General features: G+C 37.0%; 1 protein-coding gene across 4 annotated transcripts; it reads right to left on the reverse strand.

Annotated features, from left to right (window-relative positions):
• Nucleotides 1-2606: 2606 nt before the first annotated feature.
• KCTD8 (potassium channel tetramerization domain containing 8) lies at nucleotides 2607-97775 on the reverse strand. 4 transcript variants are annotated; one of them, XR_011738766.1, is made up of 3 exons: nucleotides 96449-97762; nucleotides 44613-44677; nucleotides 3839-3927 (listed from the first exon to the last, which is right to left on the reverse strand). XR_011738766.1 is itself a non-coding variant. In XM_065836971.2 (2 exons), exons 1-2 carry the CDS (start codon nucleotides 97290-97292, stop codon nucleotides 3467-3469), a joined length of 1305 nt encoding a protein of 434 aa, XP_065693043.1. In that variant the 5' UTR covers nucleotides 97293-97756; the 3' UTR covers nucleotides 2607-3466. The 4 variants fall into 4 exon arrangements, 3 of the variants coding, with proteins under 3 accessions (XP_065693043.1, XP_071663533.1, XP_071663534.1); XM_065836971.2 differs by lacking the exon at nucleotides 44613-44677 and having other exon boundaries at nucleotides 2607-3927; nucleotides 96449-97756; XM_071807432.1 differs by lacking the exons at nucleotides 3839-3927; nucleotides 44613-44677 and adding an exon at nucleotides 19879-21355 and having other exon boundaries at nucleotides 96449-97775.
• Between the last annotated feature and the right edge of the window lie 34775 nt (nucleotides 97776-132550).

A 132550-nucleotide genomic window follows, 5' to 3' on the forward strand; every position in this document is an offset into this window, starting at 1 on the left:
ATGCCCCATCCCTGGAAGTGTTCAAGACCAGGCTGGACACGGCTCTGAATAACCTGATCTAGTTGAAGACGTTACTGCTCATTGCAGAGGGGGTTGGACTAGATGACCTTTAGGGCTTCCTTCCAACCTAAACTATTCTATGATTCTATCCTAAATATAATAGTAAAACACAACCCTATAAAACTTGAAATTAAGATAAAAATCATAATTGAAATATTGAAAGAAAAATACAAACTTTACTATTTACATTCCTTTTTTAAATTTAAGACTGACAAATGTCAATATCTCAATCTTTCTTTCATTTCCAGAAGAGCATTCTGTTTTAAAATAATAAAATTCTTATGGAGTGGAATTTTAATTAACTGCCCACCTCCACAGAAGTCCAATAAAAGGCACAGGTTCTCATGGTAGACTGTGCCTTTGTGTAACAAAGTGATTAGATGGAAAGAAGAGAAAAATGAGACTGAAATGAAAAAAAGAAAAAAGCAGCTATCACAGGAAAGTAAGAAAAACGGAAGATGAAGGGTAACAATTAAATCCCCCAGCCTTTACCCTTTTCTGCCTCTACTACAGTTTTCTTTTAACACGAGGGAATTTCTTACCAACCTTATCCATTCAACCATCCACTAGCTCTTCTCTTCCACCAAGCCTCTCATTTTGCTTTCTACCTAATCACAGGCTGCAATCTGAAAACTAGATTAATAACCATATAGATAGGGTTGGAGCTACCACTGTGTGAACTGGATGAAAAATGCAATGGGAATTAGAGAACATGACTGAAGCATTCATAGGAGCCATGGTTTTCTCCCACTTTCTCTCTGACTATAACACATTACAGTTTTTCACTCTGAAAGCAGAACAGCGTACACCGTACAATTCCAAACCCAAAACACTTAAGAAGCCAGTGTGGTTGCTAAGTAACAGCAATGTAGTTTATCTGTCACATCACTCACATGCCTCGTGAACACATGGAAAGAGGTTAAGGTTATAATAAATTTTATGCTGCCCATGTATTAAGATAATATTAATTTCTGCTCAAGAATAAGTTAAAAATGATGTAAGAAATTTCAAGTAGTATGTTAAAAGAAAAAAATTAGGAAGCTCATAAAAACATCTATATGCAGACAAATTAAAATGGATGGAGAGGTCAAACACCTAAGTGCACCATAAACAGGTACTGCCTGTAGTACTAACTTGGAAGGCAAATCAATATCCAAACTCATCGGCAAGGTTTTATGAGAAGGTTCAAGAGGCTGTCTGAACTTAAAAGGTATCATCCCAGATGGAAACCTAGCCTAAACAAAGGTAACAGAAAACGGCAGAAGGTGTGAGAAGTGCAATGAAGACAGATTCAAAAGGCTAGGTGAAGACTCAGTGTGAGATTTTCAAGAGCTCTCAAAAATAGTTTAAATTTGGACAAAACAAAACAGAATTTTATCCACTGTAACCATGACTTACTAATGCTAGTTAAATAGTTAAATGGTTAAATAGTTGGAAGTTTCATCTGGTAAAGACTAGGAAGCCAAAGATTAAAACAGAGAGAGAAATCAAATGCTAAATATGCCTAAGAAGCAAGGAACTTTCAAAAGAAGGAATGAGTCTTTTGGACCTCAGAGAAAGAAGCAAGCAGGAAACATGAGGGTAGATATGAGAAGGCAAATGATTTCACACTAAACTGCACCACTTGTCCCAGATAGATTCTTTCAAATTATAAAATTGTTTGCAAAAGATGAAATGTTGAAGCCAAATGATTAACTGAATAAGAGAGTAGCTAGCTTTAGATAGGTCAAAAAAAAAAAAAAAGAAAAAAAAAGTGAATGAAGTTGCTGAGCTACTATCACAAGTATGCAGTCTTTTCTTACACTGGTCTGTTCAAGGACTAAAAAGTAATATAGACATCAGGAATAACCCTGGAAATTACCACACAAGAAGTCCTGTTTAGCTAAACAGTTAAAATTACCATCGGATAAAAAACATCTCTTCTGACACAATTGTACAGTTCGTGCTGTATAATATATACAGTGATGGACCCTTCTAAATGTGTGTGTGTGCACACAGTAATAATTGCAAGTCTGTAAGAACTCAGTAGCTCTCTTGCAAACTAGAGGTCCTTACCTGTTCTAACTATGGCTGGCTGAATCACAGTCATTTTCTTGGTGGTGTTGTAATGAGAAAGGTACTGATTTTCCTGTATGTGGTCTGAGAAAAGAGGTTTGTCATATACAGTTGACTATTCATAGAAAACTTTTCATTTGTAAACATAGCACACTCTGTTGTGATATTTTAAATCTTCCATTTCTAAGCTGATTTTTGTGAACTTGTCAAACTGGAACTGCTTTCAGCTCTGTTAGTAAGACCACTTGGGTTTTTAAGTTTTTTTAGTTCATTCACTGCTGCTTCTTATTGTAACTCTCTTCCTCTTGGAAAGTCTGTATGGTGGTTCCAATTAAATGGTACTACCATAAATATTTTTCACACACCCTTGAAACGTGGTTTTTTGTTTTGTTTTGTTTTTTTTTTTAGAAGAGTAGTCATGAAAACATTAAACAAAAAGTAAAAATTTGCTTGATTCTATTTTTAGAAAAGAGAGGAGATAACAGCCAAGAGAATCTACCAGATGGTTCTTTTAATAAATACATTAAAGTCTCTTTTATTTTTCTCCAATTTTAGTGACTAACATAACAGAAACTTTCAGACCATCAAACCAGTTTTCACAATCTGTCATAAGTTTGCATTTCACAGAAATAATCCTGACAAGCACTAATAGATGAACATTGTTGGTGCAATAATAAAACAGTATAAGGCATATTTACACCATCCTTACATACAGAACACTGTACACACAAAAAAAATCACAGATCGAGAACATAGTAAATTCAATCCCTTAGACATTTTACATTTATAGGCTTGGCATCAAACAAATAATTCTCCAAGCAACAGACAACCTCTTGTTCTTGTGTGATTTGTTTGTAATATTGTGCTCATGCAAAATAGGTATTTGCTTTATTGCATTAACATTGAAAGAACCTTGGGAATTAGTTCTGAAACCAGTTCCATTGAATTTTAAACCCTGTTTCTCTTCCTTCATAGAAAGTCTGAGTCATTTTTATTGGTGACATAAAACAAGGCATTAACTGATGATTGAGACTTTTATTTGGTTGGTTCCAAAACAATGATGAAGCTCAACAGACTACAGTTCAAAAACCATCTTTCTTGACCATGCACATTTTTCTTTTCTATTAAGAGGTGGTTTAGATGAGACGCCTTTTGTATTTTTAAAGTTTCTATCTTTTTATATATATTTTTAAAGAAACCATGTACTATCCAACATCCACTGTTCACTGAAATAAATAAGCAGCAGAAATAGCTCTGGTGGCAGAGTTGGCCAGAAGGAGGACATGAGTAAGTTAGTGGTAACTTAATAAACATCAAATGCCCCAGAGATATGTCATTAAAGAGTTAATTACTATAACCCATATTTCTGTAAGAGTTCAGACTGCCAGGGACGTTTGCGCTCTGGAAAGTAATCTGGAATGTGGATTTTTTTAAAATCTTGGATACATTTTCTCATTTCTTCCTCAACACTTAGCTTCTCACATACCTTCTTTTTGGAAAGATTTGTTTCTCTGGACTTGCTAATGAGAGTTTGAAAGAGTTCACTGTTCCTGCGTTTGTCTGGTGGTGGCATCCACTGCACTGGGGCTTTCTTAGATGGACGATCCAAAGTCAGAGTATTTGGCTGGTGCGCTGTAGATGGCTGAGTGCTGCTGGCATTTTCTTGGGGGGTACTCGCTTCTGAGTGGCTGTCACAGCTCGAGGTGGACAACTCGTTACAGGAAGTCCCACTCTCACTGCCCTTGTCCAAGACTTTGTCATGCTTCCTTTCTTCATGGTCTTGCTTGGGGGAAACAGTTCGCTGGGGAGGCCCTAATACAAGGCAGGAAAGAAAAAGCATTAAGCAAGCACTGGTTTACACAGAAAACTGATCAGCTACTATTTAGAAAAAAGTGACTCAGTCTCAGATGGGGTGAATTGATGGTGTTTCCTTTCAGTCAAAAGAACTATACCAGACTGGTACACAGTTTGAAGAACTGGTCCTACATGTGTGTTCAACTGTCAAAATTCTCACTCCTAAAAATGTTTACAGCAAGGATAACTTTACTACCTGTCTAAGAATCCAGATAATGAAATGTGCATAATGCTCACTGTATTGGATTTACATGGCAGGGTCTTGGCAGCAGGGGAGGCTACAGAACTGGCTTCTGGGAGAGGCCACCAGAAGATTCTTGTATGTCCAACAGAACCAATGCCAAACAGCTCCAAGATGGTCCTGCTGCTGGCCAAGGCTGAACCCATCAGTGATGGTGGCATTGCTTCTGGGATAATGCAGTTAAGAATGGGGAAAAGTTGCTGTGTAACAGCAGCCAGGAGAGAGGAGTGAGAATATGTAAAAGAAAGAGCTCCACGGACACCAAGGTCAGTGAAGAAGGAGAGGCAGGATGTGGTCCAGGCACTGGAGCAGAGATTCCCCTGCAGCCTGAGGTGCAGACCATGGTGAGGTTGGCTGTCCCCTGGCAGCCCATAGAGGTCCACAGTGAAGCAGAGATCCACCTGCAGCCCAGGGAGGACCCCAAACTGGAGTAGGTAGATGTGACCAAAGGAGGTTGCGACCCCACGGGAAGCCTGTGCTGGAGCAGGCTCCTGGTAGGAACTGTGGCCCCGTGGAGAGAGGAGTCCCCATGGAAGCAGGTTTGCTGGCACGACTCATGACCCTGTGTGGGACCCACATTGCAGCAGTCTGTTCCTGAAAGTCTGCACCCTGTGCAAGGGACCCACACTGGAGCAGTTTGTGAAGAACTGCAGCCCATGGGAAGGACTCACGTTGGAGAAGTTCATGGAGGAATGTCTCCCATGGGAGTGACCCCACACTGGGGCAGGGAAAGAGTGTGAGGAGTCCTTCCCCTGAGGAGGAAGGAGTAGCAGATGCAACATGTAATGAACTCATCCCCCTGTGCTGCTGGTGGGGAGGAGGTAGAGAAAATCAGGAGTGAAGTTGAGCCCCGGAAGAAGGGAGGAGTTGGGGGAAGGTGTTTTTAAGATTTGTTTTTATTTTTCATTATCCTACTCTGATTTGATTGGTAATAAATTAAACTAACCTCTCCAAGTCAATTCTGGTTTGCCCATGGTGGTAACTGCTGAATGATTTTCCTGTCCTTGTATCGACCCACGAACCTTTAGTTGTGTTTTCCGTCACCTCTCCAGTCAGGGTCAACCCACCACACTCACAGATTATCTGCACCAGAAATCCCTGCATGCAAGTTTAAATGAGCTCATTTGCCATTACAACCCAAGAAGTTCATTACGATAAATTAGATTTTGTAGCATTAGGAAAATGCTGCCATAAAATTTGCAAACTCTTTACTTCAGTAGAAATATTCCAAGGGCTTCAGGTTTTTTTGAAAGCTCTTAATTCACCTTCCCAGAACAGTCTACTGATACCATGCTCTGCAGATGTCAACTCTGCAGAAGCCCCAGACAGGAAAAGGAGTATTAATCTGGGGATAACAAAGAGATTGCTCACTACTGACAGAGTCCAGGGTTTTTTTATTTTATCCCATAGTGATTTCACTACACTTCCTGCTGTCAGTTATTATCCTACACTTGCCTCAGCACAAGCTCAGGATTCAGTTATACATCTCTGACTGCATAAAGTGGCAGGGAGAAGAAGGTTATGAAGTTACCAATAGAGAGGTTCGCTGCAATAGCAGGGGGAGAGCTGTAATGGCCCATCAGCAGACACTGCTCACCACTTCACACAACTGAAAATCGGATCTAGGCTGTTATTCTCTCCAGATATCATTTTTGCTTTGAAGTTTTAAGCAGAATGTGAATGTGAAAATTAAGTGGTAGCTGCTAACTCTGCACAAGCATTTTAATTTCTGAAGCCTTATTTCAAAACTTCAGCTGAGAAGTGAAATGGTGCTATGATGGCATCATATAAACGTCACAATGTTAATTTAGGACACTATCTAAAGCTGACAGAAATATCTACAGAGTTCAAGAAGCATTGGATCAGACCAAAGAGAAAAATTTTAAAGATGTTTAAACACAAAAATGGAAATGAAGAGTGGAACTTCACTTGCAGTTGTGTATCTGCTACAAATCCTGAAAGAACCCAAAGAGTTTAGGTAACTAAATATCTTACAAAACTAGATTACCCTTACAGCTTACCCAAACACCACCAGCATCAAGTAACTGCCTTTGCAAATGCCAAAACTCAGGGTATGACATCTCAGCCTTGAGTTACTGGGACAGATTTGCAAATATATTTTTGAGCCACTTAGTATTCTGTTTTTCAAAATTACAAATTAGAAATAGAATTACAATTATAAAGAATGCAGAAGCAATATGAACACTCGTAGTGTCTTTTTGACAGTGCAGTTCTATGATTCAAAAGAATCTAAGAAGATTTCAATATTTTATATGAGACACAGGGGAAAACAAAACAAAGGAAAACACAAAAGCCAATAAATAGTAATAAAACAACAGCAGCACTCAATAGTCTGTTTCTCTTGTTTTAGCCAGCATCCAAGGATGCTGTGTCACATTCCTGTAGTCTGCCTAGAGAAGCCCATGAATAATCAAGATCTGAAGAGACAACAGTCCATCAGGACTTGTACTTACATTATTCTTAGTGAAAACCACAAGCAATTTTCTACTTCATTATATTGAACTCAAATATTTAGTGCATGTGTGTAGCAACTTCCCTCCACTTTCTTTTCCAGAAATATGTTCACGTCCTTAAATACATTTACGTAACTTCCTTTGCTTGTTGTATCTGACATTTCATGCCTCAAAACCATTGTATGATTATGCTGAATCCAGAGAGTCATCTGGCATTAAGGAATGACTCTGGTTTTTCAGTATGTGATTATAAAACCAGGTTGTTAATCAGTCTTGTTACTCTGATTTTCAATAATATGATTAACATCAACATCTAATCTAGTTTACAGACTTCGCTTCAAATGTAAAAACACTATCTATGACTAAGAAACTGAAGTTTTCTGTTATCAACACCCTGTAGTATTTAACTCTGTTCTGTCCATTTTTCTTGCTCTAACCTCATAAATCAAGACAGTATTTCTAGTTGGTCTCTTTATACTTACTTCTTTATTGGTATGCCTTTTTTTCCAAGGGCTCAAACTTGCAATATGCTAAGTATCTATTTAAAAAAACCCACTGAAATACAACTTCAGTAATATAAAAAATCCATTTCCTGCTACAAGACTATTCAGGAGTCTGACAATAAGCAGGTATTTAAATGATTTTTTTGATCAGAGCCCTGAGGTTCAGTACCTTACAGCACTGAACTCTGTATGCTTCACTGGATCGCCTAAATTCACAATGACTTTAATCCAAACACAGGTTTCTCCCACACCTCTCCTTTTAAAAATTAACAAATCCTCCCTCGCAAAGAATTTTTTATATGCTCCTGCACTTCTCGCTCAATAGTGTGTTATTAACAGAAGTGACAGTTCTGCTAGAGAGGAGGCTTTTCTAGCAATATTTTCCGCCTCCTGAAACATGAAAGAATTTGTAAGAAAGAATCCTCAAAAAATATTTGATTTTCAACATCAAGAATTATAAGATAAATTTAGCTACATCTGTAATTCAGAAAACATATCCTTATTACCCTATATGCTGGCACATTCATCTGTGGCTGGGATTGTGTGATGGAATTCTGCGTTCAGTGTACTTCCTCAGCCCTTCCAGAATAACACCAAATACCTTCAGGAAGTTTACTCTACCTGAAACTACTTATTCCCAGGAGCGCAGAACAGTTCTTAAAAACTCAGAGAAAGTGTATTTGCTCCACTGTGCATATAACACTACAAAACTTCACTGACTTACTACCTGTCCCTCCTGTTCCTGTCCTTTCTAGGATCTCCCATCTGTTGCTTGTTCTCCAGCTTCTCCATGCAGTTCCAGTAGACACTGAATTTCCCAATGTTTCTTTTTCCTTTATTGCTTTTAAATGACTTCCATTTTTCAAGAAAGTCAGAAAGTAATCTCTCCATATAACTGGACTTTCCACTTCTACCACAGCAGCTACCAGACTCCCAAGTCCAGCAGACCTGAGAGAGTATCTCAACCACATTTATCTAATCCGGAAGCCATATTACATTTACTTTGACTACATTTAGTGGTCTCTGCACATATTAGCAAATATCACCTGCCAGAGCTGACTGAAAAAATAATCAGTTTCAAGCAATTACTACAAAGTATTCATGGAAAACTAACTAAAAACTTATAAACCTAATTCTCTTCAGGGAAAATTTACTTCTACCAGTTACAACAACCGAAACAGGAACCAGAAGAAGGCTGCGCTGACTTCCATGTCAAACAATAACTAAGCATAAGAGCTCCAGTCAGGAACAGAACACAACAAATACTACAACAAACCATCCACTGACCAGTAACTATTGGTTGAAAATTGTAGCCATGAATTTCTGGAAGTCAAATAAACCTTAGATAAGACTAGATTGTTTATGGATGTCCATAAAATGCAAACTGAATTTGAAGATTTCTTTAGCTCTATCTCCAGCAACAGACAAAAATACCACACTGGAAACATTAAAAGCATAAAATAATGATATTCTGCTTATCTATATTGCAGTTCTTGTATACACTTATTTTCTTAAATATTAGTACAACAGGCTTAAAATGAAGGAAGTCGTATTCAAATCCAATTAACCTGCCTGCTCTATTCTCCTCTCTCCACAGGTCAGATGTCCAGTTTATTGTATGTACAGTGGCAGATGCACAAATTAACTTCTTCCTCACTCAGCTACTTTATTCCTACAGTGTCTCAAAGATAATTTGTTTTTACAAATCAGTTTATTTTTACTGTGGAATGTAAATGAACCTGTGAACATATGCTTAGATTGCTGAGATTAGCTATTTTAATAACAATTATATGAAGGATGGAAAATCTTAGCTTTGGAGTAAAACAGTTATAGCTGGATGTAAGACACATAGATAAGAGTTTAAGCTGGTATAAAATTAGTCATTAAGAAACAAAATAAATCCAACATTTTAAATGTGTTCAATATGCAGTACCCAAATCAGGAAGAATGGAATCTGTTGAAGAGTCGCTACTTTTAATGTTGGTCCAGAAAATACACATGAAAAAGTTAAATGATTTGTGTTTTATCAGTCCCCTTACGACACTAAAAAATTAAACCTGTTTATTGAATTAAATAAAAAAGCTAAACAATTAAAAAAGACCAACTAAACAAACCCAAAATCTTTACTTTTTCTATGATGCAATTTTAGTGAAAAAAAAAGGTTCTTGGAGTATTTTATCTTCATAATTTTCTGTTACTTCAAATGTAATTTTTTTTTAATCTATTACATATATTAGATAATAATCAAATAACCCAATTAAATGTTCCTTTGAACAGATATAGCTATAAACAGAACTAACTCTTCATATCCTAAAATTTTTAGCAAAAACTTTATATTTATTGAGAATGCATGCTAAATACATTGCAGAAGAATTGTTAATAAAAATATAATGTGAAGTGTTTCGTGTTTTTAACTAATTTAATCGAATATGAAAACAGGACCTCAAGGTTTTAAATTGATTGATTGTATTGGAAGGCTCAGAAACACAACAAAGCAAGAAAAGTTATTTTTTTTATATCTGTAAAACAAATGATATGTAATCCAATAATACTATTTGCAGTTTGATTCATAATTTTTGCATGCTTAAAAATATTTGCAGTATGTGATCCGCACATGATTTTGCATGAAATGAAATTTTTTTCACATTGTTTTGAATAGAGAAAAATCCTTATTTTTATAGGCTACACAAGACCTTCAGTCTGGTACAGAGCTATATTAAACCCCTGAGTGAACTCTTCTTCTAGTTACTATCTCAAAATTACATTATATTCAAAGTGAATATAAGATTGCGTTTTAAGATTTAATCTTAAGAATCTAAGTAAAAATAGCTATAATTAATATACAATAATAGAAAAAATACTCATTAAATCTCACATCATGATGGATCTATTTTTTTTATTATCTTTCATCAACTTTCAAATTATTAAACTAAACGGAATCCTTAGAGAGAAGTCACCTGTGAAATCTGATGACAGGTTATGGCTACTGTGGGAACATTTTCATTACCAGACTTTTGAGTACTTAATATCACACTTCAATGGGAAGTGATTATCTTTTATGTCTAATTTAACTTTGATTTTATTTTCAAAAAGATTATTTTTAAGAGCTATAAAAGGATAGCTCTAAACCTCTGACATTTTCTGTGGTATGTTAATGATATCTCCAGTTTTAGAAGCAAAATCCTGTTTGTAGGGTACAGCTCAACACAGGCATTCACTCCCTGAGAGCAGCAAGGGATTCATTCAGCTTGCCTCTTACGACTAGATCTGTAGGTTACAAAAAGCCTTATGGGATGTAAACTTACAAAGGACTTCCTGACCATTGCACCCTGTCTTCTTTGATGCACTGCAGAATCAAGCTAAATCCACTGGTTGGATTTAGCAGTAAGAATTTATGTAGGTTTTTTTTAACTCCATATAGTTTGCCAAGGAAAATGGTGTCCTTATTTTAGGTATTGCAATTTACATCTAACTTAGTCCTGTTGGGAAAGGAGGGAGAGGGCAGACCATGCCTCACCTAATTTCTATTTTAAGGCTAATAGGAAGGCCTATACGGGAATTAAGTGGTTAGCTGCCCCTCTGCCTATGGATGAAATTTATTCATTCTGAACATCCCAAGCAAACAATACTACTACTATTTTAAGAAATATCTGAGTGCTTTTGACAAGCTCTGAGCTTGACAGGTTGCATTTACAGGAAGAATTGAAGAGTACAGCATAGAAATTTCAGTGGAACAAAACTTTGTGTGGGAGACTTTATGCTGTGTGGTTTCAAATCACTTCAAGTTAAATAAATAAATAAACAAACAAACAAACAAACAAATAAATAAACAAATATTCCTTTTCCAGTTTGGGTCTTATCTGGTACAAAATTTCAAACCACTTTTTGGGTAAAAGGCCCTTAAGCTTAGTGTGTAATAGTGAAGCATTTTTCAGAAAGGAGGACTGAAACTCAGCATTTCCTACATTCTTCGTCCTTTCAGATGAGTAATAAATTGCTATGGATAGCCAAATATTCACACTTCCATCTTCTTTGACCCAACACAGGCTTGGCTTTAGTCAATGCAAGGTAGAATAACTTCAATAAAGTGAAGAGAACATTACCTTCACCTTCAGTTACCTCAGGGTAACATATTCATTTGGAAGAAGTGAATTAACTTCCCTCAGGCACAAAAGAGGATTAGTATCTGGGAGGTTTTGATTTACTGGGCAAAAGGCCAGCACTGTTGACACATTAAATTCAGTAATTTGAGCAGAACCTGAATTTTATGTGATCTAAGAAAGCCAAGGAAGTCAGCTTGCAGATGAGACTGCCACAGAGAGGTCTTGCAAACCTCATCAGGGCTTCCCTAACATGAAGAACAGCACTTGGGTTACTCACATGTTACCAAAACATTATTGCAAATACACCTTTTGCTCTGACAAAGCTTCTAAGTCTTACCTACAGACCATATAAACATGCTTGGCTCTACTAACAAGCTGATTCTGAGCTGTGATTCTGGGTCTAAAACTGCACTCATTTCAAAAAAAGGTTTTAGACTTAAATGTTGACCCCATTCAAGTCAAAGACAACACACTCTGTGACCTCCAGTTACAAAACTTAATTCAAAAATAAAGCCTGTTCTTTCTAGCGAGAATGCAAAAAAAAGTCTTAAAAGGAAAGCGATTTAATGGTAACAGCAGAAATGGTAGAACAATGCTGTCTCTTATTATGGGAAAAAAAAAAAAAGGAAGTTAGAATGATTTCTATAACTTTTCAGGACTTTACTCAGAAAGCATATTTTTACTGACATCCCTGGAAAATTCATCTTTAGGTGAAATCAAACAAAATTATGGCAGATAATACTTTAGCCCCTAAATATTTGAGCAAGAACATGTGAAAATACTATGTTCTAAATAAAACTTCGCCATCAACTTAATTATCATCTTTGCTAGAATATAGAACCAATAATAATAGAGTGTTCAATGAGTCATTGTAGAGAAGCTAAAGAAATGATGAGAAATTTAAAAAAAATCATGGTGATTATGAGATGAAGGCAAAATATACTCCTTGATTATTCTGAAACATTTTGCTACATTAGGAAATGCAATTTTTCCCATAATATTTCTTGTCCTCCACTGCCAAGACCATGAGGCATCTTACATGTTTCGATTCCAACACAAAATTTCAAAGTGGGAACTGTACACTGAAGTCTTCTTGGAGTTTAGGAGTATTAAGACTGTTTAGTAGTAGAAGACTTTTAGGAGTGTTTATTTGGTATTTCATGGATATTTCATTAAGAAGAATGTGTCTGTGATTGCACTCTTGATGAAGCCGTTTATTTAGATCTCCTTACCTGCCATGGAAAGATAAAAAGACACTGTGGAGAGATGGCAGCTGTATTGGGCATAGCTCCCACAGGGGAAATTACCCTTTAATAGTGTTAAGCTCGATGGTGTGTGAATGGTTATATGGTACTTGAAGTGAATGAACCAATTCATCTTTCAGATTAGGACCACATGCCTGAAAGTGATATGCTTTGTTTCAAAAACAAAACAAAAAAAAAAAAAAAAACAAACAAAAAACAACCAACCAACCAACCGACAGAACAACATGAAAATATTTTTCTGTCACATTTACTACCACCTGATGTTGAACTAACTTCCAGAAAGCGTACAGTAGAATGAGTTAAATAAATCAATGAAGAAAATGTATTTGTTTATTCCAGTCAGGCTCTATTTTAAATATTAAGATTATTCACAATATAAAAAGACTCATTAATATATAGAAAAGGAACTATTTTTTTTTTATTTGGAGTGAGAGAAGATATGCAATAAGAAGATATGCGAAGATATGCCCCACTTGAATTCCTTAGGCACTTCACCTTAACCTTCTTTTGAACAAATAACAAAACCATACTACTTTCATTTGTTACTTTTCCAACTGGATTTTGTGGTAGGCAACAGTACTTAAATACGGGACATCCAGTGAAATTCTGACACAGACAATTTGTTGCATTTCAGTAAAACCAATGAAGAATCCACAGCTTTTTATTAAATATATTAGTCTGAAAAATTTGTCATCATTCTGAGAAGTGTCTTTTCTTGGCAGATAAGCTAAAGATAACAGGAAAGATTCGTATTTTTCCATGTCCAACTACAGACAGAGTCAAATATTGAAGAGGATATTTTTATTTTGTGGAATCAAAGATGGCTACTGCATTGATGCTCTGCTGGAGATACAAGAATTAAATGAAATTTTTAGAATAGATAAGATACAAGCTGAATCAACATCAAAAGGCTGAAAGTCAGAAAACCACCAATATCCATCCACTGTATACAATGCATGGCAGATTTTATCAATTTCAAGCCTACAGTTCTGAGTCAATACTTTACAGCCAAAGATGTCTACCGTCCCGATTATTCTTGAAGAGACAACTGTTTAGCAAACAGATTGCAAGACCTTTTGCAAAATCCCAGAAGCAAATTTTAACAAGTTTCCACAAGGTTCACAGCAAAAGGAATATTGTAAAATTATCTGATAAGTTCCTAACAGACAACACAAACTTCCAGAGTCAACCAGATGCTTCGCATTTTGTATGTAAGTTATTCAGAGTAAGAAGACTCAATGAAGCCGTAAAGAATTTTCTTCCTGAAGGAAGCCTCAGATAAGTCATCAAATTTTTCCGTTATGGTCACATGCTATATTAACCTCCACTAACAGGGGAGTAATAACAAAAAAAGACAAACATTATACCAGTAACAGTAAGACTGAGTGTGACCTTGAGGTTTGAAGGGTTTTGGTTTTTTTAGAAACAAATGCATTTTACATGTAGAATGACAAATTTGTTGTTTCTCCACCCATAGAAATATTTTACTTTTGCCCCGAATCAGAAAATGTCAGTACTTAAAATAATGTTGATGCTTGAAGAAAATCTCAGAAATGGATGCAGTGGTATACCTGACAAATGAGAACAACTCGCATAAAAAGCACCTCTTCCACAACTTTACTTCCTACAGTAAGCAGTTCAAACTGTTTGCATATCTCAGCAACATCTGGTATATGAGCTTGCCATTCGTTTCCAAACTGTCAAGTAGGTTTGTGCTCAGCTCTGTGTGCTACTGTTATTTGACTGTTTTCACTGGTTATTTTTTAGTGGCTATCAGTTAAGAGCTAAAATTTTTTATTCTGTCTATGAAAAATGCTTATTAGTTACTTATTAGATGTGATGTTTTCCCTTAATGAACTAGTTAATTGATATTAAAATCCACCAAGTTATCTTTAAAGTATTAATTTGGCATCTGAAAGTTAATAAGAGTTATCTAGAGTGATATTCTCAGTTTACCACAAAAAGGAATCAGGAGAATAGTATCAGAAGTAGGACATTTTAACATGTTGCTCTCATAAACTCCCTTAAGACTTTAGTGTTTCTTTCCCCTAAGTGGTGCTGACAGAAAGTTTACTTCATTAATGCTGATCACTGGAAGGGTGACCCAGACTCCAGTCTTCAAGCTCCAACTGTAGTCCTTCTGGTTATAAGGACAAGTCCATTCTTATTCTTTCAACACCAGGATACTGGGCACTACAAGAGAATCTCAGGATCAAGGATGCAAATGTATCTTAAGTTGTTATTTCTTCAACATTTTCTTGAAATTACCTCTAACGCATGATTAAGTTACAAGCAGAATTAAGAAAAAAAAGAAAAGCCGACAACGCACTTACGAAAGCTTTATAAGTGCAGAAGTGACAAAAAAGAAACACACTCACTCCATCTTCACACTGCAGAAACACATCCCTGATGCGTTTACCCTCCCAGACTCCTAGGTCAAACTGTAAATACCTGCTTATCCTGTGCCCTGTGGGTTTAGAGGCTCAGTTCTATATCCTATTTGGTGTCCTCTGACTGTTGTCAGAGGAAACAGCTGTTGGGCTGGGGAAGAACGCTGACTTTTAAATCCCTATTTATCCCTGATACAGCTTCCTGATCCTTGGGGCTCCTTCTACAGTTGCCAGATATTATCATTCCCCTTTCTTGTTCCCTTCCAGTTACTTTTAAGGACCTATTTATTTGAAAGTCAATCAGGAATTTCTGTCTATTTTCAACCACCTTGCTGGCAGCTGCCTTCTGTTTCGTAAATATTAATATTGGTTGGGCATCTGCTCAGCTGTGAAATAGTCTTTTAGCCACCGGGTCTGTGTTTGGCAAAGCCCTAATCAGAGTTTTAGGCAATGTGAAGCTGAGTCTCTTTCCACTCAGATAAGCAACATTATTCTTTGAATCACTCACATTTTGTTTGTCCTATATGAGTTTCAAGTTCTCAGCTGTCAGATGCGGCTCCCTGTGTGGCCACATAAATGCTTGTGCCAGAACAAAAGGCACCAAAGGGACAGGAAAGAATATTTAAGAAGGGACTGCACTTCCTAGTGATGGTTTATGGGAATCTGAAACCTATGTAAAGCAATTACTTGTCTTCTTGTGACGCACGCATACATTAACTATATTGACTTAATAATGTCCTCATGAAAATATAGTTTACTTTCAATAAAAGTATACAGGAAACATAAAAAAAAAAAAAGCCATATCAAATAAAGTCTATCAGTCAGAAGCTTATTTCAGTAGGACTTCAGCGATTCGCTCACTTCCAAAATCAGTGCTTCTCTCTTACACACTCCAACATGAGTTTAAAGCAGAGGAAGAATGATTAACAAAGCAATTTCAGTAATCTTTGTTTTGATATTTTCTTTTAAGAAAAGTTCATTCACAATTGATGGGTAAGAACTCTCTTCTTTGGGGATTGATGGTGTCCTTAGTCTTGGTTACATTGTTTTATCAGTATGAGCAACAGAAAAAAAATGAGTAACAACAGGGGACAGAATTATCTTTCAACTTTGTGGCTTACTTCCCCATTTGATTTCAGACACTAAACCAATTTTTTTCATTCATAATTTCTATTTCTGTTTGTATAGCGTCATCTCACATGGTTTTGTCAATTATGTTGTCTAATGCTTTAAATAAAATGTGTAATTTTCATTTCTTCCTTCCAGCTCTTTCAATTTTACAGGTTTCTTTCCTACTGGCATGTAAAATAAATTAATGTTAATGTGAATTTACAGAATGCTATCAGAAAGTCAAAAAATCATGCACTGGCTTTGGCAATAAAAAAAGTCTCACATCAAAGAAACATTTCAGACACCAGCAATCTTGCAGGTTTACATGGTACTTCCAATCACACTTTAGGTTGTAAGCAAGTACAAAACAATGGGAAATGCACATGAGAATCAAGTCTGCATTTTTGATTACTAAGAATGGGCAGTGAATTAAATGAACTGGATAAGAGCCCACAGTGAATTATCTTACACGTTCAAGAACTAAGAGGGTAGCAATTCAGAATACACTTCAGATTATATTTGTATAGTTTTATGCCTTTCCTTACCGGTCCCCAGGTCAACTGAAATGTCTCAGTCTGCAAGAGTTCTGTGAAAAGACCAGGAATGTTTATGGAAAGCTTTCCCCAAGTAAAAGTGATGGTCATCTACGAGGTATTTCTCACCCTATGTACACAGCATGAAGTACGTTTCAGACTAACAGTTCAACTGCAGCAGTGCCATTCATGTATTTTATAATTAAGGTCTGGTACATGAAAAATAAAGTAAAACAATATGAAATTGGATCATTGCATCATAAAATATGTAAACACATGCTGACAATAACTCACTATCTTTAGATCCAAATTCCCAGATGAGTCTTACAGAACATTCACAGCATTCACAGCATTCACCCCAACTAAATAACTACAGAATATATATGCAGAAACACAATCATCTTTATATGGTATATATTTAAGTTATATAGAAGTTATTGAATATATAAAAGATAATGAATTCTCTCTGTACACATCTTGTCCTCTGGAAAAAAAAAAAAAAAAAATATATATATAGTTTGCAAATCATTTACATCTAAAAATATTATATATCCATACTCACAGAAACAAAATATTGACAATATGATGTAAATCCAAAAACAGATTAAAAGACTGAAGGCTGAATTCATTAAATGAATTCTTCTTGGGAAACAGTGAAATGACACATTAAAACTACAGTGAAGCAAAGACAATATGAAGTTCTTTAAAGAAATCCTGAGTATTTGCAGAAGAAGAAATTGTGATTTTGACAACACAGATCTGACAGCATTAAAGGGACAGGACTGAACTGGTCACACTTAAAAATTCAAATAATACAGGGATTCTTAGCAGTAATATTTGAAATATTGCAAAATTTCCTCATACACTTCTTAGATAATACTTGAAGATAAAAGCAATGTTATGTATCCTGAACTAACCTAAATGTTTTGTCATGATTTAATCCTATAAAAGTAACAAAAAGGAAAGTCTAAAAATTATTTACTGCTATTACTGAAGTGTTTATTGTTATTAATACTAATTCTATTTTCCTTGCAGATTTGATGTTCTAGTAATGGGCTACACTGTGCATAATGTGATTGGGCTGCATCATCGTTAATTAATAGATGACCTTTGCCCTGAACAGGTTAAAATCTAAGCACAAGACAAGATATAGCAGATGGGAAGAGACAGACAGGTGGGAAAGTACCAAAAAATGCAGTATTGGTCAGCATGATAGGCTGGTTTTCTCAGACCTCCTGTTGTCTCATCTTTTGTCAGAATTTATATGAGCAGCACAGAAACAGAGAGTTTTAAGGAGGATTTTGAAGTAAAATAATATAACAGTTTTGCAGATGCTAGTGATATTGTCTCCCTCAAGTCAGAAGCAGCATTAGAGTTGACATGAACGTGAACAATGACGTCACCATGGTATGCTTGGGGCTGAGTTACCACTGCAACAGCAAATGGTAGGGTCTGTGTGAGGAAAGGCAACCAACGGCCTTAAGTGTGAAGGACAAGCAACTCAAATCTGACACAAAACTGAGAGATTTAATGTAGAGAGTGAGAAACAAAGACAAAAGCAATAAACTGCAAAAATGATTTTTTTAAAACAACACAAAGCAGATGCTCTGGCAGCAGATACAGTAGTATTTTCTACAGCTAGATACTTAAAGTTGGGATGGGAGAGGTGGAAAACAAAGTCTTACTTAGAAATCTAATGTAATTCTTCATATTTCTAAGCAAGCCCATGTAAAGCTAAAAATCCATGTTGTTTTTAATATAAACAGAAGCATGCATAAGTAATTTCTGTTGAAAATATCATTTGCCAGAAGATTATCCTCTGTCCTTGGTTAAGCAGTTACTTAGGTCTATGAAGCAGACAGGTCCTGGTTGACTTTTTCATGCTCTCCTCAAGACTTTCTACAACACTTTCTTGCCTCATCTTAGATCTTACTAACAAATTCCTCCCATCTCTTGCAGCAGAACTCAAGGGATAAGCAGCACCAGGACTGTTTTGAAGTTTAGGCTTGTAAATTCACCCCGCAGAAACTATATAATTTGGTTACATGTTTAACATGATGTGTAATTTCTTAGTGGTGAAATCTTCCCTGTAATATTTATTTATTCCTTAAATCCCTCATTCCTTACAGAAATGCCTTCTGTGCAGTGACTGCTAGTTGCATCCAATAGTTGCATTTACATGCCAGACTACCATTCCAGATCAAGTAAAAAAGGCTCTAATTCCTCTCCCAGGTGAAACCAGCGTTAGAAAGGGTATAAAGAATTCATCCTCTTCTTATTCCAAATGTTTCAGATATCTATCAGGAAATACATCACTGAGACATTTAGTCACTTGCTACGGTTTGCAGTGAATAAATTATGCCCAGCTCAGACTGAAATGTGTTTGTTTAAACTATTTTTTTTTCTTGAAATATTGACTATATTTGCAAAGTTTTTTAATAATAACAATGTTAAATAATAAAACATGGACTGATTTTCTACTATCCTACAAACTGAATGACAACTGAGTACAGAAGTCTATCTAAAGAAGGTGACAGTGTTCTTGAGTGAAAAATTCATTTCTTACGTTATTCTTAGATTTTTTAAAATAAAAGATACCGAGCCTTGAGATATTCACAAAACATTTCTTAGAAGTATCAGAAGATAGTTATTATTAGTCAGTGTCTAATTCAGCTCTAATGGAGACAAAGAAAACAACAAAAAAAGTCCTACAAGAAAAAGCAAGAGAATTGTAGAGGAGAAAGACACATTTATTTACACATTTCACCACCGTCCTATATTCCAGTAAATTCCCTGAAGAATGTTTCAATTCAGAGCTAAGTGGCTTTTGTAGGTTTGCATAGTAACAAAAAGAATAAGAACAGGAAGAAAAAATACATTAAAATTTATCTTGGGAGGGTAGACAGAAAGCACTATTGAAAATTTTTTACATAAAATTTAATTTGTCAAAAAAACCCATTCATTTTGTCATAGTAACCTACCTTATAGTAAAAACATCATAGAGAAAGTAGTAACCTCACTGTGATTATCACTTATAGTTCTACCTCAGTTTGACCAAAGGTACAGTCAACAATGGTTTTACTAGAGTTTTGTTAAAGATAACTAATTTACTTTGTCTTATTTTATTTTCTTACCTTTGGCTCAACAGAGGATTGACCAGCAGGTGGAAAAATTACTTTGGAATACTATCACAGAAAAAAAAGTCACTGAGTTAGAGAAGTAACATTCAATGTTTTTAGTAAGTGATCATTTATAATAAATATAATATTATTTAATAGTAGTCAGCATTTTCATTGCATTCATGTAAGAGCTATCATATCTTAATTGTACAAAAAACTAAACCAGACAAAATGTGAAAATTAAGAAAAAGATAAAAGGCAGGGATACAAAAACACATCTTTCTTCTAATAGCCATAAGGCTGGAGAATATTTACTCTTTCGGAATACAAGACTCATTTGTTGCCTTACAAAGGTCAACATGAGTCAATAATAAGCATTGCAGTTCTGCATTTGGAAGTTTCCAACAGCAGCTCAAACTGAAACCTGCTTCTGATGACAGCTGAGATGGTGCTTCTTTTTTGTGACCAACCTGAGCTGGCAAAGAAGACCAGTCTATATACATAAGGACTGTCAGGGGCCAATGATGTAACTTCAGTGACTCAGATTTCCAAGTGCAATCTGTACAGTTATTAATCAGGGAAAGGGCAATGTGTGCCCTTTCTTCTCACTTTTTGTTTTCCCCAGAAAGGAACCCAGGTTCAAAATACTCGTCTGTTGTTACATTCATTGGTCTCAGGCTTCTTATAGTGAAATATTTTGCTTCCTACATACTCGTTTCTCTTACTATTACTATTTTGATTCCCTTAGATGGTAGTGTAATTTATGCAAGCTTTACCAATGGTAGTATGTCTTTCCTATTCAGCTGTATATTGAGCTTTCAGGTACAACAAAGTAGTTACCCTGAACAAATTTGTTTTGTGTCTGATAATGTAAATTTCTTCTGATTTTCAACGTCAATATGAAAATCAGGGTGCTTCTGTCTCAGTGCCTGAGTTTCTCCGTCTGTGAAATGTGAGTCGTCCCTTCTCGAAAATGCTTCGACATCTACTGGTGAAAGTATTCTATGACAACTGGATAATAATAATACACTACAATAAATCCCACTGATTTCTTAAAAAAAAATAATCCAGATTTATTTTGGGGTTACAAAATAAAGTACAGCTGGGCAAGAGAAAGTAAAATCAAGACTGTAAACCAGATAACAGATTTATTTAATGAGACTCTAGAAGAAGTCTCTCTTGTACATTCTTACTAGTGTTGCTGGTCTGCTGATGCATGGTATGCCACAGTAGTACTGTGGTTTGACAAATTTAGGAAAGAAAAGGAAGTCAGAGGCCTTAGTGGAAAAGATGAATGAAGATCCAGTGATTGCAACATTGGTTCTTCTGGCCACTTCTGGGTGACTTTGTCCGATTTTCATTCTGCAGTCAAAAGTTGACAAAATTATTGCTTCTTACTTCTTTTTTATTACTCTCAGACACTATAAGCAAATGTGGAAAAGGGGAAGAAAATTGTGCTGATATGGAATTCAACATTCCTCACACCAGATAAGATGTTTAAGATTCAGCTTTTGTGTTATCCACAGTGTGCATGAATGGCAGAGTTTTAGAGCTGCCTGTATCCCAGGAGAAGTTGCAGATGAGAGATGAACACTGGTGGGGAATGTTATTGACAGAACAAAAACTTTTAGATTTCCTCTGAAAGAGCCTGTCAATTTAAAACAAAACAGAACAAAATAAGGATATATGCAGAGTGAACTCCCTTTCCTGCATTGTCCTTCCTTTTACCCACAACCACAACTTAGGAACTTAACAAACTGGGAACGGTGACTGCAATACAGTGGTATTTCATTATCCTAGCTGAGTATGTTCTAATTATGCTAACATGATACAAGAGGCACAATCTTGGCTATGTCTTCTATTTCTTTAGCTAAAGTCTTTAAACCAGATTCTTTAAAACAGCCATGAGATGCTTTCCACCATTACTTGTATAAAAAAAAAAAAAAAAAAAAAGCATTCTTCACACTTCTTTGACTTTTCAACCTTCTGTCAATGATATTGTTTGTTTATAATTTATCCCCCTCAGCAGATCCTCATAATAAGAAAACAGAAAACATAGATATTTGTAATATCTAATCATAGTGGAGGTATTACATTTTAAAAAATACATAAGCATCTAGAATGGAATTCCTTCTCATCTTACTCAGTGTGGTTTTTGAATTTTGTCTCTTGCTCTAAGACACCAGTTATCCCATTTCAGCAAGTAGGATGATTGTTGTATATTTGTACAATAATGTAAAGAAAGTGGGGAAATTCACATAAGTAAAACAGAGAATTCAAAGTTATTAAATTAACTTCCAATGCTTTGGAAAATCATCTGTTTTTCTTCTTAAAATTACTTTTTCTAGGAAAAAATAACTTAAATCCATGTGCTTAAAATATTGTACTTTTTGATAAAACCTGTGTTTTTCACAATCAGTGCTATAAATACGTCCTGTCTGTGACACAACTGAACCAATAGTTCCGCAGATCACTTTTATGATATTTTTACTGAAGCTACTTAATGTCTTTACATGAAAGAATATATGGCAGAAAGGGACAAAGAATAAGAATAATTTTGACACGTATGGTAAAGTAATTAGAATAAGAGTATCTCCTGGTTATGCAGTGTCTATGGATAATGCAGATATATTACTAAAAATATAGATATATTATAGAAATACATTTCTACTAATGGCAAGACATTATATAACATATCCATATAACACAAAAAATGACACTTTTTTTCCTCAGCAGGTGGAGGCAAGCAATTATTTTACAATCATCTTCTCCTTTGCTTCCTACTGCTATTGTTGTTCTCAATAATGAGAATTTCAATTCTGGCACATTCATATGGATACATTTCTGATAGCATGGCTCAGATTATGAGCAGAGTTACACTGCTGTGAATCCACTTCGCGTTTGCAGTGCTGACAGAGGTGCTTTGGTCTTTCACCATGTTCACACCAGAAGAGGAATTAGGCTCAGTGAGTGCGTCTCCTTTATTCTCATGCATTAACCTGAATATGTGCAAGGGAACCACACTCCTATATTCAGCAATATTGCAGTTGTACCTGCAGGCTCTCAGCTTCTCTTATTTTTAGCATGTTCTAAAACCTCTTGATTTCCAAAAAATCATGAATATTTTAATTGATGTCATCATCAAACACCACTGTTAGGATTATGTTTTGCATTGGAACCATTGTGTTGCTCTTGCGGTTAGTTTTTTTATAGCTTGTGTATTCAGATATATTTTTCAAAACATAGCTGCTAGGAAAGGATTCATCACTTTCGGATGATGAATTATTTTCTGCCTTGTGGAACAATCTCAGTAGGCGGTCTGGGCACATGCACATGGAAAGCTAAAAGACTGGAAAATGGGAAACTCTGTCAGAGATTGCAAACGTTTCCAGAGCAAAATGACATCTGAGTCAGGTTTGCTATGACATTGTGGACTTAGGTGTCTAAGTTCCAGCATATATATCTGAATCTTGGTTTTTTGATGGAGCTTTCAGTTTTCTACTAACTGGAACACAGTGTAGAGATATTTGCTACTCTCCTGCCATGTAAGCAATGAACAATTTCAAGGATTTCCTGTCATCCCGTTCCTTTGCTAAAGACTTAACTGAGCACATTGAGCATTTTAGTTTAACAAAAATACAAGCAAAAGCTTATGGCTGGGAAGTGAATGAGTGAAGAATGTTTGGAAATGGTAGTATATACAGTAGCTGAGCAGAAACAAAGCTAAGAAAAGTAACATGGGATGAAATCCACCATAAAAGCCTGCTCTTAACCAGGACATAAGTATCCACAAGAATGCTCCATGCTCCTTTCCCATCCTGCCCATCACTGCAGGCTCTTAACATTGTCTGTTGTTTGTTCAATCCTGCTTTGAAGCATCCACATAAAGAAAAAGTGCCTGCCTCCCACAGAGAGGTTCACTGCAGTGCTGACCACATGGGCAACAGGGCCAGCTCTGCTCAGCAAGATCGACAGGTGGCTGGATGCCCTGACGCTCACCCAGTCCCACTGTTGAGACAGGAACACCCAAGGCAAGAGCCCTCTCAGGGCCAAGCTGGGAGGTAATGCTTTCTGAGGAGGAGCATTGGTGCTGACCTTCCAGACGTGTTGCAGACCTGCTTCCCGCTCACTTCTGCTCAGGGACACAAGCTAGATAACCACTTCAGTTAAATCTATTGCTTTTACTTGAGCTTTTTTTTGAGAAATAAATGAAACTTCTTGTCTTACTTGCATCAAGGGACACCCTGAGAACAGGCTCGATTTATGGAAAGGCAAATATTGCCTGATGTGCACAATTTCAGACATAAGAAACAGTGATAGGTACTGAATGGCAGGCCACAGCATTAAACTAACCCCCCCTGCGAGCAGCATGTCTTTTCAGGATTAACAATTTATGAAGTTAGTGCACATCTAAGTATGCAGCTGTCCTTTTCTATTTTTAATAACCAAAAAGAAAATGTCACCAAGTAAAGGGGAAAAGGCTGCTTCTCAGTTGGGACCATACATAAAACTGTGGCAGCATTATTCTCTGTAATATAAAATGGTACCAACCAGTTTTGTCTTGGAGCTTAAAAATACAAGATAGATCTAAAAATTTAAGCTCTTTTTTTTTTTTTCTTTTTTTTCCCCTTCATGTTATTATTAAGGTGGTCTTCAAACTAACTCATTTTATCTGGGATCATAAAATGAATTTGACCTCATGTGTGGCTTGGTATAAACAAGCATTAAACAAAGCTATTTGAGATATTCCAGTATTTCACTGGATTTTCTTATTGTTTTACACGAGAATTACTATAAACAATCCCTTAAGCATTTAAGTATGAAGAATCCTTAAGTGTTTTGTAAAATTATACACATGGAGAACAAACTTTCGGTGTTTAAATGCAGCAGTCCTCTGACTGGGCTTTGTGTAAATATACAGGTTTTTTTCTGCTTGCTATCGGTTTCTTGGCTGTTGGTGATGGGCATGGTATAAATACTTTTATAGGAATAGAATCTGCAGCTGCATGAAAAGATTAATTCTGACCAATAAGTATTTTGCTAAGACATCAGTACTTCTCACTCATTTGAGGAGTATTGTGAAACTTGTGCAGCAATGGTCAGCAAAAAGCCAGACAAGAAGAGGAATGATACAGGAATACAGTGATGGCTACAGACTTGAGTAAACAGGAAGTGAAGAGGCACTGAAAATTGAATTGTTGAGCTAGAGAAAAGTGATGAGTGTTTTTTGTTAAGAATTGTTCTTGAGATGCATTTCATTTAATACTTGTAGTAATGACCTCTGCACAAAAGCATGATGTTAAAATGTGGTGACGCAAAGCTGGAAGATATTACCATTAAGAGGGAAGATCGGGATATCATACTGGAGAAACAATTGATGCTGAAGACCTAAATTATAGAAACATGATGAAAAATAATGGTACAAATGGTACGTCTTATACATTATTAGCAAGAATTTCTTCTTTCAGCATCTGAGCAGAAACATAAGGTGAGGAAAGAATTGGTTATGCTAATTGATCACACGTCCTCTGAACAAAGTAACACAGTCATTAAAGAAAAAGTTGTATGTGATTCCAGAACATGACAGGTAAGGCATACCCAGAAGGAAATACTGTGGTGCTCTACAAGGTAAAGGTAAGACCTGACCCAGAATAGTGTTTAATTATGACTTCCCACACTTATGAAAGAAAATTTCAAACTAAAGAAAGTGCTTCTAGTTTTTTTCTTCTTTTTTTTTTCTTTTTTTTTTTTTTTTTTAATTTTAAAGCCCAAAAGGAGAAAAAAGCAATGCAAACAGAAATGACAGGGTTGGTACAAAGATAAGTGGATTTATGAATTCAGGAGTTTTTTAACAAACAACACAACAAGGTTTTGTAGTTTAATGGGTTTTATAAACAGGATTATGTGTGGTTGCTTGTGATAGTACAAATTCAGTAAACTGGGAATTGTCTTCCAGCCACATCTATGATAAGACCCTCAAATCAGCTACAGCTCTGGGATAGATCTGGCTAGATAATTTCCTTATAGGTACTTCTCAAAAGCTTTTGATAAATGAGAGGAGGAAAAAAAAATACATAAATCCAGGTTTTCCTTGAATTGCTTGTGCTGTGGACTACCAAATTTTTTTTTCTGGGAATTGCAGTTCTTGCAGTTTTGCAGACCTTTTCCACCCTCAGTTCAGCCAGTGAGGGCACCAAGCAGAAATAATCTTTCCTCCCTTCTCCCAGCCTACATAAAAGAGTGCAGTGTACCAGCTTAAGAACAAATATTAATAAATGCAAGATGCATTTTGTCACACATCACAATGAAGCTAGTCAGTTGTACACAAAATAATTTTTATAAATCCTGCGTTCTGCTCAGAAAAACTAGCAAACAAACAAACCCATACCCAACAGGTCTTGCTGAGAATTTGCTCTGCAGTTGGCAGCAGCACATGTATTACATGAATGGTGCTATGAACTGGGTGATATCAGCCAAGCTCTCAGTTCAATGTGTGAGACCAAGGTGGTGTGCCATCCCCAACATGAAGGGGCTATTTTGAAGCCAGATGACAATAATAATCTAAAGCCAGAATGGAAAAAGTATTTCACAGTTCAAACTTCATACTGATAGGAGGCAGGATGAGATGGAATTAGAAGAGCTTCTGGATTCAACCAACTTTTATGATCTATTTACAACTATATATGCTGGTCTTGACCTTTTGGAAACTGTCTTAATAGTTTTATTTCAGTGTTATGATAGTGGGTTCACCTTTTAGTGAAACCCTTTCATCATAATTGGTGAGTATGTATCCTACAAGCTGTCTATTTCATAAGACTTCATCACTTCCATGGCTGTCAGTCTCAGCACTCACGATGTTATTCTTCTTCCTCCCACACTCTTAATTTCTTTAGCACATGGCAGGCAGTGGAGCATGATGTTTATGCTGTCTCTGCTGCTGTTGCTACTTCATCTCATGCATCTGTGATACAAGTTGGGAAATCATCATGAGAATAATAATAATGAGGCAGGTTATTATATAAGAACTATTCAGTAATGGTATTTTTATTGTACATTTAATTTCCCATCATCATCACTACAGTCTGCATAGAGCCGGCTATAGGTCTAGAACAAACCCAAATGATTGTATTCCAGTGTCATTACTGCTACAAGTTTTGAAGTAAATTTATAAACACATGTGCAAATCTTTCTTACAATTCAGTAAGATAACTCTCTTGGGGTTATGGTAATTACCTGTACATTTCTCTAGTTTATCTGCATTAGGTTTGAGTTACTCTGTTTCAAAAAAAATAGTATACTGTGTCCGCTTCTGGGGCAAAACGTAAGATATTTCACTGCTTTGAAGGTCTCAGCAGCAACTGAGCGGAACACAATATTCACTGCCACTGAACCCTAAATATTTGCTCATGGGAGAGGAACCTTAAAGGTTTCTTTCATATTCATCCTGAATACCCTAAGTTTATCCACCAGTGTTATGGCTCCAGAAGGGAAACTTAGACTACCCAATCTCTCTGAAAATCAAAGCAATTTTTTCTCTTCTTTGTAGTGTACTTGAGGGCAGATACCAGCATACATCAACACAAGGGGTATTCAACAGGGGGAGAATTCAAGGGACATACAAAAGTAACAGGGACAGACATCCTCTGGTAGATCTTGCTGAAGCGGAACAGAAGATCTAAAGCTTAAACTCTCTCTTGTTCTCTGTGCACCTCTGGAAGAGGTTATTGCTCCCTGAAATAGTAAAGAAAATAATCTGCTGGCACCTCAGCTGCCTCAGATCACAGCTCAATAACCAAATATATTAATAAAAAACAAATTCAGCATTGGTTTAAAGTGATAATCACTGATATCATTCTTGTTTGGTTCCATCATTGTACATCAGAGGTGTTCCTTGTATCACTGAGATACCGTGTATTTCTAATGTCAAAAACAGTACAGTCTGTTAACTTATTTTTTACAGACTGTTTTGCTCAATAATCCTATAGTCTATAGATAATATCCCTGGTGAGAAAGTCTTCTGATAAATAGCAAATACTTTACCCATAACAGTATATATTTAATATAATGGCTTCATATTGTAACACTTACTGAAAATCAAGAGAAAATGTAGATAGCATCACAGTGTGTGCAACAAACCCCATATAATGCAAAATATTGTATATTATTGAAACATATTTTGAATATTATGTATTCTTACTTGTATTGGGACACCAAATATTGGAGAGTGCCTATGTGAAATAATTCAGTTTTACAGATATCAGTGCTCTTATAACTGTTTCTTACAGAAATCCATTTGGCCTTAATTGTTGTAATTTTTATGTAGCACTGTCCCACTTTTACTACTCTGTACAAATATTTCAGAGTTCATTTTCTTCACCATATAATATAAACTAATGAAATACAATGAAATATTTGGATTGTAGCATAAGGCTGAATTGTATAAAGAATTGTATAAAGAAAAAATTCACAGATAAATTTAAGAAAACTCGGCTACTGGTCAAGGATTAGCCAGAGTGTATAACTGCTAGCAGTCTTCTTTGAACAGTTATACCCAATGCCAATGAGTTTTTTTCCAGACAATGTTTGGACATGCCTTTGGAAAGAGTCTGTTCCCACTAGGCTGGTTGCACATGGAAACAGTGGGTTTGGGTGAAGAGACTTTTGGTGTATAAATAGGGACTTCTGGTCTCAGGCACAGTTATTTCATTTTTGTTGGTGATATGACGAGCACAGTCCAGATATCCAAGACTGACTTAGCACTCAGTTTTTGTTTTCTTCCATTACCTTTGTCAAGGAGTCTAAGAAATACTTCACGAGGGATCAAAACCATACAATCTAAATGGTGGTGTACACACACATCTTTCCATATCTGCTTTGATGTTGCTTTTCTCTGATGACTAGCTGCAGAGACCATTAACAGACCTTAAATAACACAACAGCAGCTCTGATACAACCACTGCTTTGGGTTAAGCTTCCTCTAACAGCTCCCCATGCCTTTAATGTTGGATCTTCCCACATAATCACTCTTCTGAAGTCTTAAGATACCTACTGGTACAAGGCACTCAGGATGAGAAGTGAGGGGACAGAGCTACACCCAAACGAAACAAGTATGCATTACAGTTTAGCAAGACATTACAGTTGAAATCATTATAAGTTTCTTGTTGCAAAATGGTTTGGAAGAAAGAAAGTAATTCTAACTTGAAAGGAGATTTGGATACAGGAGCTTAATTTAACAAACCGCGAGACATATTTTGGAAAGAGAGAGAATACAGGTGGAGAAAAAGAGAAGGATATTTAAGATGATTATGCCTTCCAGCTACATACATCTTCACAGCCTGTATACTTATCTTCTGACATGTAAAGCTTCTATTTTCCAAATAAAAGCTTCAACACCTTAATTGAAAACAAATATGTTGAAAAACAGAGGAAGAAGCATTTCCTAATTCTATAAGGTAAAGTGATAAAAAGCCAGCTAACAGCATAATAAGATAAGGAATGCAGTCTAATTGGTGATGAAATGTCAATATTCCAATAGATGTATACCAGTAGTCCATTAGATTTAATTAGGTTCTCTCAGCAAGCAATAAATCATGTAAAAGATTAATTGAAAAGGAAATCAGCTGACTGCTGTGAAACACTCATGGTTTGGTTTACCAAAGCTAATCTTTGAGTAAATTAAGAACTAGCACAGACATGTTAAACAGAGGATTTGAAAAAAAAAGACCAATGTCTAATATTAGTACAGGATTAAGAGATTACACATGAAAATCTAAAGCCACTGTTGATCTGCTCAGGTTTTAATTATGATCTCAATTATTGATATAATAAAAAAGTATTAAGAAAGATTCAAATGTAGGGAAGCACTAGACTGGAAATCTGAGCTGCTTACGCACAGCCTCATTCTGGAAACTGTTAATAATTAGTGTGCAGCACGTGGCTGCTGGAGCTTCACCCTGTGTTCAGCAGAGCTTCATGTAGCTGCCTTTGTACACCCCATCAACTGGATTAAAATTTATAGCTCACAGGGCATGAATGGAAAATGAAATGCAAATGAATCAGCGGCCTCATTTGCAGAATGAGGGCAGAAGAGTAGCAAGTGCAACATGTACTGGCTAAACACACAAAACCAAGTAGACAGAGGGGATATGACTACGAGAAAATAAAAGCAGTGTTTCTTGGATTACTGCAACATCGAAGAGTAAACAGTCCATAGAGTTTAATACAGCCATCTGAACTAAAATTACACTTTTAGGTTGAGAGAAATGATGGGATTTCATACTTCCATGGTTCTTCTCAGCTCTTCATTAGAAAGATATCTGAAAAGAAGCACATGATATTTTAAAAAGCTTTGAAAGGTCTCAAGGAAGCAAAAGAAAGGGATGTTTTCTGTTACTGATTGGTGGAGGCCAAGGAGTGATAGGAATAAGTAAATACAAAAAAACCCATGCTTTCTGACCAAATCTGAAAATAAGAACTGATTTTTTTTTCGTTTGCAAACTAATCACAATAGTAACTATTTCCATTTTATTTTAAGTGAATCTGATGAAATGGGCTATGAGAAAACTGACACTGAGTGCCATTTCCCACAAGATAGACCTGCTCCAGTCACGTGCAAAGCACAACAGTCTTCATTTTTTCAAAAGTGATGCTATTACAGTTTGCATTAAGCACTGAGCAAAGCATTCAATCTGCACATTACAAATAGATGGGACTGGTGAGAGGGGGAAGTTGAAGATAAGTTTCTGGGTTTTTTTGTTTTCAGGAAAAAATCTATATCCTTTTAAACTTCTGGTCCTAATCTGCCCTCTGTGAAATTACAGGGGGGAGAGAAAGTGAGAGACAATGTTCTACAAGTGTTTGTGGATTTCACTCTTTGTGTTTGCCTCTTTTTTTAACTGTATATTAATATTCTATGAAACTAGCTCAGTGGTAAAAATACTAACTGGGACAGTGACTAGCAGTGAATAATGCAGAAAAGCAGCAGCAAATAAGCTTTTCACTTGTAATCTTTTAAACTCCCGATTTGTGTGTCTCTGTGTGAGATTGCCTTAATACATAAAAAATATTTAAAATCGAAGGTTAATAACCCATCTCTATTAACTTTCTTTAGCTACTGTAAAAATAAGTTGAATATTTGCCTTTTTAACAGTTGTGTTTGAGGTCTTCATAAAATCAATTAAGGAAGAGAAATTTTGTACTCTGTTTTTGAATTCATTAACTGATCTTCATCTGTTTCCTGCAAACATACGTCTCTTCCTGTTGAACACTAGTATGGTTTCCTCTGTGAAACTCTGACCTCTCAAGCCCTATTTACCGAGAAAAAAGTGGTCCTGGAGAGTTTGATATAGATGTGGATTGGGTATCCCATACCTTGAGCAGGTCTGAAGTCTTCATTCTATGCTTTACAAAGTATATGATCTGACTGCTGACTTCAGACTACACTTCACCCATTGATTAAAACCACCACAGTCTTGCTTTCAAGGTGACCTTGTTGATAAGGCGATTCTGGATTCAGGCAGTTTCAATGCACAAAGCCATCAGCTGTCATCGAGTCCTCCCACCTCATCTTCTCCAGGTCTCTTTCTGAGGCAAACAGGTCCAAACCGCAGCTGTCAGATGACAATCAGCAGAAGCCAATGCAATCTTTTTTGCACATCCCAGGGATGGCCAAGTGTGGACACGAGGGAGAAGGATCCAGAAGCTTCTTGAACGGCAGGATGTGTGACCTCATTGGAATACATTCTGTTCACAGGAGGAAGATCCATTCCTGTGGATGCTGGTTTTCCAGATGTGCTTCATTCCTTCATATAGTGAGTGCCATACCTCAAACTCAGAAGTTAAAACCACATGGATCACGGAGTCTACAACACTACTTTAAGAACAAAAGTAGTGTTTAACGTAATGTGCTCTAGCCAGGAGTAGGGGCCTATTTTCATAGCTTAAGTATAAAACCCGTTCACCATTATAACCACTGGCTTCCATTTGAGACTCTCCAAGTTTCTGACAGCTAACACATTACATCAAGAATTATCTCTGACATATTTTCAGTGCTACACCTGAGCATCAGGGCATGCATCAAGTGTATCACTTCTGGCACTGGACAAGCTTCATCAGCACTTGCCTGCAGATGTGCTCCACTGCACTATGTAGACCTGTCCCATAGGAGAGAAAGAATCCAAGCTCCACTATGCTTTAGGCAGCTCATTCTTCTTCATTTTGTTTTTATTAATTTGGAGATGTCCTTTATAGTTTCAATTTATAGAAATGGAACTATGTCCATGCAAGCTCTGCATGGTTACTATGTTTTATATGTATTACTATTATGTCAGCAATCAGTGTATCCACACAGAGTGGGAAAATTTGCTCAATGATTACTTCAGTATTGTGCAGTTTTTGGAAGCTTGTCACCTGGCACTTTCTGATAAATCAGGTTTGCTAAACCTCTATTTTTCAATAAGGCTCCTGGTGAAGTTGGTGGTTCTTCCTGTTGGATAAATATATGGGAAAGATTTAAATCTCCACGTAAGTTTATTTATTGGATTTTTTTTATTATTATTACCTTTAAGAATGTAATTTAGATGTTAGAACATATCATTCTGGAAGTATTGAAGCACTTATCTATTCAAATTATTCAGTGAAACAACTCTGGGAAAATTCTTTAGTTAGGATCTGCAAGCCACACATGTAGCCACTTCCTTAGACTCACTTAGAATACATATAAAGATAGGATATTTTTGATATTACCCGGAGGATGTAATTAGTTTTATTATCTAATTCCAATTCAGTAGAGAATAATTTGCTGATTTGACCTTGCTGTGATAGAGTGCTTTATATTTGTTCAGTTTAAAATGAAGTACAGTAGTCTAGGTTTGGTGATGTGTTTCCATTAGTGTTTTATTAAATCCTACTAATACTGTCACATATTGTGAAATAAATACTTTGGTTTATAACTTTTGAGACACAAAAGGACATCAAATTCTCATCTAAATTGGTCTTTGTTTCTCCCAAAAAACCTTGCACTGAACTTTTCTTGAAGAAGTTACAGAACAACAATGATACTTGCAAACCATCCTGTACATTAATTAAAGAATTTAATCATTACAAATTATTTGCCTAGTGGCAATCAACTACTTAAGGAAGAATTTGGCATTTAAATTCTATTTCAAGCTGTTTACATAGAAGAAAAAAATTAAAACAAACAGCATCATTAGATCTGATCAATACATGACAGAGTGACCCAGCTGAGGAAGCACTTTGGTGGTGGTTACTGAAAATTGTTCATACATTTCTGTTGATGCATATCTGGGCTCTTTAATAACAATAGAAACTACCCCAAAAGAAAGTTTATTTGGTGTTTTCTGAAACTGAGTTTCTATTCAGACAATGAACAGGATATACCACCCAAATCACCTCTAGTGGCACCTCTGAAGCATTTGCTGGTAATGGAAGAAAAGCTATTTAGCCCATAAAAACTAAAATCTGAATGTAAAGTGTGTCTGTATGATCCAGAGCTCTTTAGGTAACCCTTAGGGGTTACCTGGATAATCTTCAGCAAGACTAAAGTAAATTTACAGGACTGCTGAGGTTGGAAGAGACCTCTGGGAATCATCTAGTCCAAACTCCAGCTCAAAGTAAGGTCAACTACAGCAGGCTGCCCACAGCTGTGTCTAGTCAGGTTTTGAATATCTCCAAGATGGAGACTTCACAACCTCTCTGAGCAATCTGTACCACTGTTCAAACAAGGTTTTTTTCATATGTTTAAATGGAATTCCCTGTGTTCCCTCTTGTGCTTATTGCCCTTATCCCATCACTGCGTATTACTTGGAAGGGTCTGGCTCCATCCTCTTTACTCTCTCACACCAGGTATCTCAGACATTGATAAGATCCTCTCTGAGCATTTTCTTTTCCAGGCTAAACAGTCCCAGGTCCCTCTGCCTCTTCCTATGTGACAGATGCTCTAAGTCTTTAATCATCTTTGCAGCTGGACTCTCTCCAGCAAGTCCATGCTTCTCTTGTATGGGGGAGCCCATCACAGGAGACAGCACTCCAGATGTGGTTCACCAGGGATGAACAGCTGAGCAATGTTCAGTATGTATCCTGGGCAATAATGCATGAAAGAAGGTTGCTACTTGTGCATACTATTGAATCTCTTTATGTTAGATGTGACGATAGGTGGATCGTGGGAGACCATGAAACTATGCTTAACATGGAAGTATGAAGATGCAGTCATTAATAGATTTGACTACTAGTTTTATGCAGTTTGATTTAATTAATTTCAAACTAAATGGTTGAAAAGCATATGATATTGCTTTTACTTGTGTTACCAGAATTCTGTATCACACTGGCAGGAAACTTTAGATCTTCCGAAAGAAGAAGTAAAGGCACAGGGGGGCACTACTTTTCTTACACAGAATGGGAATCATCTAAAAGTATCATGCAAATGACTTCTCATAATTGATAAATAACTTCCAATTACATGTTCTCTATCAAGAATTTTGCATGAGATGTTTATGGAGAGAACCATGTGGAAAACCAGAAGGAACTCAAGGAAGAGCTATCAAAGCCACCCAGGCACCGTGTGGAATACGCAATCCCAGTTAACGCTTCCCTATCACCTGCTAGTTTGAAATGTGACTTACTGAAATTCCTAAAAAATAGCCTTTTTGTTGTGAAAGAAGGGTACACACTCCCCCTGCGTCTAGCCTGATCTTTTGAATCTGGTAACTTCACAACTTAATCTGACTCTTTCGAACCTGAAACTTTACAACTTAATAAATTGTCACAGTTACTGTGTCTGCTTGAAAGCTTTCTATTCTTCATCACCTATGCTTTCCTTAACCTTTCTTTCAGATAAAGAAGTAAAATGTTTTGATATTTCTAAAAACTAATACTTATAAGAGAGGAAAAGTTCTGTCAAATTGTCATTTGTGTCAAAATATTAAGCCATATCTAACATCCATACCTGATAAATACAGAGATGAGGAACAGTGTGTGCATGTGGACAGCCTTCACACCCGGTATTATTTCTTTCAAAAGATTATGTATTTCTCTAACCCTACGTGTGTTCATGAGAAACATGAGCTTCAGAAAAGAGTTCAAAGTACCCCTGGCTTAGGTACCTTTTTTTGCTGCCTATGGCACCCATGTGTCACTGTACCACTGCTTACATGGCATCACTACTGTAATGTAAATAGCGTTTTATTTACTAATAGAGGAACACAGGCAATAATAATCTATTTAGAAAATGGAAAATAAATGATTCTGAATTCAGTGCCTCAGTATTTTGAATGTTACACGTAACAGTTCATTTCTTTTATTCATCGACTGTTCATCCAAATAATATGAATGTGTTCTAATAAAATTTAATTTAACACCTACAAATATTCAGAAAGATAATGTTTTTCCTTTGAGGCATTCATTTTGTTCTACCTAACAAGTATCAGCATCCAGACAAATTCCACTATAAAAAAAATTATATTATCCATGTGTTGTGCAAAGTTTGTAATGTGACTGACTATTGTTTCTTTTTAGATGAGGCATCAATTTCCCAGTAGTGATGCTTCTATAAGAAGCTGAAGAAATCTGAAGGTTAGTACTCTCTGAAGTTCCGAAGATTTTAAAGCTTAAAGAAATCTTTAATAAGAAATTGCAAGGTAGAGGAAGCCTGAAGGAGTTACGTTTTTTTTTTAGGTTGGATGACATGAAGTAGGTTGCAGACCATGACTTCAAAGTTATATGTACAAAATAAAGAGTAGCATTTTGAAATCTTTGAGGTTTGCTTTTTATACTTTTTATACTTTCATTTTTTTAAACATTTTGAGCCACATAACCATATATGAATAAAAAAAGGTTGATAGCTATACCCTTTGATGATAAATCATCATAGTTTGGAGATATTTTCATTTAATCTGTTCATCAAGTACAGACTTTATAAAAGTCTCAGTTTCTTATGTCTTTTAAATAAATGAGAAAACATTAAGAATAAACATGTAATCAAGTACACAAACTCAATATATTTTCCTAGATCTAATAGACTGAATTCTATAGAGAAGATTACAAGTAAAAAGAGAAACAAGGTTAATGAGAAAATAGTTTTATAGAATCATAGAATCATTTAGGTTGGAAAAGACCTTTAAGATTATCAAGTCCAACCATAAAACTAGCACTGTCAACTTCAACACTAAACCATGTCCCCATGTGACACATCTACACATCTTTTAAACACCTCCAGGGATGGTGACTCAACCATTTCTCTGGGCAGCCTGTTCCAATTCCTGACAACCCTTTCTATAAATAATTTTTTCCTAATGTCCAATCTAAACCTCCCCTGGCACAACTTCCTCTTATCCTGTTGCTTATTACTTGGGAGATGAGACTGACATCCACCCTACTACAACCTCCTTTCAGGTAGTTGTAGGCAGTGATGCTGTATCCCCTCAGCCTCCCTTTCTCAAGACTAAACAGCTCCAGTTCCCTCAGATGCTCCTCATAGGACATGCTCTGTAGACCCTTCACCAGCATCGTAGCTCTTCTTTGGACATGCAAAATATTTCTAAATATTTAGAAAAATTTAGAAATCCCTTTCTTGAAGGAAGAAGGTTATTTAGAAAAAAATGTTCCAGTGTACAGAACTTACCCCAGTGACTATAGACTGAAGGAGTCAAAGGACTAGGGTATAAACACTCTGATATTTAGGACTTCAATCCAAATTTTTTCAACAACTAGTGCAGAATAAACACCACAAAATGAGCACTGCTTTGGTGAAATGGGTGTTTATTCCCTTCTCACTAAGTATCCATAGACAGGCTGACTGACCTATTATTAACTCAATTGTGTGGAAAAATGTGAGCTGGAATTTCTCTGTTGTGGATAAACTTCTTTGATTATTCAAAAAGCTAAAGACTTTGCTATATCAAAACTGTACAGGTTATGTTCTACCTAAACATCCCAGCGTTTGAAAAGTGAAAATGTAATAAACAAAGATTGCTTATAAATATTTACAGAAAATTAATTATAATTGTTTATTGAACCAGATGCCACCCTTCCCAATTGTGATGGGTAGGGCCATAACACACGTGTACTCCTTAGGTCTCTGCTGCAGTCTGTCTGCTTAAAAGACTGCTGAACTGAGGAAAAAATAAGCTTCCATCTCCCCAGTGGAGGCCGAGAAAAATTGATACTTTAAGATGATGTGTTAAAATTGTTTGCTTGTATTGTTGTTTGTTTTGTTTTTTTCAAACAAATTATTAATGCCAATAACTAAGTCTCCCCTAAGGGGCTGATAAACTGTCTGCTAATAGGAACTTGTAGAAAGAATCCTATTTTAATGAACTTTACAGTGAATACTATGAAAAAATCTAGTGTCTAGTGATAATAACCTGGTATCCTCCTCAGGAATTTTACAGTTACTGTGATTATATTGTGGATGCTGAAAATAGCAAAATGATTTAATTGGACTGAAAGGCAAGAATGCTAAGTCCTTTATTATAACACCTGCATTCTATGGCATGAGAAGCACTAGCATATCCTAAAGACATATTTTGGTAAAAAATATTTCCCTTTTATACAAAACAGAGCAATTAAAAATCATGTTCAAGTGATCTCACTTATACACACTCATCTACTTTCTGCCTGCCACTAGATTGTGCCAGTAATCATCAGCAGCAATCATATTTTCCTGTTTCCGTTTCAATGCAGAAGGATGTTCAGCCTGTATGATGAGATTGTTTGAAATAAACCCCTTTTCTCACCTGACAACCATGTCATCCAAAGAGAGGCGAAGCTTTTTTGCCTTCTCAAGAAAAAAATACATTCTTTGGCCTTGAAAGTACATGGACACAAAAGGCTTTATTAACGACGAGTCAGAGAATACCAGCCACCTGCTAGGCTACAGCAGTGATAGGGAACTGAAGCATAATAATCTCAAGCTTTCCGCAGTCACTAAAATGCTTAATCCTAGATCCCCTGTTTCTCCCTACTATCCCACCACTTGCCACAGTTGTCTCACCTGAAGCAGGTAAGCTAAGATGTCAGGAGACAAGAACACAAATGGAAAAAAAAAAAAAAAAAAAAAAAAAAAAAGGTTGAAATGGATTATTTGAGTACTGAGTCTCTTCCCAAATAGTAGCTACAAATGGTACTTTGCCTTCTTCAAAATCAGACTGTAAACACAGATCCTCAGAGAGAGTTTGAATTTGCTGCACATACCTTCAAATCCTCAGTTCTCTGTTTTGTGAATCCCATGAACTCCAGGCATGGAACATTCTCTTCAGAATACAAGAAAACATACTTCCTTAACTATATTTGTAACTCTACATCCATCAGATCAAAAATATGGCTTTCTAACTAATGTAACCTAATAGCAAATGTGTGACCCAGATTGAGCTAACTGGGCTGACTCAAGCAACTCTGTGTAGCATGAGATGCAAAAACATTTTAAAGGAACAATAGACACAAGGAAAGAATTTGCTGGACAGAAGGAGCAAAAAAAAACCAAACCAAAACAACAGCATAAAACAGGCCTCAAAGCGGAACTTGGATGGGATTGCGCTCATAACTCTTAAATGGACAATTCTGGAGATTATTGCCTGTAAAGAAGGCAAAAATCTATTGGCATCTTATTATTCAAGTGTTGGCTAAACCTGAATGACACTTAGCAAGCAGACCTCCAGAAAAGTTAAAGCAGTATAAATCACTAGATATAGAAATATAGTATTGGATACTGATTTCCAGTGCACTATACGATTTTGCCCATTTTCTCATGTAAAGTGCCCCTGTAAAAGATTGACAACCAGTAACAGTAAGACTGGGAGATTTCCTACTGAAACACAGCACACACAGACACTGCACTTGTCATCTGTGTTTTGAGCCAAAACCAGATGGGAAATGGTGGCGTGAAAGGAACAAATGTCCAAGATAATGAGCTTTGCTGAGAGAGTGTGTATTTCTGCTAAACCAGACTCAGCACATGTTGCAATGCCAAATGCTGAGCAATGTTTGGATCGGAGCTTACTCAGTACTTAGCCAGGTTTCATCTGCATCAGCCTGAAATCTACCACCTCGCGTCTAAGCAGGAAAATTACCCAGGAACAGAGATCACCTGTTACAGGGATGCGCAGACTAGGGGCTTTTTAATGACTTCTGAAAATCAGCAACTCTACCTGTGCAATTTTCAATATGAAAACACAAACTGGTAAAGATTCTTCTGTCAAAGCAGTTATGGAAGTATTTCTCCATAGAAGAAAAAGTCTAACTAAACAGAAGCAGAAGCTACAGAAGGAGTCCAAGGTACTAACCCTAAAGACTCCATATGTTTTATGTCACTCAAGACTTACTATATTTTGTTTTATTTTATAAGAAGATTTATGAGGACCCTTGAAGAAACAATATAATTTTCTGATAAATTCTATCTTTATCTACTGGAACCAGAAGACAAATTAATTTTAGAATCCTAATTACAAAAGGAGAGATACAAGTCTAGACATAGAATCAAAACCAAAAAGTAATAGGGGCATATGGCCTGGAATAAAGAATTCTTTCAGAGTGCAAAATCTCTTAATCCTTCACACAGAAAAAAAAAAAAAAATCAGTTTCTATAAGTATTTGGCCTAAAGAGTTATATTTTTAATGTGAGAACTACTTCTGGTGTTCTTCTTTACACCATGTTCAGTGCAGGCTGTAATGTATTTTCAAGCATTTACACGCTAAATTGGGAGAACATTTTACTTAAAACATTTCTGCAGGATGAGGACTAACAGTACTTCATCGTATTTAAAAAAAAAAAAAAAAGCCAAGTCTGACAGGCTTCGTTAGAATTGCATTTCATTTGGGTAAGATTTTCCATATAGTTTCTTTTCATGTTCTTCCTTTTGGAGATGTAGCCTTAAAATCACAAAATATTTCATGAAGATAAGGCAAGATACAACCTTGAAAATTCAGGATTTTCCCTGAGAAATCTACACATTAGCTGACAGAGGCAAAAGATAAAACATGGCAGCATTTTTCTTCGTCCAGCTATAAGCTTGAGAGAGATAACTGATCATCAACATAATGGAATACAACAGTGCAATATTTTTTTAAGAAAGCTATATGCTGCTTAAAAATCCTGGCCTAAAGATTTTCAAGGTTTTCAGTCCCTATAATTTGGCTCTGGATTTCAATAAACTTCCCAAAAAAGTTTAAATTAATTCAAGTTCTGACCAGGGTCTGAAGTTAATGACAGCAAAATACTAATAAATGAACTCTAACTTTCAAGTCCTGTTATACTAGCATTTAACAACTGCTTCCTCAGCTAGGAATAGATGTCCATTTCAGATGACCAGAGGGTTTAAGTGCCTAAAAAACTGAATTGATCCTACAGCCTTAGTTATATGTCTTTGCAGGACTGAATCTAGCAGGTTTAGAAAAGACTTGAGTTGAGTCCTATCACCATCGAATGGTAGGAGTAGGTGGACATGAATATCTGGCAGAGATGTTCAGTTTTTTTGATCTTATTTCCTTAAATACATATATATTTGAAATATACAATTCCTTCTAATTGCTATGATTACCTCAGCTTTTTAGCAGATAGGTTTCAGTATTGAGCTCAGAAGCTGACTTCTTCGACCTTATTTTGCAGGGAACAATCCAGATGGTCTAACCTTGCTGTCGGCAGCATTAGAGATGAGGCTGATCTTAATTCCAGTTAAAACTTTGCCTGCTCTTTGATCACAATAAACAAGGTTGAATTTATTTTACCTGAAGGTGTACCTACCCTGTAAAACTCAAATGAGTAAGCACTACAAAGAAGCAATAGAAGGATTCATAATTTAAATGACAGCATGTTTTATACAAAGGACTGTCAAGGAATATGACAAGGCTGTGAAGTAAACTGAATAGAATTTTAGGAATCTAATGCAGTCAGTGGAGGTAAATAAGAAGGATTAAAATCCCAGCTGAGAGAAAGGGCAACGGAAATGAAAGCAGTTAGAGATAGATGCAAAATCACTCTAGTGATTGCTTAGCACATTTCTAGTATTTTACAAATTAAAAATAATTGCCAATTAGGATAAATGGTTAACAGTATAATAAAAAAAAAAAAAAAAGAGTATTGAAAGGCAGAAACTAGAAGAAGCAAAAGACTTAGAAAACATGATGAGGCAGCCTGCAAACTATTTTAATTGTAAGTTGAGGTTCTTGTACTGGGTGAAGTTCTCCTAGTGATGAAAACACAGAGTGGGTGGGTTTGTGCAAGTGTCAGCAAAAAATGAAAACATTGTGCAAGTGAAAATGGAGTAACATGAATTCCGACTTCTTCAGGATTTTTTATGTAATACTATGGAACATTGTCTCAGGTATTTTATTTCATCTGCTAATGGTAAATAAATCAAGCTGCTTTTCCTCTCTCCAATGCATGCACATAGCAGTCTTATAAACATCAAAACAGCAAAAGAAATATCAAAATGCTGCAAAACTCTTTGTCTAAATATAAAGCTTTATGCTCTAATTACCAGCAAACTGACAAGAGATAAAAGTAAAGTAGGTGAAATGAGAAGAGCCGCTGAAATGAATGCAGAAGTGCAGACATCCCAGGCATGGTTTCTATCTGTATCCATGTCCCTGAGATGTTCTCATTTGCCTGGCAGTATCTCATTAAGATGAATGGGCCACTTCACAACTCCTTGGAGAGTTTCTGAAAGGGCAGGGAGACATGAAAGAGAGAAATTATAGCACTTAGCTTCTGCACCATTTAATGGTTATTTACTGGCATGGGAATCAGGTGCCTTACATTTTAAAAAATAACAGAGGGAACCACTTAAGTTCTTTGAGATTTTTCACTTTTCTTGTCCAAAGTTTCAAAAAGCACTAATGAGGGGGTTTTTTGGTTTTTTGTTTTTTTGCTGTTGTTTGTTTGTTTGTTTTCTAATTAATCAGTTTCCTGTTTAAAATTGTAGGTGGCAACAAAAGGACCAGTATATAAAGTTTCTATTAGTATTAGTAACTCTCAGATATAGCCTCACGACCAGTAAGTGCTAACCTAAATACATTCAGTATGTATAAGTTTCTCTGAAAGTCCGTTAAAGCAGCCTGCTTCCTATTTAGGACAGACATACCTAATGTACCTTCTCCAGCTGATCTGAAACTTTTAGTCTGTCTTCAGAGTTCTTACTAACTGAAATGCAAGCAATACTTAAAGCAGCAGGATAAACCTGCTATTAGACTAGCTGAATGGAAATTGCACCCTGCTTATTAAAAAAGAAATTATGGTAGGTAGAAAGAAACAGTGGTAGTTGAAATTCTTGTACAGCTCAAATCAGGTCAGTGTAATTTGCCAGGGATATGTATGGGCTTAGAAAATTCCAAGTCAATCTCCTGAGCACAGATGGTACACTCCATCCACTGCATGGTGGGATCTAACCATGCTCCTTCACAGTATCACAGTATGTTTGGGATTGGAAGGGACCTCAAAAGATCATCTAGTCCAATCCCCCTGCCGGAGCAGGAACGCCTAGGAGAGGTCGCACAGGAACATGTCCAGGCGGGCTTTGAATGTCTCCAGGGAAGGAGACTCCACAACCTCCCTGGGCAGCCTGTTTCAGTGCTCTGGATCGACTCACTCTTTTCTTTCTTCCTTTCTCTCCGCAATTTACTTCTCTCCTTTTTTCTATATCCCTATTACTTTGTCTCTCCTACCGTGATATATTACTCTCTTTCTCTCTCTGTTATACCTTAGTTTTCCGTCCCTCTCTACCACTCTCTTTCTCTCTTTTCCTTTTGAACATATAAGAGTAACATTATCTTAAGCTCTGCTGTTGGATTCTTTTTAAGTCTTGGTTGCCAATACATCGCTTGTAGTAGAACTTTTGCTGTTAATGTATTGATAAGTTCTGTGATATCATAAAATACTTTTGCCAAGCCACTATTCGCTGTAACTGGTATTCCAACACATACTTTTAGTAAAACTCATAATTGAATTGGACCCCTGGAGTAATTGTCTGTCATTCACTTCACATAACCGCGCAGAATTAACCCAGAGGTAACTCACACCTGGTCTCATCTGTTGAGTCATGGCACGTGTTGCGTTCAGAGTTAACTCATCCCTCATCCCATTTGTTGGGATGGGACACATATGTATTGGCATTAATTCTGTAATAAACACAAGTGACCATAACAAAGTAGACTAACCAAAGGACACTTTACTAAAAGAGTTATTTTAATAACTCACAGATAAGGAAGCAAAGTTGGGATTATCTCTTTTAAAAATTCTAGTGAAAAGAACAGCTCATGTGGAGCCATTTAATTTTTCTTTTCCTATGTTGATGTCAGCTTTGCAGTTATACTTGACATAACAGCTTTGATTAAACATTTTATATAATTGTAAGCTTCCTGAGGGGGCTCAGAATGGAACTATCAGGTGCTTGGGTTACATTCCAGATGGCAAGAGATTTGCTCAGCTTCACACTCCTCTTCCCGCTGATGATACTAAACCACAGTGGAGTTCATTTACAAGTAATTCCAGGAACCATGAGGTTGAGTTTTGAGGATTAAAAAAAATCAGCAACTCTGCTTTTAAAACAAAACAGATGATTTGCAATTGTTTTTTAAACAATTCCCAGGACTTCCATTAAGTAATTTTTAAAGCTGTGTCTGAAAGCATTACACTCTAAAAGCACTGCTGTTGCATTAATGTTACAAATGAACTGAAGTGGCCTTCTACAGTTAATCCTTTCCCACTCCCAATTTTACATGTAGCTTAATGGATACTAGAGTCAACAATATCTAGAAGCAGATAGGTATGGTAAGGAATGTGGAGAAGGCGGCCCATAATCAGATTCATTTGGGCTGTAATCATACCTGGCCAATATCTAGATAAATTCTCTTTACCACAGAAAGTTAGCTTCTGCAAGAGAAGGGAAGCTAGCAGAGATCTAAGCTCACCTGCAGAAATAGCAATGTCAAGGCACACCTTAAGGACATTTGGGAACAAACCTGGGGACACTGGCTCTATATTCCAGAGAGCTTCAGATGTGGAGGGTTCAGAAGACAGTCACAATAATCATTCTCAGAAATCCCCAAGAAGCCTGTTCTGCTGTTTGCCACTTCCGCTCTTCTTGTGGGTTGTTGACTGCTCGTGCTTGTTTCTGAATTGCGAGTAGAACATTTTAATGTGTGCTTACACATACATAGTGATAGAGCTGGACTGGCTTCTGGAGTTTTTCTGCCCTGTGAAACTAGGCATCTAGAATGGGACTCAAGCACACCAGAGGTGATCGTGGAGGACTGACTACTGTTTCTGCATTTCGTCAAAGGACAGATAATAATAATATGATTGTCCTGCAAGAGCTCTTTGAAAGAATGGCTATAGATGCCCAGACAGAGGAGTTTGAAAATATATTTTTTTTCCTGACCTGGAAACAAAATTGTAATGCAGAATGAGAACCGAACTAATGACAAAAACTACAAGGAGGTTACTGGCTAGAAATAAAGGCTCATCAGAGTTACTGCTCTGTGCAGGTTCACTCAGAGTTACTGCAATAAGTAACAGTAGAAGTGGTGGTAGTACTACAGTGAAATTAATGCCTGATAACTAGGATGGAGAACAACAAACACAAAAGGAATTTGTTCACCCCAAATCTTTTTGTTCACTTTGTATTATCCACTTTTTTACTGATAACAAGAGAAGGTGGAAGAGTAAATACTTATATAAAATTCAGACTGATTTGATTCTCATGTCAAAAGCTATAGAGGGAACAACACGCTTTGGAATGGACTTCACTGTTATGCCAGTGGACTGCAGTTTTCAACTGAAGATTCGTCAAAATACTGTCTGGCAGAATTCATTATCCTCTGTAAAACAATCAAGGAATTTAACTGTGGGCAGTAAATTGAAAAATTAACATCAGTAATCTAATGTCAGACTGTCTTACCAATGTAAGAGAAGATCGAGCAACTCTTGGATGTCAGGTTATTTCAGGACAAACCCCAATTCAATCTGTATAAGCAGAAAGAGAACCATTGCACTGGAGCATCTTAACATAATAACAGTATGAACAACGGATTAATAGATTAATTCTGTGAAAGACTTCTGCGTTCTTATCAATATAGTTTGTAGATACTACCTTTGACTGACCAGAGAAGAAGAAGTTAAAGCAGTATTTCACAATATGAGATTCTTTGAATCAAAGAATTAATGTTAAACACAGAGTAAAGGTCAGATGAATCTGATCTTGGAAGATCAGGATGATAAACAGCGACTCTTTACAGCTTCCAAAATCTTAAAAAGAAAGGTCAATAAAGGATTCAGTCAATTTGCTGATGAGTAACACTTTAATTAAAATAAATTTTATGTTCTGTCAGATGATTAAAATGTCGTGCCTGAACTAAATTACAGACCTAGCATCATAAATAAGAATAAAAAGAACACTCTTTCATCTCAAATATACATAATATTATAGGACATATATTAGAATTTTTAAATAGTAATGTATAAGTTTAAAGAGTTTTTCATAAAAATAATGCTTAGAAAATAACATGTAAAAATAAGAAAAGTCACATGAAGTTAAGTTAAAAAATGAATACATGTCCAAAAGGATATAACTTCAATTAAATTTGAAGTTTGAACTCTGTTTTAAAATTAACATGACAGATATTTAAATGTATTTGTATACAATAATGACTTCTTTGTGTACTTAGAGCTAAACCTTAGTCCTAATTCACCATTTTGGTTTTCCTAAAATACAGAAATACGGGTGCTGAATTTGAAGAAACTCTTCAGGACATAAGCATCAATTATAAGCTGCTTTTCTGACTGTCTTATTAATTAAAAAACAAACAAACAAACAAACAAACAAAACATTAAAGTAATAACTTAGTCTTATGGGACAGCAAGCAACCCAACAGACAGCGTTAAAAAAATGAGTATTTTATGCCACTTCAGAGATTTGAACATGTACAAGATCCAGAATCCATCCAAGGACCAACTACTTGAATTTAATTAATACTCTTCTGTAGTTCTTACAGAAATCTTTGTTCAAGAGAAGAGTCAAAAATGGACAGAGCTCCTTTAGACTAGAAGAAAATCTGCAGGAACACACTCAGGTTGGATGGTGGATTTTTCCAAGTGATGGTTTTGCTTGCAATTCAGCTGATTTCAATGTATGAGTTTTCTTTTATCTACTTTTATCTACTTAGAAAATGCTTTACAAGAGAAGTAATTTCAAAAGAATCTCTGAAATTATTCTCTTTCCATAAATAAAACTGCCAATAAGTATCTCATCCCTTCTAGAAAACGCTATGTAAGTATGTAACATCCAAAAGTTCAGAAAGTTGGATTGCAATGTGATTATTGCTGAGACTTCATTTGAGGTCCATTAACTTCTATTCTGTCAATAATATACTAGAAAAAGTTGCTATGATTACTCTGTTTATGTGAAACTTTATTCTCTATTCTGATTAGAAGTATATAAGCAGAGACAATAATCAAATAATTTTCAGCTATAGTAATTCTTCCTATAAAGTTATTTTGGAACCTATGCATTATGTCTTTATTCATGTTTTGCCCAAACAAAGACTTGTCAGAAATACCTAGAGATTTCATATTCTCAGCTCACCTCAGAGCAATCTTTGTATTTTTATGAATTTGCATTTAATCAGCCCTTCTGAAATGCTGTATTGGAACACAGTAGAAGTTTGCCTGTTGTTCTTGAATGGATAAGCCAATAGGTATTTGGAGAGATTTGGGAACATATAAAATGCCAAGATGTTAGAGAGACAGGATAAAATTATTTGTAGCTGTAATGATGCTACCACACTGATGTCTACTCAAGAAACAGCTTTGTTGTGCTACCCTCTTAACAGTACTTATTTAAATAATAAATATCTGAAACTCAATTAATTTTTGAAAACTCAGACACCCATTGGGTACGTTCTGCATTTTCAATCTGGCAAGCCTCTGTCCAGTTTTATGACCTCTCAAGCAGAAAAGATGACTATTACATACAGTGAGACAAAATGTAAAGTTCCACAAAGAAAGTGTTAATCACGTGAATAATTTCATAGATAGATACGAAAGATTCCTCCCATTTTAAGGACTGGGATCAATCTGAGGCTAAGGCTGCCTGCCTGACTTGCTAGTTGTTATAAATAATCAGAAAATTTGTGGGGAAAGATGTATTGATAATGAAAACATTTTATTTTTTATAGTTTTTTTTTTTTTTAATGCAGAATTGTCTGTTGCTTTTAGATGTTTCAGGAGACATACATGAACATTTCAAATAAAAACGTGGCAGCTTATTAGAAATTTATATTACATATATCTTTCAAAAAGCAATTAAGGGTCGGGTGGTACTTGGCTTCTGTGAAGGGCATAGAGCTGCAGAAAGGAATAAATCCTCTGAATCTTCTCTTATGCACCCACCTGGAAAGAACAGCAGCTCTGATACTGAATGAAATAGCTGTTCTTTCTGCTTTTTTTACCCTGAGACAAGTTTCTAGACTGCTTGGACAATCCTTGGGAAGGCAGAAGGAAGCAAATTTTCTGGTCTCTTTTAACAGATGTTGCTTGAGGTGCACATTATCTGCATGCTGTGCCTTTGGGAGGTCATTGAAAGGACATGGATTTTTCTGAAGAATTCAAAAGAAGAAAGAGAAGTAAACTGCCATGCTGGGTTTGCTGAAATATTGTTTCTTTTACCATGCAAGTGTAAATACACCTGACATTCCCCCTTTCAGATGTTCCTCTGTAAAAGAATCTGGAGAAAAGTAAATCTCCAGCTACACTAAAAAAGAGGAAGCAAATCGAGACGAAAAGTGGCCATTTTTTGTCCCATAACTAAGTGAAAGGACAACTCAACACTTGCAAATAAGCAACAAATATTAGCATAGTCATTACCCTCAAGGCAAATGAGACAGCTCAGATTGATAATGAAAACCCCAATAGCCACCAGTAAATACAGGTTCACCACTTTTAGGACAGAGGTTCTGGGACTGCCTACTCGTAAGGCCTATCAAAAATCTACTGAAGCTGGCAGTAGGGCAGCTTTTTTCCTCAAATAAGACTACAATGAAAACCCATAAATGCTAAAACCTTCTAAGAAAGCAAAAATTTTCATTAATATTTTTCTGAATGGACTGTTGCATCTATACCATCCTCCTATGTCAAAAAAATTTTTGTGATTAGAAACTGAAAAATTAAGAGAAAGACTTTAAAGACAATAACAAAACATAGTAATGTATGAAACACAGCAAGCAAGGGGAGACCAAGTCACTTTTGGATGCTGTTTTAGTGCAATGTTTTTATTAATTAAGCTCACAATCACAGAGCATCTGTCAGCTATGGCACTGAGGAAGAATGAATGCAAGATTGTACTACAGAAAAAAAATAGTTCATAATGAGTACCAAATTATCTCCTGTAGACCCTCAGAAGAACAGCAGAGTGTATTATATGAGAAACAAAGTAAACGTGTTCATACAGCCGATGTTGGAAATGAACACAGCCACATCTGGCTGAGTCAAGGGAAAAAAGGTACCTTGTGCTTGTATTCTCATGAGCAGTATGGATTGGCACTTTTGGGTGGCTGAAACCGCAGAGCTAGAAGTTCATTAGAGAATAAATGCATTAAAAATGTAGGTAAGCCCTTTCTGAGACAATAAAGCATCTGCAGGTGTACATTTTCCAAATGTCTTCATTTTTTCATGATTCAGACAGTTTAGCTAAGTATATTTTTACTGGAAAAAAAAATCATGAATAGCCTACCTGGACTGTTTTTATTCCTTATTTTTGGCGTATTTTTGGAATTACTTTTCAGTAACGAAAATGAGAAGAAAACAGAATGAAACTACGTAACTCTTTTTCAAGAAATACCTACTAAAATGCACACATTCTGAGATTAAGGTTTAAGACATCCATTTTTCCCTGTACAAGTTTTGTATAGTGAATAATAGATACAAGTAATGTGATCTTAACTAGTAATCAATAAAGCTTTAAGTCCCAAGAATTTGCACATGCCACTGGAAAGTGTGTGTGCAATCGCAGATGATGAATATTTTGATGCATAAATCACCAGAGGTATAGCTTTAACTTTTATTCATGGAGGTGTTTTAAACTTTACTTATATCTCTAACCATATAACTATCCCCTTGGTATCCCAGAGCTCTCTGTATAGCACCCTTTAACCATTTCTCATTTGTTATGAATTACAGGCAAGGTTAACGTTGCCTTTTCATATTCTGTGCATTTCTTTTGCCAGAATAGCCAGATAGCAATTCCCTTCAGCTGACACCATAGCCATATTTTTTGGTGGTATGTGTATTCATAGTACCTTGCCAGACAGGTTTCCACTGTCAGTTATATTGCAGATTGATGCTGTACCACTAAAATATACAGCACCACTGCTGACTGAAGAAGACAAGAAACTGAAAAGTTCCAATGCGTTCTTAAAAAGGAGTTGCAGTAAAGAAGTTCTAAATCTCAGTAACTGCTATGTGGTTGCTGATACAACCACGAAAATTCTTACTTCCACAGACTAACCCTGCAGCAATATAGTTGTGAATTGGGACTGCAGAATTCACTCATCTTTTCCTTTCCGCTCGTTAAAACCAGTTATTTTATGTTCATATTTCTACTCTGTATCTTTATCCTGTAATACAATTATACACTGGAGATCAAAACATGGGGAAAAATGTTTCCTTAACAACCTCAAATCAATTATTAAAACTGAAGTTGTTTGTATTGTCTTGGCCTCAAATACTTACAAAGCTTATGAATTTCCCCTAATTGTGCCCGAGGAATTTTAAAATGTGATGCTAATGTGCACTTTGTTTATTAACGTGGTTTCTCTAATGACACTGGAATTAAATATTTTGTGTGCATTTTATCTCTAAAAGTCAGGTTTATTTTTTGTTTCCCAGGAAAAAACAATACTAGTTTTGCATTCCAATTAAAAGCCATCACTGTAGTGGACAGTTTCCAATTGCATACTTGCCTCTTTGCCTAGGTGTTTACATGTCCTTTGGCATATGTCTCTTTTCTTCTAGCATTTGTCCAGCCAGCAGTGTAAGTCAAAGCAGGTTATCAAGTGCTGTGACTGAAGCTGTGAAGCCAAGGAAGTAAAAGGAGGTTCTCATATGTCTTTAAATTTCTTCGTATTATATCACTTCCTTTCTATATTTCCTCTTTCCCATCTTACAAAGTCATTATAAACTCAACAATCATCCTGGGCCCACAGATGCTAGTAAGCAGATACTAGCAAATCACAATGTCTCAGGAGAGGCTGTGCCCAGAAACATGATCAGTGTGTTTGCCCAACAGGCCAACACTACTCGGTACAAAATGCATCTTACCCGCATCTGCCAAGGGATAAAGCCATAAAAAAATGCCTCCCATGAGCTCTTATGTAATATTCACTGAGATGCAGAAGAAAATAGAAGAAGCCTGACTTAAATATTACTCCTGGAAGCAGCCTGTAAGTATATACAATAGTCTTCTCCCGCTGAAACAAGCTTTTTCTCCAGATCTTTTTTTTCCTTATGGATGAAACGTCTTGCAGTCCTAGCATGATTAATTTTTTGCAATAACATAATATATATGATTAAAAGTTTAACAACGTTTTGATACAAAGGAACATTTGCATAATTACAACAGAAAGACATGAAGATAATATTAAATATAAAATTTTGTCACTCACTCTATACATTAAATCTAGTTAATCTTTCACAGAGCGTCTGCAAAGGTTTCCTTGAACTCTCCCAGTATTTGCTTTGGTGTGAACTGGGTTCACCCCTCTAAATTATGATAGCTGCCAGCAACTTTAAATTATTCACAGTTAATGAGGTATAGGAAAGCCTTCAGCACTCTTGAGGTTAGAAGCACAAATGGGGTGTCAGACTGGTATTCTGTCACCTGTGAAGGCATCATGCCTTTATGACCACTGAAACAGCATTAAATTGATAATATGCCACCACAGCGCTGAATAGTAATGGCTCTGAAACCCACAAACCAGGTTATACTGTTCTGGGGATCTTGGAAACAGAGAAATGGATATATTAATACTTCTTGCTACAGAGTTAGCAATCTACTACACTAACAAACTAACTGATAATTAAATGCAATGTTTTAGGAAATCTTATGACCAGTTTATGGCCTCAGTTATTCTAGTATCAGTCTACTGTAACTACCCTGTAATTAATCAATCAGTAGCTTTTTCTATAAGGTTCTAGGGTAGGTATGAAATACATCTTTTTTTAGTGTGCTATATAAAAAAGAAAAAAAAATTATCATTCCTATTAATTTCTAATACAACTGTATACTTCCATAGCAAAACTCGTTTAAACAGAGTAGAATCATTCATATATTTTGACTGACATATCCGCTTCAATCAGTTCAGTTTTCTGAATTCCAGGTTGCTAACAAGACTTCTAAACATCCGTGACAGGAAAAAAAAGTGCTCATTTATAGACATGACAGCTCAGGTAACAAATACTTTATCTACCACATCATCTACTAGAGACAGCGATCAACCATAGCTGTGGGCTGCAGACCTAGTTACTCTAATTCATGTACAAACTTTGTATTGTAACACAAGACTATGAAGATACTACGATAATTATCTGCTCCCTGTGTGTTGTCTTCACTGAACTGTCTCTCAGTCATCTGCTGTTACCCAGCACTTGAGCTCTCCTCTAGGACTTTTCCCACCTTTCCCCTTCTTCCCTTCCCAACCATGGTGACTTTCTACAATTGCTCTGTTCCAATGAAATGGTGAAATTGCATACTAAAGGAAAAGTCTTCTGAATGCAAGACACTACACGTTCACTGGGACTAGAGAAAGAAAAATGAACTCACAATCTGAAGAAACAGAAAATTATTGTAGGTCATAGCAACAAGAAAGTGCATAATCAACTCTTCTCCTTGACTAATTTTCATTGTCTGCACATGCATGGAGAAACAGCTGCTAAAATACATATATATGAAAGTACAAGCAGACAGAATTGTTTTCAGTCTGTTGTAAATGAATATAAATATTTGCAATGCATTCTAAAAAATAAGGAAAAAAAAACTACAAAGTGCATGTTATTTTATGGTTAATTCTTTTTTACAACCCTTGAGATTTAATTCTGTACCACAGTCATCTCCCTATCAGATTGGGAACCTCTTAGGGAGGATCCTTATTTTCCCACTTAGGATAACTGGACTATCTGAAATGGCCACGGACTTTGCTGTTTTCAGTTAGGGTTGTTACAAGTTCTTTGCAGTACTTCTATAGATCATGAAATTACAAGTATGCATTAGAAAAAGTGTGTAAGAAAGAACATACGTTTTCCCGTACATGTATCATTCCATTGAAACAGATTTTTATTCAATTTGTAAGATGTAGAGCAAAGTTTAGTAACAAATGGCAGGTGTCTTCCAAAGATAGAAAACTATACATTAAGAAGAAATTGGAAAAAATGTATGTGATAGTACCAGCCACCAATGCCTATCAAATTGTGCCCCACTGTGCCACTGCAGAATTCCTCAACACAAGCCAAACATTTTGTTGGTAGTTACAAAAGACAAGTCTCATATATCTTTTCATCTTACTATACTTACTGTTATTATTAACATCATTGTATGATAATGCAGCCATTTCCTTTTGCTATAATTCCTCTAAGGAAGTAAATCATACTTCTTTATGATACATTTAAGCAGATACATTCATTCATTATGCTGATATTTCATTCTAAAACAAATCCCAAAGGCCTGCTATGCATGGACAGTAGATGGAACAGATGAATGCATGAGGAGGGCCAACTTTACTCTTTTTCTTGGCTGGAAAACTTCCCAAAGCAATATATGTCTTGTTTACATATGTACTCATCACTCATTTCTGATGTACTCTGAGTAGTTCTCAAGTTAGAAACAAACCTATGCAGAAATGGAATTGAATATATTCCTTTTTCAGGAAAGACTTATTCTTATAAAAGGTTCAAAAGAAGCTTTAGGACGACTCATTCAGCACTGCTGAATGCTGCTGGTGTATGTGAACTTCTTTGACTTTGTGGAAAGTCAGTGACTATGGAGATATTCAAGACTTTGACGCTAAAACTGACCTTTGATAGTTAGAAGAAGGGAAAAAAACAATCTATTACATGCATGAATAACCTTATCTTAATTGCCAGCAAATGAAACCAAGCCTTTTTTTAATGCCTCAGACTTCCACATATTCACCATAAAAAGTTATATTTGTTGTACATCCAGGCAACTGAGACTCAAGAGAGCCAATTAAGATGACTAGAGCCAAATGGACACATTTTGACACAGACAAGGGCAGATTGTGAAAGAGTAAATGCTTTGATCTGAACCCCAGCCCAAGTACGAGGGCACATTAATGAAACCTCATTACAAAGCACTGAATCTGGCATTTAACAGTTGCCGAGAAAAAGAGACTGGGTTCCATCCAACTTGGTAAAAATGTGAGGAAAAGAATTGTGCCAGTTCAAGATTTTTTCACCTCTATCTTTAGAATGAAGTGAGCTCATATTCTGACATTAATGGAATAATCAAAGAAATTTTACTAAAATTGAAAAAGCCCTTCTGTAACTTCAGAAGCTGATAACTTCAGAAGCTGCTGGTTTTACTGCAAATTTCACTCATATGGGAGTTCACAATGACTTGTTTTTCTCCGTGCTCTTTTATAATGCAATGGCCTTTATCTTAAGTAGGGTTTCTGGAATGGCTTATTTTCAGTTTTAGGTTTCCTTTTCAACAACTTTTCTAATACCATTTTTCTTTCTTAGTATATGTATCCAGTCCTGTTTCCGTGTGTATACAAGTCTTCTTGAAACCTCAGTTTCAGAAGCCATAGGAATATGGTTGCTTTTCAAGCAAATCTCAGTTCAGTAATAATTACAGAATTTCACAGCTGGTTTTGCTGTTTCAGCTTAGGCCAGACTGCTTGAAGTTTCTGATATTTGCCTTCTGGACAAATAACAAACCACAATTAGTGTCCCCCATGCCCTCATTGAGTGAAATCCAGCAGTTAAAAGAGAAGGAAGAGAAATAAAAGAAAACAAGATGCCTGCAGCTGCATTTTGCCTGCACCTGAACAAACACAATGAAGCAACTCAGCACAATGGGCAGCAGGTAGCTGATACCACTCAGAGCTCAACACGTTGCCAAAAAAAAGGGGATGAGACTGAAAGCCACAAAACTGCCGCACCCAGAAAGGTTAATTACCTAATAGTTTTTTGGAAACAATGAAAACAGAGTTGTGAGTTATTATGAACCTTTTTACAATTTAATGCAGTTTGTAAATCCTGCAGAAAGAGACATGTGACTGAATACACAATATAACATGAAACATACAGCTTTTTATTAGTTCTAGTAGTCTGAAAGTGTCTTTATCCCTAAAAGTGTATTTACTTCCTGAAAATTATTGTTCGTCCACAGCAGTGTAACCATTTTGGATTATGAAAACATTATGGAATATTTCAGTTCTCCATACACCGTCCATATGTGTTTTATTTATCTTGGTATATTTTAACAGATAAACTTACTCAATAGGTGAACTTTTAGGTTCTGTCTCATCTATGAGATATTAAGAGAACATAAGTTCACAAAACTGAACCATATTTGGCAATCAGGTGCTTAATGACTAGCCTCTGTAGACAAAGGATTTTTAAACAAATGATGCTAATTCATGGAAGCATAGAATCATAGAATATCTCAAGTTGGAAGAGACCCATAAGGATCATCAAGTCCAAATCCCTGTTTCTCACAGGATTATCTAAAACTAAACCATATAACTAAGTGTGTTATCCAGATGCTCCTTCAACTCTGACTGGATTGGTGCCATGACCACTTCCCTGGGGAGCCTGTTCCAGTGACTGACCATCCTCTCAGTGAAAAATTTGAATTTGCATTCCAGGTATCCAAATTCAAAAGGTAAGTCTACAGTCACAACATTGACTTCAAAGTCTTGATAGGAAGAAAGGAATAGGATTTTACTTCTTTTTTTCATCCCACTGAAGTGCGCTTGACAATCTTTGTACTAAAGCCAGTGGTCATTTTAAAATATAATAGATAAGGATGAAATTCTGAGTAATCAGATTAACCCAGGAGCTTGGTTTTGATTTTTGGAGGAACAGGACCAAAATGAGAGTGAGGGGAGTGTGTCTTGGTAAATCAATTGTGGGACATGTCACAAAATCTGAGGTGGGCAAAATGTTACATTTTTTAATTAATAAAAAGATGTATGTACTAATTGTATGTAGCTCTTAATGACATTGGTTTATAAATAGATGTCAAATCACTTAGTTAAAATAATCAGAATCCATACAGCTACTCTACAGATGGAAAAATTGGGACAAAAAGGACTAAAATAACTTCACAAGAGAGCCATCCAGAAGCACCCTTATATTGACTTTATATCTCAAAAATCCCACAGAAGTATTCCTTACCCAATACTGTCCCAAAAGAGGCATCTCTGCACTTATGGATTTTACTCATAAACTGTTCAAGATAAATAAAAGGCAGCTTGTTATTATGTGTAGTATCTTGCCATTTGCTGTACATTTTTTCTAAACATCTTGTTTCAATATTTAGCATAACCACTTGATAAGAATAATTTTCTCCAAGCTTCAGACCTGTTCTACGTATAAATACCTATTCATATTGTTTTTCTGATTTTGTATCACTTTCAGGACTTAAATCTGAGTGAAAACACAACCAAATTCTAATACCTTTGTGTGCCTTCAACACTCAAAAAATTAAGTAAGGGCAAAGTATAAAAAGAGAATGGAAAAGTACAAAGGATTATTTAAAGGTAATAATTAGATTAATTATTTATTTGTCACCAGGACAGAGTAAAACTATAAATCATCAGAATATCCAGACATAGAACATTTGTTGCTAGTTTAGCAACGCGATACAATATGATTTCATTGTCTTTGCCCTAAGTGATGGAAAAAATCAAGGGATGGCATAACACTGAAGTTTATTCAAGTAGAGTTGAACAGATAAAACACTTTGTTGGTATTTAGTGTAAATATTTGGTAATCTGCATCTAAATATTATGACATAATCCTGAGAAGTGTGAGTTTAAATTTACTCAAATGCTTAAAGTTACTGTGCATAAAACTTCGGAGTCATGTCTGAGTTATGCATTTAGTCCTTCTGATATAAAACAATGTGTCATTATATGAAGTAATGTATCACTGTCATTAGTTTTGGAATGGGAATTTTGTCTTGGAAGCTCACTTGGACCACATGGGCTGACAAGACAACATTTCCAAAGTCACATAAGAACACGTCACACAGGAAAAACTGGACATTAGAATAATCAGAATTTTCAGAATTGCAGCTCAAGGTTTACAAATCTGAGATTTGGAAATATAAAATAATTTGGCTGATTGCTTACAGGTTACAACTCTTGCCTAGTTATGACCTGTCACATATGACAAGAGGTTATGTTCTGTAAGTGAAAAAACATTTGAATGGAAGTATGGCCCTAAAAAAACCACAAAGCATAAAAATCAGCTTATACTTGTAAAGACTCATCCATACTTTAGAAAGACAGTATTCACAGACAGCTTCCATCCATTATGAAGCATGTTTCTTATTTGCTACTGCTGACTCATAGCAATTAGGCTAGGAAACATAGATAGAAAGGCTCTGGCAGACAATTCACCCTTGCAAATAAGCTTGTTTAAAATGGTGAATTTGGCTCTCAGAGTAAGAAATGAGGTGTCATGAAATCCCACAAAAGGAAAGTTTTCATATGCTTTAATTTGCAAATTACAGAAAATGGAAGAAGGTGTATAGAATATTTATGCTGACAACACCGTGCTTGAAACAAGGTATATAAAGCATTGTATTTCTTTCCATCCTCAACACTTCTTTAACAATGGAATACTCTCTGTCACCTACAGCAAAGAAAAGGTTTGGGTTAAAGAGTGCATTGTTCTGCCAGTAATAAAGCAGCATATGCAAACAAGCAAGCAAGCAAACAAAGCGTACAAATGCAATGCTGCAAAGCGCCACAGGATTCAAGTCATAAGTGGGGCTTTTGTACATGATCTCATGAGAGAAATACTCAGAAACATCAAGTTTTCAATAGCTAGACAAATACCCACAGACCTAGCTGTGGTGCGTTACAGAAATGCAGAAGTCCCAAAGGAACCGCCTGCAACAGTGAGCTGGGAAAACAACATCCCTACCATCTTCATCACACTTGTAAACATGACCCTGATAAGAAGAGAAGGAAAAGCCACTTCAGCTTTTTCAGCTATCTACCTGAAAGGAAATTTTTAACATCTTTACCTGTGTCTGCAAAGAAATCAACTGCAATTTTATGTTTTAGATACATCCATATTTTTTTCCAAGGCCAATTTATCTCAGAAAAACTCTTTAAACAGGGAGTTCTAGCTGAAAAAAAAAAAATTGCTACCCTGTATTAAAGCCCAAATTTTTAATATTTTCTAAGGGTATTCAGTTTTTAATCTGGTAAAGAATTTATACAGCTTTCAGAAATTAGTTCTTTCAAAAACTGCAACAGCAGATGTTACTTCATGTTTGTTTGTACTGCTCTGCATTTAATACTTGTCAGTTGAATCAAGTTGTAAAGGTATTCATTTTTCCTGGACAAATGTTTTCTAAACTGTGAGAGGGAAAACCATGCAAAACGTGTTTCATACAACTAATTCTTTACAAGTCACTTTGTCCATTACTACTTCTATTTCAAAAGCTGTTTTTTTCAAAATACATTTAGTTTTTAAGTAAGTGCACTTCAACAAAGGAACTGACGTTTCAGATCACCATTAATACGGGGTATTTGGTGTTGTAAGAGCACACATGTTCAAGAACACTCGGGTTAGTTTATGTTAGAAATTATTCTTGCAGGAGGTGTTACTGTAATCATCATCAAGGTATAAAGTGCAAACTGTTGGTTTGGGCAAGCCTTCTAGCACAGGTGGGCTGCCCTTGAAGTCAAGAGATTTTCAACTATCTGAAGCAAGAAACAATTATTTCCCACTTCGCTCCTGACCATTTAGAGCAAAACAAAAAAATGAAATAAATCTCTCATTGGTAGTCAAAAAAGAAATTCTCAGTGCTAGTGGAAACACTGCACAGGAACAAACAATATGTGCCTAGTTTTCTAAGTAAAATTAGGTGTTCGAAAAAAAAATATACATGCCTTTTAAATATATATGTAAGGCTAGAGAGCTTACAAATATTTTTACAATCAAATTCAGAAGGGGGTATAATTTTCTTCTTATGCAGACTATGTTAATATCCTTCACCATCTTATTGACATTTAAAACTTTCAAGCACATAGCAATATTATTTCAAATCAGGAGAGTATTTATCATTCTCAAGGTCAGATACTTATCTACAACAAACTAGACTTTAATCAGTGCCACTTCTCTGTGCAAACAAACGTCTCAGACTGTGGATTCTGTTTCATACTATGAAGAAAACATGAAGGTGGGAAATTTCATCTCTTCTGAATTCTACAAAAGCACTTGTGTTTCTCTGTTACTGGTCTCTATCATTTGATTATATTTTTTTTCTTCTACAATGTTGTCATTGATCCCATAACAAACCTGTTCTAAGTTTATAAACATCTACACTTAATACTATTTTTCTCTGTCACAAACATTATAATGCTTACTCATGTTTAGGTGAAAAGATATATTCTGTTCTTAATAAACATTCTGCAATGAAAAATTTCAATATCATCTGTCATGGACCTCAGAACTCCAGACAGGATATCACGGAGACACCTGAAGTCTTGAGATGCTAATGTCTACCAAAAAAATCATTATTTACTCTCATTTCTACTAGAAGGGTGGTATACAGAGTTACAACTAAGGGACAAAAATAGCCTACCAGTCCACACATGGCAAGCATTTGTAACTTCAACGACTCTTTAAAAAAAGAGCTATTGACTAAAAATTATGAACTTAAAACTAATCCAGTTCTCAACATCTAAAAATTTGCTACTGGGAAACTGTTCTATATGAAATATTCGTGAAGGAGGGGGAAAAAAAAATCCTGCATATAAATTATTAATTATTTTCTCAGCTCTTTTCAGGACACCAGGTGATGTGCTTTGGTGTCTCAAAGTTTTCTCTGCTTTAAACATAAAACATTATCATATTTTAAAATTTAATGAAAAAGTCATAAAGACATTACAAAGAATCTGTGAACAATAGTTACATCAAAAGTATTTTAGGAAGGTAAAGTTTAATGTTGGCTTTAAAATAAGTAGTTTATCATTTCCCAAAAAAATCCTTTATCTTTTGTTGATGAGACATTTTCTCTTGGGCAAGATGCATTAAATTCTATGGAAAATGCATAGTTTGCAAAATTATTTCTCAAAATGTACCCAGACATCTATTTCCAGGTGTCATGCTTTGGTGTGTGCCAGCAAAATCTTTTTCTATCTTTATATATAATGTAGAGGAAGTATCACTAGAGGACCACCAGTACTCATGCACTTATCTGGGCATTTGCTATTAGACATTGAACTTGCCCGTTCTTCATGCCTCTTTCTAACTAAATACCATTGCCATGCACATGTCTCTCTGATTAAGTACCCTCTCCATCCCCAAAAAAGGGGATTGTACTTCCTTTTCCTACATGACACTTTCTGCCATCAGATCTCTCTTGTAATACTTCTAATCTCTATTTCTTCTAAATAGCTAAACAGCTCATTTTATATTACAACACTCTGTTTAGTTTCATATCACCTCTTGAAAATATTTAAGACTTATTAATGTTTGTTTTCAGTTTTGTTGAGATGAAGTTTTACGCCTGAGAGCATTAACTTACTCCCAGTTGAATTGGAACTAACACTAAAGAAGGGAATTTCATTATCTCAAAGTACACATGCAACTTCAATCCTTCCAGTATCCTCTGGAGGTATCTCTCTCCATCGACTATAAAAAAATTAGCATAAGTGCTTTAAACCTTACCTAGGGTGGATAATTAAATGTAGTCTACAGTGTGAAGATTCACCATGAGCACATTCAAGCCAAAAGCATGTCTGACCTTTGCTCCAATACAGTTGTAGGTATTTATAATAAAGATATTCAGGTTCTAATGGCCTGAAAAGGAACCTAAAAGGAACAATATCATAGCATCAAAGCAATCAATTATAACTAGCAAGCCTTTATTTCAGATAATTTAAATTATATCTATGTACCTAAAAAAACCCAAAATACTGGCATGGGGTTAAAAAATTGCTTTTTGATAAATATTTTAGATATTAATAATATATTATGACTGTCATTTAAATTTTGTATATTGTGCTATCCATTATTTTTTCTTAATTATGTTGCAGCACAAGCAAGTAATTAATTTACATCATACTTTTCTACTTGAAAGACTCCAAAAACCTAAAGGCATTCTGTGAAAGCTTTGAACTTTCAATTACCTTTGTACTTTCCATTTGCCTCCCTATTCTGCTAGTTCACACTTAAATATTGAAAGGTATAGCAAAAAGGTCACAAGTAAAAAAGACAGCTCTAGCAGCACTAAAAATACACTGTTGGAGTAAACAGACTGAAAAGTAGATCTTCAAAAACATAGTTTGTGAAGGCAACAGAGACCATTGTTGAAACAATTTAGTAAATTGTTCTTTAGTGACTCTGTTGTCACTAAAGCTTACATCTCAAAAGCTACTAAATGAAATGCTCTTGGCATTCCAGTTTTCTAAACCATATGAGTCAAATTAATTTTCAAGTGGACTTAAATTACCAAGCCTTGATGTTTTGCAAGTCTCTCCAAGAATCCCATACTTTTCATATGAGAACTTTTCCTTTTATTCATTATCACAGAACCACAGAATTATGGACCTCTTGGAAACACCACCCATTACCTATTCCTAACTAGGACTTTAATTTTGTATATAAACAACTAAGATCACCCATGTTTCTTAAATTTTACAGTATTCTAAAAGGAAAAAGCTACCAAGTCTATTTCAGAGCATTTCCAAACAGCCATGACCACATAATATGGAATGTGAAATAATCAGCTTTCTGTTGCAACAATGCAACAAAGCACATCTAGCATCTTCCAGAAATGTTTTTTTACGAACAAGGTGTAGTTTTCAAACACCAGTAGCAAGACTTGACATCTACATACTTTACTATGGATCGCTGTTGGTGATATGCTGACACAGTGTATTACCTTATCTGTATTTTGTGTTTTGTTTGATTTAATAATGTTACTTTTAATGTAGAGTATGTGCCCAGCTCTAGTAATGATTTACTACTCTTGTTAGCTAACCATTAAAAAAAAAGCAGAGTCAGTAATATTAACAGCACTAATGTGTATTTTTCATGAATTTATAAAAAAACCCCAAACAGTCAAGTTTCAAAGAATTACAAAAGGCAATTAGTAAGCAGCAAATATATCTATCACAAACAATTTGCTCTTTTCAGTGCCAGTCAAGACACAACATATGGACACAACCAGACAGGCTGCTAGCTAGCAATTGGGTAAGTCAACAATAAAGAGGACAATGTTTTAACAACCCAAGTCAGTGTTTGCCATGTCAGGCTGTTGATGGGTTCCTGAAGAGATGCAAGGACTATAGAAGGAAAGGTGAAGAGAAATCTCGGTATTGATAAATGCAATAGCAATACTGGTAATGTTGGACTTGCTCATTTCCCCTCTGAAAAAGAGAGCAGGCTCCTACACAGACAGTGAAATGAAAGCAGGAGGTAGAAAATGTGATGTATGAATTAAAGGCCACTTCAAATTATTTGAGGGATGAATATCCAGATGACATGCCAGTGCTGTATATACAGAATACTGTTTCTGGCCTATGAGGAAATAATGTCACACACAGTTCCTCCCTGTGAAGATGCAGCTGCTGTGGTTTTGTTCATATTGCTAACCACAAAAAGTCATGGTTATTTGCTGCTGGCTTCTTCTGCAAGATGTGTCCAATTCCACAAACACAACGCTGGGGCTCTGACAGGAAGGGTAGAGTCCTGTGGAGGAATGAAAACAACCAGGAGGAGTGTAGTGCTGCTCCTCAGAGATGGAAGCTGTGCTCCTGGGGACAAGCAGGCAGCACTCACAGCACAAAAGGTTGCCACAGTCACTAGCATAGTGTGCTTGCCTGGATCAGCACAGCTGGGATGCATTGAGAAACTCAATATAAGACCTTCCGCATCATGGGATTTTGTTTCAGAATAATTTTGAAACAACAAAGATTATTCCCAGACTAAAACGTGCTGTTCTTTCAACCACCCAAGTTCTCCATTATAGGCACTTATTGTGCCTGCTGTGCTGAAGAACAAGATATTAGATGACATCATAGCCAGTTACATTCCTGTCTACATCATCTGTCGTTGACTGGATATTACTGTTCCATAAATTCAGCAAACTGATGAGGGTACTGCTACCCCCACCACTCAGCTCTGATGAACCTCTGAATGCTACAACATTGGCCGTTCCTGCAACTGCATGTTGAGAAATCTCTGCTTCATCTAAGCAGTACTTCATCGCTGTCCTCGTGATGCACCACTGCAACATCCTGCCACGTCATGCCACTTTACCTGTAGCAAGCCTGGATATTCACTTCTCTCCTTGGCCAACCAAGTTCTAGAAATGATCACCACACATTCACCACCAGAACATGTTTTCTCTGAATGTTAAGGGGAAAAACTGTGAAAAATTATTCAGAAGGAAAAAATCACATCGATATTCTTGAAGAAGATTGTTGAGCAATCTTGGCCATGTTGCAGCACATCCAAAAAGTTTTAAAGCATATCCAGAAGAAAGTGATACATGAGTGTATCACTAGACAGATTATTCTGTGTGGCATGCAAGATGCCATCCAAGAAGCTGTTGTCTCAGATCTGCTTTGATGCCCCTGTGGTTTTCAAAAAAGAACCACCAGCCTGCAGCAGACTCTTAAAATGAGTCAAGATCACAAACACCTACTGTAGCAGTTTCTTCCCTGTCAGGTGTGACTAATGAGTTACCAGGTCCTGTCATATCTAGCAACAGACCTGCATTTCTAATGATTTGAGGACTTTGCCAAAAACTTCGCTCATTTAAGATATCACCATCAAACAATCTGGCTGAATAAATTATGCAGAGTTAAAACTGCCTTATAAAGAACTTCTGAGGGAAACAGGCCAAGAAGGCTTGTCAGATCCCTCATCCACAGTAGCTCATGTCCACAGCTGGGCAAGGACAATCTCTGAGCAGCAGTGCTACAAGGCAGACTCCATCTGTATCACTGTTAAATGTATGGGGGGGGTTTATTCCACCAATGAGCAGACCTGATTCACAGCCTCACTTTCCTTATTCTACTTATTCTACTCAAAAGACATGTTGCTGCTGTGCTTGGGGTATATGGGGAATTGCATTCTACCCAGAAATGTGCCCAGTTGAAGGAGGTAGAAGCATTGCATATATGTGCTATATGTCCATGTTGTAGAGATGGGTATTTCATATAAAGAGGAGGAATACTTATGTACAAGAGAGACTATAATTTTGGTTGATAGAATGAAAGTTTACACAGCATGTAGGAAGATAATAAAAATGCAGATGGAAGCAGTAAAACGTAAAACTGGATTTAAAGAGTGTCCTAGAAACCGAGATTGACTAGGCAGTAGATGCAGGAAACAGGAAGTCATACATATCTAGTATGTCCAGTTTTGCTTTCTGTGGGCAATTGTGCAACTGCTGACCATGTCAGTGGTGGTGTAGGGTTGTCTATGTATGGAATTAACCTGTGCAGATGTTTGAGCTTCATCACATGTGGTTTAATCATCAAGTTGCTCTAATAAAGCAGCTCTGTAAATCTGCAGTGGAGCCACTCCCGTCAGGATGGCCAAGGTCCTAACTAAGATATGAGAGACTAGAGATGGAGAGATTTCATTCACACTACTGCAGGAAACCTGTTAGTATGTACACCACAGGTTTCAAAGAATCTGGGAGCACAGGCCAAAAATTTAGAAAGCAGAGGCTGTGACACTTTCTGGTTTAGAGGAACCAAAGACTGTCCAGACCATTTATACTCTTCTTCTGTGCTTATGGGGTTAAGCATGGGAATACTTGCAGTGAGTGAGGAGACAACGCCATCTCTTCCAATTCCCATCCACTTTTTCTTTCAGTAAGTGGCCTCTGCCCAACTTGCACTGATGAAAGGTACACACATTTCAGCCCCATCCCAGGAGGGATGAGTAGAATATAATGCATGCATACCAGCTGTTGGCAGGCAGGAGATCATTTCAGGAATAAGTGTGTTTTGTGCACACTTTACAGGCTCGTAGGTGCTTGTGCATTTTCGTGAGACTAAAGGAAGTGGTATTACTTGAGGTGGATGCCTGGGTCTCTCAAGTACATCTTGTGTATCGTGAAACCAGCCCGTCTAGTATGAAGCAGCTGCATAATGAACAAACTTAAATCTTCTTAAAATCAACACAGAGGAACTCTTACAACACATAGTCAACAAGGAGTTGGAAATACTCATGATGGATGGGTACCGCTGACGACAGTGATAGTAGATTGACCTTAATGGGAGGGAAGGGCATAAGAAGGCTTAAAATGTAGTAAAACAATATTTTTTACTAACAGTTCATGGGAAGGCTGAGATTTGAAGAGCAGTCACTAATTCTGACAGGCAGTAAGTAGGGATGGAAAAGGCAGATTAAACAAATGGGCATAGATGAAAGTCAGCTGGTTACGGTTGGGAAGGACAATGATTCAAAGACTGAGAATTCCTCAGCAAGACACAATCTTTGTGAATACACAGCTCAAATGAACTTATTATTTGTACAAAAGTTGCTTGAAATAAATGTGCAAAAATAGGTCACAATGGCAACAGCCCGAATTAGCACGGGAAAGGCAAACAGACCACGTTCTGCTGAGACTCAAGGAGTCAGAAGTTTAAAATCTGAGCAGATGTATGAGTATGAATTATGAGAGAAGTGTTCTCATAACAGAAATGAGTATACATATCCTCCCTTCATTCTTCTTTTATGTATAATCATTTACTAAGATTACACTGAAAGTGTCTGAGAAATTGAACACAAAACATTCATTTTAAGAGCAAAAACTTTACTGACTATACTGGTAGTTGTGTGCTGGTAATGAGGAACCCTGAAAACTACACTTTAAATATGAAACACCTCCTTATCTTTATTGCCATATGTTCCAAAACCAAATGCTACCTATGGTCTTCCTAGCAACATCAAAGCTTTTGAAATTTTTGTGGAAGTTTTACATTTTCCATTTCGCTCAAAGACACAAAGGCTCTTCAAAGTCTTTGGGAATATATCACAAGCACAGTTACATCTTATAATAAGAAAATGCCCTGGCCTTGTAACAAAAAGAGCAGCTTACACGTTATAGCCAAGTCCAGAGGGACATATGCAGGTGGGTTGAATTACAGATGGGTTGCATTACCGGTAGACTGATAGGCAAAAATGCTGATACCAGCTTATTTTCAGTTAAACAGGAGCCTGATATTACATATTAGATGAAAAAGTTGGAAATCTTTCAAAGAAAAAGTTGCTTGGTATTTCAAAAGTAACTATCGTTTTAGCATATTATGTGGAACTAAAGGCCAGAGGAAAAGATTACTATTCAAAATGCTCTTTTTTCTTACTCAGATACTCCCTGGCAGAAATGGTGAAAATGTAGATTTTAACCTTTAAACATCTACTTCACATGATTTCCCTGAGTATAATATTACACTGTCATATTTCTTTGTGAGGCAGTTGATGATGTTGATGAAACAAATGGCATCTTATGATTACAGACGTAATGCCACTGATTGACCAAGAATTCAATTACAGGCTTCACAGAGAGAATCTGAAAGATTTCTAAGTTTTAACCAGGTTGGTAAAGTCATCCTGGGCAGAGTGTTTTTCCATCATGTAGTAGTATTCCCCAGTGACTGTGTCTAATATAGTCCATAAATATAAAGCCAACTCACAAGACACAGATTGACTTCATGGTTGAGAATCAATAGGCCTGACAATGCCAATGATGCCTTCTGTTAGAATAAAATAAAGTTCACAGCTAAAAATGACATATGTGAATATATGTGTATAACTGTCACTCTAAAACACGTCATGTTATGGCAAAGAAGTTAAAACAACCCATGTGAATTTTAAACTTCTGAATGTAGATGTGAACATACCATAAAGTGGGAATTCATTTATATTTATTGTGAAAAGGATCTGAAATAAAACCATGTGAAACTGAAATCTCATGCTACTTCCTCTTTATTATACAGTGCATCTACTCCACACAAAGTTCTGAAGTGGGTGGTCTTATCAGTTCTGTACAGAAGAATTACATTGCAGGACTGGCTTAAATTCAATTTGCACCAAAAGCTCAAGCTGAGCAAAATGTCTAAGTTAGTAGTAGGAATGTCTTTTTGCCAGTAGAAGAGATAATGAATCCTATTACTAAAAGGCAGCAGTAAGCGTAATTTTGAAGTCACATATAAGTTATAGCTTTTAAATTAACATTTTTAATTTTATTCCTACTTTTAATATAATTTCCTAGCTAATTGGTACATTAAAAATATAAAGAGAAAACAGCAGGCAACAATCAACTCTGGATTATATGCTTTCAGACTCTGAAGGGGTTGGATAACCTGGATAACCCAAAACCACACATACTATGAGATACACGTGAAATTTGGCCATATGAACACACAGCAAGGGTGCAGTGAGAAAAGGGCAGCGCTGCTGCTGATTGTGGAGCAGGGAGATCCCTCAGCTGGTGCCCGGCAAGCAATCAATACCGTGCTGCGGGCTCAGCCTGGGCACGCCAGCACTCATGCTGGACTGGAACCAGCTCGTGCAGAGCCAGCTCCTGTGTGTCCGCATCAGCAGCACACTTAGCCCCAAGATTCAATAATTCGTCCCTCGGATAATCAAGAGTTGACTGTATCTGGATGATCTGAGTCCATCTATTAAATGTCATCAGTAACGTGGCTACAACATGCAAAGGGAAGTTTTCCGTTGCCATATGCTGTCTCTTGAACTGGGTTCAAATATTCAGATCTTCAGAGCATTAGTTGCTTATTCAATTTAAAGACTAAGTTAACATTTCACGTAACGAACTTTCACCCAGTATTATGGACGCTGCTTCAGTCTGTCATTTTGCTACTATTAGTTATTAATTTTTTACATAAACTCAACATGGAGTAGTTTGCACTGAATTGACAAAAAGTATTTTCTTTCTATTCTGATTTTCTTCCTTTCTAATTCAAATACTTAAATTTATTCATTTAATTCCTCACCATAGTTTTAATTCTGCAATGCAGTACGATCTCTAGTTGCTCATATGTTTGTGTAGCCCTTATATATGCCTTGCAGATTCATATTTTCTTTGATTGCATTACACTATATTTAAAAGAAATGGTAATCCCATATGTTCTAGCACTAAATGTGACCATTAAATCATATACTTAAAGTACACTAAAATCTCTAGGTCAGAGGAACTACAAAAGTTTAAAATATTATTACAAATACTTACCAAGGTACATAAGACTAATTGTTGTTATAACTCTTCCTAATATTATACTGCCATTGTCTCTGATGGAGAACAAACTATGTTGGCAAAACATTTGTTTATCTTCAGTTAAAGGATCTAGAAACATTTTTACTACAAACTTTGAGAGCAGCTGTCAAACATACCATATGACTGAAGGGTGCTGCTGAATTTACTGCCTAGTTGAATGAATATTGCTTTAATGTTACTTTGTATTTACTTCTGAAAATTGTAGAATTCTGGCAGAATACAATCAAGAATGCTCTTTTGACTCTTGCACATGCTAAATTTGTAACTTTTCCTTAAAATTACTAATGTGTAAAAATTTATAGAATTAGTACTATTCCTTAGCACCCACTATATATCTATATCTATATCTATATCTATATCTATATCTATATCTATATCTATATCTATATCTATATCTATATCTATATCTATATCTATACCTATATCTATATCTATATCTACTTTGCTTTTAAAACGTTCAAGTGCTTAAGAATTCTATGCAGCAAATTTTCTTGAATCCCTACGTTGAAGTTCAGTAACAATAAAATTGAAAAACAAGGCAGTAAGCTACTTTGTAAAAATTTACAAACATATTTTAAAAACATGATAATTTAGGGCCAAAAGTACAATGTAAAGTCATTTTAACCCTAATGTATGTAGCTGTATGGTACAATAGTTAGTAACACAGTTAAAAATGTAATTAGACCAATAGATTTGTACAAAGAAATATGCTGTTATTATCTCTGTGGGAGATAACCCTGGCCTTTAACTTGAAATAACTCAGCAAGTTACCTTCCTGATAAACAATACAATATTAATATCTCAGTTGGGAGCAGTTCTCTGAACACTCACAGCAGGTGTCAAATTTGTTGCTCAATTTTTGTTGAAAATATAACGTTCCTTTCTAATGGGTATCTTTTGCTTCAAATAAGAGGAACAAGTGGAGTTCAAGATACAATTAAAGTAATTATTATATTAAGCTAAAGTACAAACAATCCACAGAGCAGCAAATATTAAATTGCAAAAAGCATAAATGTTGCAAATTATTCAAGCCACATGTAATGGTATGATGCAGGATTCTTAGTTATCAGTAATATACAAATAAGCATATAAAAATTGAGGGGGGGGGGAAAAACCCCAAAAATAATGCTTGTGTATGAGCTCAGTTTATGCTGAGATTATAAGTCAAATTTCATGCTATATTATGGTCTTATAGATAATCCACCTTTTAAAAACAAAGTCCTCTATAAAAATATATATCACTGACAATCTTAAGCACTTTTTAATCCAAGAAATAATGCTGTTTTGAATAGGAAAGGGTGTCTGACACAGCTATTTCTTCCACTTTGGAACATCACTTATCCTGACATGACCACTCTACACCTTTAGTACACAACAAGATGAGAACTTTCTTTGTGACAATGCACATTATTTGATAACAGACTGAAAATCAAATGTAATGCAGAAGCATAGTAGACTTCTCTGCTCAATTTCTAGATTATTCCCAATTATATAAACAAGGAATTCTCTTGTAAAAACAATAAAGCATATTTATAATGAGATTTCCATGTCTAACATAATTTTCAATTAGCAAGTTGCTATAAATGTCATTTTAGCATTCATAATGACTCCTCTTCCCCTTCTGTTAACACCTGAGATCAAGATCAGGTGTTTAGTGTACTGAAAAAAATGGAAAATGACATTTCCAGAGAAAAAACAAAACTGCACTCAGACCTTGAAAACTGCTGATTTTCTCCTGATGTTTATGATGATCATGTTGTAAGAAACTCTGTTTTACAGTATTTAGATTTTTTAAAGTGCCTTTTACATTGTTTCTAAAGTGTCTTTGGCACTTTCAAAGACAGAGATTTCATAGCTATGGAGTGCTCAGCAGTTTATGCATCAGAACAGTCTAAAAGAAACTTATGAAATCCCACAGTCAGCGGCTCTTATCTACAGTTGCTTTTAATTCTACATAAAGTGAGATTAATCAGAGTGTCAGCTGTTCTGCCTGTCAGTATTATTTGCTGATGGTATAAATACACCAGAGAAAGTAGAGCCTGTGTATTGTAACATATTGATGTTTTACTGCACAACAAAAAAACCCACAGTCAGTGATTTTGTGTTGCCTTTTATAGAAACCTTCTTCCCAAAATTCCTTTTGTAATCTTAGCATGGATTGAGATCAGCTAGATATATTTAAAACACTTCCAAAAGTTATTATTAAAGGCCTCTATTCCCCAATTTATTCCCTATATTTTTCAAAAATGTCTGGTTTATATTCCTATAAAAATAATGCCAAGAAACCAATGAAGACTGACTGTCAAAGCATCTGCACAGTATGACAAACAAGACTGGATGTAAAACAATATGTAACTAAGCACTAGAACTAGGAAGAAATACTTTCTAGAAAGGATTTAAAAAACAAACAAACAAACGAACAGCTGTGCATTCATTCTGGCCATTCTACCCCGGATCTTCAGGTTGTGAGGGCTGCAGTGTGGTTGCAACGTGGTTGCAAAAAGACACAACAGCTTCTAGATTAAAAAAAAAAAAAAAATCCTTCCAGTCAATAGAGGGTTCAGAGTTCAGACAAGTCAATAAACTAAAATCAGAATATCAGAAAAGAAGAACTGAAGTAGAGTGAAATGTAATAGGGAGACATTATACTATCAAGTAAAGTGATTGCTAGGCTAATGACAAGAAATTTCTCAGTTGGAGACAACAAAGGAAAAGATATTACTATCTTACTCTGGTAAACCAATGTCTGCATGATATGGCCTTGTGACAATAACAAATGTTATCCTAAAATGTGTAAATGTCACAGTAATGATAAAATCTCATCAAATGTACTTTATACAATTCTATCTTTCTTCAAAAATTGTACAGTTAAACAGGATCAGATGCAGAAAATAAAGCTACTAGAAATATCAGAGGAATGGCAACATTATCAAATAATAGTACATTACAAAATCATATCTTGTTCATCCTAGCAAGCTCCCACACAGAAAAATATTATTGTCCTTTATAACAGAACAAGATCTATTTACACTAAAGCAGTATCAACACATAACAAAAGAATAATTGACTATAACTAGAGTTTAAGCTGGACATTTTAAAGTGGTTTCAAACCAACAAAAGCAGTGATAGAGTGACAGGTTTTAAACTGATGCAGATGTATTAACAGAATTATGTACATTTACTTATTAAGGCAAAGGACTAGTTCTGACCACGTGGAATGTCACCCTCAGGCTTACGTCCTACTTTCCTAAAAGCCAATCAGTATGTCTGAAAGTTGCACAGAGAGAGCAATAAAACAGAAAGCTTAAGGTGCCTCTAGGTTACTAGAGGAAATACGTTATTTTATCTTAACATACAGAATGTATTCCTAAATGAAGATTGAGAGAACAAATATTCAACTTCATCCAATTTTTTTGTGATATTTGATTACTAATTATATATATTTTTTCAATGAAATGTTTGGATAATATTTGGGTTACCTTACCTATCCTACGAAAGGAAATGCAGGATTATATACTAAAAGTTAAGGTTCGCTGCTAACCTGTGGGAAGGAAAACTAATCCTGCAACAAGAGGAAATAAAGGCACTGTCGCTCTACTCCCACACAGCTGCACTAGAAAGAACTGAGAATCTCTAATCTCTGCAGACTATACCATAATAAGTGTGATCAACAGTATCTTTTGTATCCCATGTATGATTATTGTACCCTGTCAATTTACAAACACTTTAAAGTACATAAAAAATGCATCAGACTGCAACTGATTCCTCCTCAGACCTCAGCTGGATCCAACCCTTCACACTGCTTCACAGCAGAACTACTTAAGCAATTGCAAATGTGCAGGTTTTGGGCCCACCGCTGTCTTTCCAGGAATTACTTGTGATGGATGCAGTGCTCCTGTTTGAACTAACTGAATTTTGGTCCAGGCAGATGCTCAGCAAGTAGTCCCAATCTAAATTAATCCTTTTGTGTGAGGCACCAACAGCCCGTGCCCAAGTGATTCGGCTGCAGACTGGGCTGATGAGCGGCCAAAACTACATTAACACAGTAGAAAATCTGACTACAAGTCAACCACAAATAACTGCAGCCACCAGGGCCAGTTGAACTCTCCCTCCATAGCAGGTAGCTGCGTGGTAGTGATCTCCCCTTGAGCAAGGACCCCTCTCAAGGTTATTCTGCAAGGCTGAGGGATCCTTTACCTGACACCAGACATCCTTGGGTTGCCAAGTGACATTTTTTGCATGCATGTAATGTTTAAGATACTTATAGTAAGCTTAAGAATAATCTTTGTATCCCATACTAACTTTAAGGGTACTAAATAGTATTGTCCACCAATCCAACTCTACTTAGTGAATATTTTACATACATAAATTTACTGATTAAAACACAATAAACTAACTACTAGGTCAGATATCTCTGAGTGATCTCTGACTTTTCTCCTGCAGTGCAGGCCCACAAGTATTACAGAACAACAATAAAGTATATCCTTATGTCCCAAACAGGCAACATGTATAGGCAATGTTGAAACGTAAAGATATGTAACACCAATAATTAAGGAAAATAAATAGGATTTAAACTTTATATACTATGCTACATTTTTCATAAGGAGCCTGTAACAAAACAAAGCTAAAGGCTGCAGCTTTCTGCACTAGGCTCTGAAATACAGCAGATGAATAGAAGTTTTATGACAATGAGAAGTTGAATTGTCTGTACAGACTGACACTGAACACTAGTGCCTTCATCTGCATATCACACAGATTGCTGTTTATATTGCCATGATGAGTCAGAACCCAGTAAAATGTGAAAAAAACTCATTATGCCAAACTGTATTCATACCAGACAACAGAACCATGTAATAAAATCAAATTTTTCGAAATATTCTATAGGTGTTACTATGGAAACCTAATAAGCAGTTCCTTTTTCTCTCTTCAGACAGTCCATTTTCATTTTCCAGAAAACTATATTTTGAAGTCCTTCAGGAAGATCCAAAATCTTTTGTAAGCTGGAAGGATGAGTGAAGTAACATTTTGGATTTCCTTTTGCTAAAACCATCATACTTGGAAATAAGTTCGACCCTCCAGCCAGGGAAAGGAGAATTACAAACTCAGAGTACAAGTTCAGCAACTTCTGCCTAAAGATTTTTGGTTAAATACTTCAAATAAAAATTAACATCTCCTCTGGCCCAAATTAAAAAAAATGTAAACAGAAAGGAGCAAAAATATACGATACCTGGTTTGCAAATGGAAGGAAAACTGAAGTCATCTGGAAAGAACATGCAGAAATCGGGATTTTGTCACTTCATTGTGTCAAACAAAAATCTGTAGCTGTTTTGAGAGATTTTCAGTTGGTCTCTCTGATATAGTAAACAAATAGTGATTAGCACTAAAAAGTACAGATTGGGGCTAACAGAGTGGAAAGTTTTAGGGCAGATGTTTAATTTTGTGAGATTTAATTCAACTGATACTTTAAATATCAAACAGCAAACCAAGTACACTAAGATCTGAAATGATAAAATATTAAGCACATCCATCAACTCCAACAGGAACATACATGTAAATACATTGTTTTCCAGGGTTTGTAATACCAGTCGATCAACTAAGTCATCCTTAGTCACTTAGAAAAAAGCTTTCCCTCATCTTGCCTTGCTCTTGTTTTCAGCCTCTTATGTCTGCTCTGAATTTTTATCTCTAAAAACTACCTCAGCTCCCTTCCTGCAAACACCAGGCTCACTTTGCCCATACCAGCCCCAGGAGAAGCAGTGCTGCCGCAAGTTGCCCATCATTATTTGGATGTCAGAAATGGAGGAGAAGTGGTGAGGTGTGAGCTGCGCAGCCAATGACACCACTCAGCATCCCAAACTAGAGACCATCAGTAATGAGCGTCCAAAGTAGGAAAAAGAATAACTGAGTTCCACAGAACCAGCAATATTGTATATTTAAATTCAAATGCCAGTTCTGGTTTTGCCTCCTGTCTACGTACAGTGCTGTGATCATTCCAGATTTTGTTGTTGACTTCTTAAAAAATGATGTGATTAAATATGATGTTCACTTCCTACTCAAAGAATTCCTCTTTAATACTTCATGATTCTCTTGACATCTTCATAGAGAACAGTATTTTCCATAAACACTCACTTTAATATTAAATTTCACAAAGTTAAAATGACAGTGAAGCAATGCTAAAATTACACACCTAAAAATGGAAAATCAAATCTACAGAATACAGGATGGGGATTAAAAATAGTTGATGGACATTAATTTTTAGGATAGCTTTTTTCTGATTTTTTTAATAAAATAATTTTCAAGTTGGGTAAAATCAGACATTTTCCCCTTAATTTCTTAGAAACTTCTTTAAAGAGAAGAAAAACTGTTATATAATTGTGTAGTAATATTAGCACAGAAATTATTGCATTTCAGTTTTATAAGCTATTGCTTCTAACACTGGGAAGGACATAAATATGCCCCACTACCTTAGCTGCTGCTATTATATAGTACATTTACATAAATTGTGGTGGATCTCTGAAACGATGCAGAAAGATTAAAAACTGCAACAACAAAATGGACAAAAATATAGACCCTAAAATTTTTCTAGCTGTTATTTCATCTTTTTTGTGTGTGTGTGTGTGTGTGTGTGTGTGTGTCTGTGTGTATGTGTATGTCTGTCTTAAGAAATAAAAATACATAAAGTTTTACTACTTGTGTGCTGTAAGAGCAGCCACAATTTTAGCATGTGTACCAACCTTTGAGCAGCATGTCCTATAAGTGCTCAGGTCTCCACACAGGAAGGTGATATAACTGCTCTCCATCTGAAGGAAACAGTCATCTGCTAAATAAAGGACACGTAAAAGTGGCTTTCCAAATGATGGGGGTAGCCACAGCAAGTGTGGGACCTCAAAAGGCCAAACACACTCCATGCTGGACCTGCTGCTGGCATCTGCCTATACAGTGGGAAATCATTCACTGGAGAGCTGGGTTGGTGGGAATTTAGACATCTCGAGCAGTCTTGCTGCCCATCAGCTCCCTTCTTCAATGTTATAGAAAAAGGGGTTGCATCCCATGAGAAATTGTCCTCGTGCTCACAGTGAGGGACCTGCACGTGTCACTGACTAATTGTACTGACTCAGTGTTCAGTTCAGATGATAGTGTGAAAAATGCTCATTTGGCTGTTGTTGTAGATCCCTCCTGTAGAACATGTAAGCCAGCCAGCCAGGATGACAACACTGATGAGTTGTTCTTTAAGGGAAGCATCTAAATCATCTGCCCTTTTCCTTACGGGGGACTTCAACTTGCAAGATGTTAACTGGGAATATCATACAGCTGGTACAAACAGGTCAAGAAGATTCCTAGACCATCTGGGAGGTAACTTCTTGGTACAGGTACTAAGGGAATTGACCAGGAAAGGTGCCTTCCTAGATTTGCTGCTCACTAACACAGAGGGTTTCAAGGGTGAAGTGGCGATTAGTGGCTGCCTGAGCCACAGTGACCATGAGGCAATCAGGTTTAAAATCTGTGCTAACAAGAGGAAAACTCACAGCGAGACCTCAACTCTGGATATGAAGAGAGCATAATTCTGGTTGTTCAGAGAACTAATTGGTAAGGTCCCCTGGGAAGAAGTTTTTGAAAGTGATGGGGTCCATCACTTTTGGTCACTTTTTAAGTACCACCTACTAAAAGCACAGGACCAGGTAATTCTAAAATATTGAAAGCCAAGCAGGCAAGGCAAAAAGCCATCTTGGTTAAGTAGGGATCTTCTTCTTGAGTTACAGTGTAAAAAGAAAGTATATGGTCAGCGGAAGCAAGGTCAGGCATCACAGGAGGACTACCGATATGCTGCTCACCACTATAGGGAAGAAATTTGTGTGGCCAAAGCTCAATTAGAATTGCAGCTGGCCAGTACTGCGAGCAACAATAAAAAGGACTTTTTAGAATACATTAATGGCAAAAAGCAAGCCAGAATTAATACTGGCCTTTTACTTGATGAGCACAGTCACCACATAAACAGGGACATAAACAAAGCCAAGATGTTTAATAATTTCTTCAGCTTGGGTCTCAGAACAGAAGATGGGCTCGGGGGCCTCCAAAACCCTGAGCTAGAGAACTATGGCTACGAGAATGACAAACTCCCAATCAAACCAGAACTTGTAGAGGATTTGCTAATCTGGCTAGGTCCTTACAAGTCAGTGGGGCCTGATGGGAATCATAAAAGGGTGCTTTAAAGAGCTGGCTGATGTCATAGTGAGACCTCTCCCTGATTTTTCAGCACTTCTGGGATTCTGGAGAGGTCCCAGTTGACTGGAAGCTGACAAATGTTCCAATTTTCAAGAATGGCAACAAGGATGACCCTGGCAGCTATAGGCCTGCCAATCTCACTTCTGTGCCCAGCAAAATTATGCAGATTATTCTGGCAGTTATTGAAAAACATTTGAATGACAATGCAGTCATTGGTCCCAGCCAGCATGAGTTCATGAGGGGAAAGTCCTGCTGGATCAACTTTCTTTTTTTTCTTTCAATTTCTTTCTACAACAAGGTTACCCACCTAATTGACCAAGGAAAGCCTGTTGATGTGATCTTTTTGGATTTCAGTAAAGCCTTTGATACTGTCTCTCACAGTATCCTGGACAAGATGTCCAGCATACAGCTGAGTAAACACACAATGCAGTGGGTGAGCAGTTGGCTGACAGGCCAAACTCAAAGGGTTCTAGTAAATGGGGTTATGTCAGGCTGGCAAACAGTCGCTAGCGGGGTTCCACAGGGATCTGTCTTAGAGCCAGCACTTTCAATGTCTTTGTAATGACTTAGACACAGGACTTGAGGGAACATAAAGTAAGTTTGCCAATGAAAAAAATTGGTAGAAGTTGTTGACATTCTCAAGGGTAGAGAGGCCCTGCAGAGGGATCTGGACAAATTGGAGAACTGGGCAATAACCAACCACATGAAGTCCAATATGGGCAAGTGCCGGATTTTGCATCTGGGACACGGCAACCCTGGCTGTACATAGAGACTGGCGGATGAGATGCTGGAAAGAAGCCCTGCAGAAAGGAATCTGGGAGTTCTGGTCAATGGCAAGTTGAACATGAGTCAACAGTGTGCCCTGGCAGCCAAGAGGGCAATTGTATCCTGGGGTGCATCAAGCACAGCATTGCCAGCCGGGCAAGGGAGTTGGTTGTCCCACTGTGCTCTGTACTGCTGCAGCCTCACCTGGACCACTGTGTTCAGTTCTGGGAGACACAGAATAAAAAGGTTATAAAGCTACTGGAGAGTGTCCAGAAGAGGGCTACAAAGTTGGTGAAGGGTTTGGAAGGGAAACTGTATGAGAAGTGTTAAAGTCACTTGGTTTGTTCAGCCTGGGGAAGAGGAGACCTCATTGCGGTGTACAGCTTCCTCACAAGGGGAGGAGGGGCAGACGCCAAACTCTTTTCTTTAGCGACCGATGATAGAACCCAAGGGAATGGCATGCAGATGTGCCAGGGGAGGTTCAGGTTGGACATTAGGAAAAGGTTCTTCACCCAGAGGGTGGTGGAGCACTGGAACGAGCTCCCCAAAGAGACAGTCACAGCCCCAAGCCTGGCAGTATTCAAGAAGCAATTGGACAACACCCTCAGACACATGGTGTAAATTTGGGGATTGTCATATGCAGGGACAGGAGTTGATGATCCTTGTGGGTCCCTTCCAACTCAGGACATTCTATGATTCTGTGTTCACAGAAGCTCTACAGACTACAGCAGAAGTTTCTCACTTCTCCACTTGAATCTGAACCAACTTCATTTTTCAGCTGGACTGAGGGTTTGAATCTACAGCAGCAACCAAAAGTAGTATATGGAAGTGAAGGATTTTGAGTAGGTTGCAGAATTCTACTTATGAATGCACTAAAGTAAGAAAGGCTTAAAAAACGAAATAATGTATTAGAGTCCCTATTTTAAAACACACAAATTGAAAGAAAAATAAAAAATAATTTTAAAAGGAAGAAGCACAGCACTTTATAAATAAAAGACTAATATCTTCTTTCTATTATGCCACCCAAAGAACTTTCACTGATTCGGAGCAGAATGTGGCCACAGGAAGTAATAGTTAAGGAATGGAAACAAGGGAACCAGCTGTTTTCCATATGTCTGGCAGGATGGAGATGAGAAAACAAAGACAATTAAGAAACAACCAAACCTGCTGTCTTTTAAAGGTTTTAACTTTGCTAGAAATGAAATAAAATTAGATAGCATAGACTACATGTGAAAAAAAAAATCCATGAATACACAGTATTCAATTGCTGGTAGGGCAATGTCTTCCATTTATAAGGCACTATATAAAGAAACAGATTTTTAAATTTAAAAACAACAACAACAAAACTTAAAAGGTAATTAAAGAAATGGGAAAAAAAAAAAAAAGTAAGGACAAAACATTGGTGAATATTAATAGTAACAGAAAAAAAAAAAATGAGTACAAATATCGAAACCGAGAAAAGAAAGGTAAAAAAAAAATTGTATCACAGTGGAAAGGATAATGAATTAATTTATAAGCCTCTCAAGAGAAAGGTGATGGCAAAAGGAGAAAAAAAAAACATATAGGTCCAAGTAAGGAAGAAAGAGCCAGAAATTGGGAGAACAACGAAAGTGCTTAATGAGTACTTTGCAAGAGTATCTATGACAAGAAAAGTCAATTAAAACTGAATTTAAGATGGGATGCTTTTTTCCAAGTCCAATGAGTCAGAAGGTTTTCTTCCCGATGACAGTTGGAGTAATTCAAGTGCAATCAACAAAACCTGACTAATAAATGATTGGATGGTACAAAAGCTGCAATGTTGAATGCTAACATTAATTTAGCAAGAGTAGCAACTCTGGTGCTCCTGTTGTGGAGATGACATTTCAGAAGCAGAAGGAGGCAAGTAAAATAGTGGGAAGGAGAAGCAGTAGTACAAACCCATAAGCAAGACTTTGTCTGAAGATAACACCTTGAATATTTTTTCCCTGAATGTCAGAGTATCCAATCTGGACAGACTTGACATTTTATTTGGTTTTGTTTTTCAAAAACACGGCCACCGTATACCCAAGAAAAACAGTCTGGAAGAGTATATTGTTTTTCTGAGGAAATAAAAGTTCGAATTATTGGTGTTAACATTTAATAAACAAGGGTAGTTCTTATGCTAACAAAGCCTGATTTTTGAAGGAAACCTACTGCTTACAATTAAATCATAGATATGAGTAAAGACAAATCATTTGGGTGGTTTGAAGCACCCTATCATTCATTTGTTCTTCAGACATAATCAGAATTGCCATGTGAGCAAGATAAAAATCTCTGTTAGAGCGAGTTGCTCTTGGCTTGCATGAACAAAAAGAAGAGCTTTCCTGTTGCTTCCCAAAGAGCTGGGCATGGTGGTTAGAAAAAGTGAAAACGGCAACAGAATTACTGATGACATAATCAGTTTTTAATGAGACTCTCCAATTATTTTTAAAATATAGATGTCATGTTCCCTCGGTACTTACATTAAAAGTTTACAAATTACCTTTCATTTTTTTAACTGGAATTTGATCTGCATACTACGCAGATTGATTAGAGGAGTCTCTGAAATGCTATTATGTTAATGATAAAGAAATTCTAGCACTAGGGTACCCAAAGGGACCCTATATCTCTGAATACCGTGCATCATCCAAGCTGTGTAACTGTGTGCTCAGACTGAAACTCTGGAAGGAATTCATTCACTCTCCATATAACTTCCTTTTCTCAGACTTTCCAAAGATTTGTACAAAGGGAAAATCCCAGTTTATCATCGAACCACAACATGAAAGAGAAACAAACCAAGACATAACATAAAAACAACCCCTCCAAATCCAACAACAAACCTCCTCAAGTTCAAATTTCTGCATAATATTGTTCATATAAATACTCATTTTTTCTCAAGACACCTCATACCTTTTTCCTCAAACAACTCTGTGTCACACTTCCCATTGATGTGAAGAAGCTTAATTGGAAAACACGCCTCTGTTTTATGCAAACCTTTGAGGCAATATATATTCAAATCCAGAAAGAAAAAAATCGTTGTTGCAAAATGAATAGGTATTTCCCTTGACAACCTAACCTGGTGATTAGAAAATTCATCTGGGAGGTGGGAAGTCATTTGTTCTCTGTGATTTAAAGAACTGGTAACTTCTACCTCCCACTTAACTGTCCCAAGCATAATGCTCACTCTCTAGCACAAATTTCCTGACAAATTCCAACTTAGTACTATTTGCTCCTTCCCCTAACTAATAAGGAATCATCTGAGTGGTACTATCAAATATAATTTGCATTGAATTTTCATAGCAAGACATCTGCATCTGGCAGAATTATGTGATAAATTATAGCCAGGACTATCACTTTCTGTGATATGCAAAAAATGACAGCAAATAACAGCAGCATATTTTGCAAAAAGATTTCACTTCTGTGAATGTTGTGGTATAAGACAGGCAAACATTTCGTTGGCCTGCTTTCCTTCCAGCAGTATTAATGAAATTTCAGCTACTATGGCAGATCCAATGAAAACGAGTGAGAAAAAAATTTGCTTTCCTGTATTTAAATTTGGTTTTATCTAGCCCATTCAATAGGGATGCAGCAAAAAATAAAATAAAACTGAATAACTAAGGCAGAAGCTGCATGCAGTGAGGTCCCAGGAGACGCCATGGTTAGTTAAATTTTTTTTAAGAAAGTGTATTCATGGCTGTGTTCTTCCCAGCCTCAGGCAAGAGTTTTCTGGATTTAATTTTTTTTTTTTTTAACTCCAGTAACTAAGATAAAGGTGTTGCATCAAATATAAATCTTGTTAAGTATAAATTGGACTGAAACTTAAAGCAATTATCTTAGTTTTGAGCAAACTCTACCATAAGGACACTCTTCAGGAATTTTACATAGAGGAAGTTTGGCAGCTCTTGACTTCCCGACATCATTGTTGGTTTTTTTTTTTCTTTTCCAGGCTCTCTTATACCTTCTTTCTTTCAGTTGTTCCTCATACAGTCAGTTGTTCCTGTGTCAGTCTTCTATAATTTTTTCCTGCTGCTACTTTCTTTTTAGGTATTTAATTTCTCCTGATAACGTTATGTGGTGATTTCATTTATTTTAACTACAGAGTCTGTTGACATTTGCTGTTTTTCAAACTCCTGTCTCCTCATTTCACAACATTAGATAGAGGTTTTCTTTCAAGTTTGTATACACAAGATCAAAAATACAAACACTAGAGGTTCAAAAAAAAAAAAAAAAACAACAAATGACAGAAGATTTTTTTTTGTATGCTTTAATAACCCTGTGTTTTTAAGGAACTCCTCCATAAAGTTTGACTGTTGTATCTTAACTTCAAGTTGAAGTTCAACACCAAGCTTTTAGTTTTCACTTGTTATTGCCACATTTACACTTCCAGAGCCCATTTGTTTCTAATTGTGATCTCCCCTCAGTTCTCACCATTGTTTCACAGACTTGTTGGCTAGTTAAAATACTTCAAGTTAGTCAACTTCCAGTCTTCCACCTAACATGCAATCCAGAAGTGTATTCCTGCTCACAGGTGTGTGCATGTGCCCTGGCTGTCTTCTAGCTCTCACACAGCAATATCTAGCTGCACCCCACCATCTCTCAGCTTCCCATCCCCAGCTCTCCAGTACCCAGTTTTCCTGGAAAGAGAAGGAAGCTATGTTTTTCTCTCACTGACTTCTCAGTATAGACAACATATGGCTCAAAACTGTGAGGCAATCTGCTCATAGTCTGGATGCACCCTCAACTCTAACTCAATACAGAGTTCCATGTGAAGTTTCTATGAAAGCAATTCTTTAGGGACAGCACAGAGAGATAGCCCCAGTTCATCTCACCTACGGTCAATGCAAACCTGGTTCAATCAGCTTGAATAGATTTTCATTACTACAAAGGAAGAGGGGAAGTAATTGGCTTTTTTTTTTTTTTGCCCATCGCTAAGCAGCTAATCCTAGTCTATCTGCCATTCTTTGAGCTATGTATATAAAAGAAAACATGAAACAGAAGTATTTCTTCCCACCTGGACAAATTAAATCAATTCCCCTATCATGCACTAGTGCTAAGGCACTGCCATCTAGTGTGGAAAATCAATATAACAAAGAAAGAGGAGGGGGAAAAAAAAAGTAACATGGCAGATGAAATTGTGTCGGCTTTCATCAAACGTTTTGAGCACCTACACATCGTATTCATAACATTAGTCATTCTACTTTATCAAAACACACTTAAATCCTCCCTTTTACAGGAAACTCCCTGACTTGATAGTCTGCAGTGGCTTCCATTAGATTGTACTGTGTCATGCCAGACAAGCTCAGCAGAGCCCTTAGTCCCAGTAGCCTCATCTGAAGCAAGTCTGTGAAACTAAACATAAAATTGTACAGTGTTTAATGGCAGGAGTCTTTTGGTAGAAAAGAGCTTTTTCTTAATTATCACATATTTTTTTGCAAATTTACAATTTCAAGACTTTATTCTCTAATTCACATTATATGAAAAGCAATGCAATGTAATAGTCTGCAGGACCGGAAAATCAGGGACTTTTGAGTTTTGCCTCTACATCTGTACTAGCCGAAGATTTTCTCGTCTTCCAACAACATTGCTGTCTATACAGCCCCAAGTTTCCATTGTTTTGTAGCCTGTGCCATCACTTACAATTGTTCAACAACATGCAAAGGATCTGACCTGTTTCGCTTGGACCAACTTTGCACAGATGAAGTACACTTGACATGAGCAAATGGAGCACAGATATGATAATTTTACAAAACTTGCAGAGCTGTCATGAAGATAAATGAATATTTCACTTTATATTATTTATTATTTCTACAACTTGTTGTTATCTCTATACTACTACTGTGCTAATCAAGGCTTTTAAGTACTCAGGTAACACTGTAGCCTACTTCTTTCCAGAACTGTAGCAAGATAGTGTTAGATACTATTTGGCTGAAGCAGATAATCTGTATCTTCCTCATCACAACAAAACCCTGATTGGAATACAAGCTATACTAATGACTCTGAAAGACTACAGAGCAAGTTTCTTTATCCTGATAAAACATGGTCATTCTCATCTCCAATAATGCTGGAGAAACACTGCTTAATCTGGAGAACAAAACAATAAAGAGAAAGTAGCTCTCTGTGGTAGTCTACATTTGTAGGGTGGAAAGAGTGCACTAAAAAGATGGTGTACCATATCTCATGTGGACATAAAGGGACAGACTTGTTAACACCATCAAGACATCTGAACCTTCTCTAAGAGAATGCAGGTGAGCTCACCAATCTGCCCAATCCCTCTATCACCATGAATGTCAGTGGAAATACGCTGTTTCTTAACAACACATGCCTTGCCCAGGAGGATAACTTTAGAGAAGGAAACACATTATCAGGTATAACTGACATAATTTCGTGGATGTCAAAAGTGTTTTGACAACACACAACTGACATAAGACCTGTCGTAAGTTCTTCCTGTTATGCTTCCTCCCTATGACATGTATATTTATCTATTAGGTGTTAACCAATGCAAGCAATACTTCTGGTTTAGTTTGTTGTCATAAGAGGATTTTTAACAGAGCCTCCAGACACATCACTTCTGCAATCTTGTCAGTAATGTGGGAGAAGCAAGAGGAACATCCAATATTTTTTGTATAATCCTAGTTATTAGTGCCCCATGTTCTATTCTTATATTAGTATTTGAAGAAGAAAAAATCCCAAGTTGTTTAAATATCCTAATAATTAATTATCTTGCTGTTACATTCTGCATTCACCCAGCATTGAATTACTATAAAGTAACAGCGTTGTTCATGTTTGCTTTATGCTTTTTTTTTTTTTTACATTTTACAGGCTACCAAAAAAATCCCTGTTCAGCATTTTTGCAGTTGCTACATAAATTGATTCAAGCTATGCTGGGGCTAAAACAGAGCCTGACAAGCTCAAGGCAAAAAAAAAAAAGAAAAAAGTCACATGAAAGAAACTCAGTACTGATGAAAAAAAAAAATCAAAATGTGTAGAGAAAAAAAAAAAAAAAGGAAAAAAGAAAAGGAAAAAGAAAAAGAAATCCAAGGTAGTCTGGCACCTTTGTGAGAGATAGCACCTACAGAATGTATCTAAAGAATTACAATGGTTAGAGGTTCAAATAATAGCGGTTTGTTAATTTTTTTGAGATTTCTTTCTTCAGGTAAACTGTGATCAACAACAGCAGTGCTATCCAAAATTAATTTTGATCACTTTTTCAGTTAATTTTTTTATCTATGGCCTGTTTTATGTTCTATGGTTTTGAATTTTGGCCAGAAAGTCCTGTAAGAAACTTCCTCCTGAAGCATTTGTTTCAATTCTGACTACAAGTAGGACATACAACAGTAAGTAAAAAGATAACATAAAGTTAAGGATTTGAAGCTTGTGATTTTCAGAATAATCAGAATTTATAGCTCTTTAGCATCTATTTCATTTACTTGCAGCAGTTTACTCCGCCTTTCCTGAGAAGTGATATCAAATAGCCAATGCCAAGCTAAATCACATCAGAGAAGAGAATCACAGCATATTTTAGGAGGTCTCTAGTCCAACCTCCTGCTCAAATGGATGGTCAGCTATGAGGTCAGACCTGATTATAAGGCCTTGATCCAGATGAGTCTTGAAAAGCTCCAAAGGTGCACAATGTGCGCAGCATCACTGCACAGCCTGTTCCAATGCCTGACTGCCTCAGTGGTGGAAATGTTTTTCCTTTTATCAAGGAACTCATAAACCTATTAAGCTTGAAAGCTGAGAACATCATATGACTACCACATGTAACATTTAATAGTCTTAATTTATTGATCCACAGTCTAATACCATACGCCTTCTTACATAGAAATCATGGCATTTCACCCTGAACTAGCTGTAATTATCCAGTAACTTGCAATACTCTTGCTATGATTCCTTAATAATATAGTAAATAGCCTTAATCACTGTTGTTTTCACTGTTATAAATTGATTTAATTGGGCAAACAAATGACTGAGAGCTAACTGCTGCTAGAAATCAAGGCGGACTTTGGTAAAATGTCAATTTCTGTATTGCTAGAACTCTAATATACCCACAGGATAAGGAAGATGCTAAACAAGTGCAGTTTATTGCCAGTCACAGAGATGACAAGAAGAACTAAATTTTCCAAACCAGCAGTCTAAATTTAAATTCGTTTATCCCTGCTGCTTGCCTGGTACCCAAAGTGCAGATGGAAATTCTCACTGAACTTGTCTGGATTTTCTGAAAATACATTCAAGATTGCAAGCATTGATTTGGAGGTCAATTTTAGGCTTATATAATTCTCAAATGTGATTTGTTACATGGTTCACTAAAAAGCATAACTACTTTTTCTAGTAGTCTCACTGTTGTTGATAGAGCACAACCCTGATTCCTAAAACATGTATTTAAATAGTTAAAAAAACAACAACAACAAAATAGTGCATCTTCTCAAACTTCAGAATATTTTTACCATTTTCAGAGTAGCTAAGTGACCCCCCCAAGTTCCTTTTTATATTTTATGCATCATAGACATGACAGTATGGAAAGGCTTGAATATAGTCAGATCATTAATATTAATTATAAATAAGACATTTTTGCATAGCCTAAAAAGCAAATCATTTTTTTCCAGTGTATTTCTTTCCAGGTTACCAATTGCTCATAACAGGTGCATTTTCCCCTCCATATTTTGCAGCCAAATGTGAAGAATATTCAGATTTACTGTATTAAATGGAAGATTACTATTAAGTTTGCATCGCTTCAGCAGCATGGTCACAGAAACACAAATAGTGTGCCATGGGACTGAATAAATATTAGTTAGATGCAGCTCTTGCCTTACTCGTGTCTTTGACCAGAAACCACTTGCTTTTCCTGGATAAAAATAACTCAAGGCGTTACTTCTCATGTATTTTATTTTACAAGAATTCATTAAATTTGGAAAAACACTGCACTGTGAATTATTGCCCTAGTATTTTGAGGCCCTGACACAGATCTTTGATTATGACACCTGGTCAAGAGGGTCCTTGGAGGACGCAGCTCTTGGCTTATTTGCTGGTACTCACAGAAAGCAGACATGGCCACCACAGTGCCAGGCCCCAAGGGGACACCAGCAGCTGTATTGGCCCTGGCCCACCTCTTGGGCACCTCCAACCCTGCCCAGGACCCCATTTCAGCCCATTCAGCCAGGGCCAGCCATCCCCGAACATGTGGACTCACAGAGGCTGTGCAGCTTTTATTCATCACATCCACAGCAACAGGATTTAGGAAGAAAGCACTGCCAGAAGTCAGTCACCAGGGATCTGATTAGACAGGCAGCATTTAACCTAATCTCCTCTACCACAAGCACATTCTTCTTCCTGTAATTAAATGTGATCACAGATGTAATTATTTAGGGGCATAATTCCACCAATTCAGACACTGAACTGCTTCAGCTGCAGGTGGAAAAGGTAAATAGTGAAAAGACAGGAATGAAAATGTGATTATTGTTATGACTGGAGACTAGATTACGAGGCAGCTAGAAGTCATAGGAAGATATAAACTTAGCATGTTATGAGATAAAACTTTAAAAATTTCAATAGTCCTCAAAATATCACATAGTGAATAACAAACATTTCTGAGAAGTTTGTCTCTGCTATCCTAAATAATTACAGGATTATTTTGAAGCCAAAAGATGTTGCTATCTGTTACTCCAGATGTTTTTTGGGTAGCAAAAACACATAGATTTTGTCTATTTCTGTCTATGACATTCAGAAACACTACATTCATTTTTCACATCCCCAGAGACAAACCAACAGTGTGAAGAAATGTCATGGGAAAAATAAAATTATCAGAAATTTATATTTGCAAGCTATCACAACATTGAAAAAGGTAAATAATCACAGGTTTCTGAGGGATTGCTTAAAGAGAAAATTAAAGTCTATGGGTGCTGGTAAATTCCAAGCAGGATAGTGAATTACAGTCGTCTTAGTTATATTCCACATGTAATCTTGGTTTACACTTTTTAATATGATAAAGCTTATCTACACATACAGATGCTGACAGTTCCTGCTCTGAAGAAGAATTGGTGCTTTGAATGGGTGAGTCACTCTGAAAAGCAGGTGTGGGATTTGAAGCCAAACTTTTGGAAGAGAGGGCAGATACAACCATACTTGAACAATGGTCCCGCTCTGTCTTGCATCATAAATAGCTTAATTATTTTGATTATTTTTTTTCCCCCGAAAGTCCACATAGCTTCAGCAATATTGATCACACTTATGTAAGGTTATGTATTGGTATTTTTAGGAGGACGGAATGAGTGATATTTATATTCCCAGATGCTGGAAAGTGACAAAAACAGGTGGAAATGCAAGAGTAGCCATGCCTCTGCTTTGTTTCAGATCAGCTCAAAAGCCACAGTACGCATTAACAACATAAATAGTAACAGCTGTCTGAAGAGAACAATACTGAGAAGTGACTGGATATAAATGAGTGACTATAAAAGAAAGGGAAAGAAAATGTGTTTATTAAGAAAAACTAGCAAAAACGGTTGTTTAGATTTTGTCTTTCTCCACTATATTATCTACACATTACTCTGATTAAATTGTTGGCACTCTATCTTATTGATTTATTTTATCTGCCTTCTAACTATTTTGTAGTTTATTTTTATATTATTTTGTATTCATGAGTTTCAATGAGAATGGAAGAACCACCAATTAAGAAGCAGAAGCATTAGACAGTACTTCTCCATACACAAAATAGATATTTGTCATTACTCTCAAATTTTTCCAGATATGGTGGTTTTAATGGGGATTTGACTAACAGACAGGAAAAAAAAAAAATCTGGTTTAATTAACTGCTAGTACAAGGTTATGAAAGTAACTGTTTTGCACACAATTTATTTATATAATCATGTATATATGCAATTTGTGGCTTTTTTTCTTCCTACTATTTAAAAACTATAAAGAGCTCCACAGATACCTCAGAAATGTATATAATATTCACTGATAAAAAGCCTTTGGAAAGATGGTACACTTTTAAAAACTTCTGTGGAATACTCTGACACAGTTGTAATCCTTATAGGAACCTCTAAACATCTACTTTAAATAAAATATAAAGGAGTTTCACAAGTAACGTAAGTTGCAGGAGACTGTTTACAACAAAATGTGTCAGGAGTCCCTGAGCAGTGACTCAACTCTCTTTGGGAATATTTGTTAATGTTACTAAAGGGAAAAACCTCAGTAAGGATGAAACTAAAAAGAAAAAAACACATCCTGAAGTTATTGCTGTTTGTTTATATAAAAAAATAAAATATACTGACTGATTTCATTTCTGCATCATCTCTTTCTGCTAAGGCAAAGAGAACATCTCTGTATTTTTTAAGTGTAATACAACTGCACGTATGCTAAGGAAAGACCTGGAATATTTAATTTCATTAATAAAAGTCAATGATGGTGTTGATTTCTCTCTTCAGTTTCTCAGCCCACCCCTTCTCCCCCCAAAGACGTGTACAGCATATCTACTTCAATTCATTATTTTTGCCATGTGTACTTGCACTTGTGACTGAGTTGTCCCTGGATTGAGTTACAGTATTTTTTTAAAAGGTGTTGTAGTAATCCCTTCTAAAGAAGTACTATTTTTTTTTTTTTTTCTTATTCCATAAGCTCCTCTGGTTTTCTTTATTCACTAAGGGATGTAATTGGAGCAGAAAACAGGTCAGGCACAGGGTGCAGGGCTCGAGCAGTGCAGAGTAAACCCGACACACAGCCTGGAGGCAGTGGCAGCGGCCCCTCGCTCTGCTCCCCCTTTGCTCAGAGCCCCTGCCACAGGGTTCAGGTACACGGGGAGCAATGAGAAAGGGAACAACTAAATTTTGACTCAGCCGCTCTCAGCTGCAAAATGTTGATGAAGGAATCATTGCCCCATCTGTAACTGGGAGCAGTTGTAGTGCTGCTTGCAACCAGGCAGCCCCCATGGGGCAAAGAATGGGTAAAGATGCTGCTCCTTAGCTCTAGATTCTTTCTTGAGCAACTCCGAGGAAGACAGTATCAAGATAGAAGTCATTCCACAAAGAAGAAATATTTGCATAAATGTTTTTAAAGCATTGTATTGATCTTTTTGCTAGAAATGTGGAACTCTCATTAACAGCACTGGGATTTTTACATATGTGTGGTGAAGTCCTGAAAATATTTAGAGATGTGAGGATTCAAATGGAGTTCTTCAATTTATATGTCTTCTAAAGCTAAGTTGTCAAAATGTTACAAACATGGTAAGTTTTGTTACCATCATCTTATACAATGTAACCAAAACAGAATGCAATTAGTTTCCACAAGTGTCATAAAAATTACAAAACATCACTGCTTACCTCCTGCCCGGATTATGTGTATTAATACTGTTAATAGAAACAATTAGGACACCAAATAGGAAGTCACATCGTTTAGAAGTTCACTTTTATGTGAAAGACTAGCCCACGACTATTTGCTGCTTCATTCCCAGTGAAGGTCTGTCTTGCAGCTGGGAATAGGACTTGAGTGTTCCATACACTGTTAGTTCCTATTTATATGATTAATTCCATGTAGGTCAATTTAAAAAAAAATCACTGAGTAGCCCTGAATTTATATGAGGCTAAAGCTAAATGTGCAATGGACATTACTGGTTTAAAAATAAAAAATACAAATCATACAAAACATTTTAAGAAAAGTACTTAAACTCTACTGAGAATGATAATTTCATTTTAGACATAGCACTTTTTTCTCCTAACATTTAGTCAATATATGAATTTTAAGTACAGTATAAATTACCTCTTCTGAAAAAGACCATGCAGTTTTACCAAGCTGGAGTGAACAACCTCCCTAGGAAATCCATCATGAAGCATTTGATTTGCTAAAGCAAAATGAAATTTGCCTAGTAATTTTTTTAAGGGTTTTCCACCGGACTTCCAGGGGCTCAGTTTATAAAAGAGCCATGATTTGAGAGTGCCATTAGTACTCCACCTGCTTTAAGAAATACAGGCCTTGTGAGCAGAAATGTAATAAAATCATCCTAGGATATAAAAATAACATCTGCTTGCCAGGTTAGAATGTTAGCTGATATAGTGACTTCAACAATTTTTCAACTGTTATGCCTATTCAACCAACTACCAACCTAATAATCAGTCTGTGGAGTGAAAAAGCCCTGCAGACATGACCTTGGTCAACCTAACTCTGTAACAGACTTCTTACACAACTCTGGCAGAAGAGCAATCCGAAACTAGAGAAAGAAAATCAGAGGGAAAGTCCAGAACATGGTGGTTCTATTCACTTCTCCTGAAGTGTCACCCAGGATATGCCCAGTTGCTGGGACAACATTGGGCAATGCTGAGCTGGGTACAAGCTATGTGGTGCACCACAGTGATTTCAAGCAGCCCAGGACCAGAGAGGTGTGAGATGGATGCATGCCACCTTACAGACTTTCCTTCTTTGCCCAACTAGGTATTTGCCTCACCAAAGATGTCACCCTTAAACTAATAACACACCAAAATATGACCAATTACTTCTGATCCGGAAGAGGGCTATGAAGTTGGTGAAGGGTTTGGAGAGCAAGTCGTATGAGGAACGGCTGAAGTCACTTGGTTTGTTCAACCTGGTGAAGAGGAGACTAAGAGCAGACCTCATCACAGTCTACAGCCTCCTCACAAGGGGAGGAGGAAGGGCAGGCACTAATCTCTTCTCGCTGGTGATCAATGACAGATTCCAAGGGAATGGCAGGAAGAAGTGCTAGGGCAGGTTTAGGAAAAGGTTCTTCACTCAGAGGGTGGTGGAGCACTGGAACAGGTTCCCCAGGGAGGTGTCACAGCCACAAGCCTGACACTATTCAAGACTGGACAACAGTCTCAGACTCATGGTGTGAACTGTGGGCTTGTCACATGCAGGGATAGGAGTTTGACTTAATGATCCCTGTGAGTCCCTTCCAACTCAGGACATTCTATGATTAATTCTATGATTCTGTGATCACTTTGTTCGGGTCATGCTGGTGTTGTGGTCAACCAAGAAGAGTTTCTGCCACTTCATAGCATATTACTTCTGACATGTGTGAGAGCTGCCTGAGCAGTGCTTCATTTCTGGAGATCTACATTCAAAGGTGGAACTGTAGCAGAAAGAGGATAATGTGAGAATCAATGAACTCCCTCTCAGTGCAATGCTTAGTCTATTTTTGCTGCCCACTCCAATTCTCCTCATAGTATAACAAATTTGGTATTTGCTGCAAAGGAGAAAAGCATTAGTGAAACACTAGCCATATCATAATGAGAAAGCAAATACATTGCAAAATGTATTTTATTAGCAATAAAGTTTTAATTTTAAATAGTGCCTGGAATTATATTTTATGAAGAACTTTTTGCACATAAATTCTGTGCTTTAACAGTACATAACTGGAAGTTCATGTTGACAATAAAGAAAAATAAAATATGATTTGCTCATCCTACTGTGGAAAAGTAAATATTTCCCTGCAACTACTGTCATAAATCCATGGAAATGTATGAAGTGATCTGACACCAAGGAGCAGTTTTTCTGCAAGATATTAAAAATCCAGCAAAGTCAGCTTCTCCAACACTGTTACTTTATTCCCAAGTAATCCACAAGAACTACAAGTCTGGGATAATGTCAAAACTAGTATGTTTCCATTTCTCAACATCAGAACTAACAGATGTCTGTATCAAGGTGTTTATTGCTTATCTAGTATTGATCTTGGATCCAGACTAGTTCATTTTCTCAGTTAATCTCTAATTTTACTTGTAAAATAATGTACAACAGTTCCAGTCCCCAGCTCCAAATATTAAAGTGGCTCTACAGTACTTAAAAATATAATTTTATTGTAATAAGAGCAGAAACTGGATATAAAGATTAAAATCTGAGCACAAATCATTGTACTGACTCTTGCATATTTCTATTGAATGTCAGGAAAAAAAATCAAAAGGTTCCTGGCACAGCTGTTTACTGCAGCAGTGTCTTTACACCAGCTGTAGAAGAACGCAAGTTATTTTCATTGTTTATTTATTAAAAAGCCTAATTTGTTCAATCTTCTTTTTACTTTCACATTTTGAAATCTTTATCAAATAGAGTCCTTTTGTTGAAATAATGGCTAAAATCAGAAAACCAGTTTCATCACACATTATGTCAAGTGGTGGCATAAGAAAGATATTCTTATATTAGTAATTTATGACTGTGCAGTTTGATTAATCCCTTTATGTTCAGGGACATATATTTTGGAAAAAACGACAAGATAAAGAGTAGTCTATTTTTTTTTTTAACTGGTTTAGAGTTGAATTGGAATCACAAGGCAGAATATCCTGAAGTTTTATGCCAGTTGTCCAAAGTCACAGGACTGCCTACAGCATCTCTCTTTAGGGGTCTTTCCTCAATAGTCCTGCAAGAAACAACATTCCTAGATCTTGATACTATCAGAAATCTGAAGCTTTTCTACATTCTACTTATGATATTGATTTAATCCTTCATGTCAGGCTGTACCACCAAAAATCTGTACCCTAATCTTTGAGGCTCTGGTTCAAACTCAAAGTAAATTGTCTAGCTTTATATTAATGTGGCACAGAGAAGCAATACTGTTGTTTTGCTTTTATCTTAGTCTCCTTTCCTCATCCTGGCATTTTTCAGATTAAAAAAAAAAGCACAGACACGCTTCATGTAGCAAAAAAATCCACCAAGTAAGCAGTGATGGCATTCACAGAGTAACTAACACCTCAAAGTATTTTACATACATGTTTGTTCCTCATGTTTCAGGTGTAACCTTCTGTTTTATTCTCCTTTTTATTGCAAAGACACAAACAATGTCAGGTTTTGTTGTTGTTGTTATTGATGGGGTTTATTTAAGGGCTTGGTGGTGTGATATTGTTTAGGTTCAGATTTTCAGTTTGGTTTTGGTGGTGTTTTGTTTGATTGTTTTTCAAAATACCATATTATTTCCTTGAAGTTCATTGCTTCCAACTGCTTATTCCCCACTGATTACAAAATTATTATCACTTGTTTATGACAATTTCCACAGCAACCAATATAATCTCAGAGTGCTGTGACTTCAGGTGGAAAATAAGCACCATAAATTCATGAAAATGCCACCTACTACAAACAAAAACAAGAGACAAGGAAACAGAAATTGTCACATGTGAAACAGGAGTGCTGAAATAGAATACACGTCAAAGTTTTTTTCATTAAATATTGCTGCATTCTTCTTACAATAAACATGTCAGTTCAACACAGAAAGCTTCCAGCTGAGCACCATGCTTTCAACACCCGTAAGTCAGATTGCATAGCAGATGTTAAATATAAAATCCATTAAGACCAATTAGATTCTACAGAAGAAAAAAAAAATAGTAATAGCATGCACAGGCAATCCTGCATTACACAACAGTACTGAGAGATACAGTGAACCACAAGAAAAAGTCAAAAGCTGTAAATTGCACCCTTTCCTCACAAAGAGACCAGTTAACAGAAGGTCTGTTGCATTGCCTGCAGTCACACAAAGCAAGGTCTCCTGGTTTCTGGTCTCCTGTCTCCAATTAAAAGCAACTTTTCTGAAAACTGTCACCTATTGCACACTAACAGGTGTTAGTCAGTGATGCTCTATGGTGGCTTGAAACCAAGCAGCAAAAGAGTTTGAGTCTCTTTTCAAACTGTATATTCATTTCATGCTATATTATCTGACCCAAGTCATCCTTACATGTACTAAGGTGGGAGCTTCAACAGCACAGAGCCAAGCTATTGGAAAAAAAAGTTTGTGATACACTCTGGTAGAGACTCTTCAGTGCCATATAAAAAGTTACTCCTTTTATTGATGATTAAGAGACAGGATTTGCAATGGACACATGGAACAGATCTGTGAGCGCTGTTCAGAACTAAGCTACCAATGTAAGGTGTAAATTAAATTCTGGCTGTGTAGTAATTGTGTAGACAAATGAAGCTGTCATTGCACACATGATAGCTTGCACACCACTACGGGCAAATAACCTAATGTTTTTAAAAGGAATTACACACACAAAGAAGGAAAGTGTCTTTCTGTACTTGTCAGAACATGTTGTCGAAGGCTGAAGCATTATTTCCTGGTAAGCAGTTTCAAGCAACTTCTGGGTCTTCAATCAGAATTAATCTGCATCAGCTAATCTGTCCCTAGATATTAAGCAATTCAGAAATTAATTAAATATATGTGTAGTATCCAAGGTGAATTTCATCTGCCTAAATGTTTAAGAATATGAAGTAATTTCTTTTTTTTTTTTTTTTTTTTTTTAAGTGATAGATGGTCATTTCAACTCAAAATACCTACCAAAGTTTGAGAGGTAGTAGAAACATAATTGAAATCTGTTCCACAAACCATAGATTAAACCCTTAGCCTTCAAACATTCCTCAATAGCTCTCAGTGAGAAAGTCATTAAGCTATTCCTGAGCTAAGGAAATGGGTAGAATGTATAAATCCTTATATATTTTTCCAATCATTTTGCTATCTATCATTACTAGAAAACAGACTTGTCCACAAGTCCTCAGAAGAAATGGTGAAAGAGAAGTTTATGTGGCTGCTATGGAATTACAGATCAACAACTAATAGAGTTGCTGATTGCAGATGTTCATGTTGTGAACAAATGCAAATGCAGCTAGAGTGGAATGTAAAACTAGGTTTCCTCTCCACTTGCACTTAATTAAGTCTCAGGTGCTGGCCGAAAATCCCAAAGTTCTTTTTGTGTGTAAGGTACAGTCCAGGGTTGGACATACTTCATGAGAGCTCTTAAAATCAGCAACCTCCCAATCAAAACTGCCTCCTTTCTGGGGTTCATGGGGACAGGCAGCAAAGAATAAACTGAAAAGTGATTGTTCTTCTCTCAGTGTATTAGGCTCTGTTCCTGAGTGAGGAAGGAACACGGTCCTGGCTAATGCTGTTGGAGACTCCACCCTGACCACTTTTCTCACCCCTTGTGCAAAGCACTAAGACTCCCAAGGTTTGCTCTCCCTTCGATGGATTATTGTGCAGCACTCCAGCAAAGTAACAGCAAGCATCCAATCCATCCAGGGCATTTAATAATAATGAAGTATTGTTTCATCAATGGTCTCCATCAATTAGACATTTATTCAGTTTAAAACAAACAAACAAGCAGACACACACACACACACACACACAAAACACATTCAAAAATCTAAAGCATTACTTCAGGCATTGTGTTTTGCTTGTTTCTCTTCCCATTTCACTGATTTTTTAAGTTTTGTCTCCATGTTGCTATATTTCAGAAAAACCTATCTAATCATACTCAAATGTATAAAATCGTTAAACAAAAAGTTGCTAAATGCATAACAAGTAACCAAAATTAAAATATGCTCCCCATCTTTCCAGCCTACTTTTATCTCAGTCCTTTTTTACACCCAGGGGGAAAAAAAAAAAAAAAATAAAAAGCCAACAAACAAAAACAAACAAACAAAAAAACACCCCCCAAAAACAGGCAAAAACATAAATTTTCAGTTAACTGTAGCAATCTACGTAATTAACTGTTTTACTTTCCACAGCATCATAAGCTGAAAGACTGAAAATCAAACCAAAAATCATTATGCACAGCATCCAATCCATCCCTGGCATTATTCCATGTAAATCAGTGGTATTACACCAGAGATTAATTTGGAACACTGATCTGAATTAGACCACTGTTCTATACAGCAACCTCCTCATAACACATTAAAAAAAAAAAATTATGAGCATCTTATAAGCATCACATATGCACACAAATAATTATGCACCTAAAAATCTATTTGTGAGCAAAGAGAACAGGCTACGTCACAGTCTTAATAATAAAAATAAATTTTTTTACTATTTTGAAAATGATACCTCCATTTTTCTCTGAAAGGAGATTTAATAGTCATGTAAAATATTGATAAAAGTCCACCCAGAAGAATGCAGAGCTCCTCTACACCTCAGTTTTTACATTTCCTAATGAAATATGACCACCCATAGGCTATACAATAAGTCTTCAAAAGCTGGTTTAATATAGTTTTGAAGATTGATTTGAAGTACTTAAGCCTGCTCAGCAAAGGTTGGTCACCACCTATATAATATACACCACTGTAAACTATTTAATTAATTTCTCCTCTGAGAAGAAAACCATTCACATTTTCCTCCTCTATTAAATAGTGTACCTAGGTCCACTTTTGTACACAAAACAGGTCGTTTCTGTGCAGCTGCCCTACTGGTGAAGTTAGTTAGAGGCTGCATCTCCCACCTCACCACAGAGGCAGGCAGATGCTCTACCAAAGCATCCCTCCTGCGCTCAGGGAGCATGAGACCACTCAGAAGCAGAAGTGAATGGAAAACATTTTTCTCTTCTACAGGCTTACCTGACTCTCAAACATGTCTGTAACATTTGCCTTTCAAAGTCAGCTTTCTGCCAAGGGCTGGTGTTCTCACTCCAGCTGCAGATTCATTACCTGAAACCAATGCCCAGCCAGTGCCTTACAGAGCACTACATACTTTGCCAGATTGAAACTCATTCGTCATCGCTCAATTTTCCTATTTACGAGTGACCTGAAACCCTTAAGGCTACCCACAGCGAACCAGCAGAGTTGCTTATGAGGGGCGTACTGGCTAGAGAGTGGTTTATTTTCTTTTTTTTTCCTCTTTTTTTTTTTTTCTCCTTGGAAGCAGACTCTCTTTTGCTCCCCGGGAAGTTGACTGTGTCCTTGCTGCCCCTTCTCTCACGGACACCGTGCCCAGGCGCAGTGCATTCACTTCGGAAGGAAACGCAGTGATAAAATATTAAAACCCTTCCTTGCTTCGGGCTCCGCCGTTGCAATCTCCGCACCGCCTCGTTGGTAGGGAGCGCCACAGCCCTGCGCGGCGGAGTCAGCGCGGCACTCGCACCCCTCGCCCGCCCAGCGGGTCTGGGGCGCCCCGGCACCGGTGCGACGCCCCCCTGGGGGACCCCGACACGGGGCAGGCGGGAAGATGGTCCTTCCCGGGGCACACTCGGCAGCAAAATGTGGGACCAGCCCCGATTGCTCCAAGGAGTGCGGGGAGTTGCTCTCCTGCAGCGCTCCGAACGGGGCATTAGGCAACCCTATCCCGCAATGTACAAAATACAATTTGAGTTGTGGCGGTGACAGCGCCGAATGAGAGGGAAACGGGGGCAGCCCCAGTTTCTCTAGAGCTACGTGTTGCTTTGGGACACCAAGGCTTGAGCGTGGGGGGTGCAGATGTACTTTTAAGTGCACACTGCCATGCTCTCCCCAGTGATGGATGGGGCGGCAGAGACGCGGGCAACACTTACTGAAGAAGATGTACTCGGTGTAGCTGCTCCAAATCTTGTCGTCCCTGTACTGGTTGATGAAAGCGGCGGTGCCGGTGGAGTTGCAAGCCACCATGTGGAAGCCCGCCTCAGAGAGCCGGTCGAAAGCTTGCTCCAGGTAGGTGAATTTGAGGTAGAAGCGGGAGGTGTACTTCTCAGGGGGGCGGTCAGGGTCGCGGCTCTCGTTGAGGGTCTCGCCGAAGACCTCCTTGGCCAGGGCGATCCTGCCGCACACCATGATGCGGGCGACGCGGCGGAACTTGGCGTCCGCCTGGTTGTCCCGCACCGTGGTGTAGGAGCCGCGGTAGCCCACGGTGAGGAAGCCCGAGCGCTTGTCCAGCGCCGCCCGCTGCAGGCGGTCACTGCTGCCCTGCGAGTTGCTGTCCTCCAGGTCGCTTTGGCAGCCCTCGTCGTTGAGCGAGCTCTGCTTCGTGACCTTGGGCGAAAGCAGCTTCACCAGGTCGCCCAACTGGAAGTACTCGGCCTCCCGCAGGAGCCGCTCCTTCTCGGGGAAGTGCTCGGGCAGCGCCAGCTGCTTGTCCCGCAAGTAATCCAGCACATACCTGAAGAGGAAGCCGTCGCGGTCGATGAAGAAGCGCGCCCGGCTGTCCCTGGGCAACTGCCGGGCCGCCGCCGGGCCGCCCCGGCCGGGGGAGAACATGGTGGCCAGCGTGCTGTCCGGGACGCTGAGCAGCGTGGAGTGCCTCGTCACATACACCTGGCCCCCCACGTTCAGCTCCACCACCTCGGGAAACGGCGAGCTCGACGGCCCCGATACCATGTCGCTGATGGGCAGGATGCTGCCGCCCGCCTCCTTCAAAGCCATGGTTGCGAGCGGGCGGCAGCGAAGGAGGGTTTCCCTCCTAAAAAAGGCGGCCTCCCTCCTCTCTACCCACCCCACCCCTCCTTCTCCTCCTCCTCCTTCCACCGGCGCTCCCGGAAGCGCCTGGACGGAGCCGCTGCTCCCACCACCCTCCGGCACGGCGGCGGGCGGCACGGCCCCGAGGCGCAGCCCCGGCCCTCACCTGCCCCGCGGCGTTCTCTCGCTGCCCGGGCAGCGGGACGAGCTGCGCTGAGCTGGGGGCTATGGGTTGGGTTGGATTGGGCTGGATCGGACCGGTCCGACCCGACCCGGACCGAGCGCTGTCCCTGCCCCGCCTCGACCAGCTCCGCCAAGCTGCGGGGGGGGGCGCGGGGGACCGCAGCCGCGCTGGCCTCAAGGCTGAGCGGCCGCCGGAGCCGGCTGCCACTTGGCAAAGCGCTGCCGCGCTGCCAGCCTCGGACCAGGGAAGAGCCAAGCCCCTACCGCGGCTCCTCCCCTCGTCTCGGCTGGGTGGCTGTTTTGGTTCGCTTTGGATTGCCCCCCCCCGTCCTGCCTTTAAAAACCTGCCAGCCTCCCCCAAGTCCCTCTGCCTCCTTCGTGCTGTAGCTCCGGTCAGCACTTGCAGAGTGCTGGAATGGTGGTCGTAACGCCAAGAGCAGCATCCAGGAGGATGCATATGACAGAATTTTTCATCATCTTCCCTATATCAGCATGCCTTTATCATGAGGGAAGGGGGGGAATTTAATTTAACCAGAGTTCAACTGTGGTGGTGGTACAAATCTAACAGGCCCTGACGGGACACAAGTGCTGTATGTGATGTCCTGCTGCTTCACTGGGGCACGGCACACTGGGCTCTTGATTTTCAGAGAAGCTTTATGTGCTCTCTAGCTTGACAATGGAATTCGGGTGATTCAGAGCAGAAAAGAAAGTCAGCTGCCATTAGGATGCAGATGCCAGACACAGATTTTTATTTGGAACATGTTAGTGCCTGTATTCTTGGCTATGTAGCAACTGCATTTGTACTCTTAGCATTACATTTTTAAATTTTTATTTATTTGTTTTCAGATGGAGCTGCAAGTCATCTGCATCCAGATTTCTGATGCATGTACTTTCAGGCTGTGCTGCTGGAATGTGTTAGAGCACAGACTTGTGCCCATGTGTTGGAAGAGAGATGTATAATTGCTCTTGCCAGTAGAACTCACGGTTTCAACCTGGTTGCACTTCTCTGACTACCAGTTCCAGATCTAAATGTGACTCCGTTGTGCTGATGGTTCATGCATGGGAAAACTTTAGCTTTCGTTTTTATGATCCCTTAAAGTTAAGGTTTAAACCCTTAATTGTGCTACATAGAGTCAGACTTGTTTTTCATTTAAACGATGTCACTTCATGCCAACGGGTAAAAGACATCGGTTTGCAGGCAAGTACTGTTACACTGTTACCTCCTCACTACTGTGCAGTGATTAAGAAAGTTTCCTTTGTCGGTCATCCAAAGCTTAGTCACATTCTTTAAAGTACTCATGTAGGCTTCTCACTTTCAAAACAGTCTGGAGAAGAGAAGGCTCTGGGGAGACCTTATTGCAGCCTTCCAGGATTAAAAAGAGCCTATAGGAAAGATGGGGACAGACTTTTTAGAAGGTTGTGTTATGACAGGACAAGGGATAATGGTTTTGAACTAAAGGAGGGGAGATTCAGGATGGACATGAGGAAGAAATATTTTACAATGAGGGTGGTAGAATACTGAAACGTTACCCAGATACGTGGTGGATGCCCTAACCCTGGAACAATTCAAGGCCAGGCTGGACAGGGCTCTGAGCAACCTGCTCTAGTTGAAGATGTCCCTGATTGTTGCATTCCATCCCAAAACAGTCAGTGATTCTGTGATTCTATGAAAGCAGTAACACAGGCATCTCTACTGCACTTCATCCCACCTATCTTAGACACCTCTTTCAAGGTGGGATGAATCTGTCTATGGTGCTGCCTTCCTCCCCCTGTTTGCTATAGACAAACTCTAAATCTATGTTTAGAGAGAACTCCTAGCTTTTACATGGCTAATGCAAGAGGAAGAATAACCACCACCCACCCATTGGGTTGGGAGTGTTGGAAAGAAATTGCAAAGACTCCTAGAAAACTAGATATGTTGTGCTTCAAACACAAGGATTTTGTTGAAGTGAAATAACTTGTAACAGTAAACAAATGTGCAGAAAACATTTCTGCAGTGCCCCTTCTTGACCACTTACTGAAACTGATTAATAGTTTTGAAAATCAGGAGGTGTGTAAGAAACCAAGCAAAATTCTCTCTCTTTTCTTGGCTATTTTGTTTGAAATGCTCTTAAAGGTCAGAAAAACAATTCAAACTGTTAGGCACCAAGAAAGCAGTTGTTTATTGGCCATTTTGTCATATATTTCTTTAGGCTCAAATCCTCAAGGGACGAGAGGAAACAGTATTCATTGTCTTTTTCTTGCCTGCAGGGGATATTGTTTCTCCTGAGGATTCAGTTGAAATATTTGTGCTGATTTCTAAGAGGACAGATTTCACATCCACACTCTTCTGTGTAATACAGAATAATAGTTTGCCCAAGTCTAAGACAACTCATGCCAAAGCACTGCATCGCTGTGACACTGCAGCACCGCACTGATGAGCAGTACTGAGCTTCTGCCATATCCAGTGCAGTGCCATTAGCAAGGGGACAATTGCATTTCTTTCTCAATTTCAGAAGCCTACGGTTACAGCAGAACTGTATGTTTATGTAAAACCTTCTCTCTAGTGACTCGTGTTTGTAAGGATATGTAATCTATGGATATGTAGCTAGACGAATGTTAGAGTGAGGTCATTTACCATATAGGATTGCTCAAGTTTGGCAGGTTGCACACAAGTCATGCATAAAATAAGTGTTAACTTATTACTCAGGGAAAGAAGGAATTTCTTTTCAGGATTATCAGGGAAAGAATGGAGAATCAGTGCTTCATTCTTTCTAGGCTCAACAGCCGTCACATGAAGCACTTGAAAAATCGTTATACCAAATGCTTGCAGTCAATTCTATATTAAGCCCCTGTATACTGCCTCTTATTTGGTTAGCTTGTGGTTTCCTCTGTGAATAAATATATGCCAGGCCAAACAATATCTTTGCCTGAGTTGATGAAAAAAGCTCATATAAACTCCAAAGGTAAGTTTTCATGAGAACAGGCAGAGAACATATTTGTGCTCTGTGGGGTAAGAAGCATCTTCTTACATGCTTACATTATGTGTAGTGCAACAGCATCCTACAGTGCCACTTGAGTGAAGTCTAAGGCCAGTACAATGGAAACAGGTAAATCTGCAAGTACATCAGTGAATATCCTTAAGCTTCAGATATGCTAGAGCTTTTGATGCTTAGAGCAGAGAAAAAAATGCAGGTGAAAATATGCCATGATTTGTTTCTTTATCTGTGGGAACGTTTTGCGATACAGCTGAAGACTGCATGTAAGGGAGAATTTCTTTTGGAGATTCCCTTAGGTAGGCACGCTGGTACAAGCAGCGGGCAGTAATTCCCACCAGCCCCCTTGGAAAACAGTCTGGAGGGATACAAGCAGGACATGTTCCTCAGCAAAAAAACTTCTTTTCACTGTAGTCCTTCTTGCCCTGGAGTTATTTAGTGTGCTGGTCTGACCAGGCTACGCGATAAATCTAGATTTATCTGAGAAGATCATGCTGAGGAAGGGGAAACAGCAGAAAGGAGGTTCAGGAAGATCATCCAGACCATATCATGTAGATCAACCAGGTCATCCTTATGAAAAATTCATGTAGATAAAAGTATGCATTTACTGCTTCTCAGACTGACCAGTTCTGAAATTAAAATTAGGATATCAGGAATTAAAGACATCTACTTGGCTCAGTCAGGTTTTGAATTGATACACCTGGCAAAAAGTAACTTTTTTACATTTTAAAAATGTTTAATTAATCTATTGTGAAACCACATTTAGTAAAACCTGTTAAATAAAACATTTAGGGTTTCTGAGGAGGAGAGAGGTGGAAGTGAGAGTTTCCTTCACAAGAGACTTGTTTTAAAGATATACTTCAGCATTAATTTAAAAAAAAAAAAAAAAAAAAAGGTCACTAATACAATCCAGGCTAATTCCTGCCATTACAGCCTTATTGTTTAATGTTATTGGATAACATGAAACGAAGGAAACATAACTACCTTTCAAATTAAATTGTAAAATATTTCTTATTTCTCTACTGAAAATGATAAATAAAGTAAAGGATAACATGCAGGAGAAAAAAAAAAAGCAACACTGAAAGTGGACACTTAATTGGAACTTCTCAGAGAATGATGAACATTCAGTAATCCTATCAAGTCAATAAATTAGGTGAACTTTTATAGCAAGGAGAAGATTCTTCTGGCAGACTCTCAGTGGAGTCAAAGGGAATTGTTCCTTTGTCCCGAGTTGCGGGATCAGACAGCAAGAGTATTTCATCATGCAGAAGTTGTTCCAGGTGATTACTATGAGCAGGTCTGCAATTATTACAGAAATCACTAATAAGCATTTAAGATTATTATGTTGTCTTTCAAAAAGTCATTAGCCAAAAACTGACATTAAAATTGTAGACAAAAATATGACAAACTGCCAGCAGAATCATCTTTCTAACACTGCTGTACTCTGGTTCAATAAGCCAGTCTTGGCCACTTTCACAATTCTCTCCTCCTTATGCTTGTCATTTCTGTCATTTTCCCATTTACAATATTTTGCAGTTAAGAATTCTTAGATCTTACTTGTTCCTTTACATCTTATTCTCTGTTGGAAACAAGGCATCATTCCAAAGAAACAGCTTTTCTAGAGACTCTAGTTTGTCAGTTTTCCATCCTCCTAACAATGGTCATTTCAATATATATGTTATGTTTGCTCCATATTAGCTCTTCTCCATACAACATTTTCCTCCTAGTCCTCAAATTCATCTCTTTTCAACCTCTAAAGGTATTTATATGTAACATTGCAGTATTCCAAAATGATTGGAACTCTGTCTTACAAGAATTTAGAAATGTTTTTGTAATTTATGTAATTAATTAATTCTCAGAGTTAAACAGAAGCACTGGTACATGTAAAGTTAATGCTGGGGGAATTTGTACATTCAAGACCTAAACAACATTGCATACATTTAGATGAGTATGATAGATTATTTAGTTGCACTGCTGGGGCTGAAATGAGAAGAAACTAGCCTGCATGCTTGATACTGGGAATGTGGGAACTTTCTTCTTTACAGTTCACAGTAACTCATTGCTCTAATTGAAGTCGCATTTGAAACAAAGCAAGCAGCTATTAAGGTTTCACAGGTGATGCATTTTCAGGAAAAAGGGTTTGATGAGAAGTTTTGTCACTTGAGTTAATCAAGAAATAATTTAACAAGTTTTGCTTCCCAAGGACTGGAAGTTTTGGTCCCTAATAGCTAATGTGTGCATTTTCTGATAGTGTTTCAGGAAGTTACCACTGTGAAGTCAGCTCTGTCATACTGTGGCTGAAGTGATTTCTTTGAACTGTTCACAACAACAGCTGCATTAGCTTTACCTGATGAGTTCTTTGGGTCTAACATAGTTTATGAAAGTCAAAATAAAGCTTTCATATTGTAGCTGTTTGGCATATTCCCTACACTATGCTACAATACCAAAGCAAAACCAAAATAACAACTGCAGGAATTATAAGCCAGTCTAGCTCTATTAAAACATTTCAATTATATTATTTTATTCAAACACGCATAAGAATAATTTGATATTTCATGTTGTTGGATTTGTTCCATGAAGAATGCACAATTTCTTTTTCATAATTAAGATTAGCACTCTGAATTAGCATTCCTCAAAGTACTTAGGCTCATAGTTCATTTTCAGAGCAGAAATATGTCTTCTATGTGAATTTACACTAACCTAAATCTAACTAAATTCTAACTTCAGTGTAGCATTTAGCACATCCTGCATATTAACACCCCCATAGCAAGAATCTGTTAGCTTGCTCTTAATTGGGCCTAATAGTTTGAACAGTTATGCAAGTGTATCCTGAATATGACAATGACATTTTTCTCATGTTTCACAGTGTAGGCTGCACTTAGCATTTGAATGTACTATTTTTTCCTTCTTCATTCATTTATCGTTTTAAAAAACATCTTTTAAATGTGGATCAATGTGAAGTGATCTCGATAGAAGTACTGCACATTGATGTTCCGCTCAGCTGCTCATTTCTTTCTTATTCTCAAGCAGCAATTTCCCAGAGCCTGCTAAAATCAGCAGCCCAACAGAATAAGCATATACATCTGATACCATATTGTTTCTTTATAGTGAAGTTAGGTTATATTTCATTAACACCTGGCTCTTGAAAGTTAAGAATGTAATATGGTCACTTGCTATACAACAGATTCCATGAAACTATGCTCCTTTTTATTGTAATTGGAACAGGGAATCTCATATTCTCTTGCCACAGCTTGTTTATGAACCCAAGCTGAATCAAATGCAGAAACATCAGGTACTGCTAGCACATCGATGTGGTCGTACACACATGTGCTGGAGCAGCTACAGTCTGACTGTAACTGTTGTGTCAATAAAGATTTTGATTTTTACTGTATTTTGATAGATCCTATGTAATCACAGCTCCCTTTGTCTTCAGGTTGTGTTTGTGGTATTCAGGAGTTCTGATAAGTAGGCACTTAATATCTGAGTGGGTATATATCTACAGTCTAGCACATAGAAATTAATGCAGCAGTGTTTATTTCAGGAACTCCCTACAGTAGTACAAATTATGGGTCCATTAAACTCAGTATAGATTTTTCCTGTTTCCTGTTTCCTGTTTATCTAATATTGGAATGGACTATCATAATGATCTTTTCCTTCTTCATTAAGGGAGAAAATATTAAACAAATCATAATACACTTTTTTTTTTTTTTTTCTGTATAAGATTACACTTGACTCTTTCAGTGCACAAAACCAAGAAATGTCTTGTTTCTGGTAATATCCTAACATGCTATATTGTATGTCTACATTTCTGTTGGCTAAGTGAAAAAGGAAGAGGAAATGTCGGGCATGGCTTTGATTCTGCAAAACACTTATGGCCAGATCTATAATAGGATATATAATACAAGAACCTAACCTGATTCACTGAAATTAATATGAGTGGAATGCCTAAACAGGAGGTAAGTGCTTCAGTATCATTTTGGCACTGGATGCATAAACACTTCTGCAGTCTTTGAAGAGCCCCATTGGGTATGATAAGAGTACTGATCAATGTAAAAGTATTCACATGCAATGCAGGATTGGAGATTATACTAAGTCTTTGCTTCTGTGTCAGTTATACTGACGTTTCATTAGTATGAAACAATATTTATATAGAGCATAAAATAATAATTCATAATGCTTTAGAGCTTACTGTCTACCCATTTCATTCTACAAGAGACAAAATAGCATAGTGAAATATGAATATTTGTTTGTAATTTCCATATATTTTCTTCTTTGTGTATTTGATATTTTCTTCCTGATGTTCCACTGAAGAACTAAATCTGAATGTAAAGACAGAATTTCCTGGTCATGCAGGGTCTGTATTCATAAAAGAAATCTGCAAAAGGTATTATAATGATAAATTAATGATAGCTTTAAAAGAAAAAATTACAAAAATTACAAGGCTCCGAAGAATAGCACAATAAATTAACACATGTGAATGCAAAAGTCAGTTTTAAATACTGATAACAATCTGCATTTGATTTTGCAGCCAATCAAATTGTTGCCACCATCAAAACAGTAGTAATAAAACCTATAAAGGAAAAAATAATTAAGTAAAATTTGTAGTGGTGGACTGCCCAGGATTTAGTAATGGCTGCACCCCATGTCTGAGAAGACAATAAAAAAAAAGTCAGTCTATTCACGGCAGCTGCTAGGGGAAAATAGACAAAAACAAGCACACGAACACACATGTATAAGAGGATGATAACACTGTAAAAGGCATATTTCAGTTGAAACACTGTAGCATGTTTTTTTCCTTGGTGTAATGTTGATTGTTCTGTGCTGTGATTGACGGACTAAGGATCAACCATATTAACAGGCATATATTTATAAATATGTGTGTATATATATATATATATATATTACTTATATCAAAGTATGTGACGTAAAATACTCTTGATGATCTGTAAATAACTACTTCACCGTTCCAAGGATTTTATATCAAAGTAGGCAATTATGTTATATATACAAGAGATTAAAAGTCACCCAACTTCCCTGTCTATTGCAAATTGCTCCCTCAGTTCCTTCTGACCCTTTTTGATTTAACATATTGAATAGAGGAGGAAAGAATTCTAGAAATTATCTGAGTGCTCAGGGTTGTTTTTTTTTTTATTCTATTGTTACATGTACATCTAATGATCAATAAGGTAATATCTTATAGTCAGCTGAACCAATTCAAGCTAACCCAAATCTTTCCTGAATGTGGCTTCTCTAACAAATACGTACATAGAGAAGACGAAAACAAAAAGATAGATCAAGTGCTAGCAGGAAAATGTATTTTTGTGGTGGAAATGTGCTATGTAAGAGATTAATGGGGAATTTATAGACATTAAAATACAATAATGTAAGCTCAATAATAAAAGACTTACAATATCTATATACAAATGGAAAGAAGTCTAACAAAGCAGATAAGAAAATGAGAGAGCTAGTCATATGAAGAAGAGTAGGATATTATGGGCCTAACTTAAATCTGACTTGAATATTGCTTTAACTGGGCTATTAACAATAAAAGATATAGATTAGACTAAGCCATCAGAAATGTGGAACAGAAAGTCTGTGAAATGGAAAGCCTGTGCCTTCCCTATAAGCAACAGACCTTAGGAATGAGACTGCTTTATTTGGGGCAGAGAACCTGGAGAAAGGTAAAGAAATGTTGTAATACCAGCTTAAATCAACCAGCAAATTCAATATGGAGAAGAGATGTTTGGGTTTTCCTTCCAGCTGGTCCACGCCATGCTATGAGAAAAGGCGGAGGGGAGTCAAAGGGTTCCCTTTTGGATGCTTTCCCATGGCAGATGTTTGTACAGGCATCAATTTACTTGTTCCTTGAGCAAAGAACAGTGGCACCCTGGTCATTCCTAAGGCTGCAGTGTCATTCAGGGTAGAATTTGAATCAGTCCCAAAGAATAAACTAGTTACAAGAATATTCTCTACTGAGCCTTCTCCAGAAACAACAGCTCGAGTGTGAAATGACTGAGTAAATGAAAAGGCATATGGAAAGGTCAATAGAGCTGTAGGAGTAACGGGAGATTGTCTTAACCTAGTCATAGATTTGAGATAATCAAGTGGAAGAAATGAATCTGGTGGTATTTATATATATATGCTATTTTCTAAATAATTAGTTTCAAAATAATTCCAGCACAAATACTGCTGAGAATGACAAAACCTAGAAATATGGAGAAGTAAGTATAAAGGATGTCAAGCATAAACCTGAAATTAAAAGAAAAAATAGATGTGAAAAAGAGGTGTATTCTGTGAAACATCAAACTAGCATGTTTCAGGAACTTATAATTACAATCCAATGGGCTGAGGTACTAGGGAATAAAGAGAGATTTCAACATTATTATTGAGCACACTAAAGATACTTTGTGCTTCAAGAAGGTAATAAATGTAATATAAACAACTGTACATAAAGTACTAATAAAATATTAACACAGAATTAAGAACATGGCCAACTTTGGATTTGACTAATAAAGCTTATCTTAACCTTGGTTTCAGTTTTACAAAGTGTACTTTGTACTGTAAATTATGAAAAATCGTAGGTGTTGCTTATTTTTCCATCTGCTGGACATCAGGAATTGAAGTATCTTATTCCTAAAATTCACAAAACAATCAAATCTTCAAACTGACTTTTAAAAACACTTTATTAATTTATTCTTTATGTATTTTGCAAATGCATCTTAGACCTGTATTTGGCATCCTGTGCTCTGTCAGCTCTTGGGGTCACCAAAAGTTGTTTAAGGTAAGCAGAATTAATGCTATGAGGTTGAAGTTTACTACATGGTAGCTCATGCCCCCTTGCAAGGGATGCTAATAAAAAAAGTTGAAATCACTATCTTAGCTGAATATAAGACTTATCATCTTCCACAAAACAGGTGTAAGTGGCCTATTTTTATAATCTCAGAGCTTTTTATAATGTAAAATTATCATGTAAGGTCCTCAGTTATACTGTGGGATGTTTGCACCACTTGGGTAACGAAAGGTGCTGTACCAACAACTTTGGGAACTCTATGCATAATTCAAAATAGTCCAGAGGCTGTTTAAAGTCATGTAGTTTCCTACATTAACCTAAAACTAACTTTGGTTCTCATGTGGTTTAGTGTTGTGCAACAAATTACTGAAAACACTTTTTGCAACTGAGATGGAAGCAAAAAAAAACCACTTGAGTATAATTTTGTGGATTAATTTTTCAGACTGTGACCTGCATGAATACTTACATGCTTTTTCTTGGTTTATTTCCTATCTGTCAAGTTGATGACAGCTTTTGCTGGCACACACAAGAGCAGCTTCACCTTTCCAAAGTGAATATCTTATTTCTAAGATGCATGATAGAAAAAGAGAATTGTGCTAAGGCACAATATAATGAAGAAGCATATTCTAAATATTTAGCCCAGAGAGACCGCATCACATGTTAATCAGAGGAGAATGTGGCCTACAAGATCATGTTTATCTCTGGGAGAAAATGCATACTTTTTTCAGTAATGTTAAACAAGGAATGAGTGTGGCCAAACTTTGTATGTGTGGAAGGAATATGGTCTCAACTGGTTTATTCATTCTTTAGGCATTATGCTGTAACATATAATTAGATTTCTGCTACACAGCTAATCATAGAATTTGGTTTTAGATGAAGTAGAAAGGCTGGCTTATATCCATGCATTTTTACTGTATTAAAAGAAAATTTGTCGATAGTGTCAAATTCATACTCATAATATCTCTGGTTGAGAGTGTCCTACCTAGGAGCACATACCTCTACATTTTAATGGTGTCATGACCAAAGGACCAAGACCTTTAAATTTTTCTATTTAGAAAGAGGTAAAGTCGAAATACTGTTGGTCTTCTTGAAAGTTACCCAGTTTAGTTTTCTCATGCTTACACTTAGTGTTACCTCTATTAGTTTAGTGATAATAGGCTCATGACATAGATCAGAACAGACACTGGCCAGAGGAGCCTACTCTTGATGATAGGTAATAAATTATGTGGTGGACCATATCCATTCCTAATAGAGCAGTGCATCAGATGCATTTTTATACTGGTGGGTAATAATGCTTCCTAAATAGATGATTGAGACTATCTGGTCATTGAGAGGTTTATTTCCAGGGAAGAAAGTGATTGCTTTCAATAGCATGGAAATCACCTTGGAAGGACACACTTCTGTCTTCCACTGATCTATAAGAATAGCATGGAGACGGAAAAGGAGAATGCAGCAGAATAGGACAGCAGAACAGAGATTTCTCTCTCAGAGACTTGAAAAGCAAAGAAATCGAATGAAAAACTAGCCTCCCTGAAATCATCTGCAAAACTCTCATTTAACCTGATAGGGTTTTGCCTAAGAAATCTAGAGTGTTAACTCAACTCAAACTCTGATTAGAAGAAAAGGAAAAATCTAAGTAGAAAAAAATCATACTTCTTATAATGTTGAATAATAATCTGAAGACTTTAACCCTGATGCGAACTAACTTGCTTTTCCATTCTCAGCCTTTTCTAGCCCAGTGCTGGCTTGAGGGGATTTGTTACACTTGGATGAAGTATGTGAGACAAAAAGCTCAATGAATCATGCAAAAAAGCAGTGAATGTGCTAGGAGGTGCAGAGGAAAAGATTGTCTGTTAGAGCATTAAACAGAAGGGAGAAAGGAAAGGAATCATTTTTTGAACACATAAAAATATCACCTGAAACAAAAACCTCCAACTCTACAAAATATATTCTAGTGACGCCAGGGAAAACTGATTTTAAATGCTGTCTTTCAGTGTCTTGCTTTTATTGAGGTTTATATCTGATCTGTAGTTATTAATGATGAAATCCTCCCATGTCAAGAACCAGTACTGGGCCTATCTACTCTTTAAACCTCACTTAAACCTTTCCAATAGGATGTAAGCGAGACGATAAAATGCTGTGCACTATTGTGAATATAGCCATAGAACACATTTTCTAGTTTTCATAATGAGATTGAAATGCAAGTCATTTTTTCTTCAAATGAGCAGAGAAATACTTTCAACATGGGTCAAAAATGACCCATTGTTTTGTTATCACCTGCATACCTTAGGCAAATATTTCATTTCATATTCAGTTGTTATATTGCATGGCTTGTTATATAGAGAGTTGTGAGTTAGGTTACATTTATATTGAAATTATAAGTCATGATTCATTTTTTAAAAGATCCTTTGATAGCACTAAATAGCCTGATTAGAAATATATCATTATGGTACATTATGTCAACCAAATCTTAATGAGGCAGCATTCAGACTGCCTTTAATGTTTATCTCTAGTGACGTCCAGAAACGGAGACTGAAGCCAAGCATGGTCATGCTGAGAATGGAAATTTGAGGAGTCTTTTTCATTGGTAATAAACACACCCAGCTGGGAGCACAGCTGCTAACCAAGGAACCAAAGCTCTAGCTTCCTGCTACCTGGCAGGGTCTAATTATCAAAAACACCTAGACTGGCTCTCAAAACTACAAATGCAGAGTCAGGATTAATTTAGGCATGGTCCAGAATGCTATCAACCAAAGGCATCGAAAACAACAGCATATCACTAAGCAGTGGGGATATTTTATACAGTAATATTAATCCAAAGAACAATTAAATGAAATAAAAGTAATGTACTTCCATGGGTATTTAACTTCAAAATCCTATTTGACCCAGTTTGCCTGATTTCCTTTTACAAAGCCATTTAGGAAAACAACAACAACACTAAAAAACATACAAACAACAACAAAACAAACAAACAAAAAGCCAATCTACATTCTCTTCATAAAAGCGGAACTGTGGAACTTCAACATTTATACAGAAAAATAGCCCTTTTCAGTCAACTTATTTAGCAGATTTAATTAAATGGCAATCTAGAAAATCAGATTAAAAGTACTACAGTTGTGTCCATCTTCCTTATTCTTGTTACAAAAACAAATGTTATGATAAAGTAAAAAGCAAAATTGTCTTAGCTATATTTAGATATTCTTGTAAGTGCAGTGCAATTTCCTGAATTTTGAGAGATTTTAAGATAGTATAGGAAAAAGATTTTATAAAAAATAAAACCTGAATATAATTAGCCTTCAAAAGGTTTCCTTTGCTTTGTGTGCATCAATAACTATTTCTTTATTCATCTACCAGAAATGGCCAGACTCTATAACCTGCTTTCCTCCACAGAAATGTGAACAATATCAATCAGGTATATTTTGTCAACAAATTTTGCCATCAAGTTTTCTATCTGACAATTAATTCTCTGTTTTGGTTAGCATTTGTCCTCCAGGTTTGTTGAGTAAATCATTCCAATCTATGTTTCTTCTTTCTGTCCATTTCTTCCTATCTTTTAAAATTTTTCCTAGTGCAGGATATAGCTTGCTGTAAACTCTTAAAAATAAGAAGTGTAATTATTGTACATATATTGTAATGTATGAAAGAAAATGAACTTAAGTCCAAATATGGCCCTTACAGATAATAATACAAACTGAATATATTCTGTCCAATGAGCAGATCATGTGTGCATGTTTAGTATATCAGTAAAGTAAATAATTAATTAGGAAGTGATGAATGAATGTTGAAAGATTGTAACCTACAAGAGGATGCATGATATAATGCATAAGAAGATCCTTTCTACATTTTCTCTGGTTCCTACCTTACCTGTTCTCCCATTCCACATCTTTGTCTCCTGTCCTTCCCCCTTACTGTTTGACCCTCTTTAAGTTTCAAGGACCTCCCACTTTCCTATGGGAGTGTTAGTAGACTTTCTGCAGGAGCAACAAGTAAAAATACTATTTTTCCAGCCGTTTTGCTTCAAGAATTGGAGGAAATGTTTGTAAGTAGGGCAAATCCTTCCTCTTCCTCAGTCTCTCCACCACCTTTTGGACCTGCCTAGCAGGAGGAACCACAGAAGGACAGACAGTTTTCCTAGAAGAAATTAAGAAAACTCTCTTAGCACAAACTATTGCTTCACAACATATGCATAGGAAGTCTGAGATGACAAAAACCTCCACAGAAACCTCCCAATGGTCTTACTTTGGGATCACTTTGTCTGGCACTTCACCAAACAGTGAAGCATGCAAAATTTCATGGGAGGTGAGATTTCTTTATCTCTTGAAGCATTTTGATCACTCTTGAGTTCTTTAGCTTCAACAATCTGCGGATTCATGGCTATGTGACAAAAATCTTGTAGGACTTCATGAAGCACTGTTCCTCACAAGGACAAGCCACCATATGACATGTTGCAATGTGTATCTTGTGCACTCTGTTCTTGTGCAGCTGCAGAAGGACATCACACTCAGATAAACTAAGGCAATGTGTGTATGCATGCCAGAGCTCTGTTTCAAGGACATTCAGGTACTCCCAATAACTACAAATCACATCCGAAGGATAGGTTGAGCCACATTGATTTTTGGTATGGGGATTTATGGTCACCATGGTTTTGAAAAATGGACAGTACTAAGATAATATGTCTAAAGTGCTTATAGTCTTTTCCTTCATGTACCATCATAAAGTCATGGCAAACAGCAGCAACAGTTCAGGCATCTGTCTTTCAGACAATTTAAAACCTTCACCATAACTATCACTCTTAGCCTCTCCAATCACTTACAATTTCATTTTCATTCAAAATCAGAGTTGAAGTCCAGATATTTTTCAGTTTCATGCATCTGTCATTAAATGATACAATTCTTTCTTGCTCCTCAGTGTGTTTTTTCTTCATTACAGTAACTAAGAAAATAATTTTCTCAATCACTGTATTAACTGCAGTTTTGTCCGGTCTTCCCATTCTTGCAGACACCCTCAGCACATTCTGGTGTGTGTTCCTGCAGCTGACTTCACCATTCATCACGGGGACTCTTGGAGGGCTGGTCTGAACATGACCCTGAAGAAAACGTAGGGAAGCACCCGCAGACTTGAGCAACTCTGATGGACAGGCTGAAAGTGAAAGGGAAACAGTTAAATGAAGAACAACATTATTTGCCCTTCTTCATAGTTCTCTACCATTAGACTATGTCACAAGAGGGTTCAGCACTCAGGAATAGATGCTGATTTGTGAGAACGCAAGGCACAGGCTGTATATGCATTTGCAAGCATGTTGTGTAGGATCAGAGGATAAAAGCAAGCTTAATCATTTTTATTAATTAATCAACAGCAAAACTGCTTCTTAGAAGTGCATGAGGTTTCTATTATCTTCTTTCTAGGCATGAGCTTTCTACTCATATTAAGGAGACTTATGTGAGCTTAGTTATTATGATGCTAATTTAGTTATCAAACAATATTTTTCTTTTCCGAGTAGTCTAACTGTAATTTTCTAGGACATACTTGTATCTTTTTCATCAATAGATGTGCCTGTGGTTTGCACTGACACTTGCTAAATACAATATGATATTTATTTCAACACACAATATGGACTATCCTTAATTCCTTCTTATTCTTATCACTTGGAACAGCTTGATTATGAGTATGTGATACACCTGTACCTCATTGGAATTATCTCATATTGAAAATTTCCTCCCATAGGAAACAGAACTATAGATGCAAAGTGTTTTTTTAGTGACTTATCTATTTCTACTGATTTTGAAAACTCTGTATCAAATTTTATTACCCAGAGTTATAACTCCCAAATCACACTTTGTAACTGTGTTGTCCTAAAATGCTGCCAATTTAGGAGCTCCATTTCTTCTGTAGATGGGGGAATAACTGTGCAAATTGTTCAAGAGGCTCAGATAAGTTTCTACCGGCTGTTACCAGTATAGTAATGGTATGGGCAAAGGAAGTCAGGATTCCACCAAACGCAAACCTTTCAAGCATTTCTTGCTTATTTAGCATGGGAAATAACATCTCCATTAGATCTGTTTTGTACTCACAGCCAGCTGAGATCTTCCTGGTGCAATTGGTCCCTCCTTAATACAAGCACATATATGACTATCTTCCATCTTGTTTTTAATCAGAGGAGAACTCAGACAAAAAATGCAAGACGAAAATCTACTTTAACCTACTACAGATATTAAATGGTCAACATATAGTTAATGGTACTTTGTTACGTTTGAGGAAGGTTGTTACAGCAGCCAAAAGAAACACACCTATATATCATAGTGCAGTGTAACATCTAGCAAAAAACGCTTGATGCTGCCAGCTTCCTGGTAAAAATCCCTCTTAAATCACAATAAAAGACTCAATCCCAGCATAATACTTTCTGAAAATAAAAATATGGCCTGCCAGTATCCTGCCTTAGCTGGGAGGTAGGGAAGATTTCATTCACTGTTTATCAGTGTTTATGTTCATGCCCTTTCTGTACAGATGGAAATGTAGTGAAGCAGAAGCTATTTGGGGAATATAAGCAGGCTGGCAAAGACTTACAGTAAGATATGAAAATAAAAGGCTAAGTCCTATGTGTTAGAAATCGTAATGCAAACTAGCTCAAAATCTGGGATGAATCCTTCACTTTTACAAATGCTGTTAGTTTTATTTCTGCAGTTTCTAGTGTTGATTTTCTTTTAAAAAGAGTTCTTAATAAAATGATTGTTTTATACTTCAGTTACATAGAGATGAATAGCTGACCAAAGAGGAAGAAAAATATGATGTCGGATTACTGTGTCTGAAAGTTTGTCGAACTTTCATGAGAGTGTTAAATGTGCCAGTGTCAGTGGTGTCTTCCATCATGTATTTATCTGGTTCCAGTATTAATAAATGATCTTGAGGTCTCCTGTGGGATTGACAGAGTATGACCTTGGATGATGGAGGATATTTATGGCATATCTCTGCAGTCTTTCGGAAGTGTGAGTTTCAAAGTATTGGAAACAATAATTTAAATTGTTAAATACACATATCCAAACATGCATAGGTACTTTTTCTTGAAGGTTAGACAAATCATGAATCCAGAAAACAAAAGCAAGAAGAAACCCCTCCGACCCCTCTACACAGGTCTACCATCTTGAAGTTGTTGCTTGGCACATGCAGCTAAGCTTAACAACAGGCAAGCAAGGAAGGAAAGAAATTTATGGATGTGCCACAGTCCCCGAGGTATTAGCTTCTTTGGGCTCTGCCTTGATCTTTGACTCTGACCTTTCTCCACCTCAGGTTTGTTGCCAGAAGGCTCATCCATGTGCATTGCACTGTAGTGCTGATCCAGGACTTAGACTGCTCTTTTCCTGAGGAGAGCCCACTTAAGAGTGGTTTTCTCTAGCCTAGGATGAAACTCTTCTCATTTGCTTAGAAAAAGTAAAGGGTTGAGCTGAAGTAGCTAAAGTAGGTGTCTTATCGTTATTTATTATAATTTAAAGCATGATGAAATACAAAATAAACACTGAGAGTGAAATGTTTGTCTTAGGACAGAGTATCTCTGGAGCCGCTTAAGCCCTTCACAATTAAAACATCATGATAAATGTTAGTGTTTTGGAATCAGTCCCTTTCCCTTAGTACTTCCACAAAAACCTTGAAGTTTGATTTAAGGAAATTTTTAGGTCATCTAGTCTGTCCCATGCCAGGCTTGGATTACGCTCACTGATATTATGCCAGTTTTCTAGCCACCTCCAGAGTAGCAGCTTTTTTTTTTTCTCTTTGTCAAGGATAGTGTTTTACTGGCAAGAATAATATGAAAAAAAAAAATACTGCAGTATTTTCTATGGAGGCCAACCAAAAAAAAAAAAAAAAACATATGGAAGTAAGGGAAAGAAACTGAGAAGAGAGAAAAGGAGGAAAGAAATATGGCAAGAGCACAGGAGAATAAATAAGACATTAGGAAGCAACAGCAAATCAGCAGTGAAAATAACAGAAGTCTAAAAATAAAAAATTCTTAAAATGCAAATTGGGGATTCCTTTTTTTTGTTTTTTAATCCTAAAATAATGTAATGTTTGAATAAAATTACCAGAAAGACAAAAAGATAAGAAAAGCTGGTCAACCTTTTCTTTTTTTTTTTTTTTCTCTATTCCTTGGTATTTTTCTGCCCTGTACCAATTAAATTCTTTGTCACACTTTTTTTTTCTTTTCTTTTCTTTTCTTTTCTTTCCTTTTCTTTTCTTTTCTTTTCTTTCCTTTTCTTTTCTTTTCTTTTCTTTTCTTTTCTTTTCTTTTCTTTTCTTTTCTTTTCTTTTCTTTTCTTTTCTTTTCTTTTCTTTTCTTTTCTTTTCTTTTCTTTTTTCTTTTCTTTTCTTTTCTTTCCTTTCCTTTTCTTTTCTCTACTCTTTTCTTTTTTCTTTCTTCTTTTCTTTCCTTTTCTTTCCTTTTCTTTCCTTTCCTTTTCTTTTTCCTTTTCTTTTCTTTTCCTTTTCTTTTCTTTTTTCTTTTTTTTTTCTTTTTTTTTTTCTTTTTTTGTGAGTAACTTCCTTTTTCCTTTTTAGCCAGGTATCTTAAGCAGTGTTTTTCTGCACTGTTGGGGTATCCCCTCACTACTACTTTCTTAATGCAGTGCATCAACCTTTATTATGCATCAGTGTAGTGATTTATTCATTATACAATAGCCACCCTATTTGACTATCTAGTATGATCATCAATTTTAATACAACATTTTTTGAGAGTGATATATTTTCCTGTTCAAAGAGATGAGAAATAATAACAGGGACTCGAAGAATACATGAGGACTAAAAAAATAACAATCTGTATTTCAAATGAAATGAGAATTCCTAGTAGTTTGCTTGCCTTTCAATATCTAAAATGATAACAAAGTTTACTTTGTTAATCTAGGAATTGAAGTACATGACAGTCAAAAATGGGCAATAATCCTGAATCAAACCTCTTCTGTAAAATCATTAATTATTACAGGGGTGTGTAGCTATAATCCAAATTTGTAAATATATATAAAGACATTATTAAGCATAGTAAAAATGCAGACCTTTGCCAAGATATTCAAGAGTGATTTTCCAAGCTTTATTTCTCTTAAGGATACTTAAGTTCTCCCTGCTTTGTTGAAATGTTTTTTGTACTCCCACACACAATGATGACATTATGGCCATGAAAATTTTTGTTATTCATAAGCAATTTTCTTCTCTCAGACGATTTTGTAAAAAACTGTTATAAACATTAAGTTCAGAAGTGGGCACGTACATCTGTACTGCTTTGTCACCAGAAAACTACAAAATGCTTCTCAGGGTATGTAGAAACTCAGAATTTGTATCATAAGGGCTAAAATGGAGACTCTAAAGAACCTATGTCCCAGAGGCTTGTAGTGACTGGAAATTTGTTAGGTGAAAATTCCCAGGACATCAGTTCTAGTTGCTCATTATTACAGGCAAAAACATCAAACCAAATCTTTTAGATTCCTCTTCTAGATAAATCCTCTATTTCTTTTTTTATGGCAGTATTACACTGGCATCTTATATTTATCTGGTGGCACGCAATGAGTTATTTAATAGAAAAACAAGTATTTCCACTACTCTGTCATTTCAATCAGAAAAGCCCACTCTTTATAGAAGAAATTCTTGCTTTAAGCCCCTAAGTTCATGCCCTCATTTTTAATATTGTTAAACTTCAGCTTTGCTTTACCTTAAGGCAAGTTTTTATTTTATATTATATTCTAGTCCTTCTCTAAACTGGAAATATTTCACATCTGATGCCCCCACATTTTGCAGCAAAAATTATGGTAGCACTATCAAAGTTGCAATGCAATCAGTATGATTTTTCTAATAAAGATGAGATCTACATATAGGGAATTTTTTGCTGCTTGTCCAATTGAAACTGCAGGCTTTTTCTTTGCTTCAAAAATAGTGGCAACTGAATCAGCCAACAGAAAACACAGTCTTGCACGTCAGAGTTAATAGTTATTTTCATGACATCTTTCAAAAACTTTTCCCCATATGCTTTATCACAATTAATAAAAATGCAGGATAGGTCTGCCAAGTTTCTCATGATATATGGCCAACCAAAATAGCTCATGTTTCATATATAACACTTCCAGCTGAGAGAACCAAATCTACTGCTGTACTGAGGACCATGCTGTCTTGGTACTGGTGGGGAAGGGTCATAGTTAACAGGAACTCTTAGAGAAGCTTTCCAGAAACACACTGGCATTTACATGAAAAAATATAGCAGGTCCTTGAAATATATATAGAAATAAATTAAAATCAAAATACAAGCAGAAACTCTCAATTTATTAGTCTGCTTTGAATATCTGAAAAGTAAATCTTGCTAAATCCCACACATGCCTGCAATCAGATATAGAGACTATAATGGAGTATAGCATTGATTTTGTGTGTGTGTGTGTGATTTTGCCTCTAGTTTCATCTCTCTCCTAACATTTCTCTAGATGAGCACCTCTGAGGTAGTTTCATTAGTAGTAACAACAGTGAGAGTGCTGTTTCAAGCAGGAAATAGTAACCATTTAAATAACACACTGCTTACAGCTGCTTGGCATAAACCGAGGTAAGATAACATAGTGGTTAAACTCCCCATAGTCATTACAACTTGCCTACATTTATGCTCCATTCCAAATGCTGAATACAGTCCTCAGGACAAAGCTGCAATGTTCAGGCTGTTGCTTAGATACTACTTTCACAGGCTTCATATGAAAAATCTACATATACAGGCAAATAAATAGATAAGAGTTAATAGGCTGCACTCAGACAAACACAAATCACTTTTTTTACACTGTATTTGAGGAAGGAAGAAATAAATGTGGAATACATGGAACACTCACACAATCACCTGTGCTTTACTGGAATGCCTTCTCCATGCACAGATATTTGGGGTCAATCTGTCCTAACGAAAACATGTTACGTGAATTTGCATTAATTTGAGTCACCCAGTTTATTTACACTTATTCTTGCTGTATAGGATATATACCTGCATATTGTGTTTGGCTGCTTATACAGGAGTCTCTTATAATTTGTGACCTTGCAACAACAGGTCGAAACCAAGATCATACCCTAAACTTGGAAAATCACATTAGTCACACCATGGGCTTTATTTCCTAACCCAGAGGAGTTAAATTTGCAATGGTTCACATATTCTATTCAGAATACCCAAATTATATCTAGTGAAAACTGCTTTACTAAAAATAGATGCTGTTCTGCATGTTCTGCATAAGTATTGGTTCCTGCTATGCCATTTCCTCAGTTTAAAGGAAAAAAAAAAAAACAAAAAACAAAAAACAGGCAATTTTTGGTGTGTGTTCTGCAGATCTTCTTAGAACAAATAATTCCTGACTTGGAGCAATACACTAAACAAACTGAGGGTTATGTAAAAGCTGATAGTTACAACATGACAACACCAGAGCATTACCTATTATGTAGTAATGGTGATGCATACTATTCTTGTGATACACACCACAAATTATATAGGAATTTTGAGTAGTTCCATTTCGCTCTACTGAGCAAAATGAAATGACTACACAAATTACTGCTTTTTTTCTTTTGTTATATTTTTTGTTAATCCCCTGTAAGATAAGTGTGTGCCTTTATAGGCGCTGCATTAAAAAACAATTGTAAAAGTAACAGAAGCAGAGCAGAATTCAGTACTCAGATTATACTTGAGGAAAGAACAGACAGCAAAAAAAATCTGAATTAAAAAAACTGGCATGTTTTGTAAACAAATTTTTTCTCCTTTAACAATCTTTTAATTGTTTATTTGGTTCTACCTTAAGCATTATTTTTTATATCAGCTTGTCATTTATTTCCTATAATTACCACAGAGATTAAAAAAATCAGTCAAGATATTTAAAAATGTCAAATCAATCCAATTATACACATTAAACACACTTTCCATCAATTTCCACCACAAAAAAAATATAAACTAACTGCTATGTACCACTTCTGTTGCAACCTCAGGATGAATAATTACATATATATGCCATTTTTTACATTTCTGAACCTGACTCTTTCACCTAGTAGTGAAAGGGGAGACAGTAACTACTGACAGAAGTAACTATCTTTAAAACATTCCTGTAAAGAGTTGTTGTAACAAAACACTCCTTACATTATGCACTGTCTTCCAAATTATCCTGCAGTAGATTATCTTTTTCCAGACATGGGTTTTGGTGAGGAGACTGAGTTTTAATGATTGACTTCAATGTTTGCTTTTATGAAATGAGCCATGTTCAAATATTATCAGTATAAATATGCTCATGAAAAAACCACTTCATCTTCTCACCAAGAATCACATCTCAGCAGAGGTGATCAGTATTGTTTGCTTTTGTTTTTCTCTAAAATAATATTATTAAATATTATATTTTATCAAATACCATGTTTGATTTTTTTTAAACTTCTCCCCAAAATAATGCAGCGTTGATAAGTTCTTTGTCTACAAAAATAGGTGGTTATTCAACACATATTTTCCACTAAAATAAAAAGAAAACAATTTGTTTAGATCAAGAAAACAAAGAGACCTAAACCAGTTAAATAAATCTTTTGACAATTTATAATCAAACCAATCAAAATAGTGTTATAAATTTTACGCTATGAACCAGATAACATTCCTTAGTTCCTCCCCCCTGCATGGGACACTATCTTCTTTCCTCATGCCACATTGTTTCAGCTGACAAAGGGATGGGGAATGTTTATACAGAAAACCAGTTCAGCAGTTCACAGCTATTTGAAGGCATTCATGTACTTAACTCCTTGCTGGAAGAGAGCACAGAAATGGGAAGGAAATGTCTATTCAGGCTTCAGGTCAGATGACCCTCATGTGCCATTGATGTGCCTGATGGTTGGGGTCAGGTACGCAGAAAGGTACTCGGCAGCTCCCTCCTGGCCAGCCCCTGCAGAAGTCAGGGTATGCAAATGCAGGGGATGTGTGCTAGGGTGTCATCCCAACATGGAGGTAGAAAGCCCACAGCTCATCCTTCTCAACACAATGGCTGGGCAGGGTTCCTAGATCCCACCATGCAGATACAGCTTGAGATATCCACTTGATCACAGAATCACAGAATATTAGGGATTGGAAGGGACCTCAGAAGATCACCTAGTCCAATACCCCTGCCAGAGCAGGAACACCTAGATGAGGCTACACAGGAAGGTGTCCAGATAGCTTTTGAATGTCTCCAGAGAAGGAGACTCCACAACCTCCCTGGGCAGCCTGTTCCAGTGCTCTGGCACCCTCACTGTGAAGAAGTTTCTTCTCATGTTTAAGTGGAACCTCCTGTGCAAGATGCAAGATTTGCCCTTGTTATATTTAATTAGATTTTTCCCCACCCAACTCTTCAGCCTGTCCAGGTCTTGCTGGATGGCAACACAGCCTTCTGGTATGTCAGCCACTCCTCCTCTCAGCTTACTTCTCTTTACTAACCAAGGTCTGGATCTTCTTATAATATAAAAGTATATGTATCCACTGATAAAAAATGATGAGAAGTACAATCATCCCCATGGAAATTAATTGGTATTTAAAGTACCACAGCGAGAGGGAGCAAGCTCATTATCCTGTGCCCTCCCATTGCAGGAAGTACCAGCATTGAGAAGAGGTCTTTGTGGAGGAGTATGTCGTGACTTATTCCTCCAGGTAGCTTGTTTTAGTGATATAGGGCTGCAGTTGGATGGAGCTTTTGAATGCCTGAAATGATGAAATCATATATAACTGTGGTTTTATTTAAAGTAGTTTCATGTATCAGGGTTAGAGGGTTCCTTTGCATTTTTAGTATAAGTGATGCAATATACAATATTAGAATGATCGTAAATACAAGTACTTCAAATCCTAACTTATAATCAGTGAAGCTCTACTTTTATGCATACAGTATTTACTGCACTGGATTTATGCAGTTAATTAATGTTAAAATACACTACATGACAATTTCAGATAAGCTCTTGGAAGAGTATTTGTTACATCCATTCTCCCTCTAGTCAGCCAATGGAATCCCTTCCTTTTCTTTCCTACAGTGGTAACAGTTACCTGTTTAAATTATAAATTTTCCAACTGTCATTTTTATTAATAAATACAGAATATAGAGCTTGAAAATTCAAGATTAAAAGATATTGCATTTTTTAATATTGTTTTTTGATTGTTCAGCAAGCCTCAGGCAAGTTGGTTGGTTTCAGTGATCTCAGTTTCTCAAGATGATGTAGATCCTGAGGAATAAATGTAAATCTGCTAGACTGACCCCAAAACAAGCACACCTAGTTCACCAGGGCATTTAGACTCCTTTTCTACAACTGAAGATCTTTGGTCATAGGTTCATCTTCAGAGGAAAGTTCATCTTACATTTATTTCAATCAAGACATCTATTATGTCATCTTTAATATATCACCACATTTTTCTGTTTGACCAAATCAAATACAACAAAAGTACATTCACAATTCCCCCTGCCCCCAACTGCTTTATCCAGTTTGGTCAAGTCTGTGCTTAAATTTTTATCTATAAAAGTAGCTGTCCTTCAAGAGTACATGAAATGGGCATGTAGACATAATGAGAGTCACTGTATATTTTTAATTTACTAGAACAGTACCATTCATTCATTTGTTCATTCACTCATTAATTCACAAAGTTATTTAAAGATTTTTACATTCATCATGAATAATGTAGCCACAGAAAACTCTAGTTTAGCAAAAGTATGCCAGAATTTAAGTATATGAGTTGTTGGTTTGAAGTTACATATATTAGTGGTCAAACAATTCGATATACTGCACAAAGAATAGAAACAGAGAATTTTTTGTTCTACAGAAAAAATTAAGTATCCAGATAACATAGCCATGTATTTTATGCACCTTTTCCATGACCAAATTATATGAGAGAGTGGACCAGTAAATCACCGTACTCAGTTTCCTGCTGTTGTTCAGCTAGTTGAACACATTGCTGCTCACTCTGCTAATCAGATGTTAAAACCCTCAAATTATGTTCTATAAAAACACTTCTCAGACATAATTTGTCTAATTATATACTGCTTTTCTAGAGGAGAAGAGAAACAGCTCAAACCACGAGGTAATACAAGCTATCTCCAGGAGGACTTTACCACTGGTAGGACTTGCTCAAAATGTCTGGGTAGATCTTTCAATCAAGCCATTTATGGCAGAACAGTAGTAAGCTGATGTGACATGTTTGATATAATTTCTTTTGACAAATAATAGAAACTCTTTGAACATGAATTGATTTCCATTGTCACACACAATCTGTTCAGAAGCTGCCTGTCCTTGAAGACAAGAGTCTTAAGAATTCACCATCTGGGCTGAATTAGCTGAATTAATATGGAATAATTCAAGCTATTTACAATAGTCATCTGCTACAGAAAAATTATATATGCATGCATATATGTGTATGTGTGTGCATCTGTATCTGTATCTGTATCTGTATCTGTATCTGTATCTGTATCTGTATCTGTATCTGTATCTGTATCTGTATCATCTGTATCTGTATCTATCTGTATGATAGAAATATATTATTCTACTGATCCATGTAATTTAGGTGGACTCTTCCTCATGGAGCTAGGCATTGGGACTGACTTTTGAAGGGCATTCCAGCATTCAGGGAAGATGTTTTAGGGTGACAGAGCCCCAAGGCATGAATGAATGCAAGCATACAGTCAATTATGAGAAACCAAAGCCAGCAGCAGCAATTTTACAAGCAGAGATAGTTAGATAGTTCAATCAGGACAGAGACAACTGCTAATCTTTAGTTACTTTTCTTTAACTCCCCAGACTAACCTAAGGTCTTTTTTGTGAATCTGGGAAAATCTGGAAGAGATTTAGAAGCAAAGTAAAACAGCCTTTGAATATGATCTTCTGCTAATATATAAATTAGTAGTCTACGTTAATATGGAAATCCAGCTTAAAGTAACTTTAACTTCATTTCAGTGTATCAGGACATTTTGGGATGATATAATCTTATCTCCATCAGAAACTTCCTGATGGTGTGTGTGACAATACCTCACATCTAAAAGTTAGTAAAGGAGGAAACATTCCTGGTGCAGTAACTAACAGTGAGAGAAAAAAACGGAGTGCTTCCAGAGTACTGGTCATGTAATAGTGATTAATCTTCCACTTCAGTAAGGAACATACCTAAAATGTGCTGGCTTCACAATACAGACAAGCACTTGTTAGGGTGTACTCACTTGTACATGTTAAAGTTCCAGCTGTACTGTGAAAGAATGCAGACGTCTTGTCTTGAGTACAGGTAACTTTTGGGTTGAGTTCATAACATTTTAGAATCTGCAGGAATTTTATACCTTGCAGATTGCAGCTGAACTTCTTACAGCCATTTTCTGAAACAGAAGACAATGCACAACACAGAATTTGTTGTACAATACAGAACCTTAGCATATGCTGTTTACAGTTTTACATTACCTTCAGTATAATAAGGCCCCAGTGAGTGATACGTGCTTTAGAACCACTGAGGTTTTCCACAACTTTGTGGTTTTAAGTGGTCTCTGATTGTCCTGCTGTGAAATTACAGAAACAGCATACTTTGTAGCAAGCTCCATTTTAAGTTTCCCCGTTTTCACTTGTAAAGGGAACAAAATAACACTTCATTTATTGTCTCCTAAATTAAACAGTTGTACAATTGCTATAAAGTTCCCAGTAGCTTCCATGCTGCTATCTACAAACTGATAAAACTGAAGTCTTGTCATAATGTCCTGCTGGGGCAGAGGCTTGGTTTTTTTTTGTGTTGATCTGAACATTGTCTATATCTGTCCTAGTTTCTTTCTTGCTTTTCGTTCAGCCAACAATCTTTTGTGTGGTATGATCACTTCCTATAAGAAAAGCAGACAATCTAATTTTAAGTGTTAACTGAAATCACAGATTCACAGAATGTTAGGGATTGGAAGGGACCTTGAAAGATCATCTAGTCCAATCCCCCTGCCAGAGGAGGAACACCTAGGTGAGGCTACATAGGAATGTGTCCAGGTGAGTTTGGAATGTTTCCAGAGAAGGAGACTCCACAACCTCCCTGGGCAGCCTGTTCCAGTGATCTTTCTATGTGGTAAGGTTAGACATATTAAGTTAGACCTCTTCAGATATTCCAGTATACCGTACAGGCTCTGATGTTAAACCGTTATGTCTCATCTCAGATGTTTACTTTAGTCAAGTTCTCAACAAAATGTTGAGACTTATCTTGAAGACAGAAGATGTATTCGTAGGCCTATAGTACGTGTCCCATGAAGAGATGCAGAGGCAACATAGTCTAACAAAGATAAACTTACGAAGCAATCTAATAGCAACCTACAGCTTTCTGAAGGACAGATATGAAAATGCAGAGCCAAACTCTCCTCAGCTGTGGTAGATGGCACAACAAGAGGCAATAGTAACAAATCATGGTTTGGGAGTTTCAGACTGGGCATTGGGAGAAACTTTGCCAAGAGCAGGGTGTAGCATTGGAACAGGTTGCCTGTGGATGATGTGGACACACCTGCAAGTGTTCAGGACCTGTCTAGAGAAACTCCCAGCTGACATAATACAGTGCTGGGGATAGTAATGTTTGAGGTGGAGACTGGACAATGTGCTCCTCTGATGTGCCTTCTAAACAACATTTCTATGACTCTGTAATGTGACTCTGTCATTCTCCCTTCTTAAGTAAGTGGAAAGGCATGTGGAAAACTATTTATTTTCCTAAAAATAGACTGCTATGCACCTTGTTGAAATAGCTTAACAGAACTGCATTTTTTTTTTCTGCAAAAAAATAAGCACATACATGAAGAGCAACAAAGACTTTGGTTGTAGAGTAAAGCCTCGATCCATTCTTCTGTTTCGCATGTGAAAAACATAGTGACAATGGAAAAGCAGAGAATGTGAATTACCTACATGGAGCCTTAGGTGCTAAAGGGGTACAAACTGAAACCCTAAGAGTCTTGGACATTTAAGAGGAATGTTTTATTCTCTATCCAAAAATCTTTCTTGTCTCTTACTCTCCCATTATTCAAGAAACACAACTGACTTATTAGCCAATGATCATAATACCTTTCTTAACTAAAACTGAAACCTTCATGTCCTCTATTAAATGGTGGAGAGAGACAATACAACTAAAGGAGCATTCAATGAAAACGTTTCATCCATGTTCACAGCTAATAAAAACTACTGCAGCAGACAGACATGATACTGTAATGAAAACGTGTTTTCAGTCTCCCTCCTTTCTTGCATCCACTTCCCCCAACTATATAATGTAATAACTTATTGTTAGCATAGAGGAGACACCTAAGACTACGCAGACAGGGATAGTCCAGCACATAATGGTCAGTCTCTGAGCCCAATCTGCTGGGAGTAACCTGTGTTTGCTGCCCTATGTACTGTACAGAGAAGGTATGCATATGGTACATTGTTTTTAAGATTCATATGAAGATGAAAAAAAAACCTACAGGAAGAAATCAAGGCAGGCATTCACCAAGACAGCAAAAATCATCAGGTTTACTTATTTTTTCCTTGGATTAAGTATAAGTAATTTGTACATTAAACATTGCTTGGAAAAATTATTTTACAGGCGTGATTTACGGGATCAGCAAGCACAGTTTACCTGCTATGCCTGTACGTCTTTGTATTGCATTGATAGTTCACAAAAATAGCTTTAGAAGTAAATAAGGCCGTACAGCATGATTCCCTTAAGGATATGTATGGACTTGCTACAGACTAGACATCTCCAAGAGACCTTTCAGAGCTTTAGCAAGGAAAAGCTTTCGGATCAAGTAGAGTTAGTTCTTCCATGGATAAAAATAGAGCTGTTGCACTAAACATGTATCTCATGAAGAGAAAGTTGGGTACTGAATAATGAATTCTACCCAGGCCTCAAGCTCTGTTGGACTTTTCCCTATAAATTTCTGATGAATTGGTAGTGCTGCACTAAAGAAATAGATTAGAAACTGACTGATCCCCTTCACAGTAGTGACCTCAATTTTGTAGATGCTAGGAATCACAAACGAATCAGTCTCCCTCTTTTCATTAGAGATGAGCATTTTATTTTTATTCTGATTTGTATTTATTCCTGCCCAAGGACCTCTTTAAATTCTAATACCAAATAAGACCATTTTCCCTGGGGTATATTGTGATTTCTCTGCTTGTGAGGAGAAAAAGGTGTAGATGAGGCTATGGCATCAGATAATTTATTTACAAGTACCTGCTTCTACTGATTAATGTTTATCTGAACCAAAAGGAATCTGCTTTCAGGTTTTTTCATTAAAAAATGTGAAAGCAATTTTGCTAACACAAACTATTCTTTGTCAGGCATGTCACAGGTATTCTATACTCCACAGAAAGTTGAAAACTGTCTTTTTTTTTTTCTGTCCTTTAACCTAAATCTTACTTTTGCCCAGCAATATGATGTTGGTCAGACATCTCAGGTCATGATATTCCCACAATCCACCCAATGATATTTGCTAATGACCCTACTTCAAGTTTACTGCATTGTAATTCAGAGTAAAATCTAATACTTTTGCACTAGTTTCCTATCCTGAGCAGTAGAACGGTGTTTAGTAACCTTCTTGGACTTGGAGGGAAGAGTAATTCACAGCTGGACTGACAAATAATATAGATTTTATGGCTCGACCAGAGTTACCAGAAAACACTGTTTACACGTAGTGAGGATGCAGCTGTAAGAACATACAGTGAGTGAGGCATTGCTACCATAGCAGAATTTCTGCTGTAAATGCTATTGAACAATAAAATGTAAATGCATACTGAATAACACCAAATGGTCTAGTATCTGGGGACCCAGCTTAGCCATGCTTGGTACTGCCCAGACTCCCTGAACTTCTGGCTCTGTTTCCACTCCTGTCCACCACATCCTTTTCACTAGAGCTGGGATGGTGCCTAAATGGCTTCCCAGTGCCACCCACCCTCAGTGGAGAGAAGAAGAGACAGGAGGTCACCAGCATGCTTACTTTCTTCTCTGTCTGCTGCTGGCACACCTCTCCCCAGCATAATGCAGGATCCTGCCAAGAACTTCTTTCTGAGGGAACTGAGGTAGGGGAAAGGGGACCAGTAGGCTTAGGGAGGACAATAGATGAGGGCAGTGTATTGACAGTGAGAAGATAAAGAACTGTGGAAGAGAGGGAATGATGAGAAAATGACCCAATTTCATATGCATCCAGCAGTATCTGTAGCATACCCACCTCTGCAGCGGTTCATCTGAATGGCCTAATGTTCAGCTGCAAAACTCTGGCTCAGATGGCTGAGGAAATTCATTGCTGCAAGAAAGAGCTGCGAGGAAATCAGTAGCAGTCTCATAAGGACAAAAATAGGAAAGTATAAAATCCTAAACGGAAACACAAGGAGTTGGAGGACAGCAACTGGAGATTAAGAAAGACTGGTCAGCAGAGACTCTTCACTTGTCTTTCTGGGATAATAAGCATCTCCTACACATCTCTTAGCTCCATTAGAGAAAAAAATATTGCTTTATATGTTGAAACCAGGTATGTCCTGATCACAGTATCTCTTTGTGCATGTCTAATGGCACCTGAACAAAATGACCCAGTACAGCAGGGTTACAAGAGTATCACCAGTATAAAAATCACCAGCCTGTCCACCAGTCAGACTAATTAGCAAGTGAAAGACAAAAAGAGAGACAAACCTGCCTTCCTCCCTCGTGCATTTTTCCAAGATTCACTGACTCCTTGTGCAGAAGTTTTAATATTATTTATATGTGTGTTGATATTTATTACACTGTGTTTGGTATACAGTTTATGACAGCTGAAATGGTATCCACCATCACTACCAAGAATGTATATGTTCTCAGTTTTCATACCAAGCAATAAAAGCTCTACCCTAACCCCAGTGAATCTAGTGAAAGGATTTCTATTGACTTTGATGGGCAATGGATCCAGCCCAAATGAAGCAGAAAATTATTTTCTCTGCTTGCTGTTTGTAAGAAATTGATCTAAAGAACAGCTGACTTAAAAAGAAAATGATGAAAATAGTTTGTTCAGTCTAATTACTCTGATGTTATAGAAATATTTGTCTAGGATCAGATTAATTGGTATGAAATAAACATTTTCGACTGGCAGAAAAATCTTATCTTTCGTTTCTCTTGCTATTTGATTTCAGTTCAAATTACTTAATAATAGAACGCAAGTTTATAAAATGCCCACTGCACAAGAAAAGGGATAAGCAAACAATGCAAGCTCTCCTGTGATTAAGGCATTGACCCAGTTCTTTGTGTTTGTATTCAAAAGTATAGAGAATAGCTCAATTTCCTCTTCTCCACACTTCTAAGTAGTACAAAGCTATGCAATGCTTTTTCAGCTATCCAAGTCAACTGAAATCTGAGACATAGCAGCTTAAGTCAGCTTTGTATTACTGAAACTGAAAACAGCCCAGACTTATAATTTGATTCTTTCTGGCCATTTTATCTATTTTGCCTGTGCCTGCACCAGAATTGCTGTCCACCAGTGACTTTGTTTTGTTTGTTTTGGTTTGGTCTATTTTGTTTGTTTTGGTATATGTGGTCCAGTTAAGCATATTCTAGGACACACTGAGGTAAAACAGGGAAAGATTTTCCAGTCCTTCAAAAGTTTTTATGATGGTTGAAAGCCTAATTCTCCCTCAAATTTCCAGTACTCAGATTATATCGGTGTTTTTTCTGATGGAATGAGGATTTGCATCTCTGCTTTGAACAAACAGGCAGACTTGTCAGAAAAAAAGATCTCAGATGAAAACTTTCCACCAGATCTATCAAAAAAGTCACACGTGCATCTGTATGCTAGAATGGAGTAAGCCCTATCAAGGACAAAGATGTTACTATATATAGTCAGTAATAAACAGAATATCAACAGCATATGATGGATTAACTGTTGTAAAGAGTTATTGCTGACCATGCACATTGTCTTGTCACACTGGACTGCGGAATAAAAGTATCAGTGGATTTCACTGCAAAAATATTTCTGGAACTCATTGAACTGATCATTACCTGCAGAAGCAGACTGACTGACAGAGTTATAGACATTTGTTTATTTAAAACATTACAGCCTATTTATAAAATAAAGGCCTTCATTTGGCTAGCTTACAACTGCTGAACCTGGTTAATGTCACTTGAGCAATTTACAAACTCCAAATAACAGGGAGCAGTGTACTGGATCCAGTTCTGCCAGCATGGCTACAAACAGTGATTTTGAACCAAAAGTCAGGAGATCTGCAGGACATACTGAATTTCCCACGAGAAACCAGGACCCATCACATGTTGGGGATACTGAATATTTAGGTAAGAGTCACTCCATAGCCCAGACCTGGAGTCTGGTTTATCAGCAGTATTGATTTTTGGTAAGATCCATTTCCTAACTCTCAGCTGTGGGACAGACAGTAGATCTTCCTGCCTGCCAGTGGACAGGCCAATAAACACAGGTGTGAGTACAGGGTTTGGATCTGGCATTAGTACCCCTAGTGCTCTCAGCTGACTTAACTAGGATGCATCCCTCATATCTACAAACTGTGTAACTCTCCCAGGCCTGCTGTAGTTTACATCCCCCATAGTTTAAAACCAATGCTCTCAGGCATGGAACATGAGTTATCAAACATTTGTTCGTGCCCTTCTTGACCTTGGTACATCTGTATTTTCCACTCTTCAGGTTGCTTCTTAGACATTTTAATGTTTTTTAGATGTAGTGAGAGAGAGACTGCCTCTGAGGTCTTTTTTTAATCTCTTCATGCTAGGGAGATGTGGCCACTGAGAAGTGAGGTGTTGCACAGTGACAGGTAAAAGGCAGAGGAGGCGAAGGATGTGGCAGGCAGGAGGGTATCTTGCTGGCATAAGGCTGGCCATCTGGGTCCACCAGACTAGAAAGGAAATATATCATTTGTCATTAGTGCTGTCCCATCTGATATGCTGTCCATTGAGTTTAAAAGTTGGGAGCCATGCGTATGGGGGGCCTGTGTCCCAGTGAAAAGATAACTTGCTAATCTGGGAAGTGGCATTTCATGAGTATTTTGTAAGAGTTGAATTTAGGCTTGATTGCTTGAGTGCCTGCTAATTTTTAAGGTGTTAAACTCTCCTTATTGCATGTTTGTGAAATGTGAAAAGTATTGCTATCCTTGCTGTGGAGTCACAAGGCCAGATACCAAGAGATATCTGTCTCCCAAGGAAATCAGTGGGCCATGTCACTAAACACCTTTGGGATTCAGAGCCCAAATCACTTCCCAGGGTCCCACAGGATATCCAGGGATGTGCCTGGGTTGAACCCAAGGAGACCAAGCCTCAGTTCAGTGTGTTTACCACAATCCGCTTTTCTTGCAGACAAAAACTTCTTCGCTTACCTCCTTGAACTGTTTAAAAATGTTGGTAAACACACATATGCAGAATTTATGTATAAACTGATGACTGTAGCTTCACACTGTCTAGTTCATTCACATCTGAATGTGTGACATCACATGCATAGGGATTTGTAGGCACGAAGGCTATTATTATTGTTGCCATGCATTGTATTTGCATTACAACTCTCCTTAAATGTTCAGCATTGTTTTGTTAAGCAATCAGAATGCAAATACCACTGGCACAGCTAGAAAACATTGAAGTATCCCAAGTACACAAAGTATGCAAACTGTGCAGTAAAGCACACAAATCCTAACAAGCTCATTAGTATCATACTGCAGTGACTACAGAACAAAACACTTTCTATGGTGCACCAGTCAGGCTATACAGAGCTTTGCAATGTTTTAATGCAATGGTGCTATCAATTGTGTACTGCTACGGCAGTCATAAGCTGTTCTGGGAAAGAGGCACTATTCTCTGCTTGTACCTTGTCTAGGTATCATTCTTGATTAGCCATTAGGCACTACATCATAACCATGAGGATGAGAATAACTATAGACATAAGAATTATGGTCTTTCGTCAGACCAAAGCCCCATCTATCTCAGTACTGCTTTTCTGACAGTGGCCAGAAGTATATTTTCAAGCAAAAAAAAAAAAAAGAAATGAGAAACTGGGCATGTATAGAATTACTTTTCCCCTGGTATGGCCTTTGAGTTTCCAGCAATCAGCAATATGTATGTGAAATCTGAAACTGGACTCTGTAGGTGTTCTCAAGCAGTTTGATTTGCATCATTATCTCTGTTGTAACTTAATGACACAAAGCCAGATAACCAGCAGTCTATTGTTAGTGTACCTTTAACATCCCTGCTAGTAAATACTTATATATACACATACATATACAAAAGAACCATACACTGTCCAGTATATGCAACCTACCATTAAAAGAAAGGCATAGATCTTCAATATAGTCATTTGAAAAATCTACTGAGAGAAAGATTAAAGTTTTTTTAAAGGAAAGTCACCCTGCCATATCCATTATGTCAGTCCTTCTTTGAGGTAGAGGATGGACTTAATGGACTCTCAGGGTTCTTTTCTACACTCATTTTTTTATGATTCTATAATTATTGAGATGCTACAACAGTTCAGTTTTAATTAGTCTGAAACATGAAAATGTCTTTCATTCTGCTTGCTCACATAACACAAGTAATATTACAGCTGGTGGAACCAGATGAAGGACCTGTAAGGGCTGTGGTCATGTGAGGACCATAGCTTTTTGGTAAGCTATAGCCATAGCACAGGAGCTGACCTGCTGTACATACATATATCTTCTGGCCAACAGCAACAGGGACAGAGACATCAGCAACACAGGCATGATCTGTTTTAGCAAAAACATATCTACATTTTTCACCAAACACAGGTTGTGGCTCTGGTGGACACTGATGTGGAGGTCCTTGCTGCACTTCAGGGTATTCTTGGCAACTGACCTTAGCAACTGTTCTGAGCTTCCACCTTTGCAGTCAGACCCAATCAATAATCAGACTGGTGCACTGGGAAGAGAGAATACAAGTATATAGTCAGCGGTGGTGGTAAAGCAAACTTCAAAGTGCTCCATTGAACATATCACCTCAATGTCTGCCCTCAGAAATTCATGTGTCTCCAGGGTGAATTTCTCTTTGGAGAAGTGGTCCTTTTTAGAAGGCAGGAAGCATTAGGTATGCTCATATCTCAGTCAAAAGTTTTCCTATGCAGTGCCAACAGTTATTCAGCAGTACTCATTATGCAGGTGAGATATATCGCAGTGCTGCCACTCTGCAACACTCTGCAGATCTCTATGCACCATGTGCACAATATCTGAAATATAAGCAAATTTATGCTGCACTCATCCTTTTTGTGGTTATTAGTGTCATTTAGTATCATCTTCCTCCAGCAAATTGACTCACCAAGCAAAATGCACAAGTGCACTTTAAAGTGGATCAGATTATCACGCCTACTTCT

The sequence above is a fragment of the Patagioenas fasciata genome, chromosome 4 (genome assembly GCF_037038585.1).
Source record: "Patagioenas fasciata isolate bPatFas1 chromosome 4, bPatFas1.hap1, whole genome shotgun sequence".
Taxonomy (NCBI): Eukaryota; Metazoa; Chordata; class Aves; order Columbiformes; family Columbidae; genus Patagioenas; species Patagioenas fasciata.

Coding starts and splice junctions, on each gene's coding strand:
- KCTD8 (XM_065836971.2), bottom strand. CDS start 97,292: ATGGCTTTGAAGGAGGCGGGCGGCAGCATCCTGCCCATCAGCGACATG. Junction 3,928..96,448: donor CACCGAGTACATCTTCTTCA/GTAAGTGTTGCC, acceptor GCCTTGTATTAG/GGCCTCCCCAGCGAACTGTT.